General features: G+C 50.1%; 6 protein-coding genes and 1 long non-coding RNA gene across 14 annotated transcripts in view; 3 read left to right on the forward strand and 4 right to left on the reverse strand.

Moving 5' to 3' along the window:
- Nucleotides 1–6,181, reverse strand: part of NT5C1A (5'-nucleotidase, cytosolic IA) — a 17,134-nt gene extending 10,953 nt beyond the window's left edge. Inside the window, exon 1 of the mRNA XM_047793471.1 lies at nucleotides 5,969–6,181. Coding sequence (XP_047649427.1) covers nucleotides 5,969–6,094 — 126 coding nt within the window. The 5' untranslated portion in view covers nucleotides 6,095–6,181. The remainder of the gene's footprint in view (nucleotides 1–5,968) is intronic.
- An 8,329-nt stretch (nucleotides 6,182–14,510) lies between these two features.
- Nucleotides 14,511–25,004, reverse strand: HPCAL4 (hippocalcin like 4). The gene is made up of 4 exons (XM_047793472.1): nucleotides 24,642–25,004; nucleotides 18,208–18,377; nucleotides 17,829–18,044; nucleotides 14,511–15,651 (listed from the first exon to the last, which is right to left on the reverse strand). Exons 2-4 carry the CDS (start codon nucleotides 18,367–18,369, stop codon nucleotides 15,454–15,456), a joined length of 576 nt encoding a protein of 191 aa, XP_047649428.1. The 5' UTR covers nucleotides 18,370–18,377; nucleotides 24,642–25,004; the 3' UTR covers nucleotides 14,511–15,453.
- Nucleotides 25,005–54,558: 29,554 nt separating this feature from the next.
- On the forward strand, nucleotides 54,559–55,059 carry LOC125133491 (polyadenylate-binding protein 4-like). The gene is made up of 2 exons (XM_047791650.1): nucleotides 54,559–54,713; nucleotides 54,946–55,059. Exons 1-2 carry the CDS (start codon nucleotides 54,564–54,566, stop codon nucleotides 55,033–55,035), a joined length of 240 nt encoding a protein of 79 aa, XP_047647606.1. The 5' UTR covers nucleotides 54,559–54,563; the 3' UTR covers nucleotides 55,036–55,059.
- A 1,344-nt stretch (nucleotides 55,060–56,403) lies between these two features.
- On the forward strand, nucleotides 56,404–71,812 carry PPIE (peptidylprolyl isomerase E). Of its 8 annotated transcripts, none has more exons than XM_047793481.1 (10): nucleotides 56,404–56,453; nucleotides 57,768–57,866; nucleotides 58,952–58,995; nucleotides 59,459–59,539; nucleotides 61,425–61,506; nucleotides 62,005–62,105; nucleotides 64,550–64,673; nucleotides 70,038–70,223; nucleotides 71,208–71,350; nucleotides 71,510–71,812. In XM_047793481.1, exons 4-10 carry the CDS (start codon nucleotides 59,483–59,485, stop codon nucleotides 71,576–71,578), a joined length of 762 nt encoding a protein of 253 aa, XP_047649437.1. In that variant the 5' UTR covers nucleotides 56,404–56,453; nucleotides 57,768–57,866; nucleotides 58,952–58,995; nucleotides 59,459–59,482; the 3' UTR covers nucleotides 71,579–71,812. The 8 variants fall into 8 exon arrangements, with proteins under 8 accessions (XP_047649437.1, XP_047649435.1, XP_047649432.1 ...); XM_047793479.1 differs by having other exon boundaries at nucleotides 59,459–59,485; XM_047793476.1 differs by having other exon boundaries at nucleotides 56,412–56,686; nucleotides 59,459–59,485.
- Nucleotides 71,813–76,257: 4,445 nt separating this feature from the next.
- Nucleotides 76,258–105,492, reverse strand: LOC125134336 (bone morphogenetic protein 8A). Its single transcript, XM_047793482.1, has 7 exons — nucleotides 105,159–105,492; nucleotides 91,531–91,720; nucleotides 90,985–91,133; nucleotides 81,499–81,693; nucleotides 80,642–80,721; nucleotides 80,057–80,167; nucleotides 76,258–78,339 (listed from the first exon to the last, which is right to left on the reverse strand). Exons 1-7 carry the CDS (start codon nucleotides 105,490–105,492, stop codon nucleotides 78,190–78,192), a joined length of 1,209 nt encoding a protein of 402 aa, XP_047649438.1. The 3' UTR covers nucleotides 76,258–78,189.
- Nucleotides 86,099–87,880, reverse strand: OXCT2 (3-oxoacid CoA-transferase 2). Its single transcript, XM_053743524.1, is given in 8 exon segments — nucleotides 86,099–86,371; nucleotides 86,373–86,470; nucleotides 86,473–86,817; nucleotides 86,820–86,869; nucleotides 86,871–86,914; nucleotides 86,916–87,439; nucleotides 87,471–87,505; nucleotides 87,507–87,880. Coding segments are annotated over 8 exon segments (1,485 nt in total). The 5' UTR covers nucleotides 87,629–87,880; the 3' UTR covers nucleotides 86,099–86,104.
- A 541-nt stretch (nucleotides 105,493–106,033) lies between the features above and the next one.
- LOC125134420 (uncharacterized) lies at nucleotides 106,034–107,019 on the forward strand. Its single transcript, XR_007136629.1, has 2 exons — nucleotides 106,034–106,319; nucleotides 106,834–107,019. It is a non-coding gene; the product is annotated as an uncharacterized LOC125134420 (long non-coding RNA).
- The last annotated feature ends 14,877 nt before the right edge of the window (nucleotides 107,020–121,896 follow it).

Consider the following 121,896-nt stretch of genomic DNA (forward strand, 5'->3'; position numbering starts at 1 on the left):
GCAATGCCGGATCCTTAACCCACTGAGCAAGGCCAGGGATCGAACACGCAACGTCATGGTTCCTAGTCGGATTCGTTAACCACTGAGCCATGACGGGAGCTCCAAGAGAGGAGATGTTTTGGAAAAGCCTCGAAGGGGGAAGAGGCCCTGCCTTCACAAAGGTGGGCAGAGTTCAAGGCACGCGTGCAAGGGGGCAGAAGAGTAGGCAGGTGCTAGATTGCACTAGGCCTTCTTTCTGGGCCCTAAGAGGGCCTCAGCACTCCTTCAGCACCTCCAGTGGGAAGGGTGAGGGGAATGACACCACAGGCAGCAGCTAGAGCCTTCATCATCTCTTGGGGGATCAGAACGTAGGTCCCCAAGGGTCCCACCACATTTCTGTGACTTGACCACTCCTGGGACCATGAGTCCCACTTTACAGATGAGGAAGCAGGGCTTCAAGGTGGGGCAAGACTCATAAATGGACTTGAATTTTGGCCTGATAGCCCTGCAGGCCACACACTCAATCCCACTGCTTCTCTCTAGAGCCAAGCCTAGGTCCCCATCAGTTGACAAGACTGGGTGATTACCCTGTGACATGCACTGTGCTGGGGACATGGCAGAAAACCACACAGGTGTGATCCCTGCCCCCATGGAGCTTATGATCTATCCCTAAGGCAGAGATTTGTGCATCCTTTGGAAGAGCACTGTCCGAGAGACCTTTCTGTAAAAATGGAAAAGTCTGGTGCTCTCTGTGTGGCTGCATGTGGCTAGGGAGAAACTTAAAATGTGGCCATTGGGGAACAGAATTTTTAATTGTATTTAATTTTAATCAATTTAAATTTAATGGAGTTCCTGTCATGGCTCAGTGGAAATGAATCTGACTAGCATCCATGAGGATGCAGGTTCAATCCCTGGCCTTGCTCAAAAGGATCTGGTGTTGCTGTGAGCTGTGGTGTAGGTCGCAGACGAGGCTCGGATCTGGCGTTGCTGTGGCTGTGGCATAGGCCAGTGACGACAGCTCTGATTAGACCCGTAGCCTGGGAACCTCCATATGCCATCGGTGCGGCCCTAAAATGACAAAAAATAAATTAAGTAGCTATAAATGGCTAACAGCTAATGAAGCTTTAGAACCTCAAAGTAGGAACAGAAGACCAGGGTCCTCAAACTCATGAGGTGGACCTCAGTTGGCATTTGACTTTTACCCCAACCAGGATGGTGTGTGGGGCCAGCAGGATGAGAGCAAGGCATTGGCAGGGCAGATGGCTGTCCTCTGGGGCTCTCAGCTCAGGTGCCTCTCCCAGCTGCCAACCACCCCCAGAGGTCAGTATGTCCCAGGGCTGGGTATACCTCCCAACCCCTTCAGCCACTGTGAACCTTCAAGGAAGGAACATAAAGTTAAAGAAAAGAGGTGATGGAGGGTTGGCCAGGGAGGATAAGGGCATAAACCCAGGAAGCCTGCTGGCCTTCAGGGCAGGGGCTGGGCTTGCCTCGCCCCCTGGGCTTACTGCTCCAAGGACAGGCCCATCACCCCTTCAAGGACAGAGAGCCAGCTGCCCTCCCAGCCCCTTCAGGCAGGTTCCCAAGCCGACTGCTCCAGCCCAGGCGGCCGGCCAAGGTCTCGCTCCTCACTTTCTGTCCCACAGTCCCTGCCAGACTGCCGCGTTCTGTGTCTCCTCTAGTTGACCTGTCCAGACCCCATCCCATCCCACCTCCGGCCACTGCAAGAAAAATATCCCAGCTGCCTTGGTCCCAAGAGTCTCTGCTTCCCTCTTTTACAGATGGGGAAACAGGCCCCGAGAGGGATAGAGTATTATACACAGCAAAGTCAAGGCAGAGCCAGGACAAGATCCTAAGTCTCTGGCCTCTAGCCTGGCCTCCATCCACATAGCAGGCCCTCCGCCCCCCATTCCATGCCCCTCCTCAATCATTCCCAGAAGACCCCAACCCCCTGCTACTAGAAGCACTTCCCTGGGACACTTCCCTACCCCTGGCCATAGCCTCCCTTTCCAGATTTGGGAGATGGAGTTTTCTAAGCACAGGGCTCTCTTTCCTCCCAGAACCAAGGTCCTCAGAGTAGGACCCTGCCCCTCCACTCAGTCTGCTCTGACACTACACAAGCAAGGTGGAGCCTAAAGGCCTAGAGGGGGCGTTCCTGTTGTGGCTCAGCGCTTATGAACCCGACCAGGATCCATGAGGATGTGGGTTCGATCCTTAGCCTCACTTAGTGGGTTAAGGATCTGGTGTTGCCATGAGCTCTGGTGTAGGTTACAGATGCAGCTCGGACCTGGTGTTATGTGGCTGTGGCATAGGCTGGCAGCTGCAACTCTGATTTGACCCCTAGCCTGGGAACTTTCATATGCCACAGGTGTGGCCCTAAAAAGCATAAATAAATAAATATAACAAGTAAAGGCCTAGAGGGCATGAGCCGCTGTGGGAAATATGGATCCCAGCTGGAAGAGAGGAGCAGCCTGACCCAGCTCCAGGTGGAGCTGAAGGAACAGGTGAGGGGGCTGGTCAGAGCTGGGGAGAAGCTCAGCACTTAGAGCCCTCCTGGACCTCGCTGCAGGGGAGGCCACCCCATGTGCTGTCAGGTGCACCTTGGGACAGTTCCTCCAGAAATCCAAAAGAAGTCCAGATTCCAGAGGGGGACTTGGGTCAGAAAGTCCCTGACCAAGACCAGGGACTCAGCTTGGGAACTCTGGGCCACCCTGCCAGCTCTCTGCCTTCTCCTGGGCAGGGCATGGGGTGGGGGTGGGGGCTGATTATTCCTGCTTGGGGGGATAGGGGTGGAGGAATAATGGAGGGCCACCCAGCCTGCTCAGCCTGCCTGAGGCGCTCTCATTAGACCCAGGCGATTCTGCCTGTTAGGCCCAAGATAGGAACAAAGCCAAAAGCTGTTATTTCTAGAAGGACTTGGAGAAGGGCTGCTGGAGGAGGGAGGAACAAGAGAGGTGTGGACTCATGGGGTGAGGGCCTCCTACAGGCCTTCAGAGGTCAATGATCCCACTCAAACGCTCCTGGGGGTGAGAATAAGCCTAGGCCAAGCCCTCACCCACCAGGGGCCGAAATTCTCCAAAATAGCCTTTGGGGGTGGGGTTCCCGCAAGAGGGAGTAAGGGGCTGGGAAGCCACCAGTCTCTGCCCCCAGAGAACAGAGAGGGGCAGGAATGAGAGGTCACTACTGACAACTGGGCCTGAGCTCCCAGGTTCCTCGATGCTTGATGGGATCTGCTCACCTCCCTAGTCCCCAGCATCCATCCTCTCTTTTCCATCCCCTAGGCTGTGACATTAGTCTGTTCAGGCAAGGACCAGCCTCCTCACGGATCTGCCTCCCGCCAGTCATGCCTTCTCCAATCCATTCACCACGTAGCCCCAGAGTGACCTTTCTAAAATGAAAATACATCATGTTAAGCCTGTGTTGAAAAATCCTGCAACAGCTCCATAATGGTTTTCATACTTTTTTTTTTTAAAAAAGTAGGTTGATGGAGTTCCATGGTGGCTCAGTGAGTTAAAGATCCGGCATTGTCACTCCTACAGCTCGGGTTCGATCCCCTAGCCAGGGATGTACCTGGGGCACAGCCAACAATAAAAATAAAAAGTAGGGGAGTTCCCGTCGTGGCACAGTGGTTAACGAATCTGACTAGGAACCATGAGATTGCGTGTTTGGTCCCTGCCCTTGCTCAGTGGGTTAATGATCCGGCGTTGCTGTGAGCTGTGGTATAGGTTGCAGACGTGGCTCAGATCCCGCGTTGCTGTGGCTCTGGCGTAGGCCGGGGGCTACAGCTCCGATTTGACTCCTAGCTTGGAAACCTCCATATGCCACGGGAGCGGCCCAAGAAATGGCAAAAAGACAAAAAAAAAAAAAAAGTAGGCTGTCATTTTATCCACATGAACTCTTGGGGAAACTCCAATAGGTAAACCATATAGTGCCATATTTGTTGGTATAAATACATTTCACAAATTCAAATGTATTACATGTTCACCATATATTCGTTATAATGTCAACCAATGAAAACAATATAGTTTTTCAGATTTAAGCTTCATCTTCTAGTCCCTTTGTTTCTGTTTGTTTCAGTTTTTTGGGGTTTTGCAGAGCATTGAGAAAGTCCTGATTCATACCAATAAGCGGTTGCAAATGGTAACAGGCTTTTTTGTTTTGTTCCATTTTAAACAAAAAGCCTCGGGAAACTCAGCAACAATTGTCAGCATTCTCGAGATACTCTTCTATTAAAAGAGTCCAAAGAAAAGCTTTATTCTGAGGTTTGCTTAAAAAAAAAAAAATTCAACCTGTAGCATAAGTTAATATGCTGGCAGTCTCCAAGGTGCTAAAACACATTTGAGTGAGTTGACTTTTATCACTTTTTTTTCTTTTTAGGGTTGTACCCACGGCGTATGGAAGTTCGCAGCCTAGGGGTCAAAGAGGAGCTACAGCTGCCAGCCTATGTCACAGCCACAGCAACGTGGGATCTGAGCCGCATCTGTGACCTAAACCATAGGTCACCCTAGCTCACGGCAACACCAGATCCTTTACCCACTGAGCAAGGCCAGGGATCGAACCCGTGTCCTCATGGATACTGGTCGGGTTTGTTACTGCTGGGGCACAATGGGCACTCCCTTATCACGTATTTTTACTTGTGTTAAATATAGTTTGAGGAAGAAAGAAAATGAATTTGCTTCACATGTGGGTAGACCCCCTGATACATGGGTTCCATGGCACCTAGTTCTAAGACCCCTAACTCCACTGAATAAGGTCCAGACTCCATAATAATATGGCACTTGAGCCCCTCCGTGGGTCTCTGGCGTCTCTCCGACTCTCCTAAAGATGCTGCAGTTTCTCGCTCAGTTTCAAATACACTTCCATGCCTTTTGCCCATCCTGTTTCCCCCTCTGTCTGGGAAAGTCCACCTACTCAGCCTTTAAGATCATCTCAAAGGCCACCTCTAAAGGCCTTCCTGCATTGACAGTCACTCCCGCCCCTATGTTCCCCACTGCTAGGGTCTTTCATCTGAGCACTCACCATGTTCAGGGACTCTGAGCTCCTGAGGCAGGACTCAGACTAATTCATCTTTCAATCCCCACTGCCGAGCAGGCCTGGAGGTGCTGGGGGAATAACTGTTGACAGGGTGGCCTCATGGGAGGGGTTTGGGAGGGAAGCAGCAAGATGCTTTAAGGTCAGGCTGGGGCACTTTGGAGGATACTCTGAGCCAGCTTTTCTCTCCTCCATCCTCTTCCCAAGCTCTGAGATCTGGGAAGCTGGGGTGAGCAAGGCCCAAGGACCAACCATGAACTTGTCCAATAAGGATCCTCCTCTGAGTGCATCCTGGAGGGCTGAGAAGACCACGAGGGTCCCCAAGATGCTGATGCCAGCAAGGGCTCCCCTGTGAGGGGAGCGGAGATCAGAGCTGGGGCTCAAAGTCCAGTGTCTGGACTCCAGAATCAGGGACGCAGAGCCCTGAGCGCAAAGCGCAGATCCCAGTGCAGCTCCCTTCTCTTAAGAGCCCCGGCACCCCGGTTACAGCGCGCAGAGCCCCGAGCCGGATCTCAAATGCAGAGGCTCGGGTCCGGAGCTCTGCGCCCAGATGGCAGAAACTAGGAGGGTGGGGGGTGGTACAGCCAGGAGCCGGGTTATCAGAGTCAGGTAACCTGAGCCCGGGGCGCTTCTGTAGATGTCGCTGACTTTGCCAACAAGTGCTGTCCACGGGCCCCAGGCTGCCCGCGCGGGGAGAGGCTGGCGGCGGCCCGGAGCTGGGCCCTGATGACAGCATGGGGGAGGGGGATCCTGGCGTGGAACCCGAGCCCCGGGGAAAAAAACCACCGGAGCCGAGCTCCCAAAATAAACCCGAGCCTGCGCCAAGGGCCTGGCGCATTCTGGTGCTGAGGAAGTGCGTCCCTTTCCGGAGGGGTACCCTGGGACCCCCTCCAGAGGACAGACGCTCCCTCCCGCGGTGACCTTCCCCCTGCCCTCCCCCATACCCATGCCCAGCTTTTACCGATTTGGGTTTCTTCTTGGAAGTGAGGTTGTCGTAGAAAGTCTTGGCTTCCTCCCAGCGCGGGGCCGCGGCGGTCTCTGCCCCCGGCCCGGGCTCGCGGAGCTCCCGGGGCTCCTCCGGTTCCATGCTCCGGCTGGACCCGGCCCGAGCGGAGCGGGTGGCGGCAGCGGAGAGAGGAGCTGGCGGGGCTGGGCTGCGGGAGGGAGGCGCGTCCCGGGCGTGAGAAGGGGGCGGGCAGCGACGGGAGAGTGCGCGTGCGGGCCGGCCGGAGGCCGGGGTGGGGGGGCCGCTGGGTGTTCAACTCTACCTCTCGGTTGGTTGCCCTGGTGTTGCTGCTGTGGCTGGGACGGCTGAGCTCTCCTGTGCTGACCGCTTCACGCCCGAAGTGAACTGGGGGTAGAACCTTCAGGCTCGCCAGAGGAGGGGGCCTGAAACCGGGCCTGCGGACTGCTGCGGATTCGGCATTTCGAGGCTCGTATTCTTCGCCGGCGCTCCAGGATGCCGAGAGATCGGAGGTCTGACAACTTTTTTCCCCCCTAGGATGGCGATCCCCAAAGAAGAAAATGAAAAGTTAGCCAATCGCCTTCTTTCCCCCCTGATTCCAGGATTCTGGTACACAGAGCGGCGGCTCCTTCCCTCAGACGGTTCCGCGGAGAGGGAGGAGGTGGTGGATGGACAGCTCCATCCACAAGCAGGAGCCACCTGCTCCTAGCCGGGCGCACAGTGGAAGGCCCAGACGGGCAGCTTTTCCTTCCACTGCGGAGGGGCTCCGGAAGTCGGTGGAGAGACCAGGTTCCCCTCCGCCTTGCTGGGGACCCAGACCGGAGAGACTCGGAGGGATTCTGAACCTCGATACCGGCTGGCCCCTTGATGCGCAGCAGGGGGCGCACACTCCCAGGTCCCACCTGCTGAGCTTGGTTAGTGACAGGCCCAGAAATGGCTAGATTAAAGGATGATAGAAAAGGAGCCTGGGAACTAAAGAATCTTGGACCATCCTCCTGGAGTTCCAGGGCATTGCCTTCCTTGGTGCAGAGCCCAGGGTGGCAGAAACTAATGCCACCCATCCTAAGGCACAGACCAAGAAGCAGAGAGCCATCTCTGTGTGTCTACAGGTGCCCACAGGTATGTGGGAGCAGCAGGAGAAAATACTGGCCCAGCCTGGAGGACATCTGACTGGGATGGGGTACAGAATGGAGGAGTCTGCCCAGCCTCCACCATGTCCTGGGAGGAACCAAACAAACCCTGTGTGGGAGGAAAGAGGAAATAATAATCAAAAGCTTTAGGATGTAATGTTGAGACTTGCCCTTGTTCTGGCCTGGAAGATTGTTTCCATAGATGTTTCCCTATGTGGCCCCAAACTCTCCCCCATCCTCCCTGCCCTTTGACAATGTGACTTGGACCACTCCTCCCATCCAGAAGTGGAGTTGCATCTGAGTTGACCAAGAGTCTTGCTTTGACCAACAGATTGCTGTAGGAGTGATGCTATGTGGTTTCCAAGCTTAAGCCTTAGAGGCCTTGCAGATTCTATTTTTGTCCTCTTGGAAGCCAGCTACTATGTAAAGAAGTCTGGACTAACCTTCTGGAAAGATCACAGGGAGAGGCAGAGAGGCCCTGGAGGATAAGAAGCCAGGAGAGAACAGTGGTTTCCTAGGCAATTGTCAGCATCTGTCAGCAGAGTGAGGCCATCTTACTGTTCCAGCCCCAGTCCAGCTTCTACTGGGATGCGACAGGGTGAGTGACCCCAGCAGTAAAACACATGATGCAGTAAAACCTCCCAGCTGAGCCCAGCCAATCCACAGATTCATGATAAATGATATTTTTGCTGCTTTAAGCATGAAGTTTGGGGGTGGCTTGTTACATAGCAATACATAATGAAACTCTAAGAAGGAGTCAGTTATTCTCAGGTGCCTCAGAGAAGAGGAGAGAATGTATAGGGTCATTATTTGGATGGGAGTGAGTACCTGACACAAAGGTAAACCATCCTCATGCTGTCCAGTGACCTTTGACCTTTGCAGCCTGGGTTGAAAAGATGATCTGGGCCAATCAACTTCTTCCTCAGGAATTTGGAATTGGGAAATGGGCTGGAGAGTCAACCACAGGAATAGAAGATAAGAATGCTATGAGATAGATACTGTTGGCTTCTAAGAGACCTGGATGGGCTTTCCCAAGCTGCAATTAATACACTATGTAAAGCTAAGAGGGAGCAGAAACTGTGTGAGCAGAATGAGCCCATCAGCAGATAAAGATGGAAAAAAAAGTGCAGAGGACAGCAGAGACTCCATGAAAGAGAAAACATCTGCCCTGAAAGGGGGCTGCTTCTGGTCCTGACAGTTTCCCAAGTCCCTAATCAAAGCCTGGCTGTAGTGCCCATCTCTTTTTTTTTTTTTTTTTTCTTTTCTTTTTATGGCTACACCTGAAGCACATGGAAGTTCCGAGGCTAGGGGTCAAATTAGAGCTCCAGTTGCAGCCTATGCCATAGCCACAGCACCGCCTGATCTGAGCCACATCTGCAACCTATGCCACAGCTTGTGGCAACACCAGATCCTTAACCCACTGGGCAAGGCCAGTGATTGAATACACATCCTCATAGACACCATGTCAGGTTCCTAACCCACTGAGCCACAGTGAGAACTCCTGGGATACCCATCTCTAAATTTGCATGAGATTTTCTATATCACTTCAACAAATGCCCCTCAAAAGTTGGTGGCTATTGGATTTGCTTGGCTAGCAACCTTTCCTACCCTCTTCTTCTTATAACAGTCGTTGCCTCCCTATCTCCCTGGTCACAAGAATAGGCATGTGACGAGACCTGCCTAATTGTAGAACTCTATTTCCTTGGACACAGTGATTGAGCCAAGATGGGCATGTGCCCTGAGTTGGGCCCTGTCCCGCACTCTTATAGAGGGATGCTGGGAGATTTGGCTCCTTCTTCTCTGGAGTTACTCATTTGGGACCAGGTAAGCTGAGAAGCCGTCTTTTCCCATGGCGGGTGGGGGAGCATGGGAGATGCCCACCTGCAGAGGACTCGGGATTCCTACACTTGAACTGCTCCCCTGGGCAGCCCTATTGGCTGGTCTTTAGCAAGACCACAGGTGGAAGCCCCCTCCTCTATGAAACCTCCCTTCATCCCTTACCTGCCCCTCCCCTTCTCCTCCTCCACCTCCTGGCCTCCCAAGCAAGACCCTCCCTCCTCTGAAGCTGAGAGTTCAAGGTTTGTTACCTGTCTTTCCTCATTCTGATTTGGATTTGCTCCCTTAGATGAGAGCGCCTCAAGGGGCCTTGAAGTCAGGAGACCTGAGTTCAAGTCCCAGCTTTACTGTTATCTGAACCTTCGTTCCCTTGTCTTTTTGAAAGAAAAAAACAAACAAACAAACAAAAACACTTAAATATGTGTTTGGCTCCGCTGACAGGGAATCACATAGGAAGCTGTTTGGTAACTATGACGGACTGTGTAGCCATGAGGGGCAGATCGTTTGAGGTCTGGGATGGCTTCACAGAGGAGGAGATCATTGAGACAGGGGGATGGGGGGCCCAAGGAGGGGTGGTGGCTTGTGCACAAGCCATGGAACCTAGAAGATGGCTTAGATAAATGGAGGACAATTCAGGGGGACTCAAGCGCAGGAGGAGGAGGTGGGGGCAGCTCAGGTTTCTGAGATCAGTAGGTGACAGATCATGCAGGGCCGCCAGGGAAGAAGCTTATTATACTGAGGGAAGAGGGGGGACATGGGAGTGTTGACATGGCCAGGTTTGTGCTTTAGGAAGATCACTCTGGTTCCTCTGTGGCAGATGGCGCAGAAGGCAAGCTTGAAAGCAGGAGGTGGACTGCCCTGTGACCTCAAGACAGGCAGGAACAGGGTGGTTTCAGCTGGAAATAGCAGCCCCCATTCTCATGCTTCTGAGTCACCTCCTTAGGTTCATGGATGCCCTGAGGCCAGGTCAGCCTCCTTCCTCTGTCCTAATTGCTTCCTGCCAAGGGAGCTGACCCCCTCCGAGCGTCCTTGAGAAAACCCTTGTAAAGGTAATTGAGTGTTTCAGGAGGAAGCAGGCACCTCCAGGTGCCACTGAGTGCCTCTCTGGCTATTGGAGGGTGTTCTGATTAAAATCCTTCACCACCAACCCGTTCCCACATTTGGGTCGGGGTAGGGGGTCGCAGGGCTCTGGGCTCCTGTGGATGGTGGAACAGGGTCTGTACCACATAATACCCCTAACCAGGAGGGCAGGTAGGGGCTGAAATCCGGGCTGTGGGCCACCTGCCAACCTGTGCTCTGTAGTCCCACAAGGCTGTATTTGTTAAGAAAAGGGGTATTTTTTTTCTCATTAGCCCAAAGGTGCCATCCACTAGCTCAGCTGCAGAGTTATGGGGCTGCTTCCACTCAAAGAGGGGAGAGGGCGCTTTTCTTAATTTGTGCAAAGGGCAGCAGATGGACTAATTATAATCCTGGCTCTCAGCCTTTCTCCCTGCTGCCCATTGTCCACTCGGGCTCTTATGATGCCTTCCATTGGACAGAGGGAGAAACTGAGTCCAAGGTCTGCTGCCACGGGCTCCCTTCTGGGGGGAACTGCTCTGCCCACAGGCCCCACAGATTAGCATCCAGTCTGACCACTGATGAATGGACCAAGGGCTTCCACCCAAAGCTAAGTTGAACCAATCAGATTCTTTCCCTTGAGAACTGAATCAAGAGACACAGAAGTGGGTTGCCAGTTGCTAGTGACTCTGGATACAGAGTTGGGGATGCAGACACTTAGGGCAAGGAAACCAGGCCATCTGAAGAGAAACCAAGGAAAAGAGCATAGATGTGAATATCACCAAAGGATGAGCCCATGAGGCCCAGGGATGAACAGGAAGAGGCCCCATTGCCAGTTCCTGTTCCTTTTCTTGTGTGTGTGCTTTTAGGGCCATATCTATGCCATATGGAGGTTCCCACGCTAGGGGTTGAATTGGAACTGCAGCTGCCGGCCTACAACACAGCCACAGCAATGAGGGATCTGAACCGTGTCTTTGACCTACACCACAGCTCATGGCAACGCTAGATCCTTAACCCACTGAGCAAGGCCAAGGATCAAACCCACGTCCTCAGGGATACCAGTCAGGTTCATTAACCACTGAGCCATGACAGGAACTCCAGCGAGTTCCTGATCTTTAGAGGGCCAGCCATTCTGGTATTTCCACCTTCAGGGTCCCTTGTAATCTGCTCACCCCTTTCTTTGAACTTGCTCCAGTGGATCTCTGATCCATACAATCGGAGTCCTTGCTAGAACAGGAGGACTGACCTTAGGAGGGTGCGGAGTTCCCCCCAGTGTGTGAGCTCCCCCAGGCCTCTTCTCCATCTCCAAGCCCCTTCTCATCTTAGGGAAAAGAAGGAGCTCTTGGAGTTCCCATTGTGGTGCGGTGGTTCACAAATCTGACTGGGAACCATGAGGTTTCGGGTTCGATCCCTGGCCTTGCTCAGTGGGTTAAGGACCTGGCGTTGCCATGAGCTGTGGTGTAGGTCGCAGACACAGCTCAGATCCTGCATTGCTGTGGCTCTGGCATAGGCTGGCGGCTACAGCTCCAAGTGGACCCCTAGCCTGGGAACCTCCATACGCCACAGGTGCAGCCCTAGAAAAGGCAAAAAGACCAAAAAAAAAAAAAAAAAGAGGGAGTTCTCAGCACGGTCACATCTTTTATTCACTGTCAGTGAAAAATAAGCACACCACACAACACAAGGTTGAACAGTGAGGCAGTCACTGCAGGCACAGCCAGGAGCAGCACAGCTGAAGGGGACAAGGGGCCACACTGGAGAACAAGTTGGGAGGGCCCCCTCTGCCCCCTACTTCTCCAGGCCTCCACACTCCTGCAGCCTTCACCAAGCAGAAAGGGCTATAGCCCCTGGGAGGCCCAGTCCTGTCCCCACACTCTGGCGAAGGTAAAAGAAAACCCTGAAAATTTTAGAAAGAAAAATCCCATGTTTTTCTGAGATTTTTCAATTACAGATTTGAATTATTTTTCTCAAAACTGATGAATAAGATATGTAAGAAATGTATTCTTGCCCCACAGTGATCTCTAAAACAGCACAAAGCCTCACCCAGGGTTGAGCTTCAGGAAATATTTGTTGCTTTAGTAAATTTTTCTGTAAAAATATTTACAGTATCAGCTTACTATCCTGCCTGGCTTCTTCCCTTATTCTCCCTCTCTCTCTCTTCTCTCCCCTCCTCTTCTCTCTGCAGCAGAGTGAATTTCTACCTCTAGAGACTCTGCCATTGTCTGGAGAAGATTCACTTCTGTTGCCTACGGGCTTCCTTTTTCCTTTTGATTTAAAGGTCAGCCATATAATCCTGACTACAGCTCAAAAAACTAGAGAGGCCATCTGAAGTCATCCTTGCTGATGATTTTTAGAGATAAGAAATAAGGGGTTACTCCAAAAGGATGAATGAGGACAGAATACAGTCAGAAGGCAGATTTGGGGACTTTGTGATTCACAGAGATGCTGCTAGAAGATGCACAACTTCAAAGGAGAGTTTGGCTATATCAGCGTTTTAACTGTCTGCATATTTTTGTATCTGTGCAAGTCATACTTCAGTGTCTGCTAATCTTATGCTCTATGGCAAGTCCCTCTCAGCTGGGGCAGGATGGGAGGCCTGCCTCCCTTCTCAAGGCAGGGCCAGTGCTCTACCACAGGAATTCCCAAGCACATGGTCCCTGGGACATCCAGGAATATGTGGGAGCAAGGTCTGGCCCATCTGTGGCTCCTCCCATCAGCAACACAGTGGTCCCAGTTCCCAGCCTGGCATGATGTGGTCACACTGCTAGGATGTCTGAGGATCTTTGGCCTGACCAGCAAATATCACCCATGGGTATGTGTCCAGAAGCATGGAGTAATCAAACATGCCCTCATGGGTAGAATTTTGCCACCAGATGGGAAAAAAAAAATTCTCTTAAGGAGGAAGATGGCAGTAAAGACAGTGCAAGATGCTCCCAGGGTTGAGGCAGAGACCTCCTAGGACAGCACTGACCTGTAAGCAGAGCTGCCCAGAAGCAGAAAATAAGATGCTTGAGAATGTAGGAGCGGCAACCAAGCTCCTATTTCTTTTTGGAAGACTACACCCTCAGAATCGTCTTAGCAGGAAGCTTGTAAAAGACCCAAACCAACTTAGCTTGCCCTGCAGTCAAACCTCTGCACAACTCAGAGTCAGAGGAATGAGCAGGGAAGAGACTCTGAGGGGAAGAAACCCTCACTGAGACTTGGGTTCAAGTCTTGGCACTGTGCCACCTCCTGACCATGCTTGTGTACAAGGAACTTCATTCTGTGCCTCGGTTCCCAAGTCTGGAGAAATGGAATGAAAAATCCCTATTTCCCTAGGATGGGAGGATAAAATGAGATGTGGTTGATGGGAAGCCTTGGAAAGCCATGAAGTTCTGTGTGATTGTGAATTAGGTTAGAGTCAACGTTTGACGGGTAGTTTTTTCCCCACTTTGTAAAAAGCCTTCCACTGGAAGTCTCAGCTGAGCTGGGCAGTTGAGTCCCTATGTATCCCTGGTGCTGAGAGCATAAGACACACCTAACAGCCAGCTCCTGAGAGCAATGGAACATCCCTTGAGATATTATCCCTTGAATAAAAGCCTGCTGGCTATTGCCCAAGGATGTGAGTTCCCCAGCCTTATCATGTGGCTGGTCATAGGCAGAGGGATAGAAAGAAGGTGACAACTCAGTGAACTTGCTACCTCCAGGGGCAGCAAGAAGGAAGGTCTGATAGAGTTTGAGACCAAAGGTCATCATCCCCAAGAGTTTCCACCTGCAGAGAGGGAGGACAGGTGCGCACTCAGAAGTAAGAGGTATGTTGCATCTCTTTCCTACACATACAGTCCTGCATGACCACCACTCACCCTCGACCCAGCAATCATTCCCTGCTCCTACCCTGGGCTGATGGCACCTGTGTACTAGACTGTTTTCCCCAGTAGTTCAAGAGGAAATCCACAGTCACTGCGCATCAAAGCTAATTTCTGATTACAAGTACAGAAGAAAGTAATGTGAAAGACTTGATGAAGAAGCAGGATTAATTTTCTGGCAGTCAAAGCATGCAGCTGTATAGCTCGTGGATCCAAAATTGGAAAGCAAACATTGGAAAGCAAAGCCAGCGCATTTGGAAGATGATGAAATACCTGGCAGATTTAGGATTTGGGATTAGAAAAAGCCTTTCAAGTGGAGCACGCCCAGCACATTTTCAAGCATTTGGTCCATAAATGCTGGCAGCCTGAACAGTGGTCGGCTGGTCCTCTTCTAGCTCCTTCTGCTTCAATAGCAGAGAAAGAATAAACCCATCCTTAAACTAGACCAAATCCAGCTGTGGGAACTACGCTCATCTCCCTCTCGGCAAACCTTGTATTTTCTGTTTCTGAAGTCAGCATCCAACCAGAATAAGTGCACAGTAGAGACTTGCTCACTGAACTGAAAAAGATCATGAAAAAGGAAGTAGCAGAAGCTGCTGATGGTGACAGCTCAGGGCTTAGCCTGATAAGAAAAAGTGTCATCTGGTAAGTTGGGTTGTATTTTCTCTTTTTTTCTCAGCTCTTTTTTTCCCCCTGAAAATTAGCATTTTCCATATTCATTTAATCATTTTACAAGAAACCCAGTAATATAAAGTATGTTTAATATCCTCAATGAATAAAGGATTTTAGTTCTTTTAAAAGGGTACTATAAAAATAAGGATTACATAAATTTCAGTTTTTCTTAAAACTTCCACTGACACGGTTCTTAGACTTCCAAACACTTCTCATTTCATCCTCCTATAGCTCTGCATGAAGCCGAAGGGAAAGATGTAATAGTTCTTCTCAAACTAACCAGCCTGACTGCATCCTCTACTCACCCATGTTTGACATCCCTGTCTGAGACCCTGACCACTACCTATGAGCTGCCAGAGGGCACAGAATGTGTCTTGTAAACTACCACAGCCTTAGCACCTAGAGGTGCCTGGCCTTGAACAGGTGCTTGATAAAGGTTAGCTGAAGAAAGGACTGAATGAACACTCCAAAGGCGGGGGCCGGAGGGGCCAGGTAGAATTGTGGGGGGAGGGCACAGACCACCTTGAAGGGATCTGGGTCCTCAGCAAAGGACAGACCCAATTTGGCCCTTTAACTGAGGTCTGTGGGACCACATCCTATAAAGCACAATCCCAGGAAGAACAGAATTTCACAGCAGAACCCAGCCCCCCCTCCTTTACCCTACACTTTGGGGCAAAAACTCCCCTATGCCCAGTAGATGGTAGTTGTGGGCCAAGACTGGGGCTGGGGCTGGACCATAGGATACCTGAGGATCTGTCTCGATTCCAGGGTGAGGTGGTCCCTCAAGGATCTTGACTGAGGGGAGCAAGGGCTTGGGCAGAGGGGTGGGTGGGCCAGAGAGTGAGGCTGGAGTCCCCCTCCCCCTAGGAAGGGCCAGCCAGAGAGGTCACTGGGTTGGGAGGTGGCCACGCCCCTCCTGGCCAGGGGCCCTGCCCCTCACCAGCCTCTACTTCTGCATGTCACACTGCAGCAGCAGCACAATAGACGGGTCACTCTTGGCCGCCTCCTTGAACTCCTCCAGTGTAATCTGGTCATCCTTGTCCTGGTCCATCTTCTTGAAGATCTTGTCCACACGCTGCTGGGGTGTGAGCCCATCCTGGTTCATGCGCATCATGATCACGGTGCCCACCATCTTGTAGATAGCCTGGTGAGGCAAGGAGGGAGGTATGAACACTCACTGGGGGCTAGGAGAATTTGGGGTGAAGGAAAGACGTCCCGCAGTGGGCATGGAGGACACTGGGAGATGGCAAGGATACTGGGAGGTGATGAATGCTCATTAAGCCTGAGTATTTAGGAATTCCCGTCGTGGCTCAGTGGTTAACGAATCCGACTAGGAGCCATGAGGTTGCGGGTTCGATCCCTGGCCTCGCTCAGCGGGTTAAGGATCCAGCATTGCCGTGAGCTATGGTGTAGGTTGAAGACGAGGCTTGGATCCCACGTTGCTGTGGCTGTGGTGTAGGCTGGTGGCTACAGCTCCGATTCGACCCCTAGCCTGGGAACCTCCATATGCTTCAGGTGCGGCCCTCAACAAAGACAAAAAAAAAAAAAAAAGACTGGGTATTTAGTGAGCATCTCACACCAAAACATGTCTAATACCCAACTCTTCATCTGCTCCCAACTGCTCCTGCCCCAGCATGCTCTGTCTCAGAAAATAGAAAATTCATTCTCCTGGATGTTCGGGCCAAAACCCATGACACTCTTCTTGACTCCCCTTTTATCACACCCATAGCCAATCTTTCAGCAAATCCTGTCAGCCATAATTTTGCAGTAAGTCCAATATCCAGCCTCTTCCTACTACCTCCCCTGCTCCTCCATGGTTGTCACCTCTACCCGCTCCCGATGGACTGTTGCAGAAGTCTCTGAACTGGTCTCCCTGCTTCTGTTGCTCTCCACCCCCTCGGTCTATTCTCCACACAGAGTATAGACAGAGACCTTAAGGGCTTCCCATCTCACTCAGGAGAAAGTCAACTTTCTACCCCAGACTATGATGCTGACAGACGGATTCCTGGCTACTTTTCTGACCCCCTTCCTATCACTCTCTCCTTGCTCACGTCTATCCTTCCACCCTGGCTTCCTGGACACTCCTTGAACACTGGATACACAGGCTAACTAACCTCAGGGGTCTTTGCATTTATTGTTCCCCATGCAGAGACCACCCTTCCTCCAGACACCTACTAGGTCAGCTCCCTCACCTTATCCAGGTTGCTGATCACATTTCACCTTATATAAAATTGCTTTTCCTCCATCACTTTCTCTCCTACTTCATTTTGCTTATCTTCTTCATAACACTTGCTGCTGACATAGCATAGGTTTTGCTATTGTTAAATTTTCTCACCATAAGGAATGTCCCATGTAAGCAGGAACTTTTTTTTTTTTTTTTGGACTCTTTTTTTAGGGCCACAAGCAGGGCACATGGAGGTTCCCAGGCTAGGGGCTGAACTGCTGGCCTACACTACAGCTACAGCAACACCAGATCTGGGCCTCGTCTGTGACCTACACCACAGCTCACAGCAACACCAGATCCCTAACCCACTGAGGGAGGCCAGGGATCGAAACTGCGTCCTCAGGAATCCTAATCAGATGCGTTTCCACTGAGCCACGAAGGGAACTTCATAAGCAGGAACTTTATTATTTTTAATTTTTTAATTTTTATTTTTGTCTTTTTGCCTTTTCTAGGGCCGTTCCTGCGGCATATAGAGGTTCCCAGGCTAGGGGTCGAATCGGAGCTGTGGCCGCCAGCCTACTCCATAGCCACAGCAACGAGGGATCTGAGCCTCGTCTGTGATGACCTACACCACAGCTCGCGGCAACGCCGGATCCTTAACCCACTGAGCGAGGCGAGGGATCAAACCTGCGTCCTCAGGGATCCCAATCAGATGCGTTTCCACCGAGCCACGAAGGGAATTCCGTAAGCAGGAACTTTAAACAGGACCAGGTCCGTCATAGGCACTCTATATATATATTTCTTGAAAGAATAATGAGTTAAGAACTCCGGAATCAGACTCCTTAGACTGGAATCTCGAACGCCACTTGGTAACATTTCCTCATCTGTAGAATGAGGTTTCCAGCATTACCTCCCCCTAGAATTGTGGGATAAAGCACTTAGCACAAAAGCTCTCCTACTCTGCTAACCAATGCTAGCCACTGGATCCAGGAAGGGTGCAGGGCAGCGAAGGGGCTCCTGAGGCTTGAGTGATGTGGCTGGAGAGGGCAGTGCCAGAGACGCCCCCCCCCCCCCCCCGAACTCGCCCCCACACACTGCGAAGCCTCGGAGCGCGTCACCACAGCGCACTCCGGCCTCCCGGCTCCTCCCCAGCGCACCTCGATGATCTCCAGCATCTCGAGGCGCGTGATGCGCCCGTCGCCGTCTAAGTCGTACATCTCAAAGGCCCAGTTGAGTTTCTGCTCGAAGCTGCCGCGGGAGGTGACCGAAAGGGCACAGATGAACTCCCGGAAATCGATGGTGCCGTCGCCATTCTTGTCGAAGGTGCGGAAAGCGTGCTGCGCAAACTTGGAGGCGTCGCCGTACGGGAAGAACTGAAGCCGGGAACGCAGCCGGGGTTAGAGCGCCGCGCCAGCCCAGCCCTCCTGGCCCACCCTACTGGTCCAGCCCGCCCCCTGGATGCCTGGCCCCGCCCCCGCCTGTCCGGCCCGCCCCTGGAGCGTCTGGCTCCGCCCCCCTGAGCAGGGCCCCGCCCACCTTGATGTAGAGCTGCTGGAACTCCTCCAGATTGAGGATGCCGCTGGGGCAGTCCTTCAGGAAGCCCTTGTACCACTGCTTCAGCTCCTGCTCGCTGAACTCGGTGTTCTGAACCAGGTCTTCCAGCACCTCTGGGGCCAGCTTGCTGTTGGTCTTCCCCATGGCAGGGCCTGGGGGACAAGGGGCTCCCTCACTTTGGTCCGGGGCAAGGCCCTCACCGCGGCAGCCTTTCCCCAAGTCTCTGTAGGACAAGGGTTCCCTTTCTTCATAGCAGCCGCCTCCCATAAAAAAAAACTCCACATTCTCACAGCCAGGACCCTTCCCGGCTCCCTGCTCTTACCACCCCTGCCCCCAACAACCCCCACCTCCAACAACTGGGCTCTGTCCTTTCACCACGCCCCTTCCTACAGGAGCTCCTGCCTCCCCTCCTGCCCCCTTCCCCACAAAGTGGAGGGCCTTCCCCTCAGGACACTCCCTCATCACAGGGTCTCCTCTCTCTACAGCAGATTTCCTCCCCTGACAGCCGGGATCTCCAGGCTTCCAGGTCTCAGCTTCCCCCCTCCTCCCTGACCAGCCTAAGTGCCCCCATCTTCATCCTCTTCGACCCTCTTTACACCTTCCATCTCCCTACGCCTACAGAATAGAGTCTCAGTCCTCTCCTTGCTATTCAGCGCTTTCCGCACTCAGCCCCTACCCACCCTAGAGGCTCCTCTCCTATCAGGCAAGGTCCTCGTGTGCTCCCCTGGCTCTCTCCTCCAAGTTCTTCCTCAGGGCCTTCCAGGCCACCCCAATAAGAAGCTTCTCTCCCTTCTTCCTCTGTTCAAATAGAAGGCCTAGCCAGAAGCACTGATGACCCTGATTGCATTCTGGCTTTGTTTGTTTGTTTGTTTTGTCTTTTTAGGGCTGCACCTGCAGCATATGGAAATTCCTAGGCTAGCTACCGGCCTACACCACAGCCACAGCAATGCAGGATTTGAGCCACATCTACAACCTACACCACAGCTCATGGCAACACCAGATCTTTAACCCACTGAGTGAGGCCAGGGATCGAACCCTCATTCTCTGGACACTAGTTAGGTTTGTTCCTGCTGAGCCACAACAGGAACTCTGCATTCTGTTTTTTATTCATTCATTCATTCATTCATTCCCTGAGCACTTATTGAGGCTGACGGTGTGCTAGGCCCTGTGCTACTGAGGGGGGTAAAGCAGACATGAACCAACTTTCACTTACTCATAACTGGGTCTAAGATGTGGATGGCTGATTGTAAAGGGCCTTCACACCATGCCGAGGAGTTTGGCCTTTAACCATAGAGGACAAAAGCTCCTGGAGTTTTAAAGCAAAGGGTAGGAAGACCACATTCATTCCACAAATGCTTAGAGATTGTTTATAATATGGTAGGTCCTGAACTAGGTGCTGGGGACCCAGAGAGAAGGAATGTGTTCCTTTGGCGACCGTGTGCAAGATGACCTGGGTGGGGGCAGGGAGGGAGAGCAGAGAGGGTCCTGCTCCATAGTTCAGGGGAGGGACAATGACCCTAGGATAGTGGTTGTGGAGGGATGTGGATGGACTGATGAGGGGGCACTGACAGGACTTTCCGACTAACTAGACGGGGGGGTGCGGGGAGAGGGACAGAGGGGTTGAGGCAGCTGCAGTTTTGGAGAGGATGTAGGGTCAGTCCCCAGCGGGAACACAAGCCCCTCAGGTGGCTGGCACCTGGGGAAGTTTTTGCAGAGGGAGGTACACGCTCTCCCCAGGAAGCCTGGGTGGAGTGGCTGCCAGGCCCTGAAGCCTGGGTGGACATTCTTGTCAGACCTTCCTGGCAAGATTGTCCCTCTAGAGACTGAGTTTCCCAGGACGCGGCCTGGGAGGTGAGTTTGACCTGCCTGGAATCTCTTTGGAAGGGGGCCAGACCCCAGCTGCAGGGTAGCCTGTCCTAAAGGCACTCTGGAAAAGGAAGCCCTCAGGCTGGCAGAAGGAATTCCACTTGCACGGCTCACTGCTTGCCAGTGCAGTGTCTGTCTTTCTTTTTCTTTCTTTCTTTCTTTCTTTCTTTCTTTCTTTCTTTCTTTCTTTCTTTCTTTCTTTCTTTCTTTCTTTCTTTCTTTCTCTCTCTCTCTCTCTCTCTCTCTGTCTCTCTCTCTCTCTCTCTCTCTCTCTCTCTCTCTCTCTCCTTCCTTCCTTCCTTCCTTCCTTCCTTCCTTCCTTCCTTTTTGGCTGCACTGCAGCATATGGAGTTCCCGGGCCAGGGATCTGAACCAAGCTGTAGTCAAGACTAAGCCATGGCTGCAGCAATGCCAGATGCTTAACCCACTGTGCCAGGCCAAGGATGGAACCTGTGTCCCAGTGCTCCCAAGACGCCGCTGATCCTGTTGTGCCACAGCAGGAATTCCACCAGTGTGGCTTCTCATCCTTACTGGTGAGAGTGTCCTAGACAATGAGATCTGAGATCAGCTGTTTCCATGCCCCCTCTCTTGCTGCGGGACCTCAAGTGAGTTACAGGATATCTCTGGGCCTCCGATTCCTCTGCCAGGCCTTGAGGAAGATCAGAGACCAGTGGGGGGGCAACAACTTCCTCTGCCACTTACCACCCCCAGAGGATGACGAATCCCATATGCTCCCAAGGGAGGCACACCGTCTTTGGGAACCTGGAACTGTGGGGACCAAAGCAGCTGCCCTGGGGCCAGAGTCAAGGATGCATCTGGAACACCCCTGGGCAGGAGTCAGACTCCATCCTCAGCCGCCCCTTCCTCCAGTCCAAAGCACACAGAAGGCTCGGGATATAGTCAAGGATGCTCATGAACCCAGAGGTGGAGGTGTCTGATGGGGGAGGCAGAGCTTCTCTCTCTGTCTCCTGTGGGATGTGCCTGAGTGTCTGTGTAAGGAGCTGGGTGTGGGTGGGAGCACGTCAGTGTATGAGACTGCAAATCTGCCTGAGTGCGCGTGGAGTGTGTGTGTGGGTGTGTGTGTGTGTGATGGTGTCTGTATGGCTCTCATCTTTTGCCCCTTTTCTCTTCCCTGTCCCGTGCTGCCTTCAAACCACTTTCTGTCTCCTGGGGCCATACGTGTTCTCGGCCCCTATTTGACCCCACGCCCAGCAAGACTATGCCTCCTCCTTCATTTCGCCTCATTCCTTCTATTGCTCTTAGATCTTAAAGGGCACTGCCAGCCAAAGCTGGAGATGCCCTTTTTAAGATCATCCCTGTATTTTAGTGAAAGTTGGAACTCAGAGAAAAGAGAAAGCTGGCTCAGACTTACACAGTAAGCTAGTGGAAGGGGATGAGAACCCAGGCTGAATCCACATCACCTGCCTGGACTACCCACTCCAAGTCATGGCTACTCTTGTCCAGCAAAGACTTCCACCCACCCTCCAAGGAAGCCATAGCTCTGATCTTCCTCTTGGCCTTAATAGGACCATCTTGTTGGCTCTAGGTCATGGTATCTGATACCCAGGAAATATCTATCCCTTGGGGTGGCACACCAGCACCTCTGATTCAGCACATCCACAACCAGACTCGCCCTCAACCTGTGATGATCCTTCTCTTTCCATGGCCCTTCCTTCTTTCCTAGTTACCTTTAATTTCTCCCTTATCTCTAAGTCCAACTTGCTATAAGTCCTAGTGTTCTTCCTTTTGAAGTGCTCCCGAAACCTTCACTCTGTCCTCTGTCATAGCCAGGGCCAGGGGCACAGTGGAGGGGGCTGAAAGCCAGTTGGGGCACTGCTTTGCCAAGCCATGCCCCTGAGCTCAACTGCCTTGGAGGGAGTGCCTTTCTTTCTGATTCCTCTGTCCCAAGAGGATGTTTTTTCTGTTATTGCCCAAGAGTACAATATAAACTAGAGATAGATGGTGGCCTTGCCCATGGGCCCCCTCAAACTCCAGAGTCCTCTAGAATCTGATGTCAAGGTGCCTACCTGTCTAGCCTCACCTCCCACTGCTCCCCTCTCAACTACGTACTTTCAAGCCAGAACCTATTTCAACTATTGCTTGGCTGTTTTCATCTTCCCTAATAGCCTTTCTGCCCTTCCGGGCTGATGCAGCTATAATCAGCCTTCGGGCCTGACTGAAGCCCACTGCCTTATGATCAGCCTCCTCCAGCTTGGAGAGTAGACAGTCAGCAGCATGGACTTGGCATTCTGGGCATGGAGTTGAGCCCACACGTGCATAGACTCCAGGGTCCTCTGACCCTCACCTGGCGCTCTAGAATTCGGGAATAGAGCCTGATTTGGGGGAGACCTTTGCATTAAATTCTTGCCTGAGCCAGGAAAAGTTCTCTAGACCTTTTGCTCCATGGCAAAGAGTTTATCCCTACTTGATGTAACCCAGCCTTCTTGGGAGCAGCTGGGCCAGTGAGAAAAGTGTTTCTCCCACTGTTCCTATCGTGCCCTCTTGTAGCTGCCCCGCACAGGTTTCCATTCTGCTCTCTGTGACGGGACAGAACTGCCCTGCAGAGACCTAAAGGCCATGTCTGGAACAGACATGTTTAATGAATGTCCCTTCATGGATTATATGGGAGAGGCAGAACCCCCTTTTTTCTCCTTGGGATGATGGCTGGCTGGTTTGTTTATCTGTGTTCTCCTGCCATGGCACCTTAGAGACAATGGGGAAAGGAAGAGTTCACCCAAGGTCAAGTAGAGCCCGTCAGCAGAAAGGTGAAGGCCAGAACCCACTGGGGGCATGTCCTGTTGCAGCTGCCGCCATGCTGAAGATGGGCAGGCTCCTCTTGAGGGCTGCCCTCCAGCCTTGAAGGAGCTGGCACTGCCCCATACACAAAGCCGCTGTCCCTCTGGGCTCAGAAGCTACTTTCAGAGGGCAGGGCCCAGGAGTGTGGGCTCCAGAGGGAGAGGTGGCAGGAAGGGTGGGAGGGACTGAGGAAGGCAATAATCCCACACCCTCACCCAGCTTCAGAGGAGCTGGTGCTGAGACTGTTGCTATGGTGACAACAGCTCCCTGGTCAGGAGATTTTTCTCTTTCCTCTCCTTCCTTTGCTCTTCTCCAAGCAGCGGCCATAGCAGCAACAGTCAGGTCTTCTCCTTCCCCTTATTATTGAGAAACAGGGGATGACAAACAAAGGGTAGGTCCTGTTGAATACCTCTACCCTGAACCTGCCCATGTCATGCGGGCTGATGACCTAGGAGGGACTCCTAAAAGCTGAGAAGAAGCCTGGGTCTGGAAAGTGTGTGGGAGGGGGTGGTCCATACTCAGGCCTGGGAAAGAAGCAATGTCCTTTCAGTGAGGACTAAAGTCCCTGAGGCTTCCTCTCTCAAATGTCCTAAAGGTTCAGGGAAAGAGGAAAAGGGCCCTGTTTTCTCATAATCAGCCACAGAACCAGAGTATGTCAGTGCTGGAAAGCTGTCCAAGATCATCTCATCAACTCCACACTCTGTCTTGTCCACACCAACCCCACCCCTGAATTCCCCATTTGGTGGAAGATCAGAGAAGAAAGTGACTTGGCCTAAGTCAAACAGCCACTGAGGCAAAGGCAAGATCTGAGCCTGGCTCTTCTGCCCTCCAGGTTCAGCCTGCCTTAGGCAAGGCACACCTGGAGCTTTGTCATGGTCCCTGTGGAGCCACAGGAAGATAGGAGAGGGAGCGGCTGGATGCCAGAAGTCCAGGAAGGGTATGAGTTAGATATTTGAGAGGTGGAATGAGAAGACTTGGTGCTTTGGCCGTGAGGGCTGAGGGCTGGGGGAATGGAGGAGGCTGGGTGGGACCTTGACGGTCTGTTGGGGGTGTTGTCCCTGGTTCATCCTCCCACCAGGCAAAAGAGGCCTGCGCCTCACACTGAGACCCTGGGCAGGGGGGCTGTTGAGAGAGTGTCTCAAGGAAGAGAACTGGATGTGGGAGCCTCCTCCCTCCCACAAGTATGCTATGAGCTCTGTCAGCTTGAGAGCTGGAGGTGCGGACAGTCTGAGGCGACAACGTGAAGTGGGAGTGGGCTCTCTGTGGAGGCAGAGGCTGTCTTGGGGGCCAGCGACATTGTGGTGTGAAGTGCAGTGACCTCTTGGTGGGGTTGGATGGTGTGCGGTGAGGGCTACCTGTGGAGGTGGGTGGTTGCCATGGGGCTGGGGCGATCTCCCATTTCCAAAGGAGGGAGAGTGATGGGTTCCTTCGTTGGCACCAGCAACACTGCGACCCCAGGTGTGTGTGTGTGTGTGTGCGTGTATGTGCGTGTGTGTGTGTGTTGGGCGCCAAAGCAGTGGTTGCTCTGAGAGTAAGGACACGCTTCTGCCTCCTTCCCTGGGACCTGTGGGATCTGGAATGGACTGGGGGGGTGGGAAGGAATCCTCTGGCCAGGGGCGGGCTCTCCATATACTGCCTCCTATGGTGGAACCAGGGGTCAGGGAGATGGATCAGAGTGGGGCAGAAGACGAGGATGGGAATGGAGAGTGGAGGGGGAGGGGACAAGGGCCTCCTCCCGGCCCTGCCCGCGTTACCTGAGGCCGAGCGCCGGGTCGCTGGATGACTCTGAGCCTCGGCGGGCCGTGGGGACCGAGACTGGCTCGCGGGCCGGCCGCCAGGTTCTCCAAGGTCCGCGCCGGAGCCGCCTCCCAGCTCTTGTATCACTATGCGTCTGTCGGAGGCGACACGATTTGCATAAGCCCCGCCTCGTTCTGGGCAGATTAGGCGTTGATTGGCTCGGCTGAGGCGGAGTGGCAGGCGGGGTTTCAGGTGGGGACCGAGTGGCCAGTGAGGCTGGGCTACAAGAACGCGCCCCGCCTGCCCTCCCTGACCTTCCCAGAGTCGCGAGGAAGGGGGAGGGCTGTACCCCCATCTGTCTCCCTCCCCGAGGCTCAGACCCGGGCCTCAGGGGTTAAAAGTGTCCACGATTGATATGGATCCGCGAAAACAACCGCACGGTTGCTATGGAAACGAGAGAGCCACAGTCGAGTCTCTAAGCCTTTCCTTCTTGGGCCCCAGCGGGGGTGGGGACAGAAAAGGGGATGAGTCACAAGATGTGACCCTCCTCCCGTATCTCACCCCAAATCAGAGGAGGGTGAGGAGGAACTGAGTAGGGAGGAAAAAGATGCGGTAGTCAGCAGCCCACGCCTTCTCATCCCCTTCCAACCCAACCACTCCTCTCGCCATGGATCTGAGAGCAGGCAAGTGGGCGGGGATGGCGAAGTACCCAGGCTCCACTTAGCCCCACGCTAGTCCTGGGCCCCTTACAGCCTCTAATTCCGATCCCTCCCAAGACAGACTTTCCTTATTTCTCAGTCTCAGGAAGCCTCCTGGGATCTCTCTGCCTACCCTATGGACCCCTCCATTCCCCACCCTCCGGTCTCCTTAGACGAAGTCTGTCCCCAGCCGCCGCCAGTCTCTGGCTTCGGATGTTGACACAAGCCCGAGGCGGTTTACACTGAACAGGTCTGGAAGGTTTCAGGGCCCTGGGAACACCTCCTCCCGCACTTGGGGGTCTCCCCAAAGCCCTGTCCGGCCGCCCCAGCTGCAATGGAAGCTGAGAGCTCCCGACCCAAGGCGACGAGAGGGAACCTTTTTACTCCAAGCTGGGGGAGGTGGGGGGGCGAGTAGGGAAGGGGAGCAGCCAGCCTCTGGCTGGGCCACGTGCAGGGGAGGGACTGCTAAGCATCTGTCAAAAGTAGGGCGGGGCGTTTTGGGATTAGTCCAATCAGAGCTGGGATGCTAAAGAGCCATGAGGTGGGAGGGGAAGAGGCGGGACTTCTGCCCAAGAGCGCAATTGTTGCGGTGGGCGGGGCCAGCTGGTCAAGAGCGAAGGCTTGGTTTCTCTGCTGATCCCAGAAATTTCAGGGCCAGGCTCGCTGGGGAGAAGTCAGTGGTGTTCTCTCTTTTTCTTTAGGCACCATCCCAGTCCCTCTTGAACCTGTTTTGCTGTCCCTTCCTCCTAGCTGCAGGCGTCCTAGTGGGATGAGAGCATACCTGCCGCACCAGTAAGTAGGCACGTCCCTGTCCCCTTTGGTGACTGACAAGGGACAGGTGTTTGAAAGCCCTGACTCCGTCACGCCCCTCTAGCCCTGGGGACCCATCCCTGCTCACTGATATCATAATCCAAAGCATGAGGAAGTGGAAGTGGCAGCATAAGATGCTGGAAGTGGTCTCTAGAATTTGAAAATGGAGTCCCGTCTTTGCCAATGACCCCACATAAGACCATGGGCAGCATCCTTCTCACTCTGTGCTTCCCAGTCTGTAAAATGTGGGAGCTGGTACAGGAGGCCTAGGGGAGGAGGAGAATTTCAACTAGGAGGGGAAGAAAAAAGTGGACGGACCTGTGTGGGCACGAATTAGACTGCTCCACTACATTTGTGACCTCCTTGATAATAACTAACACATAGAGACCTTACTTTGTGCCAAATGCTATTCTAACACTTTATATGTATTACCTAATTTGTTCCTCATAAGATTTTTCTGAGGCAGGTACTTTTATCACTCCCATTTAACAGATGAGACATCGAGGCACAGAACTGTTACATGACCAGGGCATGTTCACAAAGCTAGTAAAGCCACTGAGCTGGGATTTGAACCCAAGCATTCTGGCTCCAGCGCCTACACTTGTAGCCAGCACAAAATACCACCTCTCTTTAAGGCCTTCAAGTCCTCAACCCAAGGGACCTCGGATTAGAATATTCTCCTTGGATCGCCCAAGGCATTAGAAAGGCAAAGCCCAGCAGAATAGATTGGTCTTGCTCTGGCTTTTTAAACCAGGCCAGCCCACCCACACAGCCTTGTCCATGAATCATCACATTCCCTCTGATTGTTCCTGATCTGCCAGTCATAACCCATCTTCACCAGCTTATGAGGCTCTGATCTTGATCCTGCCTCTGCCCTTTAGGTTCAGTGTTTAAAGCTATAGAAGTTGACATTGACTGAGTTGCTTTGCTCTGTGCCAGACACTCTGCCAAGTCTGCATCATCCCAGAGATGACCACTGCCAGGGGTGGATATTAAAAAAAAAAAAACCTAACAACTCGGAGTTCCCATCGTGGCTCAGTGGTTAATGAATCTGACCAGGGACCATGAGGTCGCAGGTTCGTTCCCTGCCCTTGCTTAGTGGGTTAAGGATCTGGCGTTGCCGTGAGCTTTGGTGTAGGCCGCAGATGCAGCTTGGATCCCCGCGTTACTATGGCTCTGGCATAGGCCAGCGGCTACAGCTCCAGTTCGACTCCAAGCCTGGGAACCCCCATATGCCATGGGAGCGGCCCAAGAAATGACAAAAAGACAAAAAAAAACCAAAAAAAAAACCTAACAACTCATTTAGGCACAAGCATTACCAACCGGAATGGATGCTGGCCTTGGTCCTAGATCAAGGACTCTGTTCTGCAGAGTGGAGTGGGCAGGAAAGATGCTAGGGTGGTAGGGGCCCGAGGGCTAATCCCAATCAATTTGGAAGTATTTTGATGCTTTAACGACCAGCTGTATCAGTGTGTAGGGACTAAACTTCAGCCCTGGTACCATTACTTTATTTCCTGGCAGTGGATGGCAGCTCAGAGACGTTAGACCACTTGCCCGTTGTAACACAGCCCATTAGTGACCGAGTTGGAATTCAAACCTAGGTCTGACTTCAGTGCGTATACTTTCAAACTGGAAGGCCAGCGTTCCTAGAAAAGGATAGTGTCTAGAACATCGTTGCCTCCACTGTTCTGTAGCTAAAGGCTGAGCCAGAAGAAGGAGGTTTGGAGCTTTGTTATGGCCTATCTGTTCTCAGGCTTGGAGCCTTGGTAAAACTTGTTCCACATTTGAAGGAGCAGGCTCTGCAGAATGAAGAGGACAGAGCGGACTGCCCGGAGGAGGGAAGAGTGTGGTTGTGGGAGAGGTCCACCCCAAAAGCGGGGGCACAGCAGGAACCAAGTGAGGGCAGAAGTCTACAGGCAGCGGCCACTTCAATTTGCTTCACCAACGCACCCCCCCACCCCATCTTGTTGGTTCCAAACACCACCTTTATGATGCATAAAGCCTTCCTGACACCCTGGGTTTCCTCAGCCTGGTGACAGCTGGAATTCCCCTGGGCTCTAGAAATTTCATAGACTTCTTAGTGGCTGGTAGAGAGTGAGATCACCAGCTTTGGGTTCCTTCCTTTTCTCTATTGGCTAAGCAGGATTTTTTTGGTTTTTTTTTTTTTCTTTTTTAGGGCATATGGAGGTTCCCAGGCTAGGGGTTGAATCAGAGCTATAGCTGCTGGCCTATGCCACAGCCACAGCAACGCAGGATCCGAACCGAATCTCTTCGACCTACACCACAGCTCATGACAACGCCAGATCCTTAACCCACTGAGCAAGGCCAGGGATGGAACCCGAGTCCTCATGGATGCTAGTCGGGTTCATTAACCACTGAGCCATGACGGGAACTCCAAAGCAGGATTTTCGTTTATAATTTCCAAAATAGAAATCTGCTATTTTTTTTTCTAGTTAATACATGGTAGCTAAAAAAATAATACAGAGAGAGTGGAAGTTCCCCATAGGGTCTTCCTTGAGCATTACCTGCCGGGAAGCTGGTATTTTGGCCAGGCCTGCCTTCATTCCCTTTCTACAGGAGAAGCTCTGTGATATAGTGGGTTAAACACAGACTCTGGGGCTAGGCTGTCTGGGTTTGCATCCCAGTTCTAGCACTTTCCAGCGGTGTGACCACAGGCAAGTTACTTTATCTGTCAGTGTCTCAATTTCCTTATCTGTAAAATAGGGATAATAACAGTACCTACTTCAAATGACTACTCTAAGGATTAAAATGAGTTAATATATGCAAAGTACTTAGAAGAGATTTTGCCTTGGGGAATTAGCACATTGTATACAGTCTGTCTCTCTCTCCTTTTTTTTTTTTTTTTTTTTTTTGCTTTTTAGGGCAGCACTCATGGCACATGGAGGTTCCCTGGTTAGGGGTTGAATCAGAGCTACAGCTGCCAGCCTACACCACAGCCACAGCAATGCCAGATCCGAGCTGAGTTTGTAAACTGCACCACAGCTCAAGGCAACACCGGATCCTTAACCCACTGAGTGAGCCCAGGGATTGAACCTGCAACCTCATGGATGCTAGTCAGATTTGTTTCCACTGAGCCACAATGGGAACTCCACTTCCTTTTTTTTTTTTAACTTAAGCTGTCTGCAAGTGACTTCTGTTTGCTTACAGAAAATGCATAGGAGTCTGTCATATTTCTCCATCAGTTATGACTCCTGGTGGCAAGTGGCAGAAAATCTAGCCCACAATGGGCTAAGCCAAAGTAGAATATAGTGGAGTTCGCAACTAATTGAGAACCTGACTAGTATTCATGAGAATGCAGGTTCTATCCCTGGCCTTGATCAATGGATTAAGGATCCAAATGTTGCTGTGAGCTGTGGTGTAAGTTGCAGATGAGACTTGGATCCTGCATTTCTGTGGTTGTGGTGTAGGCTGGCAGCTGCAACTCCGATTCAAACCCTAGCCTGGGAACTTCCATATGCCTCAGGTGCGGCCCTAAAAGCAAACGAAAACGAAAAACCAAACATCCTTGGTTGATCTGGGATCCATGCTAAGCTCAGAATCAATTGCTGAAAACAGGGGGAGGCAGTGCTCTTGTTGGCCAGGGCTAAGTCAATTGTCTACCTGTAGAACTGGGAGATTAACGTCAATCCCTCCCAAAGTATATCCAGAGTAGAGAAGGAGAGTGTTCCTACTAAGGACAACAGATATTCTAAATTATAAAAATACACACAAGTGGGAGTTGCCATCTTGGCTCAGTGGTTAATGAATCTGACTAGCATCCTTGAAGTGTCAAAGAGAAACAAAGTCCAATTTACTCAGCCCAATAAGTCCCAGCTATTCTCAGCCCAGGGGCCCATCTACCTCCTACCTCAAAGTCACCACTAGAACCACCACCACTGATGCTCTGCTGGTATCCAGGTGTCCACACACTTGCTGAAGTCACTCGCTGCTGTGGTTGTCACTGTCAGACTCAGGGTTCAAGAGTTCCAGTCTGCTAAACGTGCTGGAGGAACAGCAACTGCCATCACCTCTGGAAGAGTGCTGCTTGAGCAGGAACACAGGCACCTGCAGCCACTCATTGTTTTTGCTGCTCCTACTACTTCTGGAGAAAGGGGAAAAAAAGGCTTCTCTCTTCTGTCCTCCTAACTTTCACCACTGCCTCTGATTGGCAAAACCTACCAGCAAGCCAATTGGTAAAGGAGTCTGAGAAATGTAGTTCACAGGCTTCCAGCCCCTGGTGTACAGAGGAGGGCATTGAAAGATGAAAACAGAGTTATGAGCAAGCAGGTAAGTGGCTGGTACTATAAATTCAGAGTACTGAAGACTGTAGTTTCAGCCACCTTCTGGCAGGGTTTGCTGAGAGATGCTCAACTTCAAAACTAGCCCAAGAAGCTCACTACCCTCCCACTACATTTCTAGAAGGAGGACTGAGACCAGAGGAGACTCTAAAAAGGGAAACAGACTCTCTTCTCCCCTCAGTCCTTGTGAGTGTATTCAGATGGTTCCCTTCCTGATAGCTCTGCAAGGGAAACCCTAAAAATGAAATTTTGGGGTATCTTCAGTAAAAAGGAAAAACCTCAATTTTCTGCCTCCTGTGTCTTTTTTTGCTTTTAGGGTCGTACCTGCGGCACATGACAATTCCCAGATCAGGGGTCATGGAAGTTCCCAGGCTGGCCTATGCCACAGCCACAGCAACACAGGATCCGAGCCATGTCGGCAACCTACACTACAGTTCATGGCAACACTAGATCCTTGACCCACTGAATGGAGCCAGGGATCAAACCTGCATCCTCACAGATACTAGTTGAGTTCGTAACCCACTGAGCCACAACAGGAACTCCAACACTTCACTTTTGACCCTGTTGGTCCCCATACCAAAGCAATTCTCTGTGACACTAGCCAGGTGTCTCAAAACTTAAGTCAATTCTGATGCTATCTACCTGGAGATAGAACCTGTAAGATCCCACAGGTTAAGGGCTCAGTCCTACAAACTGCTCCTATCCTGCTTCAGATGCCAATCACAAGTAGTAGGCCACGGGTTGCCCACCATTTCTATCCAACCTGGCTACAAATCAGGGGTTCCCATGCCCCACTTCTTGGGATCCATTTAATTTGCTAAGCCACACACAGAGCTCAGGGATACACTTACTTACATTTACCAGTTTATTAAAGGATATCACAAAGGATACAGATGAACAGCCAGATGAAGAGATGCGCAGGGCAAGGTTCCGTGTCCTCTCCAGGTGCATCACTCTCCCAGCACCTCCAGGTGTTCACAAACTTGGAAATTCTCCGAATTGTCTCCTTTGGGAGTTTTTATGGAAGCTTCATTACATAGGCATGATTGACTACATAAATGGTGGTCAATTCCACCTCCAGCACCTCTTCCCTCCCAGAGGGTCAAGGGATGGGATGGAAAGTTCCAACCCACAAAGCAAAGGGTTAGTTCCCCTGGCAACTAGTACCCATGCGAGCATAGGTGACCTGAGGGCATTCCAAAAGTCATCTCATTAATAAAACAAAAGACATCTTTCTCTCTCATCACTGAGGAACTTCCAAGCGTTGGGAAACTGTACTGGAAAGGAAGACCAAATATTATATATCTTGTTATAAATTACAGTATCGCACTCAGGAAGAGTCCTGTGTTGACTCTCGTTTCTCAGCTCTATCTCAGAGGAACCATAAGTGCTGCAAGAGCAGGGGTAGCACAAGGTAGGAGAAAGCATTGGGGAGAGGTGATGCAGTGTCAATGCCAATTGGAGAGAGAGTAAAGAGTGTACGCCGAAGCGGTCAATTCCTGAGAGTTACAGAAGACAGATCCCATAGGCCAGCGCTGACCCAGTGAGTTTTCATAACTATGAAAATATTCTACATCTATGCTAGTTGATATGGTAGCGCCTGGGCACTTGTGACCACTGAGCACTCAAAATGTGGCTAGTGTGAATGAAGAACTGAATTTAAATTTTTAATTTAATTGTAATTAATTTTTAGTTAAATATTCACATACAGTTGTGCTTATTAGATTGGACAACACCAGCTGTAGAACCTGACGTTGGAGATAAGGAGACTGGGTAAGATTGGGAGCCACTGGCTTGATGGGACCAGTACAGAGAAACATGGTAGGCTGCCAGCTGGGGGTCAGCAGAAAAATGTGACTGTTTCAAGAGCCCATTGATGTCCAAGAGAATGGCTCTCACCAGCAAGGCCTGTAGGAATCTCACTGCTGGCTCTGAGGCTGCCAACGGTGAGTTGGATTCATAGTGGCGAGGCTGAAATTCAACCAGAACACATCAGAACAACATAACAATTGTGAAGATAGTGAAATATTTCCACATCTGTTGGGAAATAGCCACTTTCCCAAGTGCCACTGCCATCCCAGCCACTGTGCCCATACCCCACCCCTAGGACTCCCTGGACTTTCAAATCACCAAGTGGAACCACCCCTGCCCCTCTACCTCCAGCCTGGCACAACAGAGAGGCTTTGGGACCCTGCTTCGGGGGCTGGCCAGCAGCTGTTGTGATGGGTTGGTGCCCGTGACATTCTGTGGTTACATATTTGGAACATCACCCCTGATGCTGGACACTGAGGACACAGCAACTGCTGTGTGGTTACTTGTGCGGGGGAAGAGAGGTTCTGATCCACAGGAAGAGGCTTGCTCCAGCTCACTATGGGCAGTCACAGGAGAAATGTTTTTTCCTTTCTCCCTCCTCCCTGAAACACACCAGAGAAGCAATCACAAGGAAAGGGTTGAGGGTTTAAGAGCTCCCTCCCTGCCCCCCACCCTTAGGCCTGCCCTTCATGCAGTGGGGGCTGGGCAAGAGCTCTGAGTCCAGTGTAAAAACTGAAATTTTAACTGATTGAATTTCAACCAAGTGATGGCCAAGGAGTTCCCTTGGTGGCTCAGCAGTTAACCAACCCGACTAGTATCCATGAGGATGCAGGTTTGATCCCCGGCCTTGCTTAGTGGGTTAAGGATCTGGTGTTGCCATGAGCTGGAGTGTAGGTTGCAGACGTGGCTCAGATCTGTGTTGCTGCAGCTGTGGTGTAGACCGGCAGCTATAGCTCCGATTCGACCCCTAGCCTGGGAACTTCCATATGCTGCAACTGTGACCATAAAAAGCAAAAAATAAAAATAAATAAATAAAAGCAATGGCCATGGTGGGCTCAGGGTTGGGGAAGGGATGAGTGGGAAGGTACAAGGAATCATCTCCCCTGATCCAGGTGCTAAGCTTCTCTTGTCTGCCATTGTCCATGTCAGGCACATCTCCTCCTGCTCCTTGGCCCTGGGATGCTCAGCCACTGAGCCCAGGACAGGCTCTGTCCTTTGGACACACACAAACACACACACACACACACACACACACACACACACACTCACTAGCATGCCTGGTTGCCTCTTAAGACTTCCAAGGGCCTTTGATTCTCCCAGAGCAGATCAAGGTATCCAGGGGCTGTATACAACTGGAAATCAACAACAAGAAAAAAACTACAAAAAACACAAACACGTGGAGACTAAACAACATGCTACTAAACAACCAATGGATCACTGAAGAAATCAAAAAGGAAATTAAAAAATACCTAGAAGCAAATGACAATGAAGATATGACACTCCAAAACCTATGGGATGCAGCAGAAGCCGTTCTAAGAGGAAAGGTTATAGCAGTACAAGCCCACCTCAGGAAACAAGAAAAAGTTCAAATAAACAAGCTAACTTTACATCTAAAATAGCTCAAGAGAGAAGAACAGACAAGACCTAAAGTTAGTAGAAGGAAAGAGATCATAAAGATCAGAGCAGAAATCAATGAAATAGAAATAAAGAAAACCATAGAAAAGATCAATGAAACGAAAAGCTGGTTCTTTGAAAAGATCAACAAAATTGATAAACCCTTAGCCAGACTTATCAAGAAAAAAAGAGAGAGGACTCAAATCAATAAAATTAGAAATGAAAAAGGAGAAGTAACAATGGACATCACAGAAATACAAAGGATCATAAGAGACTACTATATGTAACTATATGCCAATAAAACAGAAAACCTAGAAGAAATGGACAAATTCTTAGAAAAGTACAATCTTCCAAGACTAAACCAAGATGAAATAGAAAAGATGAATGGACCCATCACAAGAACTGAAATTGAAACTGTGATTAAAAAACTTCCAACGAACAGGAGTTTCCATCGTGGCTCAGAGGTTAACGAATCTGACTAGGAACCATGAGGTTGCAGGTTCCATTCCTGGTCTTGCTCAATGGGTTAAGGATCCAGCGTTGCCGTGAGCTGTGGTGTAGGTTGAAGATGAGGCTCGGATCCCGCATTGCTGTGGCCCTGGTGTAGGCCAGTGGCTACAGCTCCGATTAGACCCCCAGCCTGGGAACCTCCACATGCCGCGGGATCGGCCCAAGAAATGGCAAAAAAAAACAAAACAAAAACAACTTCCAACAAACAAAAGTCCAGGACCAGATGGCTTCACAGGCAAATTCTATCAAACATTTAGAGAAGAGCTAACACCTATCCTTCTGAAACTATTTCAAAAAATTGCAGAGGAAGGGATACTCCCAAACTCATTCTATGAGGCCACCATCACCCTGATACCAAAACCAGACAAAGATTCCACAAAAAAAGAAAACTACAGGCCAATTTCACTGATGAACATCGATGCAAAAATCCTCAACAAAATACTAGCAAACCACATCCAACAATACATTAAAAGGATTGTACATCATGATCAAGTGGGATTTATCCCAGGGATGTAAGGGTTCTTCAATATCCGCAAATCCATCAGTGTGATACACCACATCAACAAACTGAAGAATAAAAACCATATGATCCTCTCAATAGACGCAGAAAAAGCCTTTGACAAAATCCAACACCTATTTCTGATAAAAACCCTTCAGAAAGTGGGCATAGCAGGAACCTACCTCAACATAATAAAGGCCGTGTATGACAAACCCACAGCTAACATCATTCTCAATGGTAAAAAGATGAAAGAATTCCCGCTGAGATCAGGAACAAGACAAGGATGTCCGCTCTCACCACTACTCTTCAACATAGTTCTGGAAGTCCTAGCCACAGCAATCAGAGAAGTAAAAGAAATAAAAGGAATCCAAATTGGAAAGGAAGAAGTAAAACTATCCCTATTTGCAGATGACATGATACTATACCTAGAGAATCCTAAAGACTCTACCAGAAAACTGTTAGAACTCATCAATGAATTTGGCAAAGTCGCAGGATACAAAATGAATACACAGAAATCAATGGCATCTCTATACACTAACAATGAAAGCTCAGGAAGAGAAATTAGGGAAGCAATCCCATTTACCATCGCATCCAAAAGAATAAAATACCTAGGAGTAAACCTACGTAAAGAGACAAAAGACCTGTACTCTGAAAACTGTAAGACACTGATGAAAGAAATCAAAGATGACACAAATAGATGGAAAGATACACCATGCTCGTGTACTGGAAGAGTTAAAAAAAAAAAAAGGCATCCAGGGGCTAGCCTGGCCATTGGAGGAAGTGAGCTACCATGGTGGACCCACAGCCCCTGTCTTTATTTGTGGATATACGTGTCTCAAGTTCTGCTGATCAGACATTGTCTCCTGGAAATTTGGAGCTGTGAATGGAGAAGTACAGGACTCTCAGTGTCTGTGGAGCCGAAGCACATTGATGGCAGTGCTCCAGGAAGAAAGCCCTGTGATCTCGTGCTGTGGAGGGCTCTAGGTCTGCCTTTCTGTGGTGATTTCTTGGCTGTTCAACCCTGTCTTGGAATCCATGGGTGACCCCTTGAACCTTCTGAAGTTCATTCCCTGCTCACCCCACCTGCCTCCTGCCCTTTTCCCCTTAAGTTAGCCAGAGCTGCTTTCTATGGCTTGCAGCCAAACCAAGCTCAGCTAATGAAGGCCAGATAATGTCAGAGACAGGAGGTGCAATGAGAAGCAGCTGCCAGCAGAGGGCGCTCTGGGCTCACTTTGAGAGGCCCCCAAAAGTTCTGGAGGCCTTTGAAGGTAAGACAGGTGGCTCTTCCTTGAAGTATTTATTATAGCAAGGACAGGGAGGGCCTATGAGGAGAGGGTAAGATGGAAAGTTGGAGCCTCTGTTCCAATCATAGCTACATCATTCACTTCACTCACTGTGTGACCTTGTGCGGGTCACCTAACCTCTCTGGTTTCTTTATTTGTAAAACTGAGATAAAACTAGAACCTACCTGACAAGGTTGCTGTGAGAATTAAATGCAACAATGCATCTTTTTAAGAAATTGAAGTATAAATCAGTCATATTTAAAACTAATATTGTATTAGTTTACAGTGTACAGCAGTTATTCAGTTATATATATATATATATTCTTTTTCAGATTCTTTTTTTTTTTTTTTTTTTTTTTGCTTTTTAGGGCCACACCTGTAGCACATGGAAGTTCCCAGGCTAGTGCTCAAATCAGAGCTGCAGCTGCTGGCCTATGCCACAGCCACAGCAACGTAAGATCCAAGCCAAATCTGTAACCTACACCACAGCTCATGGCAACACTGGATACTTAACCCACTGAGTGAGGCCAGGGATCAAACCTGTGTCCTCATGGATGCCAGTCAGATTCGTTTCTCCTGAGCCATGATGGGAATTCCTTCAGATTCTTTTTTATTATAGGTTATTACAAGATATTATAGTAGTTCACTGTGCTATAAAGTAAATCCTTGTTGTTCATCTATTTTATATATAGTGATGTGTATCTGTTAATCCCAAACTCCTAATTTATCCCTGGCCCCTTCTCTCACCTTTGGTAATCTTAGGTTCTTTTCTCTGTCTGTGACTCTGCAACAATGCATCTTAGGTTCTTAGAAAAGGGCTAAAGATAGAGCTAGAAAATGACAAATAACAACAGAAGAGGGCCCTGAACAGACTTCAGATGCTTCTAGAGAACAGCGATGTTATCAGGGGGCCATTGATGTAGAAGAGGAGGCGAAGAGGTGGGAGGAATATTCTGAGTTTAAAGGAACAATCTGGAGGAGTTCCCGTTGTGGCTCAGCAGGTTAAGAATCTGACTAGTATCCATCAGGACGCGAGTTTGATCCCTGGCCTCGCTCAATGGGTTGGGGATCCAGCATTTCCATGAGCTGTGGTGTAGGTTGCAGACTTGGCTCGGATCCAGCGTTGGCTGTGGCGTAGGCCATCAGCTGCAGCTCCGATTCAACCCCTAGCCTGGGAACTTCCATATGCCTCAGGTGCAGCCCTAAAAAAATTTTTTTTAAAATAAAGGAACAATCTGGAGAAGGGAAATGGAGACCCCTTCTTTGAGCTGATGAGAAGAGAAATTAAGACAAACATTGGAAAAATTGGGGATAGGCGTGTAAGTTGAGAGACTTCCTCCCTTCACACAGGCTTCTAGTCTTTGTAAAGCAGGCCATCTGCTCAGTGAGGGGCTAGATGGGGAAGACTCAGCTCCCTCCGCCTCCACAATCCTAGGCTCTTTCATGTGAGCCTTAGGCATTCCTCTTTTAACTTGCACCATTCATTCAGTCATTGAAACACTATTTATTGGATTAGAAGCACTGATAGGAAGTACTAAGCTCTGGGGATACAAATGTAAGGACTTCCCACTGTGGCACAACTGAATCAAACCTGCGCTGGGATGCAGGTTTGATCCCTGGCCTGGCACAGTGGGTTAAGGACCCCACAAGGCCATAGCTGCAGTGTAGGTTGAAACTGAGGTTCTTATCAGACCTCTGGCCTGGGAACTCCACATGCTGAGAGGTAGCAAAAGAGAAAACAAAACAAAAAGTGTGAGCCAGACTGTAGGAGTTTCTGAGTGGGTTAAGAACCTGACAAACTGTCTGTGAGGATGTGGGCTCAATCCTGGGCCTTCCTCAATGGGTTAAGGATCCAGCATTGCTGCAAGGTATAGGTCAGAAATGGGGCTCAGATCCAGTGTTGCTGTGGCTATGGTATAGGCTGGCAGCTACAGTTCCAATTCAACCCCTAGCCTGGGAACCTCCATATGCCACAGTGTGGCTGTAAATAGAAAAAAAAGAAAAAGAAAAACAAACCATACGCACACAAAAATGTGAGCCAGATCTATATTTATATCTCTATGTATCTATTTATATATGTGTGTGTGTATACATATATATAGAGAGAGAGAGATGGTTCCCATGATTATATAGGCTGAAAAATCCCAAGATCAGCAACAAGCTGGGGACCCAAGAAAGTGGATGGTTTAAATTCCAATCTTAGTTCCAGTCTGAAGGCAGAGGAAGACCAATGTCCCAGGTAGGAGATAGTCAGGAGAGAGAGCAAATTCTCCCTGGCTTTTTGTTCTATTCAAGTCTTAATGGAAAGGATGAGGCCCACCCACACTGGAGAGGGCAGTCTTTTTACTGAGTCCACTGATTCAAATACTACTCTCATCCAGAAACACAAACACAGACACACCCAGAATAATGTTCGGGGTACCCTATGGGCCAGTCAAGTTAATACATGAAATTAACCATTAGAAAGACCAACATGGCCACCCCCCTCGCAGAGTTTACCATCCAACAAGAGCAATGGACATAAAAGGTAAACCAATCATTACGTAATTACACATTGTGGTCACACTATGCAGAGAGGGAGATGACAGGGTGCTGTGATGGAGTACGGGGGTGTGGAATTTCACACTAGATGGGAGGTGTGGGGGTCCCTCCACCAAGGTGGCCTTGAAAGGACTGGAAGGAGTCCGCTGAGTGAGGGAAGAGGGAGTGCGTCCAGGCTGACAGACTGCATGGACAGAGGCCCTGAGGTGAGGAAGAGAGGGGTCTCCACGAGGTCACAGGAGACCTTTGCGGCTGGAGACAGGTTGAGTTCGCTGAGAGAAGACTGTGGCCAGGAGTTTGGATTGTCACCTAAGTGCCATCAGACAGGTTTGTGGTAACAGGAACAACCTGAGTTATATTTTTTTTAATGATTTTTATTTTTTACATTATAGCTGATTTACAGTGTTCTGCCAATTTTCTGCTGTACAGCAAAGAGACCCAGTCACATATATATATATATATATATATATGCTTTTTCTCATATTATCTTCCATCATGCTTCATTATAAGTGACTAGATATAATTCCCAGTGCTATACAGCAGGCTGTCATTGCTTATCCATTCCAAAACAATAGTGTGCATCTATTAACCCTATTAACCCCAAATTCCCAGTCCAGCTCACTCCCTCCCCACTCGTTGGCCACCATAAGTCTATTCTCCAAGTCCATGAGTTTCTTTTCTGTGGAAAGGTTCATTTGTGCTGTATATTAGAGTCCAGATATAAGTGATATCATATGGTATTTGTCTTTCTTTTTCTGACTTACTTCACTCAGTATGAGAGTCTCTAGTTCCATCTATGTTGATGCAAATGGCTTTATTTCATTCTTTTTTATGGCTGAGTAGTATTCCATTGTGTATAAATACCACATCTTCTTAATCCATTCATCTGTCAATGGACATTTAGGTTGTTACCATGTCTTGGCTATTTGAACAAATGAATTACATTTTTACAGACCACTCAGGCTTCTAAGTGTAGGATGGGTTGGGGGCCTGAGAGTTGGAGTGGTGGAAGGGATGGGGATCTGAACCAGAAGTTCTCGCACCTGATGGAGAGAGGTGAGCAGATAGCTGTCGGCAAAGAAAAGAGTAGGCAGGTCTGCTCCCCTGACCTCCCACACCTGGAATATAGAGCCTGGCCCCCCATTCCAGATACTGGGGGCTTCAGGGTTCTCAGTGGGAAGCTGTCTCTGCATTAGGATGCTGGGGAGGGGGCTGCCTGATGGGAGCCAAGCCATGGAGAGGAAAGCACCAAGTTTATTCCCCTCTTCTTGGTAGACAACAGGTAGCTAGACTGAGTTTCAGGGTCACTTTCAGATCTAAGTTCCAGCGCCCACTCTTGGGTGAGGAGGACCCAGAACAGGTCTGAATGGAATCCCAGATCTGCCCTACACTCCCTGCTGGGGCAACACCGATGCTTGTTGTCCTCCTCTCTGAAGCAGGATTAATCAGGGTCCCGGGCTCATAAGATTTGTTGTCAGGATTAACTGAGGTGATGCAGGAAAAAATACATAGTACCATGTCGGGCACATAGCAGAGGCTCCACGGACATAGCAGGGGCTCCATAGCAGGGCCCCAAAATGTTTCTCAGTGCCTTAACAAAGCTCTGGTTTCTGGTTGAGTCTAGGGGATGATCAGCCTGGGGTTGTGTGATCTGGGCTGGGTCTGTAACCTCACTCACTCTCCCTTATTTGCAGACAGAGCCTGGATACTTTGGGTCATCCAGCTTCATGAGGTCAGACTAAAGAACGTGGCTGCCAGTCTGGAAGGCAAAGAGGTAGCCAAAGGCCAGAGAAGGATGGGGCTCAAAGTGACCTGGAGAAAATTTTACTGTCTCAAAATTGCAAATTCAGGGGTGACTCCCAGAATCTGAATTTTCTGTTTTTTCAAATTTGAGAATGGCTGACTTGTCCTTGTTATTTATTTTAAGTTCAGGGAAACTGGAGGCTAAAGGAGGAGAAATAAAAGCAGGGTAGTGTGTGCCTTTGGGGGAGGAGCATGGATGGGAAACAAAGGGCCCCAGAATAAATCAGATGCTCACACGGGGTGAGGACACAGGGTTTGACTGCCTCTGGGAAATGTTTTTCTTGTTTAAAATGTGCAAATGGGGAGTTCCCATCGTGGCGCAGCAGAAACAAATCCAACTAGGAACCATGAGGTTGTAGGTTCGATCCTTGGCCTCACTTTGTGGGTTAAGGATCTGGCGTTTCCATGTGATGCAGGTCTCAGACTCGGCTCATATCTGGAGGTACTGTTGCTGTTGTGTAGGCCGGCAGCTGTAGCTCCAGTTTGACTCCTAGCCTGGGAACCTCCATGTGCCACTCCATTTAGCAAAAAAATAAATAAAATAAAAAGAGCAAATGAATTGCTTCTACAATTTGAATTCTGAGAGGAGAATGTGCAGGTGGGGAGACTTTTAACTAAATCACCAGGTCAACCAGCCCTCTTCCTCCCACAGCAGCAGGCGCTAAAGGGGCTGCTAGGCAATAAGCAGTGCAAAGCATGTGACAGTGGATGAAATATTGAAATATTAAGATACTAGTTGGCAAATGGTAAGTAGCAACAATAAATAGTATAATTAATGATTTGTAAGCATAAGTTCATTCGTTTATTGGGTGCTGTCATGAGCATTGATAAATGGTCTCCTAAAATAGCCTCTTCTGAGAAACACTCTGCTGCTTCGCCTACATTCCTGCTGACGGCACACGCCCCATTGCTCACTCCTTAGGAAGAACTCTGTGCTTTAGAGGAATCGTCAGTTTATCTTTATCTTCGAATTACTCACTTGCTAGTGGTTCTAAATAGTCTACCCTTTGGATTTATTGTGGGTGTGTTCTAATACTTGTCTAAGAAGTAAGCTAGCAGGATGTTGTTTTCTAAAAAGCTCCAGCACCGACTAGTGTGGCACTTGTACCGCTCAGAATGGCTATACCTTCAGCTCAAGTTCACGGTCAATATTGATCAGGGTTGAATCATCCAAAGAGCCACACGATACATAATATAGGAAAAGGAATTTATTCAGGGGTTAGAATTTATGCCATTGCAGGGGTTCATTCAGGGCTTGGTGTCCTCTGCTCTGATGTGGGATTAATCACAGTCCCCGGGCAGAGTTGGGGACAATGTGTCTCTGTTCCTCAGTGTCTGGGGACTTGATTGAGAAAGTTTGACAGCTGAGGGTTCAAGTCGTTGGGAGACATCTTCACGTACATGTGGGGCACTTGATGCCAGTGTTGGTGGGGTGTGGGCGTGTCACTGAGAACTGGCCTATGGAATGTGGGTGGAAGTGATACGCCTCACTTCTTCTTCCATTCTTTTCTCTATCAGCTGAATGGAGAGGACTCAAAGGGTTTAAAAGGCAGAACCTAACGTAGGAGGAATCCGGGTCTCTGAATGACTAATACAGAGCAAAGCCCTCATCATCTTGCATCAGATGGTGACATGAATGAGAAATAATTTTTTTTTTTTGTCTTTCGTCTTTTGTCTTTTTAGAGCGGCACCCACGGCATGTGGACGTTCCCAGGCTAGGGGTCAAGTCAGAGCTGTAGCTGCCAGTCTACACCACAGCCACAGCAACAAGGGATCCGAGCCATGTCTGTGACCTATACCACAGCTCATGGCAACACTGGATCCCTAACCCACTGAGTGAGGCCAGGGATCGAACCCGAATCCTCATGGATACTAGTCGTGTTCATTAACCACTGAGCCATGACAGGAACTCCCTCAAATTACAATTCTTAATTAACCTTGCCAAATCCATGCCTCCCACAGACACCCATATATCAATATGTGGCACCGCTACTTTTTCTAAAATTTTATTGAAATATAGTTGATTTACAATGCAGTGTTAATTTCTGCTGCACAGCAAAGTGACTCAGTTATACATACATGTGTTCTGTTTCATATCCTTTTCTATTATGGCTTATCACAGAATATTGAATACAGTTCCCTGTGGTATATAGCAGGACCTTGCTGTTTATCTATTCTCTATATAATAGTTTGCATCTGCTAATCCCAAACGCCTAATCCTTCCCTTCCCCACCCCCTCCCCCTTATCACAAGTCTGTTCTCTGTCTGTGAGGCTGTCTCTATTTTGTAGGTATGTTCCTTTGTATCATATTTTAGATTCCACAGATCAGTGGTATCATCTGATTTTTTCTTTCTCTTTCTGACTTCACTTAGTATGATAATCTCTAGGTCCATCCAGGTTGTTGCATTAATAATAAAAGCCAGGAAGATATCTTTCACTAGGAACCAAACTGGCTGGCACCTTCACCCTGGACTTCCAGCCTCCAGAACTGTGAGAAATCAATTTCTGTTGCTTAAGCCATCTAGTCCATGGCGTTTTGCTGTGGCCGCCCAAGCTGACAAAGACGGCAGGTTTACAGAGTAGGCTTGTGTCCACTCTTTTATCCCTTAGACTTAGAGTAGTGACAGGTGCGTGTAGGCACACAAAACTTATTTGGTGGGTAAATAAATGGGCTCCACACAAGCCTCCCCCTCCTCGCACCACTGCTGCTCCCGCTGTCTCTACTGCCCCACTAATCCTCAGATTCCCTACCTGGGCTGCTCCGAGGGAAGGACAGAGCTAAATGTTATGCCCATGTCGGGCATTTGAAAAGCAGTTTCTCCTTTCTCGGGCCTCCCTCCGAGACATTCCTGACAGATCACTATACCCCTTCCCTCTCGTCAAGACAGCTCCATCCAGAGCCGAGCTTAACTAATCAAGGTTGGCATGTGAGATGAAACCTGTTTCCCTTCCCTGGACTAACCATAACCAGCTCTAGTGAGAAAATCAGGCCTGCCTGCTTGGCTTAACTGGGTTAATAGGCAACCAGGTTTGGAGTTTTCCAGGCTCTTGGCTGTTTTCTGTGAATAACTGTGGCCTGTGGTGCAATGACTGAGTGCGGTGAACAGTGGGGAGGAGGGCTGGGTGTTACCCACCCTGCCTCGGGCACGGAGGTGGGAGCTTCTGTGGGGAGACCCCACGTGGGGAGGTACAGAGGCTGGAGCAGGCTCCCTAGGACACAGCTTGAGGTGCTAAAGAGACCACAGGCCCGAGTCCTGGGCCACCTCCCTGTGTGGTCATGGGTGAGGCCGGCTCAATGCTGCCAGAATTCCATTTCCAGTCCTGGCCCCTAAAGTCCAGATTTGTGTTTGCAACAGCCAAATGCTTAGAGGCATCTCTCCATTTCTCACCACCTGCACTGCCACCTCCCACTGCCCTCCTGACCCCTGTCCCCCCACATCCTCACCTTGTGTCCACCCCTGCAGTGGCCCTGCTGGGCTCCCTGCCTCCACCCTTGCCCTGCAGCCCATTCTCCTCACAGCAGCCAGGGGAAGCTCTGAACACATCACTCAGATGAGGTCACCCTTTGGCTCAGAACCCTCCAATGACCTCTCAGCCCAAAGGCCAAAGCCCTCCTGCTAGCACAAGGCCCTCCAAGGCCACTGGCTCCTCAGTCCCACACCTCAGCTCTGGCCCCATTTCATAGCACTCACCTCACTGTTCACCCTCTTCTGCTCCCTGGCCTGTATTCGTCAGAGCACTTCAGAGAAACAGAACCAAGACGATGCATGTTGTATATCTGGAGGGAGAGATTTATTTTAAGGAACTGGCTCACACAATTGCAGGGGCAGGCAATTCTGACACCTACGGGGCAGGCCAGCAGGCTGGAAATGCAGGCAAGCGTTGATGTCGTGGTCTTGAGTCTGAGAGCTAAAAACTTAAGCAGAATTTCTGTGTCGTCTGGGGGCAGAATTCCTTCTTCCTCAGGGAGACCTCGTCTTTGCTCCTATGGCCTTCAGTTGATTAAATGAGGCCGATTCACATGATCGAGGATAATCTGCTCTACTCAGACTGTCAATCACATCCCCAAGTGCCTTCATAGCAATAGCTGGACTGGTGTTGGATCAAAAAACCGGGCACCATGACCTAGCCAAGTTGACCCATAAAATGAACATGGCCTCTTTGTCATTCCTTGAAGACAAGGTCATCCTTTCTCAGGGTCTTTGCCCTTAATCTTCTCCCCCCACAGTGTTCTGCTCCCAGACATCCATATGGTGGCTCCTATGCATCTACACAGCTCGCTCCCTCACCTCCTTGAGGTTTTTTTTGGTTAACGTACAGTTGAGTTACAATGTTCTGCCAACTTATGCTGTACAATAAAGTGACCCAGCCATATCTATATCTAGATAGATAGATAGATAGATAGATAGATAGATAGATAGATAGATAGATATACACACACACACATTCTTTTTCTCATATTATCTTGCATCATGTTCTGTCCCAAGAGATTGGATGCAGTTCCCTGTGCCATATAGTAGGGTCTCATTGCTTACCCATTCTAAATGGAATAGTTTGTGTCCACTAACCCCAAACTCTCATATCCTTTGGATCTTGCTCAATGTCACTTCAATAGAGCCCTCTCTGACATTTTAAGTTGCAAGCCCTCCTCCAGCCCCCAACTCCCCAGGCCCTCTCTGCTGGCCTTCCCTCAGGGGTGTCTCAAAGGTGTATATTTCTACTGTTATGGTTCAGTCGTGAAGAGTTTTGTCCCAGACTAGAAGCTCCTTAATAAATGGACCATATTTAACTTGTACACTGGCCAGAGCATCCGCCGTTATCTCTCTGCTCCAAACCCTCTCTTCTGTTCTCTGCTTTGTGAGGCTGGAGCTGGGACTCTGAAGCCCACATTTCTGCTTTGCTAGCTGAATCCCGTCAAGCTCTGTCACAAGGAGATGCTACAGGGTGTTTTAAGCAGGCCTGGGATTTGTTTAATCTGTAAGGCATGCAGATATGGAATTGACTGTCCCAAAGAAAAAGGTTTGCTTACAGTTTTCTAGAAACCGGAAGCACGGCACACCACTCAGGGCTACATGGGGCAACACCAGGGTGGGTCAGGAGGCAGAAGGAGTAAGAGGAAAATGTGGGCAAGAGTCTTTATTGTCTTTAAGCAGGTCTTTTACTGGCTTTCACTGGAAGGAAGCCTGCAGGGTAGGCAGATGTAGGGTTGGCTAGTTTGAAGAATTTCAGTGGACTCTGGGGTATAGAGACTGACCTTCATTATCTGGTACCTGGCCTTGGGGTGATTAGGGCGGGCAGATAGTGGCCTGGAGTGTGAGAGCCCAATAGAAGAGACAGTTGGGGTCACAGGCTCCGGATCAGTTGGTCTGCACACGAAAGGCATGTTCTTAGGCAAGTTGTTTGCTGTCTCTAAAGGGGATGTTAGCTAGCCCCAGAAGAAGCAGTCCCTCCAGGGTCAGTAAGGCCCAGGATGCCCAAGGATCAAATAACAGAAAATTAAAAGACATGATTAATACATAGGGAGAGAGAACATGCCAGGACAGGGGTAGAAGGAAAAACTTGCTCTGGTTTCCCATGGCTCTCTGATGGCTAACATTTTCTAAGTATCACCCCAGCGATGCTTCTGCTCCCTAGTAACAGTAACTCCTTCCTATAGTAGCAGCTGCATCTAGTCACAATTTCCATCACTTGCAGAGCTCATCTCATCCTGCTCCTCTCTGAGATACCAGCATCCGTCAGCCAGTGCCCTGTCCTGAAGAAGTCTGGGTCCCAGCCCCAGAGGACCTTCTTCCAGGTTTAGAGACACCAGCATCATTGAGGCAGGGATTCATCCTCAGAGGTCTGAGTTTTAGCTTGGCACTGCCGCTCCTCTACACTCAGAGGTTTTGACTGTTCACGCCGTTTCTCTTAGTCCCTTCAGCCCTGCGGGTGGTGGCTGCTTCCTCCAATTGCAACATCTATGATAAGCTGATGTGTTTTAGGTTTTTGGTTTTTAGGATGGCACCCACGGCGTATGGAGGTTCCCACGCTAGGGGTCGAATCAGAGCAGCTGCCACCCTATGCCACAGCCACAGCAACATCAGATTCAGGCTTCATCCATGATCTATGCCACAGCTACAGCAAGGCCGGATCCTTAATCCACTGAGCGAGGCCAGGGATTGAACCCGAATCCTCATGAATAATAGTTGGGTTCTTAACCTGCTGAGCCACCACGGGAACTCCTGGGGTTTTTTTAATTGCTCTTTTAGTTACCTCATTAACAACTTTATACCCAGTTAGCAATGATTTATAATCAGTTCTCTCTGTTCAAATAACTGGTGGGGGTCTGGCTCCTGATTTGGACCCAGGCTGACTGAGAAATTAGTTTTCAGAAGGGGAATTTTTGGACACTGTTTTGGTTGTGTTCTTGGAGTTGAACTCAACCCTGAGCTCCTTAACGATAGAAAATACTAGCAATCCATGGAATGACTGATCAGATTGTCACCTGTGGTTGATTGTGATGAAGTGCCTACTGAAAGTGCCGTAGTGCAGTTAGAGTGGCTGTTTCACTTGGCCTGATGGCGGTAATGATGACTACAAGGACCCTAATGTGAGATGGATCCTTTTGAATACCCTAGATTGTGTGTGTATAAAAAGTAAATGACAAGGTCAAGTGAATAATCAGTTGCGATTAAGGCTGAATCTGAGCAGTAATTAACATATCTTAGAAATGGATGTATGAATGTCTCTCAAAGATGGATACAATGGAGTTCCCAGGTGGCTCAGTGGGTTAAGGATCAGGCATGGCCACTGCTGTGGCTCAGGTCACTCCTGTGGCATGGGTTTGCTCTCTGGCCCTGGAACTTCCACAGGCTGTGGGCATGGCCAAAAGTAAATAAATAAAATTTTTAAATATTTTAAAAAATATCGATACAATGATTATTGGGGAAAGGAATAGAGGTCTTCATTTGAAGAAAGGACAGTTGTATCTTGTTAGAAAGAAAAATAGAGTTGTTTCTCTTGACTTAGGGAAGTTATATGTGAAGAAGGTACATGGAGATGCTGAATAGCCAAAGAGATGAATTGTGCTGTTAATTAACCTGTGGTCTATTAGCTCCAACCCACCCTTCTATATTCTGCACCATGATGCTGGGGCAGGGACCAGAGCAACTGTATTTCTGCTTCCCCAAAAGCAAGCTCCTCTTAGGCACTGTGAATAGGTGGTATGTGGAGTTCCCATCATGGCACAGCAGAAACGAATTTGACTAGGAACATGGGGTTGCAGGTTCAATTCCTGGCCTTGCTCAGTGGGTCAAAAATCTGGTGTTGCCGTGAGCTGTGGTGTAGGTCACAGACGAAGCTTGGATCTGGAATTGCTGTGGCTGTGGTGTAGGCCAGCAGCTGTAGCTCCCATTAGACCCCTAGCCTGGGAACCTCCATATGCCATGGGTGCAGCCCTAAAAAGACCAAAAAAAAAAAAAAGAGAGAGAGAGAGAGAGAAAGAAAAAAAACCCATGAATAGGTGGTATGCGAGGGCATCTATGATGGGAGGAGGAAGAAGGAAGTGATTTCTTCCCTTGAGCTTCCTGACCTTATGAGCAACTGCTTCACCCTGGCCACAGCACTTCCTTTCTGGGGAGGCTGCTAAATCCAGTTTGGCAGTTTCTCCCACACTTAAACACCAGCCTTATTGTGCTTCACCCAGAAAAGCCAGTGACAGCTGAACAGTGCCCCCTTCGCAGAAATCTAAGTTTCAACAGAATATTGTAAATCAGCTATACTGTAATAAATTTTTTTTTAAATTTGAGTTTCATCTCAGCAGGGCCACTCTGCTAAGCTTGAGTTTTTTTGTTTTTTTTTTTTTTGTTTTTTGTTGTTTTGTCTTTTTGCCTTTTTTATGGCCGCTCCCACGGCATATGGAGGTTCCCAGGCTAGGGGTCTAATCGGAGCTATAGCCACCAACCTACACCACAGCCACAGCAACGTGGGATCCGAGCCACATCTGCGACCTACACCACAGCTCACGGCAACGCCAGATCCTTAACCCACTGAGTAAGGCCAGGGATCGAACCCGAAACCTCATGGTTCCTAGTCGGATTCGTTAACCACTGAGCCACGACAGGAACTCCTTGAGTTTTAATAACTTAAATATCTTCCCTTTGTTCTCCCAGCCCAGGAGGCGATAGAGGCATCCTTATTTGCTGCCACCAAAACACCCTCACTGTTTTTTTCTTGAGTTGTCAGTTAACCAGTTAATAACTTTATACCGAGGTAACAATTCTTTAAACTCTCTGCTCAAATAACCAGTGCGGTTTCTATCTCTTGATCAGAATTTTCCTTATGCACACCCCGTTCAAAGTTTTCTTTTTCTTTTTTTCTTGGCCAAACCTGCAGCATATGGAATTTCCTGGGCCAGGGATTGAACCCACATCTCAGCAGCACCCTGAGCTGCCCCAGAGACAATGCCAGATCCTTAACCCACTGTGCCACAGCAGGAACTCTCAAAGCATCCTTTGAATGGAGAATAGTGCCTGGCATTGTTGGCACTCAAAAAAATATTTGTTTGTAGCAATAACGCAGTGAGTTCTTACCACCTCAGGCTTTGTTCTAAAGTGTCCTACATGTATCATTTCATTTCATTATCAAAATAATCTCATGAGATAGGAACTCTTATCCCTAATAAAAAGAAGAAGAGGAGTTCTTGTGGCTCAGCAGAAACAAATCTGACTAGTAATCACGAGAAGGCAGGTTCAATCCCGGGCCTCGCTCAGCAGGTTAAGGATCTGGCTTTGGGGTGAGCTGTGGTGTAGGTCACAGGCGCAGCTTGGATCCCATGTTGCTGTGGCTCTGGCATAGGCGGGAGGCAACAACTCCGATTCGACCCTAGCCTGGTAACCTCCATATGCCTTGGGTGGGGCCCTAAAAAGACTAAATATATATATATATACACACACACATACACATAAAAGAAGAAGAAATACTGGTATATAGTGAGTGTTCAACTGACTATACTGCTGGGTAAGGTGGGGAAACTTGATCCAATATAGCAGTCAGGCCACAAAGACAGGGTCTTCTGATTAAATGTTACCAAACAACTCAAGATGATTAGTTAAAGCAGGGAGGGTTTACTCTCAGATAAATAATATACAAGGGAGAACAAGGCCCTGAAGACTGGCCCCAGTCCAAAGACAAGAATGGGCTTCTACAAAAGACAAAAAAAAAAAAAAAAAGAATGGCCTTCTAAGGGCAAAAGGCACTGTTTATAAGTTTAAACTGGCTGGTTTAAACAAGTCTTTAGTTTGTCAGCACAGCAGTTTGGTTTGTAATGAAACTGAGCTCCAATTCCATTTGTGGCCTTTTTAGGACTTTATTGATCCAACAGGTCCATTAGGTTGAATCCACCTAGTACAGCTGAGACACAGATCACAAATACAGGTTCAGCATCAGGCTGATTTCGTTGTTATTTTGTTTCGTGCTGTTTTCTGCTGACTCTGACCAGTCCTCTAGGAGGGTGTTGCCTTGATTCCTTCCTCTGGGACCCTGACTGATGGCCTTCTTGCATTTTATTACCAATACAGGTTGAGAGTCATGCAATGCACTGCATATGCTCAAGACTTAGCAAACATTTCCTTTCTCCCCTTATTTTTCCTGAAGAGAAACCTGAGCCACAGAGCAATTAAGTAACATTCCCCTGGTCACACAGCTGGCAAGTGATAGAGCCAGACACTGGGGGGTTTTATAGGTGACTCACTCTTCATAGGACTCAATTTTCTGATGTCATTCTGCCCTTCAGGTACTCACGTGTGCCCCGCCTTCCTCATCAAGCAGGTCACCTTTAGGGCTGTTAAGAGTTGGTACATTTAACCAGTTTGGTATACTGCTTCTATGGGGGGCAGAGGCGGGGAGGAATTCCCATTGTGGCTTAGCAGGTTAAGAACCCAACATAGTGTCCGTGAGGATATGGGTTCAATCCCTGGCCTCACTCAGGGGGTTAAGGATCTGGTGTTGCCACAAGCTGCAGTGTAGGTCACAGATGTAGCTCAGAACTGGTGTTGCTATGGCTGTGGTCTAGACCGCAGCTCTGATTTAACAACCCATGGGAACTTCCATATTGGCAAGTGAGGCCGTAATAAGAAAAATAAAAGAAATAAATTAAAAATAAAAGTAAAAGAGAGAGAGAGAATGAGAATGCAGTGTTGTTAAGAGCATGGATTTTAGTGGTAAATAGATCTGGGTTAAAATCCCAGATCTACTTTATGCTGCTTACAACTTCCATGAAATAAGCAAGTTACTCAGTTTTTCTAAGACTCAGTTTCCTCATCTGTAAAGTGGGGAAAATAATGCACACCTAAACTGGCACTCCATTTATTTTAGGTAATAGGTGTTTTTTTGGTTTTTTGCTTTTTAGGGCTACATGTGCAGCACATGGAATTTCCCAGGCTAGGGGTCAAATTGGAGCTGCAGCTGCCTGCATCTCACAGCAGCACTGGATCTTTAACACACTGAGCAGGGCTAGGGATGGAACCCAACCAACATCCTCAAGGTTTTTAGTCGCTCTGGTTATCACTGAGCCATGACAGGAACACCTAGAAAACAGTTTTTAAAACAGCCTGCCAATTTATGATCCGTGACTGCCATCTAGAGGTAAAATTAAAACATGGCCTCATAACCAAGCAAACACAAACCCTGAAAGCCTTTTTCTTCCAAACCCCGTCCAGCCAAAGAGCCAGTTTCTACAAATCAAATGGCCCAATAACAACTGGTCCTTAGTGTCTCAAATTTCTTTGAACTGCAATTTCAGACTTTCTCGGAGGGAAGCAGGAAGGCTTAGCCCAGCTAGGTAAGGCAGAACAGAATGTCCCCAAAGAATTGATTGCCATGAAAAATAAGTTTCCCACCACAAATAACACACACACATACACAAAACCATAAAGGCCAGCTGGCTTCAGAAACAACAAACCATCCCTGTCTTATGCAAACTACTTCAAATACCACTCCCCCTAAAGCAAAACAAAACAAAACAAAAGAGGAACTCTGACTGGTTTATTTTATTAGGCTAAAATAGGTTCACTATCCTTCATCTTAAACTTTTTGGGGTTTAGAAGTTAAGAAAGATAATGTAGTGTGTAACTTGTGTATGACACTCCCAGCACAAGTGGCACCGGTCTCTTACAATCAAATATATTAATATTCTGCCATGAAATATACCAAATGGGATAAATAAAAAGTATAGTCTCACATTAGTTCAGATCAGGTTTAGCGGCCATATGAGTTTGCTGAAAAGGTACCCCCTCCCCCAAAAAAACCCTATTGCTACTTTTCAGAACCTTTTGAATTCTGGAATTGCAGATAAGAATTGTGGACTTCCGTAACTAATGCCAAACCAGTCTGGGATGCTAGTATGAGAAAAGAAAATTTAGCCCCAAATCATGAATATATTTGCAAAAATCCTAAAATAAAATGCTGGTGTATAGAATCTGGCAGCATATTAAAAAATCCTCTATCATGACTCCTGGAATGGGAGGTATAGTACCATGACCGTGATTATGGGTTCAAGTTGATGAACAGACTCATGAGACAGAAACAGATTTGAATCTAGACTACAAAGCGGGAGATAGACAGATGCCATTTTCATCTTCCTGGGAGGCCCCGCAGCTACCCAAGTACAGAGGTTCTTTTGTCATTCACCCACAGGTCATGAACAGCCACCACAGGAGATCCAAGGTGTGTGTGGGTCACCTGACTCATAGAAGCTGCAGCCCCTATTTCCCACCAATCATATACACCATTCTGGTTGTGTGAGCCCACTGACAACTCCCCTAAACTTATGCACACAACAAAGGAGGCATACCCGATGACCCCCATTTATCTTAACTCTGCTGTTTCCAAGGAAACAGTATTTGGAAGACCAAGGTCACTGTCAGGCAGACTTGCATCAGCCCAGGCCTGACATCAACTTTCCCTTTACTCACAGAAGGATTACTTCACATTAGAAAATCTATCACTGTGATTTGTCAATTAACTGGTAAAGGAGAAAATCAGATCATCCTTTCAAAAATTCAGAAATAACTTTCAACAAAATCATTTTGTTGAAACATTTTTTTAATAAGTTTCCTTATTTAAAAAACAAAAAACCAAAAAAATAAAAGCAGGAGTTCCTGTTGTGGCCCAGTGGAAACTAATCCAACTAGGAACCATGAGGTTGCAGGTTCGATCCCAGGCCTCACTTAGTGGGTTAAGGATTCGGCGCTGCCATGAGCTGTGGTGTAGGTTGCAGACGTGGCTCAGATCTGGCACTGCTGTGGCTCTGGCATAGGCCGGAGGCAACAACTCCGATTCGACCCCTAGCCCGGGAACCTCCATATGCCTCGAGTGCGGCCCTCAAAAGACAAAACACATACACACACACACACACACACACACACACACACACACAGAAAACCCAGCAAATTAATCAAAGGGAACTTTTCAAGGTATCTACCTCAAATCTAAACTTAAACTTAAGGTGAAAGTTTGGAAGCATTTCCACTGAGTCAGGAACAGGTAGGATTGCGCTCTGTTACCCTACTATTCACCATTATTCCGACTTCCTAGGCAATATAGTAAGTGATAAAAATTGGGAAGAGACAATACCATCTCTATTTTCAACTTATATTACTATCAATTTAGAAAATTTGAGAAAATCTAGAGAAAAACTATCTGAACTAGTAAAAGAGTTTGGCAGGGCTACTAGATATAAGATCAACATACAAAAATCAATAGATTACCAAATGCAGGAATAAGAAACTGAAAGATATAATAGGCAAAAAGATACCATTCACAATGTCAGTAAAAACTATTCTGTATCTAGGGATATATCCTATAAAACGTGTGCTAGAGGAGTTCCCTGGTGACCTAGCGGTCACCACTGTGGCTCAGGTTCAGTCCCTGGCCTGGGAACTTCTGCATATCGCAGTCATGGCCACAAAAAAAAAAAAAAAAAGTGCTAGACATTTACAAAGGAAAATACAAAATATTTCTAAAGTTATACAAAGAATATTTTTGGATTTCTCTCTCTTTTTCTTTTCTTTCTTTCTTTTTTTTTTTTTTTGTCTTTTTAGGGTCTAACCCACGGCATATGGAGGTTCCCAGGCTAGGGGTCTAATTGGAGCTGTAGCCACTGGCCTATGCCAGAGCCACAGCAACGCAGGATCTGAGCCGTGTCTGTGACCTACACCACAGCTCACAGCAACGCTGGATCCTTAACCCACTGAGCAAGGCCAGGGATCAAACCCACCACCTCACATTTCCTAGTCGAATTCATTTCCACTGCACCACAATGGGAACTCCTATTTTTGGATTTCTCATTGTGGCTCAGCAGTAACAAACCCAACTAGTCTCCACGAGGAGGTGGGTTCAATCCCTGGCCTCGATCCGTGGATCCAGCATTGCCATGAGCTGCGGTATAGGTCACAGACACAGCTCAGATCCTGAGTTGCTGTGTGGCTGTGGCATGGGCCAGCAGCTGCAGCTCAGAGTTGACCCCTAGGCTGGGAAATTCCATATGCTGCACATGAAGCCCTAAAAAAAAGGAAAAAAAAATTGTGAGGACTAAATGTCTGAGGAAATAGCTGCCTAGCACTAGGCCCAACACAGAGCAGGTGCCCAACACAGAGCAGGTGTGTCCTGTATGGGTTCATTTCACCTCCCTTTTCTGACTGTATTGCATTGTATATATACATGAATATGTACAGAGGAATCTATATAGTGTTTATATTCCCACCATTCCCCTCTCAATGGACTGAATTTGCTCAGGGAATATTAGCCCTTTTCCACCTCTTCTGGAATTCTGAGTGGTAGCATTCAAGTATTTAATGATTGGACTGTCCTAACCATGACAACTATCATATGCCCTTTCCCTGGTTTCTTCCTCTCCTGGTTCCCAGGCCTGTAGTCCACGTGCAGCTGACCACCTCCACGCCGGCCGCAACACCCCACCCCACCCCTCAACAGAAGCAGATGCTGGGTGAGTGACCCACATGCTTGCAGAAGAGGGGGCCAGAGCCTGTTACTGACCTGGACACCAGCATCCAGGCTCCTACTGGGTTTTTAATGGAGTACCTTCCCACAGGTGAACGTTTGTTCCCGCTCATCCAGACCATGCACTCAAACCTGGCTGGGAAGATTACGGGGATGCTGCTGGAGATTGACAACTCAGAGCTGCTGCACATGCTGGAGTCCCCCGAGTCTCTCCGCTCCAAGGTGAGCTGGTTCTCCGACCCTGTCACTTCGGCTCACTTGGCTCAGGATGTGTGTGGGGGGGTCTTCTGCCCCCATGACCTCTTCCTTGTGCCTCGCCTGCGATCCGAGGGTTGCTGTGCTGTGGGCATGTGAGAAAGCAGTTAACACCAGAAGCCCCCGCTGGGCCTGGGCGCCAGGGAGGGACGGAGGGACTCTCCTCAGATGTCACTGACCACCTGGAGATCTCTCACAGGTGGATGAAGCTGTAGCGGTCCTACAGGCTCATCATGCCAAGAAAGAAGCTGCCCAGAAGGTGGGCGCTGTTGCTGCTGCTACCTCTTAGACAAGGACAAACCGTATGTTTGGCTTTTTCATTTCCTTCAGTGGTGGTGGGGGGAGGTGCTGGGGGGGGTTTGTTTGTTTGTTTTGTCTGTGTGTTTGTTTTTGCTGCATCAGGAGCATGTGGAAATTCCTGAGCCACGAATCGAACCTAAGCCACAGCAGTGACAACAATCCTTAATTTCCAGGCCACCACGGAACTCCCAGAGCACTATTTTAGAACATGAATGTGACCATGGAACTCCCTATTACAACCTTCAGTAGCTTCTCAAAACTTATAAATCCTCCACGTGGTTTACAGGGCCCTGCATCACCTGATCCCTGCCCAGCTTGCCTGCCTAAGGTTTTCTGCCCCTCCCCTCCCTAACCCCCATGCTCTGGCCTTTCAGTTTCTTGAACACACAGACACTGTCTCCTCTCTCTGAAACTGTTTTCTCTACTTCCTCCTCTCTCTGGCTCCTCTTCCTCCAGGTTTCAGCTTAAATATGACCTCAGGGAGATCTTAACCCACTGCTGTATCTAAAGTAGATGGCCCTATTATTTTGTATAACTTATGTCGATCAGTGATTTATGTATTAGTTGTTTTATTCCAAGAGTTGGCAAATGTTTTTCCTAAAGAGTCTGATGGTAAATATTTCAAGCTTTGTAGGCCCTAGGTCTGCCCTTGCAGCGTGAAAACAGTCACAGACCAATACTTAAAGGAATGAGCATGTCTGGGTTCCAATAAATTTTTGTGTATGAAAATTGAACTTCAGTTTTTTTTTTTCCTTTTTTAGGGTCACACCTGCGACATATGTAAGTTCCCAGGCTAGGGGTCAAATCAGAGCTGCAGCTGCCAGCCTACACCACAGCCACAGCGAGCACAGCCACCACAAGGCAGGATCCCAGCCGCATCTGTGATCTAGGCAGCTGCTTGCTTGCAGCGACACTGGATCCTTAACCCAATGAGCAAGGTCAGGGATGGAACCTGCAACCTCAGGGATACTAGTCAGATTCTTAAGTTACGGAGCCAATAACGGGAAATCCTGAACTTCATATGGTTTTCATGTGTCAGGAAATATTATTCTTGTTTGGATTTTTTTTTTTCAGCTACTATTTGTAGCTCCGGGGTTGTCCAAAAACAAACTGGCGAGGGTGGACCGCGGGCCGTAGCTTATTGGTAGTTTATTATTTGCGGACTCCAGCTGATTGCTCACAGCACTGTTTTCCTCACGACAGCGCAAAGGCAGCGCGGGGACCAGGTTCCCTCACCCACCGAGATGCACCTGCGCAACGCCGGCGAGAATCACCGCGAGTAGGAAGCCACTTAGGCCCACGCCTAAATGGGCGGGGCCTGCGAGCGCCGAACGCGGGGGCGGGGCCCGAGAGCGGGCTTCCGGCGGAAGAGCGTGCGAGCAAGATGGCCACTACCAAGCGAGTGTTGTACGTGGGTGAGCAGGCGCGGGTGCTAAGTGGAGTCTGGGCGAACCTCGCCGTGAGTGGGTCGTGGCGTGGAGCTGGACAGGTCTCCGGACGCGGAGGCCGGCGAGCAGCTGTCTAGGCCGCATCTATGGCGGTATTGCTTGGCCTCAGGGTGGGACCCCGAGACCCAACGATCGCTTCAATTCTTCCAAGCCCGCTAAACTCACAGGAACCTCTTCACCTCTTGGGCCCAGGCCAGTGTTAGCTTAATATTAGGGACCTCTGAATCCTCGTGCCCATTCACTTTACATTCTTTGCAGAGATGGCTCAGCCCCCCTGTTGCCTTTAAGGAAAGAGTTCCCAGACTAGCCGGGTAAAAGTGGGAATAACGTTACTAGCGTAGTTTGATGAGCGCTTTGGTGGACAATGGTGATAGGGGCCTGGGTTCGGGAAGAAATGACCCTCCATTTGGAGAGTTTAGAGCACACTTATAGGATGCTGTGACGCTGGAGCTGATGAGTCTCAGTCAGTCAGCCAAAGTAGGGCAGGTGTGTTTACTAAAAGGGAGCATAAAGCAAAAGCCCAAAGGTGTAAAGTAGCCTGATACTTGGGGGCAAGGGGAGAGAGGCTCGAAGAGGTGGGCGGGGCCTTGTGAAAAACCTTATGTGCACTGCTAAGGCGTTTATACGTTATTCTGAGGACAGTGGGAAACCTTCTAAGTAGTTTAAGCAGAGAAATGATGGGTTAAAATCTGAACGTTTCCATGATGGTACTACTGGTTGGTTTTGTGGGGGTTATTTATGAAGTTACTGCAGTAATCCTGGGGCTTACTTCAGATAAGAGTCTTTTTTTTCTTTTTTTTTTGTCTTTTCTGTCTTTATAGGGCCGCACCCACGGCATATGGAGGTTCTCAGGCTAGGGGTCTAATTGGAGCTGTTGCTACCGGCCTATGCCACAGCCAACAGCAACACCAGATCCTAGTCGCCTCTGCGACCTACACCACAGCTCACGGCAATGCCAGATCCCTAACCCACTGAGCGAGGCCAGGGATCAAACCCACGACTTCATGGTTCCTAGTCGGATTAGCTTCTGCTGTGCCCCAACGGGCGCTTCTGCTGTGCTGCGACGGGAACTCCCAGATGAGAATCTTAAAGAAGGGTGATAGGAGTGTGCTTCATAAGTAGGCATGAGGGAGCAGATGAGAGGGGTGTTTGTGTACCCAAAGGACTGGATGGAAAGACCCCCTCCACTTGGTGGTCACGTGCTATCTGAATAGCAAGGACTTTTCAAGAGAATGGAGGGCAGTAACTCAGAAGGCCTTTGGCTTCTTTGCAGGTGGACTTGCAGAGGAGGTGGATGACAAAGTTCTTCATGCTGCTTTTATCCCTTTTGGAGACATCACAGATATCCAGATTCCTCTGGATTATGAAACAGGTGAGGCTTTTTATGTTTCTGAGCATGTTTCTCATGCTCAGAATTCTCCTGCTAGAAAGAGAACTTAAAAAAAAACAAAAACCAAAAAACAACATTTAGGTCATATCACAGTGCATTTGAGATATGCCTTGGGCAGCATGACAGTGATCTCAATGCAGGACTCTTCTTAGGCTTGCAGTTGTGAGCTGTAATTTGCAGAGTCCTATCTGTTGTATTTGAGATAAGACAGTTATCAGTTAGCCAGTAGGAAGATTGGTTTTGAGCTACGTGGAGATATGTTGTTTCAAACTACTTACCAAGTACTCTACCTCATCTCTCCCCTTTTTGGCAGCTGTGCTATTAATCAGGGTAGCAGGAAAGCCCAGCCCTAAGAGTGGAGCCTTAGCCTCTGCACATCTGGGTAAATTTTCTTTGGTTGTATTGGCTCTCTAAGGTTAATTGGTTAACTAACACTGTTGGGCACCTGGCCTTTCTATTTTGATTACCATTTTGTGGAGGGTAAAGACTAAAGGTCCTTACTCAGGTTTTAGGATTCATGTTTTATGCAAAGTTGTTGTTCAGAATGTGTATTTGAAATGGATAATTTGATAGATTAAATGACTTCATTTTTCCAGCTGTCTTGCATGCAAAGGTTAAAGTTTTACTTTAGCTTTGGAAGAAGAACTGAATCCTTCCCCCCATCCCCCACCCTGGCTACACCCATGGCATGCAGAAGTTCCAAGGTCAGGATTCGAACCCACACCACAGCTGCAACTCAAGCCACAGCAGTGACTATGCTGGATCCTTAACTTGTTGCTCCACCAAGGGAACTTCTTGTATTCTTATTTTAAAGATTAAAAGTACAGTTATTATTTAGCTATATTCACTACAGAACAGTTCAGTATAGCTTGAAATGTGGTTTAAACTAGGAAAAACCAAAGAATATGATTCCTTTTTCCAAAATAGTGATTGAATAGAATTTTCTAGTGAATGGATAAGACATACGACAGACTTCAGTTTCCTTATGACCACATGCTTCTTCCCTTTGCCCACGTGGTAATTGTGATTTTGTTTACTTTTTTTTTCTTTTTTTCTTTTCTTTTCAGAAAAGCACCGAGGATTTGCTTTTGTTGAGTTTGAGTTGGCCGAGGTGAGAAAATTCTATTACCTATGTTAAGTCTTTGGCTTCTGTTATTACTGTTACTGATTACAAAGGGAGCTGTTCGCCATTCGGTTGGGTTTCTGAGCCTCATGGTGATGGTTCCAGAGAGACAAAAGTGCTATTTGAAAGAAAGCTTTCCTTGCTTAATCAAACTGGAGGCTGTGGTTAACATCTGAGACTGTCAGGTGCTGCTCCTCTTGCTCTGCAGAGATTCTGCAGCTCTGCTCATTGAACATTCTTACATGGCAGTACTGGCGATTATTTCTCTGCCTTCCACTTTCTTGCAAATAGCTTTGCCACCAACAGAGAACTTTCTTGTTGGGTTTTTTTTTTTTTTTTGGCAGTGGTGGGGTGGTTAGTTTTTGTTTTGTTTTCCTACTGAGCATGTATCTAGACACCACAGGAAGCATTGAGCTGCATGCCTAAACTTGTCCTTGTCTTTCCTTGGCAGGATGCTGCAGCAGCTATTGACAACATGGTATGGCTGAGAATCCTCATACTTAACAGAAGTTACTTTTTGATGGTACAGAAGGTCTTTATTCATAAACTGGTTTGCAGAACCTCCCAAGTTACAATGTTGCATGGGGAAGTAGAATTTCATCATGTGAAAATATCCACTGTGGAAGTTGCCATTGTGGCTCAGCAGGTTAAAAACACAATATAGTCTCCTCCACGAGGAGAGGGGTTCAATTCCTGGCCTCGCTCAGTGGGTTAAGGATCTAGCATTGCCGTAAGCTGCAGCATAGGTTGCAGATGTGGGTCAGATCTGGTGTTGCTATGGCTGTGGGGTAGGCCTGCAGCTGCAGCTCTGATTCGACCCCTAGCCCAGGAACTTCCATGTGCCATATGTGTGGTCATAGAAAGAAAAAAAATTCACTGTGTATTGATCACTTGTAAAATTATCCTTACTCAAGATAATATGAGGAAAGATTGTATGTATGTGTGTATATATACATATATATATATTCGCTTGGATCTCTTAGCTGACAGCAGAATTGACACTTTGTAAATCAACTATACTTACATTTTTAAAAAATTAAATTAAGTTTTAAAAAATTGTCCCTACTCAAACATCTTTCCCCATTTGACAGTAATGTAAATCCTTACCATCCTTGTTGACCACTCTAACTGGCTGACCCTGTCTAGGGTAGGAAATTGCAAACCAGTGCAAACAGATTGTACAATGAAATCGTGTATTTTGTAAAAAGAGGCAGGATTTCATGATGTGTTGGACAAGTTAACAACTAGGAAATTCAGTAAGGAGAATGATAGGGTGTGCAGCTGATGCAAATGATTGGAATAGCCTGGAGCGGTCCTTTTGGGAAATGATGCAGCTCTTGAGTATTTATTTCATCTTTGAGATGCTTATGATTTTTCACCACAAAGATATCATATCATACCGTTGATAGTATTTTGTTGGAAAGAAAATACTGCGGATTAATCAGCTTCCATTACATTTTTGTTCTACAAATTAGTGCGTAAACCTGAATTTTAACTGTATTTTCTTTTTTTGTCTGCACCTGCGGCATGTGAAATTTCCCAGACCAGGGATCGAACCTGCACCATAGCAGTGAACCGAACCATTGCAGTAACAATGCTGGATCCTTAACCCATTGCACCACAAGGGAACTCCTATCCTTCACTTATTTATTTATTTATTTATTTATTTATTTATTTATTTTTTGCTTTTTCAGGCCATACTTGTGGCATATGGAGGTTCCCAGGCTAGGGATTGAATTGGAGCTACAGCTGCCGGCCTACACCACAGCCATAACAACGTGGGATCCGAGCCACATCTGTGACCTACACCACAGCTCAAGGCAACACTGGATCCTTAACCCACTGAGTGAGGCCAGGGATCAAACCAGTATCCTCTTGGATCCTAGTTGGGTTCATTAACTGCTGAGCTGCAAAGGGAACTCCCTCCCCTTCACATTTTTACCGTTATGTTTTCTTCACTGCTTCAAGTGGATTCACATTAAGTGACCTTTCCTGGTATCAGTTATCTTTGGATACAAAAATTTTCTTTTATTCCTATTCTCTGTTACCTATTCACCAAACATGTTCCTCATCTCTCACTTCTTACCCTTTCAAGGCTGATCTTGACTTGGAGGTGAACTTGTGTACTTAGAAACCACATTTATCCTCGTAATTTCAGAGTGCTCTGAATCTTGAGTCAGTTTTGGTAGCACAAGTCCTTCCTGGTATTGAAAGAAAGGATGTGTGTGATGGCTCCAAGGAGGAAATTCCCTGCCCAGAGACTGCTGTGTGGCAGGTGCATAGCTTGCTGTTAGGGGCTCAGGGATTAAGGGAGAACAAATCATGAGCTTATCTCAGATGTATCAGAAGTAAACAGAAAGCTGTCTGATTTTACTTCAACCTAACGGTTTAAGCAGCTGGATTTTCAATCTTTTCAGAATGAATCTGAGCTCTTTGGACGGACAATTCGTGTCAATTTGGCAAAACCAATGAGGATTAAGGAAGGCTCTTCCAGACCAGGTGAGTGGGAGCAACACAGGTTCCCCTTCACATCTTCCCCTTTGGCTTTGGTTGCCTTCCTGTCCCTGTTTTCTTGGAAGTAGGAGCTGAATAGCACTCTGGTGGTCAGGAGTAGAGGGTGGTTTATGCTGGTGAAGAATATGTACCATCTTTGTAGGGGGATAAAAAGAGTTTGAGTTTCTCAGCAAAGCCAGGGTAATTGTTTCCCTTACGAGAGAGGAACCCTGCCTGATCTCTTACCTGTCCCAGTTTTCTCAGCACTTGACGCTGGGGTGTGCCATTGAGTGTTAGGGCCGGTAAAGGCTGCACCTTTCCGTGAGGCAGAGCTTTTCCTGCTAAGAGGTGGACTTCAGGGCGGCAGACCCTGCGGGAACTGACCTTACCCCTGGGAGTTCCCAAGGCAGAGTCTTCTAGGCAAAAATACCAAAGAGTAAGGTCTGCTTAGTAGCAGTTGGCTGATGGGTTGAATTTGTTCATCTTTGCTCACTTTCCTTTCAGTTTGGTCCGATGATGACTGGTTGAAGAAGTTTTCTGGAAAGACTCTTGAAGAGAATAAAGAAGAAGAAGGCTCAGAGCCTCCCAAAGTAGAAACCCAGGAGGTGAGATTGCAGGCTGGCATGTCTCACAGGAGGCTTTGTTTTTTAAGGTTTTATGGAAATTTGCAAACATATATACAAAAGCAGAGAGAATGAAAACTGAACTTTTATGTGTTGTTGGAGGTGGTGTTGAGTGAACTAAAGAGGAGCTTTAGGCTCCTCGTCCTTGTGCCTGCGTGAGGAGCTTCCAGGCTCGGGTCCTGTTCTGTGATTACGCTGAGGTGAGGAAGGGTAGTGAGCCCACCCCAGTGCCCCTCCTCATCATTCTCCCTCTTTACCCGAAGCATCAAGTCCCAGGCTCACAGTCTTGCTGTCCTGACATAGGGAAGGCAGGACAGGGTTGGGGTCCTTCCCTGCATCCTGTGCACTGGTCCAGGTCTCCTGAGAGCCCACAGTGGCACCTTCTGATCCTCAGCCTGCCTCTCACCACTGCCTCTCAGGCTGCCCCTCTGCTTCATGTTCTTCTGGATTTCTTTCTTGACCCATGGAGTCTCTCTGTCTCCCCTCTTGACCAAAACAGGGGCAGTCACTCTGATTTTTCACCACCTCTTCTGTGCTGTTGACTTTTTTGGACTCTGTTTCTAGTCCTGAGCTTCAGATTTCTTTCCTCCTTCCTTCCTTCCTTCCTTCCTTCCTTCCTTCCCCCAATTTTTAGGGCCGCACCCAGAGTGCATGGAGGTTTCCAGGCTAGGGGTTGAATTGGAGCTACAGCTGCTGGCCTACACCACAGCCACAGCAACTCAGGATCTGAGCTGTGTCTGCGACCTACACCATAGCTCACGGCAATGCTGGATCCTTAACCACTGAGTGAGGCCAGGGATGGAACCTTCATCCTCATGGATGCTAGTCAGGCTCATTACCGCTGGGCCACAATAGGAACCGCCAAGCTTCAGATTTGTGCTGTGAGTCTCACAGGCAGCGTAAAGCTACCTAAAATGGATGCCTCCCTTCTCTGATCCTGTTCTTCCTGTGCTCTCAAGCTCACTAATTTGCCACCATCCGTGGCAAAGCAGAGCACAGTAATGGCCCATAGAGAATGTCAGTGGAGAGACCCTAGGTCACCCTAGACCCCTCATTAAAGTAGAGTCGGTGCATTGTATTCTGCTGAGTTTTTCTCTTAAACCTTCCTTGAATCCCTCCTCCTTTCCTGACTCCATCGCCCAGCTTCTCATCTCATCTGGGTAATTGCAGTAGCTTCCTAACTGGTCTTCTAGCTGCACTTTTACTCCCCTCCTATCTGTCATAAGGGCAGCTAGATCTTTTTAAAGCATAAGATGGATCATCTGACTTTCCTGCTGAGAACTTTTCCATAGCTACCCATCATCTGTCCCAGGGGATAAAGGCCTTGACCCTGCCCACCTCTCACCTTGCAGACCACACTTTACACCCTTGGTAAAACCAGTCTTTGTATTTCCTTGTATGTCTTTGCTTTGGTATAGGCTGCTCAAGTGCTTATTGCCTTTCCCTTTCTTGTCAGTAAATTCTGTGAGGACAGGGGCCTTTGTACTGTGCATCTTGTTAATATAAATGTGGAATGTGAGGTGGGATAATGTGATTAAGAAAATGGACTTGGTTGGGAGTGGGAGTGACTTTGGGCAGGTTACTGAACTGCATTGTACCTCAGTTTCCTCGCCTGTAAAATGGGAATGATGGTAGCACTGATCTCACAGGTGGTCATAAAGATGAACAGATCACATACAATGTTCCGAATAGTTCCCTGTACCTGGCAAGTGCTGTGTGAGTATTTGTTGTTACAGCTATGCTGCTGCCCTTGTTAGCAGCAGAGTCATCACAGTACCCTCAGTACCCAGTGTGATACCTCAGCGTTAGTTAAACTGAACCACAAGCAAGTTAAGGACGCTTGACTTTTCTCTTTGGAGCAACTGTGACAGCTGTATTAACTGTCTCCTCTGCCCAGCCTTGTCTGCTTGGAGGATAAAGCAAGGCCCAGGCTCCTCCACAGTCCTCTGAGCACTTAGGCCCTGCTTGCTTCCATTGCAGCCAGCCTGTGGATATGCAGGGCTGAGCATAGAAGGAAGGGGTGGTGTTACAGAAAGGGGTCCATTAAACTGGAGTAAGGGGGGTGGGCTTTAAGAGGGGTTTGAAGATGCTGAGAGTTTTGTGTTGTAGACCAGAAAATTACTGATCTGTGATTGCAGGGGAGGGTGATGGCGAAGCGAGCTGACATGCTGAGAGGGTGTGATGAGAAAACATGCCTGCAAGTGGGGCTCCAGGCAGAGGGTACTGAGGTTCTGTGTCACTAGATGTCCAGCTGGGGACCGTGGCTGTGGCCTCTACCCGCTGCAGCGCTGTCAGGGCTCAGGGCCTTCCCTGTCAGCACTTTGCCCAGCCTGCTTGCTGCAGTTGGGTTCCAGTGTGGATCCAGAAGAACATTCACTCCAGTGAGTGAGGGAGGTCTCTAACCTGGCCATTTCTCCTGCGTCCAGGGGGAGCCCACTGCCAAAAAGGCCCGGTCAAACCCCCAAGTATACATGGACATCAAGATTGGGAACAAGCCAGCCGGCCGCATCCAGATACTCTTGCGTTCAGACGTCGTTCCCATGACAGCAGGTGAGCAGGACTCCTGTCGGGAGGGCGGGAAGCTGGTGGCTGAGCAGTGAGCCTTCCCAAGATTCTCAGTGCCTCCATTCCTGTGACATTGTTTCTGACCCAAGTTGCTTTGCAGCATCTCACATTGTGGGATCTAGTAACAGATGAGTCAGAGCAGGCATTTTTAAAGCTTTGTAAGTAGTAGTTTACTGGTTTTTATTTTATTTTATTTTATTTTATTTTTTATTTTTTTTTTATTTTATTTTTTTGCTATTTCTTGGGCCGCTCCCGCGGCATATGGAGGTTCCCAGGCTAGGGGTCCAATCGGAGCTGTAGCCACCGGCATACGCCAGAGCCACAGCAACGCAGGATCCGAGCCGCGTCTGCAACCTACACCACAGCTCACGGCAACGCCGGATCGTTAACCCACTGAGCAAGGGCAGGGACCGAACCCGCAACCTCATGGTTCCTAGTCGGATTCGTTAACCACTGCGCCACCACGGGAACTCCAGTGTACTGGTTTTTAATAGTCTTTTTATTTTTCTTTAACATAAGTAAACATGTATTTATGGGTTTTTTTTAAAAAAAACCTACATATAGGAATTCCCATTGTGACTCAGAGGGTTAAGAACCTGACATAGTGTCCATGAGGATACAAGTTCTATCCGTGGCCTCGCTCAGTGGATTAAGGATTCAGCATTGCTGCAAGCTGTGGTGTAGGTCGCAGATGTGGCTCAGATCTGACATTGCTGTGGCTGTGGCGTAGTCTGGCAGCTGCAACTGTTTTGACCCCTAGCCTGGGAACTTCCATATGCCACAGGTGCGACCCTAAAAAGAAAAAAAAAGAACTACTCACGTATTATATATATATATTCTAACAATATTGAAGGCAATGAATTGAAAATTTAAGTCTTTTTGTCTTCTCTACATCTAGTTTACCCTTCAGAAGTAATTACCGTTAACTAATAGTTTAAGTATTTTGTCATTTGTTAAATACTGACTCCTATTTACTCTTCTTTAAAATCTAAATTTTCTTGAAGACAAATAGTTTAAAATGTTAGTTTCACAAAGCTTGCTTATTTATTTATTTTGCTTTCTTTTTTCTTTTTTTTTTTTTTTTTTTTAGGCCCACACCCATGACATATGGAAGATCCCAGGCTAGGGGTCAAATCAGAGCTACAGCTGCTGACCTACACCACAGCCACAGCAGCACAGGATCCAAACTATGTCTGCAACATACACCACAGCTCACAGTAATGCCGGATCCTTAACCCACTGAGCGAGGTCAGGGGTCGAACCCACATCCTCATGGATACTAGTCTGATTGTTTCCACTGCACCACAACAGGGACTCTGGACAAAGCTTGTTTTAAAAAGCAGCAGTGCCCCGGTGCTGTCTTCATCACTAACACCATTGCTGCTTCAACTCCTAGTGGATTCTTTTGATTTTTCACCTCTGTATCGGTAGATAATAGATTTGTGTTGCTATTTCCTGGTTTTTGTTTTTCGTTTTTTCATTTTAGACATTATCTATTGGCTTCCCACTTCAGAAGATAAGGATTAGCTTTTCTATCACCTTTTCTGCTCCTTCATCTTCCTTGTATTGTTACCATAGTTTTGGTTAGGTCATGGGTTATTTTAACTATGAATGCATCATATTATAGCTTCTTTTCATACATTCCATTTTGTTTTCCTTGGAATTCATAATTGTCTTATTTTCATATTTGCTTTGTCCACTGTGCACACATTCCTGAGTCTCTCCCAAATTCTCCTGCTTGTATAACTCTCTCATCATGTTCAGTTTCACTTTTTCCTCCATGGAAGCTTCTGACCTCCTCTGGCCTGGACCAGTTGCTTTCCAGGCCCACTGCATAGCTATTGTCATGAGATCTCCTCTTTTCACTTATTATGTTGGCACCTCTGTTGTCATTTTTGGTCTATTCCCTCATTTCAGTAGAGGCCATGCTTCTGTAGCTTCTGGAGAAAAGAGCTTGGGGGAGTGAGTTTTTTGAGACAGATATAGGAAAATATCTACTTTCCCATTTGATAGTTTGGGAGTAGAATTCTGGAGAAGTCTAATGTCATTCTGATGCTTGGTCCTTTATAAAAAACTTTTTTTCTGTCTAGAGCTAAGCTGTCCAGTATGGTAGCCACTAGCCACATGTGACTAGTTAAGTTTAAATTAATTCAAGTTAAATAAAATTAAAATTCATTTCCTTAATTACACTAACCAAGTGCTTAATAGCTGTTAGATAGCACTGGTGTAGAGGCTAGGAGGGTCTCTTTGTCCTGAAACAGTGCCTTTGGAGTAGGTCACCTTCCATCCATCATGCTGGATATTCAGTGGACCCCATTGCATTAGTTTTTCTATGCTGCTGTAACAAATTATTACAGACTTAGAACACAAATTTATTACCTTGACTGTCCCAAAAGCAAGGCGTCCAACACAAGCCTCATTGGGCTAAAATGAAGGTGGTGGCTAGATTGCTGCGTGCCTTACTGGAAGCTCTAGGGAAGGATCTATTTCCAGAGACAGTCAGGTCATCAGCAGAATTCACTTTCCTGCATCTATAGACCAAGGTACCAGTTTCCTTGCTGACTGCCAGCTGAGGGCTGTTCCCAGCTTCAAGAGGTTTGTGGCCCCTTTCCTCTGTTTTCAAAGCCAGAAACAGTAGATCTAGTCTCTCTCATGTTCTGAATCTCTCCATCCACTTCGAACTCTCTCTGACTTCAGCCGAGAAAGGTTCTCTGGTTAAAGGCTTGTGATATATGAGGCCAACTTGGATAATCTGCTCTCCCCTCCTCAGTGTCCATAACCTTAGTCGCACCTGCAAAGTGCCTTTTCCCTTGTACAGCATAACATATTCTCAGGTCCATGGGGACGTGGACAGCTTGGTGAGCCATTGTTCTGCATATCACAGCCATCCATCAGGACAATCCTATCCTTTGGTTTGGGGAAATTTCCTTGAATTATTTCTTTGCTTTTTGTCCCTTCTAATTTCTTGCTTCTCTCATTCTGGGGCCTTTCTAAATGTTCTTTTTCATAGCATCCTGTGCTTATTCCATGCACGTACTATCATTTTGTCTTGGGATATCACTGAAGTTTCTCCTTTGTATACAGCTTATGTTTTAAGTCACATTTTCCTGGGTTTTTAAAATTTTGTTCTGCTTCGTTACTGGTCTGTTTTAGTCTTTGCTTTTCACATTAGATGCCTTCCTCATCTTTAAGACTAGAGCCCCAAAAATCTGCTTGGGAACTCCCTGGACATCGATCGGTAAGGCCTCCTGACTGGGGCTTCCACTGGAAGGGGATTTTCTCTCTGTTGGACCCTGGATGTCAGTGTTCCTGAGTTATGGTCCCTTGGACAGAGCAGTGTCACAGAGAAGCCTCCAGTCTCTTGCTAGTGGTCCTGTGTCCATCTGTTTGCTGTCATAGTGAGTGAGATGGGAGCAGTAGATAAACCTTAACTCAGTCTCCATTTGTCATTGTGTCTCAGCCCTTGGAGATGTGTAGTGCATCCCAGACCAGAGACCCTCTGCTTTAACCTGCCAGAGGGTAGATAGAGCTCCAGCTGGCAGCCAGGGCCAGGGAAGGGAGAGCCTCTGGGGGCTAGCTGCTTTCCTAAACAGGCCTTCAGTCTGACTTCCTGCTTTGAGAACCATCCTCACCTCGTATCTGAGCTTCTGCCCCATAAATTACTTCTCTGCTTTACTAGTGTAAGCTTCAGCTTTGTTAGGTCTGCTGTATCAGTTATGGCTCATCTGTTTGTCTTCTAGGTTTCAAAGATTTTTGTTGCTTTTATCTCTTCTCTCTCACACACACACACACACCTTTTTTGGTCATTTTATCCATTTTTCTAAGTGCACAATTTACTGGAATTAATTGCATTCACAGTGTTGTACAACTCTTAGCACCATCTATTTTCAAAATTTTTCCATCACCCTAAACAGAAACTTGGTACCCATTAAACAGTAGGTCCCATTCTTCTCTCCACCAGCCCTTGGTAACATCTCATCTACTTTCTGTCTCTCTGAATTTGCGCTCCTAGATATTTCATGTAAATGGAATCGCATAATGGTCCTTTTGTGTCTGGCTTATATCACTTAGTGTTTTCAAGGGTTGTCTGTATCTCAGTGTCTTGTTCATGTTCATGACTGGATAATTGCTATTCACATGTTGATGGACACTTGAGCCTTGTTTCCACTTTCTGGCCATTGTGAGTAGTGTTGCTGTGAACGCTCATATACGAATATGTTCAAGTACTTGTTTTCAGTTATTTGCGGTGTCTTCCTAAGAGTAGAAATGCTAGTTTTTACGGTAATTCTAATTTAACTTTTTAGGAACTGCCAAACTGTTTTCCACAGTGGCTGCACTATTTTGCATTCCCACCAGCAGTGTTTAAGGGTTCTGATTTCTCCACATGCTTATGAACACTTGTTTTCTGTTATTGTAGCCGTCCTAGTAGATGCGATGTGGGATCTCACTGTGGTTTTGATTTGCGTTTCCCTAATGACTAGTGATGTGGAGCATCTTTTCATGTGCTTAGGGGCAGGGGCCCTTTGTGTATGTTCTTTGGAGAAATATCTATTCAGATCTTTTACCTGTTTACTGAATTGTTTGTCTTTTTGTGGTTGAGTTGTGGGATTTTGTTGTGTGTTCTGGGTATTAAACCCTTCAGGGATAAGATTTGCAAATATTTTCTTCCATTCCCTAAGTTGCCTTTTCACATTGTTGAGAGTATTTGATGCACAAAAGTTTTTCATTTTGATGAAGTATAATTTGCCTATCTTTTCTTTTGTTACTTATACTTTTGGTGTCGCAATTAAGAAAACCATTGCCAAATTCAAAGTCACAAAGAGGTGCCCTTGTTTTTTTTCTCAGATCCTGTTTGGTTTTTCTTTTTTTAAAAAAAAAAAAAAAAGACCACACCCATGGCATATGGAAGTTCCCAGGCAGGCTAGGGGTTGAATCGGAGCTGCAACTGCCAGCCTACACCACAGCCACAGCAACACCAAATCTGAGCTGCATCTGCAAACTACACTGCAACTTGCAGCAATGTCAGGTCCTTAGCCTACTGAGCCAGGCCAGGGATTGAACTGGCATCCTCATGGATACTAGTCGGGTTCTTAACCCACTGAGCCACAACAAGAACTCTTGGTTTTTCTTTTTAAAAATTGCTTCACTGTCAGTTTAGTTGGAGCAGAGCTGGAATGCATGTGATCACTCCTTCTTTAACCAGAAATCCCTTCCAGTCCTCCAAGATGTCAGTATCTCAAAGGTCTAAATGAACATTAAACAAGTAGAATGTGGTATTTCAGCCTAGTTAGAGAGAGGCTTTCTTGGTTTGTTCTTTAACCCGGGTGCCTTTTCCTTTCTGGGCCCCAGAGAACTTCCGCTGCCTGTGCACCCACGAGAAGGGCTTTGGCTTCAAGGGCAGCAGCTTCCACCGTATCATCCCCCAGTTCATGTGCCAGGGCGGCGATTTCACCAACCACAACGGCACTGGGGGCAAGTCCATCTATGGGAAGAAGTTTGATGATGAAAACTTTATCCTCAAGCACACGGGACCAGGTGGGACCCCATGGGTAGGTGGTGACGAGCAGGCCGGGCTGGGGCAGGATGGCTGCGCAGGGTGGGTGACAGGCCGTGGTTCTGGCTGAGGGGTCGGGGTCTGCAGGAGACCCACCCAGTGAGCAGAAGAGAAAGGTTTGGCGTCACTGGAGTGGAGCGAGCTTGTTTCCATCCATCTGCCCGCGTGTCCACACCCCCTATCGGCCTAGCTTAGATTCTGTGGTCCGCCATTGTAGGCCCTCTACTTCCCTCAACCCCACTGCCCGCCTCACTCCGTCAGACATACCCAGTAAAGTTTCAGTGGTTGGGCCCCAGCAACTAGAGAAAACGCAGAAGTGTACTGAAATTCATTCCTGCAGTTCCTCAGGGGGCGCTCGGCAGCCTTACTAGCTAGAGCTCCCGTCCATCCCTCCTTCACTACCAAAGCCTCCATGTCACCCTCTGCCTCAGCCGACACTCGGCCTCCTCCACCATGTCCACACATCCCCCTCTGACTTCCCTCCAGGTACAGGGGCTTGGCAGCGTCCCCTCTGCTCGTGGTCTGGACCCCTGCCCTCTCCCCTACTTCGGAGCCTGGCTTCTGCAGTTGGGCCCCCGCCCCACCCCACCCCCCACCCCGTGAAATGCATTTCCCAGCTCTGCTGGGCCAGCCCGTCAGCGTACAAGCCCGCAGGATCAGTCTTTTTTAAAAGTGCTTTGACTCACACCTCTCAGCCATCACCCTTGCCTCCAGTCCCCCTTTTAAGCAGAACTTCTTAAAGAAGTTATGTAGGCTCTCTGCCTCCTGTTCTCACCACCCGCTCTAGACAGACTTCTGACCCCACAGTCCACTGAAACCACGCTGACCCAAGACGCCAGCAGTTCCGTCTTGCACGTGATCTCCCTGCCCTTGCCTCATCCCACTCCAGCACTCTGGCCTCTGCTACCAGACATCGGGGGCTGAGAGCAGGGTGGAGGGAGCCGACCTGGTCTTTCTCTCCCCAGGCCTGCTCTCAATGGCCAACTCTGGCCCAAACACCAATGGCTCCCAATTCTTCCTGACGTGTGACAAGACAGATTGGCTGGACGGCAAGCACGTCGTGTTCGGGGAGGTCACGGAAGGGCTGGACGTCTTGCGGCAGATTGAGGTGGGCGGCCATGTGGGGGAGCAGGAGGGGGGCTCCGGTCCTGGAGGGAGAGGCCCGGTGGCGGCGGCTGGGGTGGGGAGGGCGGGGCCGGGTGTCCCTGAGCCACATGGACCCTCCCCGCTCCCTCCCTGATTCGGCCTCTTCCGTTCTGCCCCGAAGGCCCAGGGCAGCAAGGACGGGAAGCCCAAGCAGAAGGTGATCATCTCCGACTGTGGGGAGTACGCGTGAGGCGCCAGAGGGCTCCTGTTGGCGGCAGCAGGGCCTTGTGTCCTGGTCAGCATGGGGCAGCTCCTCTGCGGGCACAGCCTGGCCTCCTCTGGCTCTGCCCCAGGTGTGGCCGAGGGCCCAAGTGCCACCCTTCCCTCTGGACAGCTGTGCATGGCCTTTCCAGCCTTTGCTGCCAGGCCCAGCAGTGTGACTCTTAGACATTTTCTTCTGGTAAAATAAATCCTAGTTTTTGTATTGCCGCCTCCAGCTAGTTCCTGGGAGTTATCAGAGCTCACATCTAAAGCTCAGTTGTCTCCCTGAGATAGGTTGACAAAGAAGTAGGGCACAGCATCTTCCCCACAGATTTGCTTTCCTCCCTTGGGCTAGTCCCTGAGAGGGAGGTGAGAGAGCTTTAAGCCAGTACCCTTGTCAGACCATTGTCAAGACCACGGAAATCAGGGGGAAAGTTCCTGTCTTCCAGTGCCTCTACTCCCGTATCATGCTGCCAGTCTCACAGCCAACGGGTGTACTTCTCAGTCTCTGTGAATCATTTGTTTATTTTACCTTCATTATACAGATTTTTTTTTTTTTTTTTCCTTGAGGGCCGCACCTGTGGCATATGGAGGTTCCCAGGCTAGGGGTCGAATCAGAGCTGTAGCTGCCGGCCACAGCCACAGCAACGGAGGATTCAAGCCGTGTCTGCAGCCTGCACCACAGCTCACAGCAACACCGGGTCCTTAACCCACTGAGTGAGGCCAGGAATGGAACCTTCGTCCTCATGGATGCTGGTTGGGTTCGTTAACCACTGAGCCACAACGGGAACTCCAACACAGATGTTTGATACTTTATTACTCAGAGTGCCTTCTCCATGCCCTGTACTATACTTACTTGTGAGGGAATGAGAGGTTAGCAAACCCCCTGAGTCTAATCAGCCCACTGCCTGTTTTTGTGAGTCTAGTTTTACTGGAACACAGCCACACCCATTTGTTTACATGTTGTCTGTGGCTGCTTCCTAACTACAGTGGCAGTGTTGGTGACAGATCGTGTGTGGTCCCTGACGAGAGCTCTCCATAGCAACAGGGCCAATGGGATATGTGTCTAGGTACATAGACTTAGTTTACAGAACTGGCTCTGCAGTTGTGGGGGCTCACAAGTCTGCCATCTGCAGGGCAGGCCAGCACACGGGGAATAGTTGATGTTGAAGCTTGAGTCCAAAGGCCAGCTGGTGGCAGAATCCCTTCTCCCTCAGGTGACCCCAGTCTTTCTCTCCCACGGATGCCCAACCATAGTTGTGGAGGGTCATCTGCTTTACTCCAAGTCTACTGATTTAAATGTCAGTCATATCTGAAAAATACTTTCACAGCAAATTCTGGACTGGTGTTTGGCTAAAAAGTAGATACCATGGCCTAGCCTATTGACACATAAAATTAACAGCATGGTCCCAAAGCCTAAAATATTTACCATCTGAATCTTTGCAAGAAGTTTGCTGACCACTGATGAGACAGGTGGCCCCAGCCCTTCTGAACTCACATTCTGGTCCCTGTGTGCAGCCACTGTCTGCTGCTCAAGCCAGGCCAGCTTCTCCTCACTCCCATTCCATGGACTGGTCAGCCAGGCTTTAAAGCCTGATCTGCTGAAGGCTCTGAGCAAGGCCTGGGCCCTGCAGCCTCTGGACAGCTCCCTGTGGGATAGATCACTCAGATCATTCAGAGACCGCTGGGCTGGGCTTTTCCATCTTGAGTAGAAATCTGATGCTCCAGCAATGGCCTGTAGCGTTCAGTTCCCTAGCCCCAGAGATCCCAGGATAGTGCCTGCTGAGGGATGATAACACTCCGGCCCTCCCTGTGGCCCTCACATGCCAGATGGACTCCCAGCCCTCAGCTGAGCTCCCTTTGCTGCAGTTGGCTGGGTTTCTGCCTCCTCGTGCCTGCGCCGTACCACATAGTTACCCCTGGTCCTTCTGGAGCTGCCAAAAGAGGCCCCCGACCCCATCCCACCCTCGAGTGTGGACTCTGGTGGCGTTAGGACAGGCTGTAGTGGAGCAGGATGATAGCAGGAGCCAAGAAAGGATGTGTGTGAAGAGCTTAGCACAGCCATCCCAAGAGGGGACCACTCCTTTGACAATGACTTTGTTGCTTTCTGTTCTTCCCTGATATCCTGGGAAGGTTGAGAGCAGCCCACAGGTTGGAAAGCTCAGCAGGTTTGGAGTCATCCATGCCAGTGGCCTTCCCAGTACCCTTCTGGGTGTCCGTGGGTGTTATCTCACTGTCTTCATACCAGAACCCTGTGCAGAGGCACACCACTGCACAGGTCGCCCGGAACCACATGGCAGAGCTGGGGTTGGAAGCTTGGCCATCTCCCTCCACCCCACCCCCCACTGTAGTGGAGTCCTGGGGGGGTTTTCCTGAGCTCTAGCCTCAGTCTGCAGCAGGATGGCCCAAAGCTTGGGGGAGAAAGTCACAGGGCCCTGCTCTGCCAGACAGGAAGGGGGGCCCAGAGCCTGGGGAGCATCGGCCTGGTCACCTTGCTCAGCTGCTCACTGCACAGCACCGGCCTTATTGCTCAGTAGGCTCTGGCCTGTGGGGAGTGGACCCCAGGGCTCTCTCAGGCCTTTGTTCCAGCGTCAGGCCCCATCTGTGCCAGCCGCACAGAGGAGGAGACCTGGGATTGTGGCCCCAGAACCGGTCCTGTGACTGCTAGTGTTTCTCGCAGCATGTCTGCTCCAGATGCTGCTGGAACAAGAAAGAGATTTTTAGTGGTGAAAACTGAATCTTGTAGAGTTCAAGTGATGGAAAACTAGAGAGCCATATTTTCAAAAAATATTAACAGGGAAGACTTCACCATATAATAAAGTGGGAAAAGCACATCTAAAGCTGTTCATATAATACAGTATGATCCCCAATTTTGCATAAATACCTATGTGTGATATGTAAACGTGTATTTTATATGTATCCTAAGAAAAAAAGCCTAGAAATAAATTCACCAAAATATTAATAGTGTATTTATCTGACTTGTAGGATTATGGTGATTTGAATTGATTGAATTTTATTTTTTTTTTCCAAAATTTCTTCTAAAACTGCATTATCATTTTTTTTAATGGCCACATGCATAGCATATGGAAGTTCCTGGGCCAGGGATTAAATCCTTTACCCCCTGCACTGGGCCAGGGATCGAACCCACACCTCCACAGTGATCCAAGCTACTGTGGTCAGATTCTTAACCCACTGTACCACAGCAGGAACTCCCAAAACTGCATTATTTTAGTAATAAATGAAAAACAGTTTCTACAAAGTGGATTAAGTGCTTGCAAAAGGCCTCCCCATAAGGAGTAAAACTCAGGATGGACAACCCCCTGTTCAACCTGTCAGAGGGCACTTGGTGGGGTTGAGTGCCCTCAGGCCACTAGGATGCCCAGGTCTCTGGGAACACAGAACACAGTGTCACAGCCCTGGCCAAAGTGGACAAAAGCGTTCTTGTCCCAGGCTTTTAAAGCCATTGAGAACACAAGTCCAGCCCTCCAAGGACTGCGGTGGAAAAAGCACAGTTCTGAAATAAAACACTGTCACCCACAGAATACATTCTGGGAGGAGGAGAGGTTTGGTAGACAAACACAGAAGGGGCTCAAAATTAGCAAATTTGTTTGTAATAATACCAACAACTATCAGTTAAGCATTTATATGCCAGACATCATCCTAAATGTATATATACATGATCTTTTTAATAGCTTGGAAGGAAAGAGCCACTATCCTGCTTTCCAGTGAAAGAGAACCAGGATTCAAATCCATTTGGCTCCAAAAATCTATTTTTGCTCTGCTGCCTCTTTTCCTATTAGGGATTTTTCCAGAACATGTTACCGCCCTACCTTAGTTTGAAGACAGTGATCCTGACATAATGACTTGGTCTTGAGGCCAGGAATGCCCTGCAGATACCGAGACTGTCGTGCATTTCTTTTTAGCTCTTCACCCACGTGTCCTCCCTGCCTGTCAACTGTCATCGATTCCTCATTGCCACCTGTGGGTCCGAACTGCCCACCCTTATTTATCCTTCCCACCTGGTGCAACCAGGTAAACAAGCCAGGCCCTGAGCCAGAGGCCAGGAAATGCTGGCACCTGGACTGTAGCCACATTGCTTGGCTCAGCATACAGATAACTCTTGGAATTAAATGCTCAGGCTTTCTGTCCATTCACAACTGTTCCACCACTCAGGGCTTTTTTCATTTGATTTCATCTGGTGACTGGATGGTGAAAGTTGCTAGAACGGCCAGGTACAGAGGCAACTCACTGTTTTCCAATTGTTCTGCCTGAAGAAGGAGGATTGTAACTCCTAATCATTCCTGCTATGCACAGGTGAGATGTACCCCACATCTCCCACCACCCTTTGGGTAACACGACACGTTCCTGGTGTACCCCTAGCAAGCCAGTCACGGGGCCTAAAGATGCCAGGTGAAATAAAAAAATTAGTTTTTGGGAGTTCCAGTTGTGGTCCAGTGGAAACGAATCCAACCAGTATCTATGAGGATGCAGGTTCCATCCCTGGCCTCACTCAGTGAGTCAAGGATCCGGCATTGCCAAGAGCTGTGATGGTGGTCACATATGCAGCTCAGATCCTGCGTTTCTATGGCTGTGGTGTAGGCCGATAGCTACAGCTCTTTGAACCCCTACCCTGGGAAATTCCATATGTAGCAGGTGCAGCCCTAAAAAGCCAAAAAAAAAAAAAAAAGTTAGTTGTCAAGGTAATTGGCTAATTTGAGATTTAAAATGACCTAAATGACAATCCTTGATGTTGGGAAGAGAGAACTGTTAGATAAGTACTGGACCAACAAACAGGTTCCACATGACATGCCAGCTCTGCTTCACGATGGCCACCTGAGCTCTTTTCAGGGTTACTGGGCTGCCTCTGGGAGCCAGGGCTGGTAGACACAGATTCCCTGGCTGAAGGCCCTTTGCATATCACAAGTCCATGTTTCATGTTCAAGATGGAAAGGGAAGCCCAGAGGAGGAGGCCACCAACAAGTCATGTCCCCTAACATGCCACAGCTTAGATCCCTACACTGATGGGAAGCTCACCACTTTTTGTGTCCATAAAGAGGGTCTCTTCCTGTGCACTGGCTCCCAGAGTCCCTCCCAGGTCCAGGCAGAGGGGCTGCTGTCCCGCAGCAAGGCCCAGCCTCCACCCCTGCTGCCAGACCTGCGTTCCCGGAGAGTAGGTTCAGGGGCGCAAAGTGAATTCCAAGGACACGCCTCCTGGGCTGTGCCCGTGGGTTGGGGCGGGCCCCGGATCTGCTTTTAATGACACAGTTTGGGCAGCTGGACTCTGTCTGCTCTAGCAGGTAAATTACAGGCTTAGCAAGTCAGAAATCAAATAAATACTCCAGCTGCCGGCGGCTGCTCCAAGGAGAACAGTGGTTTCCGAGAACTTCCCCACCCAGCTCAGCCTAATTGCCACCTGTCACTCCCCTGGGACAGGGGACTCTTCTTTGGCTCACAGGCCCCAAGAAATAGAGCAGGGCTCCTGGGCACATAGGGTGATGTGACTTGGGTGACCAGCCTGTTTTTGACAACTTCCGGACACGGGCAGGTGCTGACAAGCCCTGCCTTTGCCCCACACCTGACCCCAGGCCACCCAGTGTCCCAGATGCGTCGCTCTGGGCACAGTGGATGGCTCCTTAGCAGGAGATGGCAGACAGTTTTCACATCACATGCCAACTCTCATCTGTTGGCGGTGCCAGCTAGAGTTCTGTGCTCATCATTTTGAAATTCCAGCTGTGAAAGAAAAGATTGAGGTTGATTACTGACTGTTGTGCACAAGGTAAAGGAGGTTGTATCATCTGTGCTGGGCGCTGCCATCCTGGGCAACGTGATGTATCCACCATACTTGATTCAGTGAAAAGATAACTTTCCTGCAGAGCTGAGCACCTGATGGTTCAACATGGTGACAGACAGATGGGGGTCAATGAAGCCCCCAAGATTTTTTGTTCCCCCAAAGTCTCTTCCTGAGACAGCAGAAGCAGATCAAGGCAGGAAGAGAGGGAAGATAAATGCCATTGGCCTTGGCCCTAAATCATGTTCATTCAGCTCTTTCTGGATGGAGGTAACCCACATGTATCCTTGTGGCCAGCGGTTTGGTAATTCAGAGCCCCAAATATAGAACATTGAGGGCAGTGCCACACTGGGCAACGAAAGTGCCCAGAAGCGCCCAGTACCTGGGAAGGGCAGGGAACTGGAAATGGGCCAGGACCCGTCTACACATCCCCAAACCCCATCATGAATGGTGAAGGGCCTGAGGGAGCCATCCAGGGTTCCAGAGGCCTTTGAGTTCATCGCACACCTGGCCGTAGCTGGGCCAGCAATGGACAAGGGCAGATCCTCAGACAGGACGCTGCCAACCTCCAAGGACAATCAGCACGTGCCTCTGGGGAGGGGGCTGGGGTAGACCCCTGCTTGATGACTCAGACCACCAGGACTGGAGGCCAGAGTTCCATCACGGCCTCAGGCAGGGAGGGGGCAGAGGCACCTGGAGAGGACCGGCCCTGGCGGGATGTGGGCTGCCTGCCCGAGCTGTGACGGCGTAAGGGGGGCCCAGCCTGTGGAGGGCTGTCCGGGTGGGGGCCAGCGCCAAGGTCCGGCATGGCGTCAGTGGCAGCCGCAGGCCCGGACCACCATGTTGCGGTGCTTGCGCAGGATGACGTTGTTGCTGCTGTCGTAGTAGAGCACGGAGGTGGCGCTCAGCTTGGTGGGCGCGCAGCACGCCTTGGGGACCACATCTGGCTTCATCAGGTGCACCTGGCGGGGGAGAGGGTGGCAGGCCGAGGTGTGAGACTTGTGGGCTCCTCCTGGGAACCCCCCCAGTTCCAGCCACCAAGTTCCTGCCACTTGGGCTCCGACTGCTCAAGCTGCCTCAGCTCTATCTGCACCTGTGGCTGGTCAGGTGCAGGCATGGGCTCTGCCCCGACCCTGCCCTCCTTGACCTGTGCCCTGCCCACTGCCCTCAGGCCCAGCCTGGGCACCTGCCATACCCCCTCCCCTCAGACAGGACAACTCAGACCCTGCTTGTCCCCAGCACGTGTGCTGGCGCTTCTGCCTGGCACCCCTGCAGCTCCCTGGGTCTCCGCTGCTCCCCTCTCTTCCCTGCATTTCTGTAATGTCCCTGATGTGTCTTGTCCACATCAGCTGTTTCTGGTCCATCTACCCCTCCAGACTGAGAGCCGTGAATGTCCAAGCAACACCAGCTGACACCCAGACTTCCAGGCTCACCCTCGGGGTGTTGGACACTATTGTTTCTCAACACAGCTTCACCCTTATAACAACGAGGGAGGGACTGTTCTGGGCAGAGGACCACTGAGGGCACAGGAGCCACGTCACATGCACAGTCGCATGGCTGACACCCAAGCTCGACTGGGACCCGGTGCAGGGATCCTGCTACCCTCCTCCAAAGGGCTCTGCCCCAAACCCAGCCCAACTGAGTCAGCTATCGCAGCCTCCACAAAAATATTGACACAACCTCTAACTAGAGTGTCCAGATCAATGTTCTGAGCCTGAGAAAACATGTGAAACACTAAGCAATAAGCAGCAGCAACAGTGTTCCTATTAGAAAGGACTTTTCAGGGTTTGAAGTTACCCCAGACACTGGGGCACCAAAATCTCTACAATGCGGAGTTCCCGTCGTGGCACAGTGGAAATGAATCCGACTAGGAGCCATGAGGTTACGGGTTCGATCCCTGGCCTTGCTCAGTGGGTTAAGATTCTGGCGTTGCCATGAGCTGTGGTGCAGTTTACAGACACAGCTTAGATCTGGTGTTGCTGTGGCTCTGGCGTAGGCCAGCAGCTATAGCTCCAATTAGACCCCTAGCCTGGGAAGCTCCATATTGCCGCAGGAGCAGCCCTAAAAGGACAAAAAGGACAAAAAAAAAAAATCTCTGCAATGTGTAGGAGCACAAAGAGCTGAGAGCAACCCAGGAGAAAGGGCCAGTGGCAGAGGAGCAGGAGGGGAAGCCAAAGCCAGGAGGGCACAGGGCACCCAGCGACTCCTGCACAGGAAGAGGGGGAGAAGGCACATGCACTCACTCACCCCACCCCTGAGGGTTTGTGTCACACGCAGGAGGCTGAACAAACCAGTGAACAAGGGCACATGTGTGTTCTGGGTGCAGAGATAGCTGTGAGGATGCCTGTCTGTTATGAATGTGCTGTGCCCTTGATCACCAGCAGGGGGCCTCTTATGAGTCTCGTACCTGATCGTCCCCACGGGCCCATGGAGTGCACATGCATATGTGTGTGCACACCAAGCAGCCAGGGTCTGGTGCCCGGAAGTTCAGATGCCCCAGGGGCTCTGCATAGAGTGGCCACAGGGGACCTGATTCCCTCCGGATGAGGGAGTTCACTGTGCTGCGTGCATGATGGTTTCCACGTAGGGAAAGTCCCTGACATGAGCAGTGCTGCCGCCACCTCCTGGCTGCGGGCGCCCCTCTCCCCTGTATCCAGGCAGGAGGGACACGGTACTGACCAGGGACTGCAGAATGGCGTGGTTGGTGGCGTTCATGCAGGAGTCCAGGGGGAAGGAGCACTCCCCTTCACAGTAATAGGCTGAGTAGCCTTGGGGGGCGATGACCCAGTCCTGGGATAAAGGGAGAAGGTGAGGCTCATCCACGTTCCCCTCCCAAGCCCCTGGGTCCAGCAACTGCTACAGCACGACTCAGGGCTGCCCTTCACCCTCCCTCAGCCTCAGGGCCCCTCCCAGGGCAGTGTCCCCCTGAAGACTCTCAGCAGATGGGGGCTGGGCCCGAGCTCTGCCCCCGTCATGTTCCATCAGCACCCAGCTTCCTCCCCAGCCCGCCTCCAGTCACAGCAAAGGCCAGAGATACTATCCACCCTGGCTTCAGATTTCCTGCTGCAGATCTGACATTTTATGGCTGAGGATTCAGACTCTCTCCCTTTTGCCTGGTTTTTAATAGAAAAGCATTTCTCACTGTAAAAGCAGCATAGTCTCCCTTTAGTCAATTTGCTGAACACAGAAGAAAATCAAATTCCCCCATAACTGGGCCTCCCCTTGGACACACACTTGCCGGGGGGGAAGGAGAGGGAACGTTACCAGCCAGCCCAGGTCCTGGAAGCTGACATAGAGCTCGTGCCGACGGCACACCTGCCGGCCGTGGGAGCCATGGACGTCATCTGTGGGGGCAGACAAGGCAAGGTCATTGCTGGGGCTCCTGCTCTGTGCAGCTAGAGTTCCTGCTCTAAAGGGCATACTTGCTGAATAAATGAGAGGAGAAACTAACACATGGGGTCATATAAAGCCCATCCCTGCAGCTGCTGGTGACACGACACCTCAAGAACCTTCCATGGCTCCAGATAGCTCCCCACAGATACAGAGTCGCCCCACACTCAGCTCAGCCTCCCCTGACTCTCACCCTGTGGGCCTCCTGGGGGTCCAATAAATGGCCCAGGGACCCTCGGCCACCAGGGCTGGACCTCCTTTCCTCCAGAGACACCCCTGACCTCGTCCACCTCTCCTGCCTGTTCATCCAGTGGGGCAAGGGCTCCCATTGAGGCCCAGAAAGGCCAACTCCCCGTGAGGGAAAGGAGGGCTCCTGGCGGGTCAGGCCCATCCTGGTCCCGAGGGGCTGGGTGGTGGGGACACCGTCACATAAACACCGCATCCTGCAGGGCGCCTGGGACAGCACCGAGGGCCACCAGGGGCAGCTGACGCTGACGAAGCCCTGGGGGTGGGGGGGTGCCTGGTGGGCCTGGGAAGCCAGAGAAGGGACCTTGGGGCAGCAGGGACTTGAGGGCAGATGCTCAGAGTCCTGAGGAGGACAGTGACCGGCCCCGGGGTGCGGGGGCAAAGGGTGTCGGGAAAGGTGGCCAGGTGACCGTCGGCTTGACCCCCCGACCCCCACCCCGAGCCAGGAGGGTGCCAGTCCCCCCAACCCCGGGCCCCAGGCTCACCGAAGATCCCAGGCAGTTTGTTCGGGGGCGGCAGCTCGTTGCTTCTCTTCGGCGGCCTCCTCCTCAGGGGTCTCACCGCCCGAGGGGCACGGACAGGGCCTGGGCTCGCCCTGAAAAAGGTGACCACGAAAGGCTGTTTGGAGCGTGGGGCCTGTCGCCCCAGCAGACCGGCCAGGCCAGGATCCACGCTGCGCCCTGAGACGGAGAGAGCAGAGAGGGCGGTCACTCGCGGGTGGGGACCTGCACGGGACACAGCGGGGACCCCCCTGTGGGCTGGCCGGGGGCAGGGAGGCTGAGGCTTCAGGGGACCCACTGTGCCTCGGTTTCCTCCTCTGAAGCCCCGAGTCCCACGTCCAGCCCCAGCTCCCAGTGGGTCTGCAGGGGACAAGGGAGGGGCCTCTCGAGCCCAGGACTGGGGGTTAATGATGGTCCCGGGCACTGCCAGTTGTGACAGCGCTTTGCAGCTTCCAGCCAGGTCATGTGGTGATCTCAGCCAGTCTTCACAGTGATGCCGGAGCCCACCCTTCACTAAGAAATGTCAGGGCCCCTCAGTGACGGCCCAGAGCCTCGCTGCCAGGGACCCTCGGCACCAGGTCCCACGTCTCAGGGCTCCGAGGCCCGAGTTCCACCTTCCACCCCACACCTTCTGGGAGCAGGGTGGAGTTTACAACCCCCAGCCGCCAGGGCACTGCCAGGGCTTCATGCTTGCTCTGCTCAGCACCACCCGAGAGCAGGCCACTCACTGTCCCCTGATGCCCCCAAAGAGACTCCAGGCTCAGCGGGCAGAGACATTGGCCCCAAGTCCCTAACCTGGATTCAACCACCGAGGTCTAATTCTGGAGTCCAAGTTCTTATCCATTTAAGTTCTTAACCACTGGGTTTGTGGTATAAGAGGGAAGAGAGAGAAAAGACTGTGGGCAGGGACATAACTGGGGCCTCAGCCGAGAAACAGTGATGCTTGTAAAAGTAGAATTTTATCCACAGCCACTTAAAGACTGAGGACACAGGAAAAACACACTGATTATCCCTGGAAAAGTCCACACCATCAATGAAACTATCTTTGTTTCTCTTTGTATTTCTAACAACCTCTTGTTTTTTTCATTGTCAAAGCAGTATAACAACTCTAAAGAAACCTAGAAAAAAATCACCCATAAACTCCCTCCCCACTCCACTTCATTTCCATTTTCTTGCATTTTTTCATATGTTAATATAAGTTGTGAGCATAACAAAGAAGTTTTATCTTTTCCCAATTTTTTCACACAAACACTTTCTCAGTTGTTAAAGTGAGTCTCAACTATGAACATTTCTTTCTGTTTTTTTTCTTTTTTGGCCTCCTTGCGGCACTTGGCGTTCCTGGGCCAGGGGTCAGATCCGAGCAATAGTCTGGACCTAAACTGAAAATGCAACAATTTGAGATCCTTAATTCGAAGTGCTGGGCTGGGGATTGAACCTGAATCCTAGTGCTCCCAAGAAGCTGCCAATTCCAATACACCACAGTGGGAACTCCTTTTTTGTCTTTTAAGGCTTCACCTGTGGCATATGGAAGTTTCCAGACTAGGGGTCAAATGGGAGCTGCAGCTGCCAGCCTAAGCCACAGTCACAGCAGCTAGGGATCCAAGCCGTGTCTGTGACCCATGCTGAAGCTTGTGGCAACCCAGGATCCTTAACCCACTGAGCAAGACCAGAGATCGACCCACAACCTCATGGGTTCAATCCTCATCGAACCCACCTAAGAACCAGTCAGGTTCTTGAGCCATTAAGCCACAATGGGAACTCCTCAACTATGAATGTTCCAAACATATAAAATTCCTTTGAGTAGATACACCATAATATATATTTATTTATTTTACACCATAATATTTAGATGTTAGTGCATCTTTAGACATTTACATTATTCCCCAGATTTCATCATAAAGATGAGAATCCGATGGAACCTCTTCATTTCCCTTCCCTGGGAATTTTCTCAGACTAGACAACAAGGACGTGACTGTGAACTCACCGTCATGTTCCCTAAAACAGAGCCGAGCATCCCACTTCCAGCACATTTCACCCCAATGTTGCAACACGGATGCACACACACACACATGCACATCTATGTAGGGCGTGTACACGTGTGTGCACACACATATACATTTACGTCTGTTCCATTAGGGGCTTCGACATCCTCCACCGCACAGGTCACGGACATGCCTGCCCCCCGCAGCCCTGCTCGAAGATCAGCCTCACACAGCTGTGCTTTAGCCCCAAGTCCAGGGGCCAGAGTGGACCCAACAACTAGTCAACCAGAGACGAACCTTCGACCTGTGATGTCACCTGCCACCAACATGCCCTGGACCCACTGCAGGCTCACCTCGGGGTGACCCTGCTGGGACGGGAGGTTGTCGGCTGCAGGAGCTGACACTGGAAGGGGCCCCGTTTGGGGAGTTTGGGTCACGGCAAGTCAGGGTCACGAGGAAGAGCGGGCCGTGAGGATGCAGAGCCACGGGACACACCGCAGCCCTGCCGCAGAGGGGGAGGCCCTGGAGCTCCTCGCCCAGTGGACACGTGGGGTAGCCTCAGCCCGAAGCCCCCCAGGCCCATGTGTGCTGCTGTCCTGTCCTGGGAGTCCCTGGAGAGCCCTGTGCCCCAGGGGCCAGGGAGACCTTTGGGGCCCACAAAGCCATGTTCACTGTGGACTTTCCTTTGCGCAGCTGTCTGGTCAAGGATCATACTGGGGTCTCCGGAGCGCAGAGAGAGGGGGCAGCAGGGGAGACCCGGGCTGTGCAGGGTGTGGCCCCGAGGCGCCCAGCTCTGGCAGGACCCTTCCCAGAAAGCAGAGGCAGGAACCTCAGGAGACCTAACCTGTGAGGAGGCCACCAGGCCTGCTGTCCCCTTCCCAGGTGACAGGGGATGGGTGGCCCTGCCTCGAGATCGGGCCACATGGTGGCCTCCCCCTGCAGGCCTGGGTGAAGATGCTGCTGCTCTGGGTGGGTGGGCCCCCGACCACCTCCAGCCTCACCTGATTCTGAGTCAGCCCCATCAGGGCCCCGAGATTATAGGGAAGTCGGATGCTCACCTGCCCCATCCTGTCCCCGATATTCACGCCCCCACCCCCCAACCAGTGCCAGGCCAAGCTAGCTCCCGTCTCTTCCCAAGGCTTCTTTCTGCTCCGGGTGCCACCTGCCCCCTTCCCTGCATCCCCTGCCCGACCTCAGCCTGCAGTCATGGGTGAGGTAACCCTAGTGCCACGTGGAGGGGCAATCAGGACGCCAGGCCGAAAGCCCTGGAGGGAATCCCAGCTGGACCTGCTTCTGTCCCACAGGTGATTTCCTCACTGCACCCTGACAACTAGGAACTCAATCCCTTTCCTGCTACTGTTAACAGCCCTCTAACTTGTCTGCTTCTGGAAACCTCTGCCTCCCCCACGCGGCTGCTGGGAAACTTCTCCCGACACCCAGGGCCGCTCAGGCCCTTCTCCCCAGAAGCTCCCAAAGGTGACTCAGTGACTTCCATCCACTTTCCACCCGGTCGCGGTCCCGACACCCCTGGCTGGCCCTCGGGAGCACCGTCTCTCCACGCCGGGGCCTGGCCCTCCCGCTGGGGGCTGGGGCGAGGCTCCAGGGAGGCCTCTCGAAGGTTGTCCCTGGCCCGCTGGACCTTCCTCTTCTTACCCACAATCCCCCGACCGCTGTGGGGGCCCCAGAGCGGCACTGAGAAAGCACGGGCTCCACAGCAGGCCTGGGTTTGGACTCTCCACACACACATGGGGGCACACACACACAGAGAGAAACTCAGGGTTTTTTCTGTGTGTATGTGTTGTTTATTTTTTTCCCCTAGGGCCACACCTGTGGCATATGGGGGTTCCCAGGCTAGGGGTCCAATCGGAGCTACAGCTGCCAGCCACAGCCACAGCAACGTGGGATCCGAGCAGAGTCTGCCACCTACACCGCAACTCACGACAACACAGGATCCTTAACCCACTGAGTGGGGCCAGGGATCAAACCCACAGCCTCATGGTTCCTAGTCAGATTCGTTTCCACTGCACCACAACAGGAACTCCCCTTCTGTTTTTTAATTAAAGTCATATCCCTCTTGAGAGAACGAAGCCTATCCAGTGACAGCCAGTCTGGGATGTCAGGAGACAGTCAGCTAGATATTGGTGACACATAGGAATATGATTCTGGCTTCCCTGGGATGAAGTCCTGGCAGGTTCAAGTGAGAAGCACATGGCCTGGGACCAAGGTGCCCTTCCCATTAGGTTAGGGCCTCACCTGTGGCATATGGAGGTTGCCAGCCTAGGGGTCAAATCGCAGCTATAGCTCCCAGCCACAGCCACAGGACCTACACCGCAGCTCACAGCAACACCAGATCCTTAACCTTCTGAGCAAGGCCAGGGATGAAATCCGAGTCACAACAGGAACTTTTTTTTGTCTTTTTAGAGCCACACCCACAGCATATGGAGGTTCCCAGGCCAGGGGTTGAATAGGAACTGTAGTGCCAGCCTACACCATAGCCACAGCAGCTCAGGATCTGATCCCCATCTGCATCCTACACCACAGCTCACAGCAATGCCAGATCCTTAACCCACTGAGAAAGGCCAGGGATTGAACCCAAGACCTCATGGATGCTAGTCAGATTCATTTCCACTGAGCCACGACGGGAACTCCTCCCCGTGCTCCTCCGCCGTCAGGCTGTCCCAGAACTCAGTCAGGGTCAGTCCTGTCTTCTTGTGCACATCAAACACAGCCTTCTCCGTGATGATTCAGTCCCTCACCGCTTCCAGTCATAGCATCGTGCATTTCTCCAAGATTTTGGGTTCGTTGGCCTTGGTGCAGTGCTCCAGGGTGGCCACCACTCTGGTCTTGCTACTGGACACCAGGTCCATCGCACCCCCCCATTCCTTTCACCTTCTTGCCGGGTATCACCCAGTTGGCTGGGTCCCCATATTTGGAAACCTGCACGGCTCCCAGCAGGGTTAGGTCGAGGCGACCCCTCGAATCATGGCAAATGATTCGTCACTGGAGAAAAAACAGCCCCGGGGGAAGAAGGGTGACTGTTTGCCCGCATCGATCAGATCTGCATCCGCCTCATCTTTCAATGGGAACAGACCCAAGCCCAGAATTCCATTTTCACTGTCAAGGTGAATGGTTATATTGGGGCTGATGTAGCTAGAGGCCAGGAGAGGGATTCCTATGCCCAAAGTGGCATACATGCCATCCTCAAATTCAAGAGCTGCCCGCTTGTTGATCTGTGTCCTTGTGTTCTCTGAAGACTGGCATATTTTATCTTCCTCTTTCCAGATCGTTAAATGCTCAATTCTTTTCTTGTATTTTTCCCCTGTATTACTCGATCTGCATAAATGTTAGGAACACGGATGTCTTCTGGGCAAACGACCCACATCCACAATTTCTTCAACCTCCACCACTGAGGTTCCCGTCAGCTTTGCATGTGGGCGTGTTGAAGTTCCCGGCGCTGGCCCTGAAGGTGATGTTTCCAGCGTGGTCAGCCTTCCACCCTTTCACCAAAGCACAATCCGCGGTGATGGCATGCTCCAGAAGGTAGTGCTGCCTCCGAAACTCCCTCACCTCCCTGGGCTGCCTGAGGATGGCGATGTGGCAGATGGGTAAGTATCTGATGGGTGCGCCTCCCTCCTGGACCAGGGTTCCACAGGCCGTGGGGGTGTAGAAGGCAGGCACGCTGGCGCCCCCAACGCGGATGCGCTCGGCCAGGGTGCCCTGGGGTGTGAGCTCCAGCTCCAGCTCGCCCGCCAGGCACAGGTGCTCGCAGCGGGTGTTCGCCCCCAGGTACGAGCAGGTGATGCGAATGACCTGCTTGGTCTCCAGCAAAAGGCGCAGCCTGAAGTCCCCCACCCCCACGCTGCTGCTGACCACGGTCAAGTCCTTCACGCGGGTCTTGAGCAGCGCCCCAATCAGGTTCTCTGGGAGCCCACAGTGCTTGAAGCACCGCCGCCCGCCCCCCCCCTCCCCGCCCCGCGCCCCCCATGATCCTCCCGCTGTCAACGATGTCTCTTGCCGCGCTTGGGGGCGCTGTTGGAGAAGCCACACACGCGACCGGTCGCCAGCGCGGGCCCCAAGAGCCTAGCAGGGACCCGGCGCCCCAGCGCTGACGTCAGGAGCCGCGGGGCCGCCATCGTCCGCTCCGCTGGGACCTGGCAGGGACAGACCAGGCCGGCGGGGACGCGAGGCCGCCGTGCTCCCGCCGTGCGCCCCTGACCTGCGCGTCACAAACAGGGTCGCCTGGCGGTGACGCGCCCTCCTGCAGGTTCCCCGCTGCCCCGCTGGTCTCCACGCTCCAAGGACCCGAGGCGCGGAGCTTCCTGAGGCAGGAAGGCTGGAGGCGGGGATCGATCCGGAAGTCTGGCCAGAGGGAGGGAGGCGGCCCAGCGCGTGGGGGCCCTGGTCACCCCCCCTCCCCAACGTCACCCTCCCTCCCAAGCGCGCTACTCCCGTCCCCGTCCCCAAATTCACCTCCACGTTAGTGGTTCCAGCATCTGCGTCCCCAGCATTCACTGTCCTGTAACTTTTCCGTGGATGTCTACCAGGACCTCAAGAACACGCCTGCCGAACAGAGCAGGGCCCTGTGGAGCTCCTAAAAGCCTTTCTGTGTCTCCTATTTCTTGCTTTCAGGATATGGGTCTCATCAGCCTCCATGGCCTTCCCCGAGTTCCAAGGGGCAGGTTCAGGCAGTTGCTCATCAGGGAGGGAAGGGGATGCAAAGACCAGGGAGGACCAGTCAAGCAATAATAGTACAGCCTCGGGGCAGGGTCCTGGTTCCTTCTCACTGGATACACATAATGACATAGGCCTCTCACACACCCGAGAGAAAAGGTATATTCCTTCTGCTTCTTTTAGAAATGAATAAAATCGAACAGCTTGGAGCCCTTCCTTGCGCTTCTCTCTGGTTTAATTGCACCCTAACCACAATCACGTGTAGGCTGTAAGCTAACGATTAGGCCCCCTGAGTACACCATTGCCTGTGGGTTAAAGATTGTTAGCACATGATGTTTTTCAGGAACTTTCCTAGTCTGTTCTAATCTCTGTCAAGATGCCTTTCTCTCAAGTACTGTTATTCTAGGCAATAACCCAGAAGACCCCCATCACGATCACGCCAAGGTCTCTGATGTCAGTCTTGGTGACTAAGATTCCCCCAAAGGAAGAAGGAAGCATGTTTGGCCCAGTACTGATTCTTCGCTGAAACCCTCTTTTTCTCCTTTTAGATTATAACCCCCCTGCAATTCTTCCCCAAAGGGGGGCACAGTCTTTAAGGCATTAGCCTGCTGTGGCCTCCTTTGCCTGGCAAAGCAATAAAAGTGATTTTTTTTCCTTCACGCAACTCTGTCTTCGCATTTCAGAAGCCAAGCTGACTTCCTACCTCAAACCTGCCCCGCCTCTATTTTCCCAAACCCTGGCAAAACCAAACCAAAACAAAACCTGTTAAAAAAAAGTTAAAAAAAAAAAAGAGTTCCTGCTGTGGTGCAGTGGGTTGGGAACCTGACGGCAGCAGCTTGGGTCACTTCAGAGGAGTGGGTTTGATCCCACCGAGGGAGTGGGTTAAAGCATCCTGCTTTCCCACAGCTGTGGTGCAGGTCCCAGCTGTGGCTCGAATTCCCAGTCCCTGGCCTGGGAACTTTCATATGCATGAGTGCGACCATTTAAAAAAAAAAGACCCACTGGCTCAGTCCTTGTCCCCGAGTTTCCTTCCTGCACGTCCTCCATTTCTGCCGTGGGACAAGCCCCCTCAGCTCCGTCCCGGACCCTGTGAGTCTCCCAGGGCCTCTCTGACTTCACACCTGTCCCCTACAGCTTACTCTCCCCACTGAGGTCAGGGCATCTTTAGTTTGTACAAAAGATAAACACACTCTTTACTTTACGATAGTTGAGGTTTGTAGAAAATTGCTATATACCCAGAGTTCCGACGACGTACCCGGACTCGGTTTCCTCTGGAAAGCGTTAACACTTAAATGACCATGCTACATTCGTTACAATTCGTGAACCAATATTGGTATTTTATAATAATATTGGTGTCTTATTATTTACTGAACACCACGATTTGCTCATTTCACTGGTTTCCTTCAATGTCTTTCTCTTCCAGGATCCCATCCAGGGTCCCACCTGGCACCTAGTCATCACAACGCCTTAGGCACCTCTGGGCTGTCACAATTTCTCAGACTTTGCCTGTTGTTTTTTGTTTGTTTGTTTTTGCCACCCTGTGGCATGTGGAATTCCTGGGCCAGGGATCAGATCTGAGCCGTAGCTGCGACCTCAGCTTCAACCTGGCAACGCTGGATCCTTAATCTGCTATCCTGGGCCTGGGATGGAACCTGTGTCCCAGAGCCCTCAAGGTGCCTCCAATCCGATGTTGAAACATCGAGAACTCCAGACTTTCGCTGTTGTGATGACCTTGACAGTTCTGAGAAGTACTGGTCAGATATTCTGTCCTTCAACTTGGGTTTGTCTGGTGTTTTTCTCATCGTGCAACTGGGGCGCTGGGTTCTGGGGACAAAGACCATGAAGGTGAAGTCCTCCTCTCATCCCATCAGATCAAGGGTGTCCGGGAGCCACCTGATGCCCCCGGGAGCCCGAGTGCCCGGCAGAGGGGCTGCTGCTCAGACTCCCCACCGCAAAGTTACCCGTCACTCCGTCCACACTGCTGGGAAGCCAGTCACTAAGCGTAGCCCACACTCAAGGGCCGAGAGCTGCTACACCCCTTTGAGGGGGAGTGTCTCAGAGGGATGCTTTATAAAAAGCTGAATCTGACCAGGTTGCCCTCCACTGCTATTAAATAAAAGAACAGTTATTTTATTTCACACTGAATGTTTTGCCCACCTCTCTCAGCCTCCTCTCCTCCCAGTCGCTCCCTGGCCCCCTGTGCTCCAGCCATGGCGCCCCCTTGCTGTGCCTCAGACACACCAGCCCCCGGTCCCCCTTGGGCCTTTCTACCCCCATTGCCGGGGCTGAGGGAGGGTGTCCCCCAGACACCTGCCGAATGAACGAATGGGTGGATCCTCACTCTACAAATGAGGAAGCCGAGGCTTGGAAAGGTAAGTAGCCTGTATGGGCGCCGAGTTAAAAGGCTGCAGAGCCAGGCTTCACGCCCTGGCCTCTGGCTCAGAGCCTGAGGGTGGGACCACGTCCCCTGGCCCTGCCCAGAAGGGGGACTCCTGGTCAGTAGGAGGTGGCTCCACAGAGTAAGAATCACCCCATTTCTTGGGGAGGGAAAGCATGGCCTCGCTCTTAGCACCTGCCGGTCCTGAGGAAGGAGAGGAGGCCCTCTTGGCTGGTAGGGGGCCTCCTGCGGTCCCGTACTGCGGGGACCGCACCCTCCTGTCCACTGAGCCCCCGCGGTGGGGACAGGACTCTCGCCCCAGCCACACAGCTCAGAAAGGCCAGGTCTCCGGGGCCAAATGGGGGGTCCAGCTGCACGTGTCGCCAGCAGCTTCCTCGGAGCAGCCCCCAGGGGAAGGTTCGCCGCTGACCCGAGTCTTACCATCATCTGTTTCCACATAGAGCCGGAGTCCCAGGTCCTTGCTACGGTTCAAGAGCCAGCGGTCACTGGCTGCTGTCACGTCCAACACCAGCCAGCCCTCGTCCCCAGATCGGAGCGTCTGAAGATCCAAAAAGAACAAGTCAGACTCCCTGTGGACACGAAAGAACAATTAACCGAGGGCCGGCACCACCTTGTCTTCCCAGGGCCCGCCTGGGGACCATTAGTGGGGGCATCTACCCCGCCTGGCTCTTGCCTGGGCGCCTTACGTGCCTTATGTCACTGAGTGGACAAAGGCATTACTGTGCCCGTGTACAGACGGGGAAACTGAGGCTCAGAAGCACAGTGACCTGGGCACCGTCCCACAGGCAGGACAGCAGGGAGGGGACTTGAAGCCAGGTGATGCTGGGCCTCTCCCCACGGTGACACGAGGCCTGGGGCCAAGCATCTTTCTTCTCTGAAGGTGGGCTGCTCCCCTCCTGTCCCCTGGGAAATGTCCCCCCAGGGCTGGGCCCGACACTCTGACAGAGGCGTGGGGGGGGGCGGCACCTGTTGGACTGCTCGGGGACCACCTCGAACATGCTGACGTGGAGGGTCTGATTGAGCGGGTGGGTGCTGGGCAGCTTGTAAATCCGGAACTCCGCGGCTGTGACCGCCTCCCCCGCCGGGATCTGGGTCAGGTCAAAGCGGAACTCCTTCCAGTGGGGCTCCTGGTGGCTCAGGGCACGGTCCCGCTCCACTGAAAGACCAAGTGGGGCTGGTGGTCACACGTGGCTCCGGCTCTGGCTCCTGGATGGGCTGTGTGAGGTGGGAGCCGGGGACCTGGGCGGTCTGGGAGGGGAGGCCCCCTCCTCGTGAATGGCTTGTCCCTATTCTGCCTCCTGGGTGCCGAGAGGGCTCCGAGGCCGTGTCACAAGGGCAACATCCATGTCTGGTTTCCAAGCCCCAGATCCAGCCTGCCTCGCTCAGCCCCCTGCTGCCTCTGAGACCCACAGATGCGGCAGAGAATGGTCCCTCCTCTGGGGAGATGGACATCAGACCCAAGGCAGAAAAGGGCCACACTGGTGGCAGGGACATAGCTGAGTGCACTTGAGCGGGACAGGGGCTCTCCCAGAGCCCGCGGTGTGTGGATGGCGGGGCGGGGCGGGGAGGATGGGCTTGCACCTGACTTTGGAGCCGGGCCTTGAGGGGAGAGAGTGGATTTGCCATGATGTCAGGGGAGAAAGACCTTGCAGAGGAAGGGACCCGCGTGAACCCAGGTCCAGAGCTGAGGAAGGACGGCGCCAGGAGGGACCCGGCAGCCATAAAGCCCAGTGAAGGGCGGAGGGATGGCAGGACCATTATGGGAACAAGGCGAAGGAGGAAGGGAGGCTGGACGGAGACGTGGAAAGGACAGGGAAGAAGCAAGGAGGATGGCAGCTCCTGGAGATGCTGGGTCAAGTGCTGGGGATGTTGGAGGGTCCCTCGGAGTGACGGGCTGTGAGCAGGCTTCCCGGAGGAGGTGACACCTGAACTGCCCTGAAGGACAGGACAGAACCCTGGCAGGTGGAGAAGGTGGAAGGAAAGGTGTTCTAGGCAAAGGGGCACCTGTACGCTCAGGTGTGGGTGCCGAGGCTGCCCACCCACCATCCAGCTGTGTACAGCTGGGGCTGTGAGTCTGGCCTGACTGGGGAAGGGCTGGAATTCTGGCCTTGGGGCGGGGGCTGTGCTCTGGCCAGTGGGGGGGCCAGGGTTCTGGGCAGCAGGGAGCATGGTTTGAGGGTGGAGTGGAAGCTATGTGTGGAGGCGAGGGTAAAGCCCAGGATGGCAGGGACTCGAGGTGGGGCTGGTCTAACGGTCTGGGCAAGAGACCGCAGGCGTGGAATAAACCCCACATTTGCCCAGCTGCCCGGAAGTGCCCAGGACAGTGTATTTAGGACATCTCACTTGAGCCTCCTGTCACTTTCAAACACTAAAAAATCTGTGTTTCTGTAAGGCAGGGGCGGGAGCCGCCCAGTGCCTCCCCCTAAACCAACACTGAGATTTTAATTACATGTCTATGAGTCTTTTTAAAACGTCTCTCTCTGGCTACTGGGCTCAGGAACCACAAGTCCCCAGGCTGGTGGCAGAGGCGGATGTGGGAGCACTTCCTGTCCTGGTGGCGGGGACCTGGCCCAGTGATGGATGGGCAAACAGCTGTGCTGGGCGGGGCCCGTGGATGCACATTTGGGCAGGAGAGGAAACAGAAGGCCATGTGACAGGAACAATAGACCCGCAGCAAATGCCCACCCATGAGCCAGGCTGTTTCAGAGGCTGCGTGACACAGGCAGGGTGTGGCGGGCAGGGTTCTGGGCCTCTGCCCAGTGATGTTCGCCACGAGTCCCCGCCTCCCTGGAGACACACTCGCACACGCAGCCTTGGGGACAATTTCCGTGCATTTGGTAGCAGCACAGAGCACCTCTGTGACATGGCCAAGAAAACATCCCTGATCCCAGGATGAAACAGGTCCAGGCTGTTGGCTGTCACAGGGTGTGGCACAGACAGGGAAGAGGGGTCACTGGGTCGTGCCCCATGCCTGACCCCTCGCAAAGCGCCCTTAAGTGTATCTGCCCCCAAGGCACAGCAGGGGCTGACGGCTGGATCTCTGGGAACCTCTGTCTTAAGGCCCGATACTGACTCATGGTGGATGCAGGACTGAGGGACCAGCTGCGAACCAGCAGCTCCTGCGGGCACCAAGCGCTGCGGCCTCGCTCCCTGGCTGAGCTGGGGGTCCGCCGTGCTGGGTCAGGAGAATCTGGTTCACCTGGACTGACCCCAGTCCAAGCGTCTGTCCTGCGGGTTTGTAAAATCAATACCCACCCCCACCCCCCAGTAGTTCCAGCACAGGAAACCTCCCGTCCAGCTGTTCTAGGCAAGCACTAGAGGTGGGACATTTTTAGGAACAAGATTTCCATGAAAAATTAGTGAAATGTCCTGGAGTGTGGAACTGGGTAAAGAGAGTCACTCCTTTATCTGACAGTCAGTGGGGGAGGGGAGGGAGAGGCCACCTGCAGATTTATTTTCAGTGGCTATGGCTTTGATTGAAAAGAGAGATTTTCCAAAAGCCGATGTTCTGAGAAAGTATTTTCCGGCACCTCTATTTCCCCCTTGTTGATGGTGCAGACTCAGCCTGCTTTGGCCAGAGAGTGGCTTAGGGCAGCCCAGAGGGCTCTGGACAGTGATGACAGCCCTCACGGCAGACCTGAGCCCATGAGGTATAGGTGCCCCCTCTGGGCCTGGTCCCCCGTGTGAACAGGAATGAGTGACAGCCCAGCCTTCCTCATGGGGCCATGGAAAGACTTTGTAAACAGTCAGGCAATGGACTGGGAAGGACAGAGGTTCAACGGGAGTTTGGGATGAACCTGACTGACGTGCCAAGACGTGAGATCCTCGGGGGACCGTGTCAGCTATCCCAAGGCCATGAGGTGGAGGGGAAGAGATTGAGTAATCGTCCTCTAAATAAATGTAATCACTTGCTCATTTATCTACTCAGTCATTTATCAAGTTCAATGTATTAACAAATTTATCAAGTTCTTAGTGTCCATCAGACTCTGCCCTGACCAGTGGGAACACAGCAGTGAACAAGGCAGAACAAGAGAGTGTGTTCACAGTCTAAGGGGGAGACAGAATAGAAACAAACGAAACAAGTAAAATAGGGGATGTCATTTCCACTGTAAGGGAAATATAGAGCGTATGGATTCACAAGGATTGGAAGGGGCAGGGGGGCTTGTCCTTGGGTGCTTGGCCCAGCCTGTGATAAGGAAATACATAAGCGCAGATGTGCATATTCTTTTTTTTTCTTTCTTTCTTTTTTTTTTCTTTTTAGGGCCCCACCTGCAGCATATGGAAGTTCCCAGGCTACAGATCAAATCAATGCTGCAGCTGCAGTCTACACCACAGCCAGGGCAACACCGGATCCAAGCTGCATCTGCGACCTATGCTGCAGCTCTTGGCAATGCTGGACCCTTAACCCACTGAGATAAGCCAGGGATCAAACCCGAATCCTCATGGACACCATGTGGATGGAGTTCTTAACCTGCTGAGCCACAAAAGGAACTCCAAAATGTGCACATTCTCACACGGTGTTAGTAGGAATAACGTGGAGCGGAATTTGGCAACTTCCTTTTGCAATACGCTGGCAAAATTATATATGAATTTACCCTTTGACACCAAATCCCAAAGACACACCAGCGAAGATATGAAAGCACATTCACAAAGCTATTCATTGGACACAGGGAGTAGATGAAGCCACTTCTGGCTCCTGAGGCACCTTGATACATTTATTTTCCACAAAATCATAAAAGCTGTCAAAAATTTTCAATCACTGAGCCACTTTTCTGTCTGGGGAAGCAGTAACAAATGAATTTACTTTCTGGATTGCCTTAGAACAACAATAAAAAAAAACGGTCCTGATTCACCAATGAGTGTTACTTGGGTCCCTGGCCTTCTCCTCCAGCCCCTGATAAACCACCTCTGGACTCCACGGTTGAGGAAAGGTCCCACTGTGGGCAGGAGTCAGCCTCCATCACCACAACAACCTTCCATGTTCTGCCTTTTCACGTCTGAGACCCCCCACCCCCGACTCACTGGCTGGATCCCCAGATCCCACACCCCGTGGCCACCTGTCCAACACCTACATAGGCTTTAGCTATTCTTGTGCAAGGGACAAAATTTAGATGGAGCTCCCCAGTGGCTCAACGGGTTAAGGGCCCAGTGTTGTCACTGCTGTGGCACAGGTTTAATCCCTAGCCCTGGAACTTCCATAGATGCAGGGGAGGGGGGGAACTTTAGAGTCACTGGACAACCTAAATCTGCTCTGTTTCTATCCTTCTTTTTTTTTTTTTTTATCTTTTTAGGGTTGCACCCACGACATATGGAGGTTCCCAAGCTAGGGCTAGAATAGGAGCTGTAGCCACCGGCCTACGCCACAGCTATAGCCCTCCCCAGAAGCTGCTCTCTCCAGGTGCCCCATCCTACCAAGTAGAAAGACTACTTTCTTCTTGGTCCAGCTGTAAAAGTCCCCTTGCCCCCCTCCTCTGATCCCACGCAGATCAGCGTGTGGTCTCTCCCCTCCCCATCCCAGGGGCTCCCTCAACCTGGTTCATCTGCCTTCTGGACGGTGACCATCCAGCCCCTCATATCCCAGGGCCCCTCTTTCCATGGGTCCCTGGTCCCCAGGACAGCAGCTCAGCATCCAGCCCCGCAGCCCCTGGACTGGGGCGTCCTGCTGGTCTGGGAGTGGCTTCCACGTCCCTGCGGGCCGTCATCCAAAGCCACCCGTGTTCCCACTTTGCTGCGGGACTCACCTGTGTTCATGGCCCAGCCCTGAGGTGAAGCACAGGCTCCCCTGGGGTCCTGGAAGCCGATGGGCTGGGCCCAACTGGCTGGTCCCACCAGTAACAAGGCCAAGGGTCCTTGTGACCTAAGACAAGACCTGGGTCTCTTTGGCCACCCAGGTCCCCAGGGGACCTGCAGAATCCATCATCTACCGGTTCTGCCTCCTCCCACCCAGAAATCTCAGCGCTGCCAAGAGCAGGCCCCTGGCTTCATTTCTGGGGTATTTTTAGTCAGTTCTCATTACTGACTTTTTCAAGAGCTGTTTCCATAAATGGCTCTGCACTCATAATTACCCGTCCAGGCCTCAGACGGCTTCAGAGCCCAAATTAAAAGGGGACACCCGCACGCTGCACCACATCAAGCCCGCCAAGGTCAAAAATAGATCCAAGAAGATGTGAGCAAGAAGGATGCGGTTCCTCCAGTTCAAATGGAGAAAGAACGGAACTGTGGGGTTTTCCAGAAAGACGTGGTCACCGTGACACATCCCCTCTCTCCTGTGGGGGATGGCTTCCGGTGAGGAGGTGGCGGGTGTCCCTCCTGCCCTGTGCCCCACCCCTGGAGGAGCCCTGTCAGCGGGCAGGGAGGGCACACATACTTTGGTGGGAGCGGACAGGGCTTTGCGGCAACCCTGCCTGGATGGGGAAACTGAGGCCCAAAGGGGCAGAGGCTGGCCGGGGTCACAAGTCAGGTCCAGGGCCCTTCGAGTGGACTTGAAGGCTTGCAGCCCATGTAGAATGAGCAGCCCTGGCCTTCCTCTGGGTGGTGATACTGGGATGGGGGGGGGGGTCACCTGCCCACAAGCTTCTTCCATCCACAGGTGCCTGAGAGGTGGTCCGCTGAGGTCACTGTCCTCTAGGCAGGACCCTGCGAGGACTCGGGTCCCAGAGGAGGGCCCAGGGGGAAGTTGCAAAGACAATGAGGCTGGCTCTGCTTCTGTGCCACCTGACCGGGCCCAGCTCTTTCACCCGGCTCTTGGGCTCCCTGCCTCCCACGGCCTTCCTCTCCTTCAGCTTTGCCAGCCTGCCCTGAGCACCTGCCACATGGGGGTGGGGGAGATAGGGGGATGGTGCTATAAGAGTCAGATCTGGTTGGGGCTCTCAGGCTGCTCGTGTTTTCCTGGGTGTGGGAGTAGGAGAAAGCATGGCTAGATGTGTCTCCAAATCAGACAGGCAGAAAGGGACTCAAATCCTAAGAGACAGCCATGAGATGAAGGATGAGGGCTCTAACTGCAGCGATGGGTTAGGGAGGAGGGGTCAGAGGACACTTTTCTAGAAAACAGAGTTGAGAGTGGTGGAGGAAGCTTGGCAAACAGAAAAGGAGGACAGCATCCCAGGTAAAGGCACAGAGGTGGGAAATCATACACCAGCTCCCACTTTTTAAGCACTGAGCTGTGTGTCAGGCACCATCCTGGGCACATTACACACACCATTTTGTTAATGCTCCCCTGTGTTAGTTAGCAATAGCTGTGTAACAAATGATGCAAATGCAGCAGCTGAAAACACACAGCACTTATTATTTCATGTGGTTTCTGTGGGTCAGGAATCCAGGCATTTAGCCGGGTGGCTCTGCCTCAGGGTCTCTCATGAGGTGACAGTCAAGCTGTTGGGTGGGACTGTGGTCTCTGGAGACTTGACGGGGACCAACAGATCCACTTTGGAGTTCACGCCTGTGACTGAGGGCAGCAGGCTCTCCGAGTGGGCCTCTCATGATATGACCTTCCCTCTGAATAGATCATCTCAGGGGAGAGGGGCAGAGCCCAAGGTGGAAGCTGCAGCCTTTTACATCCTAATCTTGGACCTTACAGCATCACTATTGTCACAGGGACCAGGACTGGCCCAGTGTGGGAGGAGAGGACACAGGGGTGTGACAACCAGGAGGCAGGGATCATTGAAGGGCATATTGCAGCCACCCTGCGAGAGAGGCGTTCTTCACCCCGCTTTATAGCTGAGAATGAACAATCAGGGAAGCTTGCCGATCTGCAGCCCCCAAGTGGGATTAGAGTCTAGATGCGTCTGCCTCCCATGTCTAGATTCTTTGCCCCCCCACCCCAGTCCCGCTAGACTAGACTGCTGCATGTCGAGGGCCAGGCTGGCCTGCAGGGCCATTCGGCAGGGAACCAGAGCCAGGGAAGCCATGAGTGGAATTTTCCCGTGAGGAACTGGAGTTCTAAGAACAGACAGAGCTTTTTCACCTCCCATGCCTCCCTGTGCCTGGATGTCTTCTCCTCTCACCTTCTTCTGACTAAGCTCTCCCCTCCTTTCAAGGTCCTGGGCAACACCACCCCCTCCCAAGGCTTCTCTGTCCTCCTCTTCTGGCCCTATTCATCGCCCACTAAGGAGAGAGGGACTTGGTCTGTCTTCTGCCATACTGAACCTTCATGCTTGTCTCTCTCTCTCTCTTTTTTTTTGTCTTTTGTCTTTTTAGGGCCACATCCATGGCATATGGAGGCTCCCAGGCTAGGGATCAAATCAGAGCCGTAGCCACTGGCATAGCATTGCCAGATCTGCGTTGCATCAGCGACTTACGCTGCAGCTTGCAGACATGCTGGAACCTTTAACCCACTGAGCGAAGCCAGGGATCAAACCCACATCCTCATGGATGCTAGTCAGGTTCTTAACCCATGGAGCCACACTGGGAACTCCCATGCTTGTCTCTGAGTGGGTGAATGGCCTGGATAGTGGCAAGTTCGAGATTTGTGCCTCTAACAGGTGGATGGACTGACAGGCACCAACTGTATATATCAGCTAATTGTCTGACTTCCAGATGCCAACAAGTTCATCTTGCATCATTTCTCTCCTTTGCCTTTTCCCATCCAGCAGTGTACAAACAGTGTCTCCTGTGAGATCAGCCGTGTGTTCTCCAACCTCAAGAAAGGCATCTGCTTTGTGTCTCCCAAACACTGGGTCTGGGAATTGGCATTCTGGCCCGAGGAGTACTCCAGTGTGATCATGTGGTTCTGTCTGTTTTAGTGGAGGCCCGTCCTTGCACGCAAAACAACCTGACTGATCACTGTCTAGGTCACCTCATGCATCAAAGGCTTATAGCTCCCTGGCATCCTGGGGTCTCCTGGGTCCAGTGGAGGGTTCTACTGGGTTCTGTCTTTTTTTTTTTTTTTTTTTTTGGTCTTTTTGCCATTTCTTGAGCCACTCCCACAGCATATGGAGGTTCCCAGGCTAGGGGTCTAATCGGACCTAGCTGCCAGCCTACACCCAGAGCCACAGCAACTCCGGATCCGAGCTAAGTCTGCGACCTACACCACGGCTCACAGCAACGCCAGATCCTTAACCCACTGCAAGGCCAGGGATCGAACCCGCAACCTCATGGTTCCTAGTCAGATTCATTAATCATTGCGCCACGACAGGAACTCCATGGGTTCTGTCTTCAGGTTCTGGAAGCTACTAGAAGACAATTCCTGCTGCTTTTATAAGACAGCCTTTGTTCTACTGAGTGGAGCTCCACAGATGAACACAAAATACTAGAATGGGAGGGGAGCCCCATCCCCTAAGGCCAGGCCCTCTGCCCTTGTCTTCTCTTGTTTCAGGTTCAGAGGCATTATTGGTCCCTCCCTGAAAGCCCTTGGCCTCATGTCTAAACTAGAGTTTCACCCCTGTGGCTGAGAAAATTCCAGCCCCCATTGGGTGGTGCACTTAACCTCTTGAGATTCTAGATCTGGGATCAGGACTCACAGCTGAACATCAACTAGCTCAAAAAAATGTGGGAGACACATAGTTCTGCCCACACTGAAAAATGAAATGGTCCCCTGAGCCCAACGCTTCCTTGATTTGTATGATATGTAATGTTTTGTTACTTTGAAATTCTTTTGAAACCTGGAGAGAATGAATCAGGAACATATCTGCCAATTGTAGGTAATACATGCATTATTTTGCCAAAATAGAAGGAAGGGAGGAAAGAAGGAAGGAAGGAAAGGAGGGAGAAAAGTTACCAGGAGCTGGGAATAGAGGAGATAGAAAGAGGTTGATAAATGGGGAAGAACTTTTGGCTTTAAGTTGAATAAAGTCTGAGGAACTAAAGTAAAACATGGTGACGCAGGTGATGACACTGTGCTATACGACTGAGATTTGCTAAGAAAGCAGAAATTAAATGTTCTTACACACACACACACGAAAAGATAAGCATGTGAAGTGATGACTGTTAAATAACTGGATGGGGGGTGTTATATGTACATTAAATCATCCTGATGCACATGTTAAATATCTTCCAGTTTTATATGTGAAGATACCTCAACCAAGCAGAAATAAAAATAAATAAATAACAGGTAGACAGAAACAAAGAGAAATACTTTGGGGCATATGGTCACTCTAACAGTCAGCTTTTATGATGGATAAAGATTTTTTTTTTTTCTTTTTAGGGCCACACCTGCAGCATACGGAAGTTCCCAGGCTAGGGTTCGAATTGGAGATGCAGCTGCCGGCCTATACCACAGCCGTGCCAATGCAGGATCCTCACCCCACTGAGCGAGGCCAGGGATCAAACCCACATCCTCATGGATATTAGTAAGGTTCTTAACCCACCGTGCCACAATGGAAACTCCAGATTTTTTTTTTTTTTTTTTGGCCGCACCCATGGCATATGGACGTTCCTGGGCTAGGGACTAAATCCAAGCCACAGCTACAGCGATGCCGGATCCTTAACCTGCTGTGCCACAGCAGGAACTCCAGGATTTGTTGTTAAGTGAAAGACAAAATGGCAAAATAGTGGGCATTTTGGACCCATTTTGTAAAAAATAGTAATACAAATGTTAGTATCTCTATTGATAAAATACTAGAGCTGCTTGGCCCTAGAAGTGATGGGAGCTTCATGGAAGAAATAAAACACTGGTTCTGTCTGAGATAGAGGATTGTTAGGGACTTTCATAGTACATGTTTCTAAACATGTGATCCCAATTTTCCATAATGAGATTCCATAATGAATCTATATGATATGAGTTATCTACAATGAGCATGCATCAGTTCTATAAATCCTCAAAGATTTTTTTTTTTTTGGCTTTTTAGGGCCACCCTAGAGGCATATGGAAATTCCCAGGCTAGGGGTCCAATCAGAGCTACAGCTGCCAGCCACAGCCACAGAAACGTGGGATCCGAGCCACATCTGTGACCTGCACCACAGCTCAAGGTGACGCTGGATCCTTAGCCCAATGAATGAGGCCAGGGATCGAACCTGCATCCTCATGGATCTTAGTCAGATTCATTAACCTCTGACCCATGAAGGGAACTCGCCCAAAGATATTTTTAAAATAGCGTTCCTAGTTTACAATGCATGTTCATATTTAAAACAGTCCAATTCCGCAGCACATATTGCAAATGATGAAAACTGAGCTGAGGGGAGAGGCGACCAGCTGTGCAGCCTTGGGAAAATCACCCAACTTCTCTGAGCCTCATGTCATCTATTTAAACAGGGATGTGACAGTAAATGTGAGAGGAAATGAAAGGACAGGCGGGGACGTCCTGGGCATGTGGTCATCTCTGGGTGTCACCTCACCCAATCCCTGAACAGCCCCTGGGGTGGGTACCATGAGCATCTCAATTTTACAGGGAGACAGAGGTTCCGCGAGGTGGACCAGAGAGCCCAGATCACACAGAGAAGAGGGGGCAGAATCAAGATGCAAACTCTGAGTTCCAGGTTAGAACCCCCGGCCCCATCCTGCCTGCCTCCCATTGTCCCTCCCCTCCTGGTTTCCAGACAGGGGTGTCACTGCCTAGACCTGGTGACAGTCACCTTGTAGTTGACATACTGTTATTTGTCTCCCACTAGAGGGTCACCTCCACAAGGGCAGAGACTTTGTTTCATCCCCGTTACATTCCAGTAACTGGAACTGAGCCTGGTTCAGAGCAGGTACCACACGACTATGTTGAGTGAATTCAAGAAAAAATGAAGGAATTCCCTAGTAAAGAACCAAAGAGGTGACCCTGGGTTCATGGAGGCGAAGGGTCACCCCTTCAAGGTCAGGGGATGAGCAGGACGTGGGCTCAGGGCCCTGCCCCTCCCGAATCCAACAGCCTCAGCTCATCCCCACCCTGTCCACACAGGCGGAGACTGTGGGGCAGGCCAGCGGGGGGGACGTGGCTCTGACCACAGCCCTGGCCCCCAACACGGGCCCTGTCAGTCATGACATGGCTCCTATAGCATCTGTTCAGACACAGGCCTGACCCCAGATGGGAGGCCTGACACCAGAACCCATGCCTCGGGGTCCTACAGGTGCCCCTGATGGTCAGGGGCCCAGCAAGCACCAGGCTTGGCTTCTCAGGAGCCAATGAGGCTGACGGCAGAGGTGGAGCTGGAGGCCATGGGTGTGGGAGCCTTGGCGTGGGCGCTGACGCCACAGCAACTCTGCTATTAGACTCCACAGAGGTTTGGGGGCTTGGGGCTGGGCCTCCAAAGAAGGAAGCACCCCTGGGAGGTGTCTAATCCCCCACATCAGCCTAGGTAATTGCCAGGTAAAACTAGTCCAGCTGAAGGAGTTTTACCAGTGCAATTAGTATATCAGGATAAAGAAGGACCTTCTGACAGCCGGCTGGGCCCACTCACAGACCAGGCTTCCACAGAACAAAGATCTGTTTGTTCATCCACAGCTCAGAGGCCTTAGATCTTCAAGGAACACACAGAGATGGTGTGGGAGGAAACTGGGATTTGGAATCCACAGCCTGGATGATGCCATGGTTGTGCTGTGTGTCCCTAGGCTGTTATTTAACCTCTCTGAGCCCATGAAATGAGGCTGGTAAGAGCTCCACATGTTTCTGCATCGATGAAACAAGGATTTCTAAGGCTATGTAACTTCAAATGCTAGTTTCTATTCTAAAAATAGAAACACCTCTGGTTGGCTTTTTAAACCTGTTTCTGGGTTTCACATGTCTGTAAGGCACATGGGGACACTTCCATCACATCCACACCAAGGACGGACAGCTGCTGAGAGGGACTGAGGTCGGGCCGAGGGCCAGGTTCACTCTAAAAAGGGGGCTGACTTTCTGCCCCTCCCCCTCTATCAACCAGTCACAGCACTCTGAGGATAGGTCACTAGCATACTCCTTTTACAAGGAGAGACTCAAGGCTCAGAGAGGGTAAGGGACTTGCCTAAGATCACACAGCAGAGGCAGGAAGGGAACAAGGTCCATCTCAGCTCAGGATGCTGCTCCATCCACAGCAGCAGCTCCCACCAGGGCTGTGCACCCCCTGCCCCAGGGATGCTGGGGGAAGGGGGACATGGGCTAGGCAGTGACTCACTCTGGTGGACAGCTCCTCTGGGGGCATTCTCAGGAGGACTGCATCCACAGCTCTTCTTGGTCCTGAACCCCAGGTCAGCTTGTCCCCAGCACAGAGCTCTGCCTCACTTCCACACAGGGTCACCTCTGTCCCCTGCCCTCTAACCAGGAAGGTGGCATCCAGAGCCCACCAGCCTGAGTCCTATGCCTGGCACTGGGCTCTCAGCAGAGATTAACGGCTGCTCCCTGCTGCTCAGTCCCCCACCTGAGCCCCCACCAGCTCTGAGTCGGGGGGACAGGCCTCCTTGATGTTCCCCTCTCCTTGCCCTACTGTAGGAAGCAAATGGCTGAAGGCCCCCGGGTTCCTCTGCCTAAACCCCTCCGAAAGCTCTATCCTGAAAGCCTGCCCTCCTGATGCAGAAATGTCACCTCCTCGGGAACTGGATGCAGGACCAAACAACCTGGGCCTGTCCTGGCCTGGCCACATAGAGGCCACGCTCTCCTGGCTGTGACATTGCCTCTGTCGGTCTCACTGTCCTCGTCCAGGACATGGTGTGAATATCGGGTCTAACAGGGCTGATGGGAGGGTTAAGGGCGATGCTGTAGGTGAAGAGAGTCTGGTGGCCTTGGCAAGGGTCCTCTCCCTGTTCTGGGCCCAACAGGTGTCCCCACCCGGGGCTGAGATGCAGTCCTTGGGTCCCCAGGTCTATCCTGGTGTCTGTCTCGGCCCAGACTCCTGCACCTTGCTGGCTGCAGACAGGAGGCCAAGTGGATGAAGTACACATGTTCCTGAATGTAGATGCAAGAGTTTAGGGCTGGAAAAGGTTCTACTTGAGGACGTTAAGGGTACATGGCTCCAGGATTTAGAGTATAATTTCTGCAGAGGGAAAGCTGGGCTTTGCTGGGAGAGCAAAGTGGGTCCAAGCTGCCCATCGTGTCATTCAAGGGGCCTGGACACTCATTCCTGACAAACCAAGCCCCAGGTGTGAGCCCAGGGTGACAAGACACAGTCCCTGCCCCGCCAAGCTCAGAGTCTAGCCTTCCCCACAGCCCCCGAAGCCCCCCATGTCAACATGCCCACCCCCAGGCTCTGGGGCTCTGGCCCAGGGAAGAGGCTGCTGGGGACTCAGAACATCCTGGTCCTCATCTCGGCTCTGGTCACTTTGATGCTGTGACCAGGGTTTTCCACGCTGAACTTTGTCCCTCCCTTCAGTACCGACCTTATCACCGTGACAGCATCACAGCTTCTGTTTACCCATCTGTCTCCCCACGACCGGACTGACTTCCTGGCACTGCCCAGGTCGCTCCCACAGTACATGGTTCTTAGCCTTGGGTGTGTTGGGAGCGGGTGAGGGTACACGGCCCTGGGACTCATCCTCCTCTGTCCCACAGCTCTGCGACCCGCACACCCCTGGGCGCTTCCCCCTCCCTTGGGTCCTTGTCCACCACAAGATGACTCTCAACCTCCCCCACCCTCCCCCCGCTCCCGGCTCCTGGCAGCCCTGCCCGAGGTGGTGCACACGCCCCTGCAGCCTGCGTTCAACCCGCCGTCCCCCACGCGCCTTCTCGCGGGGTCGCCGCCGCCCTCCGCGTGCCCGCTCTCACCCATGTTGACGAAGCTCATGACCAGGTCTGCCCGGCCCAGGCGCCGCTCGGGGGCCCCGCCGTCCTCGTCGTCGTCGCCGGCCATGGCGCGGTACAGGTCCAGCATGAAGAGCGGCGCGGACGCGGGCAGTCCGGCGCCGGCAGGCGGCGCGCGGGGCCGGGGCCGCCCGGGCAGCCCGAGCACCGCCAGGATCTCGCGCTGCAGGTCGCGACGCTCACGTGGGCCCAGGCGACTCTGCGGGCAGCCGGGCGGGGGTCGCGGGCCGGGACCGCAGCCGCTCAGCGTGCACAGCACCAGGCCCAGCAGCCAGAGAGGCCCGGGGCGCGCGGCCATGGCGGGACCGGGGTAACCTCACCACGGGCGCATCTGTTCCCGGTCACTCCTGGGGCCGTGGCCGCCCCGACGGCTAGCGGCGGGCGGGGCCCGGGGAGGGAGGGCCGCGGCGGGCGTGGCCGGCGGTCGCAGCGCAGTCCTTAGAGCTCCCGGTGCACGGCGCCCAGCTCAGCGACGGTCGCGGCTCCGGGCCGTCGAATGTGGTGGCACAGCCTCGGACAGAGGCTCCTCCAGGGACCAGGGACTGTTAGGCTAATCTGTCTGTTTCGCCAGGCCTGTTAATCCGCCTGCTGTGGAGGCCGTTCAGCGCAGGGGCGGAGGGTGAGCTCCCGTCGGGGTCAGAGAGACGCGGACCCTCAGTCTTTGGCTCTTGTCTGGACCAGAGGTTGCCTCTCTTTGTCGGAGTTGCACCCGTCGGGTTCCGCCCCCTTTGGACTTGACCAATAGGGGCACAGGGGCGGGGCCAAGGCCATGGAACCGAAGCGCCCAGAAGGGGGCTGGGTGGCAGGCGGTGGTGCCCCCCCCCCCCCAGTTTCGAACCGCTGTGAGTGGCGGGAGCGACCATTGAAGAGTCCATAGCCCGGCATTCCGGGGCTTCGAGATCGTCTTGGGCTCCCCTTCTCCCCGCTGATTGCGTTGTAGGGAAGACGCGGGGACCCTGCCTGGGGAGGGTAGCCGCGCGGTCTGGGGAAATCAGATCGCGCCGTCCTGCTGGGCTAATCCCTGAGGCTCTGCCCTGGCGGGATCCCAACTCTCGGTTCCGCCCACAGAGTGACCCGGTAGCCCAACTGGTGCTCAGAGTGTCCACCCCAGTACCCGGTGTAGAGGTAAGTGGCCCCGAGGATGCCATCCAGGACCGGAGAGTAGGGCTCATCCCTCTACCAGCAGGAGCCAGGCCCATGTACCCCGCTACCGAAGCTCCTCGCCGGCCTCCCGGCGCCTTCCCCGCGGTCCCTTTGAGTGAGCCGTTAGGGGCTCCTCCGATGTCTGACACCCACTCGGTCCCTGCTCCCGGCGTGCCCACCCGCCTGGCTCCGTGCGCTCCCGGCCTGCGCCACTGGCGGACCGTCCCAGCTGCTTCGGTGGCTGTACGGTTACCGCAACCCTCGCTGTGCGCCCTTCGGACTCGGATGCCAGTAGAGCCCTGCGTGAGAAGGGCGCACCAGCCTCCCGCCTCCAGCCTCGGGTTCACCAAGCAGCTCCGGTGCCCTTCCGGAGTTTTGCGCTTAACTGTCACGGCCCCTCAGCTTCTCACGGAAACTCCTCGATTGACTCGCCCTCCTCTGCATAGCCTGCTATTCCCCAGGGTTTTCTCACCACATTTATTCATTTATGGTTAAGGTGCTGCGCTGGGAGGAAGTGACACTTAAACTGAGCTCTGAAGACTGGAAGAAATCGGTTGGGATGAAGAAAAGACCAGTGGGAAGAGAGTATTCTAGCCAGAGGAAACAACGTGTGTCAAGGCTCTGAGAATGGAGGGAACATAACAATGGCAGGTGACAATTAGTACTTACCATCGACCAGCCATTTTCTGTGTGTTGTGTATCAGTTCTTTCATGTGGCTACATTGTCATGGGGTAGATATTGAAACACCTGAGTTTTTCGTTTTGTTTTTATTTTTGTTTTTGTTTGTTTTGTTTTTTCTAGGGCCTCACCGGTGGCATATGGAGGTCCCAGGCTAGGAGTCGAATCAGAACTGTAGCCCACGGCCTACACCACAGCCACAGCAATGCAGGATCCCAGCCAAGTCTGCGACCTACACCACAGCTCACAGCAACACCGGATCCTTAACCCACTGATCGAGGCCAGGGATCGAACCCACAACCCTATGGTTCCTAGTCGGATGTGTTAACCACTGAGCCATGACAGGAACTCCTAAACACCTTTTTAACAGATGAGGAGACTGAGGCACACAGAGGTTAATGGACTCCCCCCAGTCACACAACAATGAAGCTGGGCTGGAGCAGGTTGGCACAAGCAGGTGAACTGTTCAGTGATGCCTGGAGAGCCTGCGGGGCAAATGGCCTGGCTAAGGGTGAGGCTGAAGGGGCTGACAAGGGATGGACCAAAAAGGGCCCTGCAGGAAGGCTGCATGTGGTCTCTGGACACCTGTTGATCCTGGCATCCTAATGTAGATTCAAGATTAAACTTTAAAATTAGGGACTTCCTGTTGTGCCTCAGCAGGGTGAAGAACCCAACGAGTATCCATGAAGATTCAGGTTCTATACCTGGCCTCACTCAGTGCGTTCAAGGATCCAGTGTTGCCATGAGCTGTGGTGTAGGTTGCAGAGAAAGCTCAGATCAGGCATTGCTATGGCTGCAGCGTAGGCTGGCAGATACAGCTCAGATTCAGCCCCCAGCCTGAGAACTTCCATATGCCTCAGGTGCAGCTCTAAAAAGCAAAAAAACAAAAACAAAAATACAAAAAAACAAGTGTTTGTTATCGAGTGGGAGCAATGAACAGAAACACAAAGCTGTGTTGGAGTGTGGGGGTCGGTGGCTAGCAAGCCTCACTCTCTGGCTCACTTTCGCACCAACCATGAATGCAAATCCACTAATTTTCAGTAATGAAACCACAAGGTTAAATTCATGATCACCAAGACCCACTCTATATAGAATATGAAAAAGAGATAATAATTTAAAAGAGTAGAGAGGGAATTCTCTTGTGGCACAGTGGGTTAAGGATCTGGCACTGTAACTGCAGGGGTTTGTGTCAATATTAAGCCACAGGTTGCTCTCCCGCCCAGGAACTACCACATACTATAGGCCCAGGCATTAAAAAAAAAAAAAAAAAAAAAGCGCAGAGAGAACAGTTTCCTATAAGAAAAATACTGTAGGAGTGGAGTGGAGATTATTTAGTGTTATTATTGATACATGTAATCTTTGCATTTTGTAATCTGAGGACATAGATAGATCATAGATATTAATACCACCACAGGATCCTGGCCTAAGCTCCTGTGTCATGACCAGGTCAGATCCAGAGGGTGGCCTTGGAGTAGATGCAGCATAATGCCTCGCTAAATGATCATCGAGGGGCCTCAGAGGTGCCTCATTCACCTTCCTGGCTGCACCCAGGTTGCTGGGAAAATCCAGTTCGTCATGCTCCCAAGGTGTGCTTACATGGCAAGAAGAAACGTAATGAGACAATCCTGTCTTCATGGGGAATCTCCAGCCAAAGACTCAGGTCACCTCCTGTTAATGTACTAAATGCTCCAGTTAAAAGTCAGAGATTGTCATACACACAGCCATTTGGCACATGAAAAGATACTCATCATCACTACTTATTAAATAAATGCAAATGAAAACTACAGTGGGTATCACTACACACCAGTCACAATGGCCATCATCAAAAAGACTACAAATAATAAACGCTGGAGAGGGTGTGGAGAAAAGGGAACCCTCCTACACAGTCGGTAGGAATGTAAATTGGTGCAACCACTGTGGAAAACAGTAAGGAACTTCCCCGAAAAACTAAAAATAGTGTTGCCCTATGATTCAGCAATCCCACTCCTGGGCATATACCCAGACAAAACTATAATTTGAAAAGATACATGCACCCCTATGTTTATAGCAGCACTATTCACAATAGCCAAGATATGGAGACAACCTAAATGGAGACAACCTATATATATAATATATATATATATATCTTTATCTATATATGTACATACATAGATAGTGAACTATTACTCAGACATAAAAATGAATGAAATAATGCCATTTGCAGCAACATGGGTGGGCCTAGAGATTATCATACTAAGTGAAGCAAGACAGAAAGAGAAAGACAAATACCATAGGTCAACACATACATGGAATCTAAAATACAACGCAAATGAGCATATCTACCAAACAGAGACAGACTCACAGACACAGAGAACAGAGTTGTGGTTGCAAAAGGGGAGGGGAGTCGGGGAGGGAAGAATCGGAAGTTTGGAATTAGCAGATGCAAACTAGTATATATTGGATAAATAAACAAAGTCCTACTGTATAGCATAGGGAACTATATTCATTATCCTGTGATAAACCATAATGGAAAAGGGTATGAGGAGTTCCCATCACGGCACAGCAGAAACAAATCTGGATAGGAACCACGAGGTTGCAGGTTCGATCCCTGGTCTTGCTCAGTGTGTTAAGGATCTGGCATTGCCGTGAGCTGTGGTGTAGGTCGCAGACACCGCTGGGATCTGGCATTGCTGTGGTGGTGGCGTAGGCTGGCAGCAACAGCTCCCATTAGACCCCTAGCCTGGGAACCTCCTTATGCTGTGGGTGCAGCCCTAAAAATAGACAAAAGACACACACACAAAAAGAATATGAAAGAGAAGACATGCATATGTAAAACTGAGTTACTTTGCTGTACAGCAGAAATTAACACAACATTATAAATAAACTATACTGCAATAAAAATTTTTTGAAGTCAGAGATTGCCAGATGAGTTAGGGAAGGAGAAAAAAGCAAGAACAAATGATAAACTGTCTATAAAAATGCACTGTAAGTATAAGACATAGGTTGAAAATATGTGGATGGAAAAAATATATCATGCAAATAAGAGTAAGAAGGCTGGAGGGGCTGTATTAATATCAAGTAGACACTAGACTTAAAGAATACTAGCAGACGGAGTTCCCGTCGTGGCGCAGTGGTTAACGAATCCGACTAGGAACCATGAGGTTGCGGGTTCGCTCCCTGCCCTTGCTCAGTCGGTTAAGGTTAAGGATCCGGCGTTGCCGTGAGCTGTGGTGTAGGTTGCAGACGCGGCTCGGATCCCGCGTTGCTGTGGCTCTGGCGTAGGCTGGCGGCTACAGCTCCGATTCGACCCCTAGCCTGGGAACCTCCATATGCCACAGGAGCGGCCCAAAGAAATAGCAAAGAGACAAAAAAAAAAAAAAGAATACTAGCAGAGATAATGACAAAAGTGTCACCTAATCAGAATCCATCCTACTAAAACAGGAGTGCATCATACAGCTGAGCATGAGAGGCTCAGGCTACACTAAATATCCATGAATGTGGTTCCGAAGTGGATAAAAAGTCCTCGCATTTATTTTGGGAATCGGTGGAAATGGGTATCTTTGAAGGTTTCCACTTGAAATTAAATCCACCTTGTGTCCCAAATGATATCCATGATGAATGGACTGGGGATGGAAGTAGGGGTGAGGATGGGGTGGAGGTGGGGGAAACCTCTCAAAGTAAAGTTTGCTTCTGATCACCAAATCTGGATCAAACTTTGGTAAATTCTTTGTGACTGACGCAGAACCCTGGCAGTGGATTGTTTAAACACACAGAGCAAGGAGCCATCTCTCTGACAAGCAGAGATGTAGATTCTCTGAGCCTTTTTCCTCCCCTAGAAGGGCAGCATGAGCAGAAGGCATACACAGGTGGAGGACCTCGTGGCTTTGCCTTCCACACAGCCCGGATCTCATCCCTCACCTTGTGGGCATCCATGAGGTTCAAGACGAGATTAAGATCCCTATGCACAGGCTGGTCCTTAGACAACTGGAGAAGTTGGAACTCTTGTGCATTGCCAGCAAGAATGTACAATGGAGTAGCCAAATGTAGAAGATGACATGGAAGGACTTTTCTCAAAAAATTAAACATGGAATAAACATATAACCCAGCAATTCCACTATTGGACACACATCCACAGCATGTGGAGGTTCCCAGGATAGGGGTTAAATTGAAGCTGTAGCCTCCAGCCTATGCCACAGCCACAGCAACACCAGATCCGAGCCATGTCTGTGAACTACGTCACAGCTCACAGCAACTCGGGATCCTTAACCCACCAAGCGAGGCCAGGGATCGAACCTGCATCCTCATGGATGTTAGATTCATTTCCACTGAGCCACGACAGGGATTCCTGTTTTGCTTCTTTAGTGGGTATAGACTTTCAGTGTGAGAGGGTGAAAAAGTTCCGGAGCTGGTTGGCAGTGATAGTTGCAAAACAATATGAATACACTTAATGCCACTGAACTGTATGCCTAAAAATGGTTAAAATTGTAAACTTTATGTTGTACATATTTTACCACAATAAGAAACCACCAACCAGAAAAAAAGAAAAAGAAAAAACTGACCAAAAGTAATACCTAGACATTTTTACTCCAACCACACTCTAGCATGGATTAAGCAGAGTACAGGGGTCAGGTATGGAATACCTCTGACATTTCATCATCCTACAACTATGCACACGAACACACCCTAATGACCGAAAGTCTGCACTGATTATACATTCCTGCAGCAGAGGGCAATGGTTGAGGGCAAGATAATGGTGAAGAGCACAGGCTCTGGAGTCAGACAGACAAGAATTCCTATAAAGGTCCACACCAGCCACCTCACACCAGTTTGATCCTTAATCTCTCTCAGTCTCTTACTCCTCGGGTGTAAGATGGAAACATAATTGTATGCCTAGGTTGCTATGGTAATGGCATACGGCTGCCCCTCCTTCACTTCATCCCAGGGCCTGGGGTCCCAGGACCCCAGCCCCAGCCCTCGCTCCCTAAGGACTCTGAGCCTCCCCTCTCCTTCTACACAACAGGCACAAATGATACCTGCCTCCTTGGTTGCCAGACAACTTCCTACTACTAGTAAAAATAGCAACAATAATAATACGGCCACCACTTCTCAAGGACTTCCTCTGTGGGTAGCACTTGGCAGGAATCCTCAGAAGGTGCTATGAGGGAGGCGCTCTCCCCATCTTTCCGAGCTTGGTGATGAGTGATGATGAGCCTTGCTCAGGAAAGGCAGCTGGATCCCTTGTGTGCAGGGCAGTGGGGGTTGTGCGGGACCTAGGGTGCCTGTGGAACTCACAGCTGGGGGAGGAGCCTGGACCATGATCTAGAATCCATGCCCACCATGACTCCTCACAGGTGCTGATGGTCACCTGAGTCCAGGGCCAACGTCAAAGTTGCTGGGAGGCTGGAGTCCTGGGCTCTGGCCCCACTTCTGCTTCTGATCAGCTCTGCCCCCTGGGCCAGTCACTATCCCCCCCCGGCCTCAGTTTGTCCTATTGTAAAGAGAGATGCAGGGGTCAGATCCCTGATCACCAATATCTCTTCACCACAAAGACTTCCTTAGTCTTTGTGAATGTCTGGCGTCAGTGTGAATGTCTGGCGTGGGTGTGAATGTCTGGCTTCTCTCTGCCCCCTGGTGGACACTGGGAGCCCAGCATCCAGAGGGGAAAAGCCCAAAATAGTAAACCCGGCTTGGGGACTGCCTGCCAAGGCTCTACTCCTCTGAGAAGCAATCTCCATCTTTTAAATGTGGATAATACTTATTTCTTTGGGCTGTTGTGAGAATGCAAAGCAATAATACATGAGATCTGCTTGGACGCAGGTGAGCACAGCCCAGCCAATCGACAGAGACCACGTCCTACAATTGAGGTGGCAAATCCTATCATCAGTGAAGAATGTAATGACTACAAACTTATAAAATAATTTGTTGTTGGAAGCAAAAGTTGCTTACTTAAGCAGTAAATGGATTCATAGATTCCGTGATAATTAATTCTCCTCTGGATAAATACTCACCAACCATATATATGTTTTATTAGGTTTTTGTGTGTTTATTTAAAATACTTTTTCCTTCTTTTGTTTGTTCTCTTTCCATGGTTTCTGACTTTATCGTTTCCTTCCTTCTTGTTTTTACGTTTTCTCTTATTGCTCTTTTTTGCCATCTTAAATTGAATGCTTGCCTCGTTAATCTATTTTTAACACTTTATTGAGGTATAACTATACACCATAAAATTCACCTGTTTAAAGTATACAATTGAACGATTCTTAGTATAGTTGCAGAGTGGTTCAACCACCACCACAGTATAATACTAGACTCTTTCCCATCACTCCCAAGAGAAAGAAACATCACACCCATTTGCAGTTTAAACCCCCCCCGCCCCGATCCTACTCCCCGCCCTAGATGACCACTAATCTTGCCTTTTCTGGACATATCACAAAAATGAAATCATACAATATAGGCGTCTTCTTTCACTTAACATAGTATTTTTGAGGTTCATCTTTGTTGTAGCAATACTTCATTCCATTTTATTGCTGAATAATATTCCATTGCATGGATAGACCACATGTTGTTTCACCATTCATCAGTGGATAGACATTTGTATTGTTTCCATTTGGGGGCTGTTTTAAACAGTGCTATGAACACTTGCTTATAAGTGTATGTGTGGATGTATGTTTTCTCTCAGGCGCTTATGTATTTTTATACATACACTGTTTCCTAATAAATGTATTATAGGATATAAATTCACCTCTTGTGCTGCTTCAGCTGTGTCCCACAAATTTTTGACATGTATTTTGTCATTATTATTCAGAACTAAATATTTCTAAACTTTTTTTTTTTTTTTTTTGCCACACAGATAGCATGTGGAAGTTACAGGGCCAGGAAGTGAACCTGTGCCACAGCAGCCACCTGAGTCACAGCAGCCATGATGCCAGATCCTAACCCAATGAGCCATCAGGGAATGCTCTCATATTTCTTTACGATTTTTTTTTATTTTTTTATTTTTTTGCTTTGTAGGGCCACACTCTCAGCATATGGAGGTTCCCAGGCTAGGGGTCAAATCGGAGCTATAGCTGCCAACCTACGCCACAGCCACAGCCAGCCACAAGGGATCCGAGCTGTGTCGGCAACCTACACCACAGCTCACAGCAACACCTGATCCTTAACCCACTAAACAAGGTCAGGAATTGAACCTGCATCCTTGTGGATGTTGGTCAGATTCGTTAGCCGCTGAGCCACGACGGGAGCTCCTTTTTATGATTTTCTTTTCCACCAAAATGTATTTATCAATGCAATAGTTTTCAAACATATAAGCCCATTATAATATGGGATTTTACTGACTCATGGTTGGGGAACACAGACTCTGTGATATTAATCCTTTAGAATTTGTCGAGGCTTTCTTTATGCTCTTAACATATATGCTGTATTTTTGTGAACACACCATTTGAATTCTTTGGGAACTGCTTGAAGCCAATGTTTTCTCTAACAGATTCTAACCTAAACACAATGTGAAATCTTCCGCACACTCCTCACACGAGTGCTGCCAAGATCCTCTGAAAAGTTTCCACCTGCAAAGAAAGGCACAGGACCACGGGCCACGACAGCCCTCCCTGACCCCTCATTCCTTATCTGCTCATTGCCAGCGTCCTCCTTCGGAACGTCACTGTACTCCTAATGTCGGGAACCACCCCTCGCACCCTTGTCCAAGCCCAGAATTACTGTGCGCTTACAAACTCAGCCTTTCCACCTTGCTTGCTGCGCCCATCACACCCCTTCTCTTCTCAAACCTCCTCCTCGAGAAAGCCACTCCAGGAGTTCCTATTGTGGCTCAGCTGTAACCAGTCCAACTAGTGTCTGTGAGGACATGGGTTCGATCGCAGACCCAGCTCAGTGGGTTAAGGATCCAGCATTGCTGTGAGCGGTTGGTATAGGTCGCAGAGGCAGCTTAGATCTGGCGTTACTGTGGCTGTGGCATAGGCTGGCAGCTGCAGCTCCAATGACATCTAGCCTGGGAACTTCTACATGCCATGGATACAGCCCTAAGAAGATAAATAAATAAATAAATATAATATCCAATCCACCACTCCAATGAACCTTCCAGTTTCTCCCTATCCATCAACTCTTTTCTGCCTTCATTTTGCTCATTAACCAGATTAAATTTCATGTTTTTTTATTGTTATTTCTCCAACACAATTTTTTTTCCCACTGTACAGCATGGGGGCCCAGTTACTCATACATGTATACATACTTTTTTCTCCCATTGTCATGCTCCATCATAAGTATCTAGACATAGTTCTCAGTGCTAAAATTTCATGTTCCATTTAATCGTTCCCGGCAAACATCCTGAATTCCTTTGCCCTTAGCACTTACCTATCAAAACTCCAAACTCTAGATGAACCCAACTATCTGTATTCTTTGTGCCTGACTCTAGCTGGTCAGCATTACTGAAGAACATAAACTACTGGGCATATAAGTGATACTGTACATAAATTCATTGTCATGAACCTCAAGGCTACTAAACACTTCTATTATGATTTGTTGTTTTGGCCATGCCCAGGGCATGCAGAAGTTCCTGGCCAGGGACCAAACCCATGGTAGAGCAGTGACCTGAGCCACAGCAGTGACGATCCCGGATCATTTAACCACTAGGCCACCAGGGAACGCCTATATTTTGTTGTTTAAAGACACTGTTCCCAGACCTCTCTTGCCTTCTACCTTACTCACACTTGGCAGATGACCTAACGATCTACTTGACAGAGAAAATAGGAGCTGTCATATACTGCCTTTTCCCTCTTTCCCTCCTGTCCAAAGACACTCCTTCTGCGCTCAGAATTCCATCCCTTCAGACTCCCGGGAACTTTGCACTATTCTTTAGAGGGACATGGGACAGTGTGGAGGGAGAAGAATTAGGAAATAGCTGTAGAGGTGCTTATTTTAAAAATGCAAATCTGGGGAGTTTCCATCATGGCTCAGTGGTTAACAAATCCCACTAGGAACCATGAGATTTTGGGTTCGATCCCTGGCCTCGCTCAGTGGGTTAAGGATCCAGTGTTGTACTAAGCTATGGTGTAGGTCACAGACATGGCTTGGATCCCGAGTTGCTGTGGCTCTGACATAGACCGGCAGCTGCAGCTCTGACTGATTCAACCCCTAGCCTGGGAAACTCCATATACCTTGGGTTCGGCCTGGGGGAAAAAAAAAAAAGGACAAAAAAATCAAACATTTATCAACACAGGCATGACGAAGCTATGAGGAAACAGGTACTCATAAATTCCTGAAAGGAGTGCAAAAATAGTACCATCTCTACCGAGAGCAATTTAACAGTATCTATCAAAATGTCCAATGCATTGACACTTAGACCCAGCAAGCCCTCTTCTGAGAACTTATTGTATATCGCTGCACTAAGAAATGACATATGGACAAGAGTGATATTCAAAATATTTAACAAGGGGAGCAGTTCCCGTCGTGGTGCGATGGTTAACGAATCCAACTAGGAACCATGAGGTTGCGGGTTCGATCCTTGGCCTTGCTCAGTGGGTTAAGGATCTGGCGTTGCCGTGAGCTGCGGTGTAGGTTGCAGACGCGGCTCTGATCCTGCGTTGCTGTGGTTCTGCGTAGGCTGGTGGCTACAGCTCCGATTGGACCCCTAGCCTGGGAATCTCCATATGCCATGGGAGCGGCCCTAGAAAAGACAAAAAAAAAATTAGCAAGTGGATATGATCATGAAAATGTATACGTATGTATCCATACATGTGCATATCAATAATTTTTAAACATACCCTTTTATTCTCTAATTTATCCAAACTATATCTTTTTTTTATTTTTTGTCTTTTTAGGGCCACACCTGTGGCATAGGGAGGGTCCTAGGCTAGGGGTCCAGTCAGAGCTGTAGCTGCTGGCCTACGCCACAGTTTACAGCAACACTGGATCCTTAACCCACTGAGCAAGGCCAGGGATCGAACCTGCAAAAAGAAAAAAAAAAAAGGATATACCAGGCTGTATTGGATTATTACTTCTTCTTCCTCTCTGGAAAGGAAGATTCACGCTTAAAATATTTAAAATAAACTTTAAGAAATATCCAAATCTTGTCCCTTCACTTTGGTGTTCGTTTTTAATATTTAACTATAAGTCTTAAATTTATAAATACCAAAGCACTGCATTCATCCGACTGAACAGGAATGAAAAGGAACCAATAAAAGCTCAGTGAAAACTAAAATATTTACAAGCAGTAGCAACTAGATAAATAGAAGAGAATGATAAACTGGTGAATATTCTAAAAACACAGTCACAGAGTCATTCTGTTGTATGACAAGCTGGTCCTAAGTTTTTTGTTGTTGTTGCTTTATAGGTCCACACCCACAGCACATATAAGTTCCCAGGCTAAGGGTTGAATTGAAGCTGTAGCTGCCGGCCACAGCCACAGCCACAGCAATGCCAGATCAGAGCCATGTCTGTGACCTACACCACAGCTCATGGCAACACCAGCTCCTTAACCCACTGAGTGATGCCAGGGATCAAACCTGCAACCCTGGGTTCGGTACTGCTGAGCCACAACGGAAACTCCCCTAAATTTTCTAATCAGAGTTCCCATGTGGCTCAGCAGGTTATAGACCAGGCATTGTCACTGCAGCATCTTGGGTTGCTGCTATGGCACAGGTTCGATACCTGGCCCAGGAACCTCCAAATACTGTGGGAGCAGAAAAAAATTTCTAATCATCCAGGAAGCCCATTGGCCAAGTCCTGACATCCTACAACCATAGCTTGAACTAAAGAATTATGACAGAATTACATTAAGTTTATTGATTGTTACAGTTGCAATTGTGCTATTTACCAGGAACTCTGAAAGTATTTCAATATTTTAACAACTAGTACAGCCTGCCATGCCCTTGTTACTCTTGCGTAATCATCAGCCCTATGTAGATAAGTTTATTCGTTGCAGCATTTTTTTTTTGCCTTTCTTTTTTTTTTTTTTTTTTTTTTTTTAGGGCTGCACCTGCAGCATATAGAAGTTTCCAGACTAGGGGTCTAATTGGAGCTATGGCTGCCAGCCTACGCCACGGCCACAGCAACGTGGGATCTGAGCCTCATCTTTGACCTACACCACAGCTCACTACAGCAGTGGATCCTTAACCCAGTGAGCGAGGCCAGGGGTCAAACTTGTAACATCATTGTTCCTAGTCAGATTTGTTTCCACTGCGCCACGATGGGAACTCCCTCGTTGCAGTATTTTTTGTGAGAGCAAAAATCTGAAAACAACCCAAGCGTAATAAGGAAGGAATTGGCTAATAACCTATAGTATATCCCATTGTATACTAGAAAGCTCATAGGAGACAGCTGTGAACTGATTAAACTAACAAAGTACATTTTTAAGTGAAATAGGTAAGATGCAGAGCATCGTATGCCCTCCTTTGGGCGAAAAGGGAATATGAATGAAGAAGAAGTCATTTTCCTATGTGGCTGCATTTATTCACCTGAAAAGGAAATATAAGAAACTAATAAAATGGATTACTTATAGCGTATGGGTGAAGTAAAAGAAAGAATGCACATGCAGGTAGCAGAGAGGACTTTAAATGTTTAAAATTTTTTTTCACCTGCAGCACATGGAAGTTCCCGGGCCAGGGACGGAATCCCTGATGCAGCTGCCACCTGCACCACAGCTGCGGCAACACTGGATCCTTTAACACACTGCACTGGGCTGGGGTGGAATCCGTGCCTCTGGAGTGACCTGAGCCACCGCAGTTGGATTTGTTTTTTTAATTTTTAATTAGACTATACTTGGTTTACCATGTTGTGTGAATTTCTGATGTACAGCGAAGTGACCCAGTTTTATATATATGTATATTCCCTTTCTCCCATTATCTTCCATCACGGTCTATCCCAAGAGACTGGATATAGGTCCCTGTGCTGTACAGCAGGACCTCATTGCTTATCCAGTCTAACGTTTTTTGGGTTTTTTTGTTTTTTGTTTTTTTTATGGTTGCACCTGTAACATATGGAGTTTCCCAGGCTAAGGGTCGAATCGGTGCTCTAACTGCTGGCCTATGCCACAGCCATAACAATGCCAGATCCGAGCTGCAGCTGTGACATGCACCACAGCTCACAGCAACGCCCACTTAACGCCACTTAACCCACTGATCGAGGCCAGGGATTGAACCTGCGTCCTCATGGATCCTAGTCAGATTCGTTTCCACTTAGCCATGAAAGGAACTCCTGTTTATCCATTCTAAACATCTTTTTTTTAATTTTTTTAAGTTTCATTGAAGTATAGTTGATTTCCAATGTTATGATCATATCTGCTGTGCTGCAAAGTGATTCAGTTACACATATACACACACATTCTACACATAATTGTTTTCATCTACTAACCGCAAACTCCCAGTCCATCCCACTACTTCCCCCCTCCCCCTTGGCAAGCACAAGTCTGTTCTCCACGTCTGTGAGTCTGTTTCTGTTTCCACAGCAGGAACTCCAGGGGAGCCTTTTAAAGTATATCATTCCATATATGGTTTCTTGGAAGTTGTAAATATATTGCTTAACCAAAATACTAAATAGAATAAAAATATGTTGAATTAGTGAAAGCTCCATCTAACCCTAAGGAGCGTCTTTTTCCCGATCACAGCCTCGGTTTCCCCAAGTGGCCTGGAGGACCACTGAGGACCTCCCTATCATGGCTGCCCTCCTTTCTGCACAGGCTCTAGGTCTCTGGTCCACTGCCCTGGCCCCAGACCTGACAGAGGGTCAGAAGGGGTCTGCCTCCTGCCAGGTGCCTCCCTCCTCTTAAACCAGGGTCAGGGTCATTAGTGCTTCAGCCCCAGTGCTGCTCCCTGGGGCCACCGAGTCAGAGGGACAGTTCTCCATTTGGTCCTACAGTGAGATGGTGAGCAGGGTCCCACGAAGGGCCACCCAGGCTCTGTGCTCCACCTGGAAGCCCAGGCTGTGCTTACCTGCTCAGAGGGTCCCCCTGCTGGGTTCGCTGTGGTGGAGCCTGGGGGCTCTTGCCGCACTGCATGCCTCTGCCCCCGCCTCACCCAGGCATGACTCCCCGATTGCACAGATGTTGGAACCCTCCTTCCCAGTTGTAGGCACCTGGCTTCTGTCTGGTGGCTACTGGGGGCCACGTACTTCTGTATATTCCCTCTTTGCATCCTCGTCACAGTTCCATTTGGCAGATGAGGAAGCAGAGACCTAAGGAGGGTTTGGGGCTACCGCAGTGGTGGGGAAGGAAGCAAGGACAGTTTAAGGAACCTTTCAATGAACTCATCTGGGAGGCAGGACCCCAGGGCCTAAATGAAGGGATGGTGGATGCTGAGTGTGGTCAGAATACAGGGAGCAGAAAGGTGCAGGCTGACTGAGGCTGCAGAGGTGGGCAGGGTCCCCCCCACCCCCAAGCCTGGCTCAGGAGTTTGGACAGCTCTCTGGCATGAGGCATTTTCAGGTCTGGCCTTGGGGCGTGGGCAGACTGGGTCACAGGGGAGGTGCAGGAGGGCTGTGGGATGGGAGCGGGGTGAGGCTTTTGGAGAAATCCGTATGACAAGGCCTGGTCTAGGAGGTGAAGGGGATGCAAGAGGAGGGAGAGTCAGCAGGGCTTGTGACTAGTAGATCAAGGAGATGGAGGAGAAGGGGTTATGATAATGATTGGCAGGTATTGGGCACATCTGTGTGTAGCTCAATAGCATGTGTTTTATACTCACTGTTACACTTAATCTTCACAACATCCTGATGCAGTTGTACTATTATTGTCTCCACTTAACAGATGGAGACTGGGGCCCCAAAGGATAGGATCCTTGGCAGAAGTCTCATAGCTAGTCCCTGGGAGTTAATCTTTTCTAGCTGTCGGTTTCCCCTGGGTGCTAAGCTGCTGGTGTCCACCAGGGGGCAGAGAGAAGCCAGACAGTCACACCCATGCCTCATGCCTTCCTGAACTTCCTCTTAGTCTTTCTTTGTGAAGAGATTCCTGTTTCTCACTTTACAACAGAACAAACTGAGGTCAGGGAGGGATAGTGACCCACCCAGGTGGCAGAGCTGATCAGAAGCAGAAGTGGGACCAGGGGCCAGGACTCCAGCCTCCCAGGAGCTTTGACCTTGACCTGGACTCAGGTGACCCTCAGCACCTGCAAGGAGTCATGGTGGGCATGGATTCTAGATCATGGTCCAGGCTCCTTCCCCAGCTGTGAGCTCTGCAGGCACCTGAAGTCCCACACAATCCCCACTGCCCTGCACACAAGGGATCCAGCTGCCTTTCCTGAGCAAGGCTCATCATCACCGAGGCATCACCAAGCTCTTTTTTCAGGGCCACATCCGTGGCAGATGGAGATTCCCAGGCTAGGGGTCAAATTGGAGCTACAGCTGCCAGCCTACACCAGAGCCATAGCAACACAGGATCTGAGCCACAACTGTGACCTACACCACAGCTCACGGCAACATCGGATCCTTAACCCACTGAGCGAGGCCAGGGATCGAACCCACATCTTCATGGACCCTAGTCAGGTTCATTAACTGCTGAGCCCTGAAGGGAACTTGACCAATCTCTTTTTAAGATGGGGAGAGCACCTCCCTCATATCACCTTGTGAGGATTCCTGGCAAGTGCTGAACACAGAGAAAGTTCTGGAGAAGTGGAGGCCTTATTATTATTGCTGTTGCTGTTTTTATTATTAGTAGGAAGTTGTCTGGAAACCAAGGGAGGCAGGCGTCATTTTTACCTGTTGTGTAGAAGGAGAGGGGAGGCTCAAAGTCCTGAGGGAGTGAGGGCCGGGGCTGGGGTCCTGGGACCTCAGGCCCTGGCAGCCCCACCTGCTTCAGGAAGGCCTCTTCCTCTGGATGATTCTTTTGCTCATCCATCTGTGCAGATCACACTCTGAGCTGGCCCTGTCGTGGGTACAGGGAGCCATGCCCTGGGCCTATGGTGAATG

The sequence above is a fragment of the Phacochoerus africanus genome, chromosome 8 (genome assembly GCF_016906955.1).
Source record: "Phacochoerus africanus isolate WHEZ1 chromosome 8, ROS_Pafr_v1, whole genome shotgun sequence".
NCBI lineage: Eukaryota > Metazoa > Chordata > Mammalia > Artiodactyla > Suidae > Phacochoerus > Phacochoerus africanus.

Excerpts from the sequence above, each read along its gene's own strand:
- HPCAL4 (XM_047793472.1), bottom strand. The coding sequence starts at position 18,369 with ATGGGGAAGACCAACAGCAAGCTGGCCCCAGAGGTGCTGGAAGACCTG. Across the intron at positions 18,045-18,207 it reads TCCAGCAGCTCTACATCAAG|TTCTTCCCGTACGGCGACGC; the intron begins GTGGGCGGGGCC and ends TCCCGGCTTCAG. Across the intron at positions 15,652-17,828 it reads AGATGCTGGAGATCATCGAG|GCTATCTACAAGATGGTGGG; the intron begins GTGCGCTGGGGA and ends TTGCCTCACCAG.
- LOC125133491 (XM_047791650.1), top strand. The coding sequence starts at position 54,564 with ATGGAGTACCTTCCCACAGGTGAACGTTTGTTCCCGCTCATCCAGACC. Across the intron at positions 54,714-54,945 it reads CCGAGTCTCTCCGCTCCAAG|GTGGATGAAGCTGTAGCGGT; the intron begins GTGAGCTGGTTC and ends GATCTCTCACAG.
- PPIE (XM_047793474.1), top strand. The coding sequence starts at position 56,581 with ATGGCGGTATTGCTTGGCCTCAGGGTGGGACCCCGAGACCCAACGATC. Across the intron at positions 61,507-62,004 it reads GGAAGGCTCTTCCAGACCAG|TTTGGTCCGATGATGACTGG; the intron begins GTGAGTGGGAGC and ends CTTTCCTTTCAG. Across the intron at positions 62,106-64,549 it reads CCAAAGTAGAAACCCAGGAG|GGGGAGCCCACTGCCAAAAA; the intron begins GTGAGATTGCAG and ends TCCTGCGTCCAG.
- LOC125134336 (XM_047793482.1), bottom strand. The coding sequence starts at position 105,492 with ATGGCCGCGCGCCCCGGGCCTCTCTGGCTGCTGGGCCTGGTGCTGTGC. Across the intron at positions 91,721-105,158 it reads CATGAGCTTCGTCAACATGG|TGGAGCGGGACCGTGCCCTG; the intron begins GTGAGAGCGGGC and ends TTGGTCTTTCAG. Across the intron at positions 78,340-80,056 it reads ACGCCATTCTGCAGTCCCTG|GTGCACCTGATGAAGCCAGA; the intron begins GTCAGTACCGTG and ends CTCCCCCGCCAG.